Genomic DNA, 144,179 nt, shown 5'->3' with positions numbered 1-144,179 from the left:
AAAAACTAAACATGTATCTTAAAAATAAATAGGCCCAACCCAAATATATATTAAAAAAATGGTGAGTGTAATAAAGTGTGCGGTGAAAAAATAAAAAAATAAGTGTAAAGGAAGTGCAGTAATCAAAACGAGTGCAAAAGGTAAGGCCAAAAAAAACAGGAAATAAGCAAGAGTGACGGATTATTAGATGGAGCTGACAAAATAAAGATGCCGAGAATAAAAATAAGAGAGCATACAATTGACAAATAAATTTATCTATACTTGAATTTATTCATGTTTTGACGGAGAATCTTCGATCATTCGGTATAGATAATATTTAATTTTTTTAATTAGATATAGGAATGGATATATGTATATACATGTACATCCCATTTTTATTTTTATACTTCTCTAATATTCATTTCGTCTTGTTTAAATTAACAAAGTACTTATAGTTTATCCAGTAAAATGAAGAATTCATATGTATAACATACATAACGGTTTTTTTCTTTAGTTACACATTTTTTCTATCTCTTATATTTGTTTGACTTATTTTATATCCATGAAATTCATTAACATCTTCAAGATAATTTTCATCTTATCATAATTTTTATGTGGTTATGATTAAATGGTGTATCATTAATTATAATCAATCAAATAGTTTTATGTCAAATAATTAAATATTTCTACTTGTTTTAATTTTTTCTCACATACATATATTTGACTTTCAATTTCAGGATAATATGAAAAACTTATAATTTTTATTCTCTTTTATCCTTAAACCAATTCTCAATAAGTTTTATAAAACAATACAATTTGTTCAAATACAACTACAAATCAATCAACTATAAATATGTATATTCATTTTGATCATATAAAAAGATACATACATAATAACTTACATAAACCATAAATTATATTTTTTGTCTGTTTGAGTGAAAGTACTCTCGCTTAAACAAAAATTAAACATAAATTAGATGAGTTTTACTTTGCTTGAGTGAAAAAATTGTTAGCTTGAGAAAAATATCAAAACAAAAAACAATATTTTTTAACCATGCAACTTCTAAATGATTCAAATAATCAATCTAAAGCATGACTAATTCGAACATCAATCATTAAACTATGCAAACTTCAACTCAAACATAAAAAAACAAATGCAAACAACATACAAGCAGTAAAACTTAACATACATCCAATCAGCCTCTATACTCAAAATTTGTTGAAAATCAATTATCTAAGTTCATTAGTGTGATACTCCGATTAGTATATGAAATAACTATTAATTTGATAAAAAGATATGGAATTGATTTTTTTTTACCATGAGATTTTTCTTGAGAGAACATTAATAATAACACAACTCCATATATATATATATATATATATATATATATATATATATATATATATATATATATATATATATATATATATATATATATATATATATATATATATATTTTATATTTCTATAATTGTTCATGAAATATTACAAAAATATGTATTTGTATAATATTAAGAGTTCTACATCATAATAGAGGATTATCTATATTTTTAATATCTCATCAAGATATTAATATAATTTATCCACGAATAAATCTTCAGAAGATCCACCAATAATATCTCAAACAACTCTCACTAAGCAGGTTCCCCTTCTACTCATGCAACAAGTACATATGAAGGAAAAATATGAAAGGAGTGGGGTCTTTATAAGCCTTAAATAGCAATCTTAATAAACTCAACAAACAATATAGAGACTGAGAGCCTAGATTTGGACCTATAACCACAAAACTTGATTTTGTTTTACCAAACATATGGATCCATATTCCACTTCTGATGATCCATTATGAACATCATCAAAAGTTACTTTGAAAAGTGATTAGGTAGTTGAGTATTTTTCCTTTTATCATACCCTTAATTATATATTTGTTTTTCTTTGTGTGATTTTATTCAATGGTCTCTCAAATTGTTTCTAAGACACACATTTGATAATTTTTTAATATTTTTATTTGTTTTTAATTTTTTATATTGTAATTACTATTTTGATATATTTTATATAGTTATCTTTTGTTTTTTAACTCATTATCATACTACGATTTTGTCACTATAATTGTATAAATAAATTTTATTTACTATAATATAAACTTTTAATTTAATTGTCATAAATTTCTTTTTATCACCATCTAACCTATATTGAAGTTCAAAAGATACAATATCTATGTTAAAATTTTATTATTGTTAGTTTAATATTTATTTTTTGCATTATTTGGATCAAGTGATTTATTATAACTTTTATTAGTGTATAAAAAAAGATTCATTAAAAAATTGAAGTAAACGTACATTTAACATATATTTTAATCTAAATATTTGTTTTACTTTTATATTTTTTTTAAGAAAAAATAAATTTTATCAATTATAATTCATTAATGTTTGCAAATTTAATAGATGTTTTGGTTCTCATGAAATTTTATTTAGTATTTTGATTTGAAATGTATACAATTATAATATAATTTCTTTATAAATATTTGATATTGAGGAAACAACCATCTTTTAATATTCAATATTTGATAATATTATGTTTCCTTTTCCGTAATTTTTTATTATTTATAAAAATTAATTGATATTGAAATAGTAAGAAAGCGGTACGGGTATGAGTACGAGTAAATACCCATTATCCGGTGGCGATGAGATGAGATGAGACAAAAGTTTGATACCCATTGGGTTTAAGTATGAGGATGAAGATAAACTTTTTTGATAAAAATGAGTATGGAATAGCGAAATTCGTCCCCGCCCCATTGTCATCCTTAACTAAGACACTAAGATTTTTAATAGCTATCGAGTTTGGTGACCATGTCATGCCCACATCCAGATCATCTCATCTAAGGTTATATAAGAACATAAATAGTTTTTCTTACCTGCAATGTTTACCCTCCAAGCAAGTTTCCAAAATCGAAACAAAAATTTACTTACAACTTAGAGATCTAGAGAAGATACTATCTAAGTATAACAAAATTTTAGCATATGATAAAACAATTTAAACGAATTACTTTTATCGATTGACCCGGTGACAAAACCATACAAAAAGTAAGTGAAGAAATAATTTATAGAATAATTAAAAACTTATTTTATTTCAAATTTTGATTAAACAAAACTGTTTATGACTTCTCAATTACTATGAAATGAAAATTAGTGGTGAAATTCTAAAGAGAATGAAGACAAAAGGTTTTAGAGATCGAGAAAGTATGAGAGTGTTGTTTTTGTATATAAGAGCTGTAGAATACTTCGGATAAATACACTTATTTTTTAGTTTAGTGTATTTCAATTAAAAAGAACATGTATTTTTATACAAGTAGAAAACATAGAGAAAAAAAAATCGTTTTAAATACTGCTAAAATGGAATATTTATATTAAAAATATTTTATACACGCTTCAACACATTTTTTTACGTAAAATTGATTAAAAGGTAATTTTTACTAATTTATAAATTAGTAAAAACGATATAAATAATTAAAAAATATATATCAAACAATAATTTGTTACCTCCTTTATATATATATATATATATATATATATATATATATATATATATATATATATATATATATATATATATATATATTATTTAAAATCTTTTTAAATAAAACTATTAAAAAAAATTTAACACGTAAAGTTATCTCAAAACCATTTGAATTCAATTATAACTCCATTAAACATGTTGATTGAACATTCTTTTTTAATTTTTAATTCCTTTAAATAACTTACTTATAATTCCCTCAAATCTTCAAAATTTTCTATTTTTTGCAGATACCTACCCAAAACAGTTCTAAACTAAAAATTATGACACCCCTAAAATTTAATTTTAAGTATCCTCAATAATGAGTGTTGTTAAATTATGACCCCTAAAAATTCCTGCAATGCCATTTACAAATTGCAGAATCAAAAGCTTTCTTTTACCAAACTAAACTCATACTCCATATAGATATTTTTTTTTAAAGACTCTACTTTAATAATTTTAAAAGCAACCACCAGTTTTTGTCAAAAAAACTCGATTTGTCAATTCATATTTGCACTAAAGTTGATGCGATTGGTAAAGTTTATCTTTTAAATACGCAATTAGAGATTCAATTTTTAGTTCGTATATAGAAAGAAGAATATCCACTAAAAAACAATATCTTAAATAGATATCAATAATTGAACAAATTTATCTTTAATTTTCAAGCAAAAGATACACAAGTTGAAAAAAAAAAAAGTTCCTTCTTTCTGCTTGATCGAGATAAGATGATGACTCATTATATAATTTTGTTTGGTGTAGCTTTACTCTTTCTTTTTCAAAATTTACGAACTTTAATTCAATGTTCCAACATTTTTCTATTTAAATCCAAATGCCTCTTCTGACCCACTTAGATTCCTTTCATGAGTTGGTAGTGCGTTCAAACTTTTCTTTGTGTTCTTTTTCTTCTTCTTTTTTCCTTATTTGGAGATAATTATAATCGTAGGGGAGAATGTATAAGGATGTGAAATCTACACCATTCTTTATAAATTAAAATTTCATAGTTTTACAATTTTTAACCTTACTTTTAAGAACAAACATTTATATGAAGTTTTTTTGTTTATATATATATATATATATATATATATATATATATATATATATATATATATATATATATATAGAAAGAGAGAGAGAGAGAGAGAGAGAGAGAGAGAGAGAGAGAGAGAGAGAGAGGAAAAAAGAGAAATAGAAAGAGAGAGGGAGAGAGAATTTTAGACCAAATATTCTTACAGACTTTTTGAGAAAGACTAATAGATTGAATACTGATAAAATCATAAACAAATAAAAACTATTTCTAATTTAAAATATCAAGAGTTGTGAGCATTTTTATATCTTGTTTACTTATATCCAATATTATTAAGATAAAAAAGAAAATAATTTATTAAATTGGGATGTATTATTTACATAATAGTTACATATAATAGTAAAACATAATATAAAAAAATGTAATAACTAATTATATATAATATCTAAAATATTCAGAAACTAAATAATTGATTGTATATGACATTTTAAATATTTAGAAACTAAATAACAAATATATAATATCTATAGTATATAATTATATTGTATTCCAATATCATAAGTTGAATAATTAATATTGATGATTACTAACTTGTCAATGAAACAATTGAAAGTTGTTATAGTAAGGACTTTTGTGAATATATATTATATATTTGATAATGAGTTTTAACTTTTGGAAAAAAGTTTATTGTATTTGAACAAGTTTATGAATAAAATGTTAATAAAATTGCGAACCATTGTCTAGAAGTTTATCTCCTTCCATATATTCCATTTATAAATATACTCAACTTGTAAATCAATCCTTTTGTTTGTTTTGTAACACTAGGAAATATATGTATATTTCTTTAGAGAACTAGTCATTTAAGAATACATTGTTGATATGTTATATGTATATTTCTTTAGAGAACTAGTCATTTAAGAATACATTGTTGATATGTTATTGTTATAAGCTCAATTTTTTTTATAACATCAACGACTAATCAAACCTTTATAAAAATAAGTTTAGCAAATCATGCCAAAATATATAAGAAATCAATTCCAACCTATTGTGTGTAGCCTTTGGCTACCAACCAAGCTTTACATCTGTCAACTAAATCATCAACATCATTTCAAATTAAAAAATCTATCTACATCATATGGAATGTTTGTCTCCTATTAAAGGGACTAGAGACCAAGTGTCATTACCTTTCAAAGCCTTAATTTCTCAAGCGTGACATTTCTCCATTTAGGGTAAGAAATTGCTTGATGATGAAATTGAGACTCATAAGTGGTGAAACTTTGATTGATGAAGGTTTGTACTTGTGATTGAGTCTGTCTAGAGAATAAATTTTTTGAACGAGATAAAGGTTTCAGGTGCTAGAACACACATAATCAGACAAATAAGAGGGTTTCTTGGATACCCTATTTGATTTATGAAGAAAGAATTAAAAATAATCGATATTAAATATTAATGTTTCAGATGCATCATGGAACTCACTAGAATGATGGTACAACAAAAGTATTTGAAGACAATTTATTAAGAATGGGCAAAGAAATTACTATATCATCGATGAAAGAAAAAACCTCTAGAGGAAGTTACGTCCTTGAAAGAAAAAAATGTTTCATGAAAGAAAACATCCCTTGAAATAAAAAATTATTTGGTCATTAGGTTGTACTGTTTGTATCCCTTGTAGCCTTTACGATATTCAAAAAGAATGGATGGAATGAAATGAGGAGTGAATTTATTTATGGAAGATGACAAAGTTGTCCCCTAAGCCAAACATCTAACAAATTTCAATGATATTTTCTCTTAACTAGTGCTTTTTATTTAGGTCTCTCAACATAAAAAAATGATGGAGAATTTCTTGTTCTACTATAAAACTAGTAAGAGTAAGTTTTTTTTGCATTATTAGACCCAAAACACTTAACCCTGGTCCCAAACTTTGTTTGAATCATTTGAAAAAGTGTTTTATAAAATTAAAAACTTTAGATTTAAGAATGGACACAAAATGTTTGTCATTATAAGTAGGCTTACCATAAGATTCTTACATGTCACAATGTAATATATCAAATAATAATTGAGACACCTTGTTAAGTGAAGTGAAAAATAATTTTCTAAACTTAACAAGAAAAAACATTTAAAATTGGAAGTAAAAAAATTATGTGAAATATCAAAAGAAATGTCATTACTCAACAGTCGAAATAATTTATCTAAAATATTTCCAAATCTCAAATGCTAAACACACATTCTTACAAAAATAAATATTTAAAAAAACAATATTTGTACTAATATTAGAAGAAATGTTGACATATTTATTTTGTGAAAAAAATAAGGAGACAACACATACAACCCTTCAATATCACTGACGATCTTCTTGGAGTTCAACATCTCTAAATAAAAAAATGATTTTTAACAAAAGGTGGTTGACAAATCATTATGGACAAATACAACAACGACAAACAACAATTTAAAGTTGAATTGAGTTGCATAAAAATATTATTGCACCAATGTAGGAGAAATTTGAAGAAAAACCAATAGCTACAAAAAGAATAACCCAAGAGTTTTATCAGTGACATATATGTAAAATTTAAAATATACATTATTATTGATACCTAGATCAACCGTTCATTTATCTTTAAACAAATTATTGATAAAAATAGTATAAAAATGACTAACATCTAAAGTAGACATAACCGTATCACTAAGAGCAATCGATCATGAGATGCTAGAATTTTCATCAATGACATAAAAAAAAAAATTTAATACCATATTATGATAAAAAAAATCATCGAATCAAGATTTGTCATATAAAAAAAATGATAATTAAAATACAATAAAAAATTGAATATAAAAAATAATAAGTGATATAATATGATATCTAAAATATTTATAAACAAAATAACATATTAATATATAATATTTATAATATCTAAATACATATTGATTAATTAAAAGTTGATTCACATAGTTTTCTTAATCTATCCTTTAATTTTAAACGTATTGTCCTTAACTCATTTTTACACAACAAACAAAACTTCAACTCTTGATGATAAATAAAATTTCTATTATATTTTATCATTTTCAATGAGGACATATTTCTCCATAGTTTTTAATTTACATTTAACATTTGAACTTATAAAAACATATATATTTTTTCAAAATTATTGAAATATGTTAGAAAAATATTGATTTGCTTATTTGTACCATACTTATTATCTACACGTTTTCTAAAAATGACTAAACAATAGTATTCTTATTCTTTTATTACTTTGTACCTATGTTAGCTTCTATTTTGAAATATGATTTGTGGTGAAGCACACGCTCTCACTAGCGCGTAACGATTGAATATGCGATGTCTTTCGTTTACGACTCAACTCAAAGACTTTAGTATTATTGTATTTGATAAAATAATAAAAAGAAAAAGAAACAAACTTTAATATGAATATTCTTCTGACCATAGTTTCAAACTCTGACCTTCAAACTATATTCCCGGGGCTGCTATGGTAGTTGAAAATTATTGGGAAATAAATAAAAAAATATTTGATGGAAATATTTTTTCCTCTCTATCTATTTAGGTAGATAAAAAAAGTTAGATTAAATAAAAATATTTTCACATAAAGATATATTTCTTGAAAATATGGCAAACATAGTTTATTCCAAAAAGTTGCATAAATGAAGCACATTCACAATCATCTTCTATCACTGATTCTATAATTGATATATTCACATATTTTACATTTTCTAATGAATCTCTCTTAATAGTTGTAATATTTGAACATTGAATTTTTAACCACATTTAAAGGTGTACTATAAAATGATATAATTACCAAAAATAATATAATTATCTTAAATGTTTTTAATAAACTTAATGGTCATGTCAAACAACTTAATAGTAATAAAGTCGTTAATAATATAACTTTAAAAATAAATAGATATTATTAAAACAATAAATTTATTATCGATAAACTATCTGCTTTAATTAACTAGTTTCTAAACTAATTTAACTATGATAAAATTGCGTAATAAGTACATCGAGATAGTTTATTCTAGAAGTTTATAATTTATAAGCTAACTCTTATTTCAATCTATTTAGTTTTATTGTGTTACTAATCTTTATATTTTAATGCATATTTTTATTATTTATTATTTAATTTTTGTTAAAAAATTTAATTATTATGCTACTTTTAGTATTTATTAAATTATTTTTTACCGTGTATGTAATTCAAATTGAAAAAATTAAATTATAAATTGAGATAACTAATATTTTATTATGTACTGTTATGTGAAAAACATTGTAAACAAAAACTCAATATAAAAGTAGTTTAAATTAAAAACCAAAAGGAAATTTAAAAATAATTATATATATCTTTTATTTTTGTAATTATTACTTTAAAAATTAAATAATTTATTAATATTTAAAAAAAATACGTAGATACAGCTGTATTTGCGTTAGCGAAAATTAAGATAAGTAACGTTAAAACTGAAAGAGGATTTATTACGTTGTTAATATTTCCTTAAAAATCTTAAAAGGCTTAAGAAAATTAAGAAGATAGTAAGTGATTATTAATAACTGATTTATTTTATATTGACCCACAAACAAATTTCGTTGACCTATTTTACATCAGTAATATTTTTCTTATTAATTAAATTAGACTCACTAATACGTTATTCATTCATTCTTCGTCACTGCCCTTCGTCTTCATGGTCTCAGAACAACCTTGAATTTACCAAAAAAAAAACAAAAACAAAAACAAAAAAATGCCTTTGAATTCGATTCTGTGGTGTCAACTCAACTCGATTCTTCTCAGTGTGTTGTTTCTTTTTTGTTGTTCTCTTGACCTGAGCTCCGCAAACGATGAATTGGTTGGAGTCACTGATGATGTCTTCACTGTTTCCAGCTTCAGCTACCCTCAGACTACTCTCGGACCCTTTGATATGCGCTACATCAGAGGTTGGTAATGGCGACCCTTTTCTTTATTTGCTTCAATTCTTCTGCTTTTTGTCCCTCGTGATGCATTTCACCATATGGTCTTTTATGGGTCGGAAGGGAACTGAATTCTGAAGGGTATAGGTGAATTAGCATGGCAACAATTTCTCTTTCCTCTTTTATGTTTTTTGTTGTTGTTGATTAACTTGGTCAATTATCCACTGCTTCTTCATATTGTTATTGGTTGAAAGAATTTTTGGTAATTGTGCTGATTTTGTATCTTCATGTTTTCTCGTGTTTCAGTTGACATACCACCATGGTTTTCTGCAGTGTCCTTAGCATTGAACTCGGATGTAGACCTTGTAAGTAATGTCTCTATTATACTTTCTAGATCGGGGCACTTCAGAGTAGCATCTATGTTAATGTCTTTTGAGTGGGAAAATTTGGTTCCTTCAGATTAAATAGCTCTCGTGTTTTTCTATGTTCATATTACTTTTGTGTTATAATGCCTCGTCGTAGTGCATGAGTTAATAATATTAACAATACAATGCCTGATAAAACTCCTGTATTGGTTATCATATCTCTTCTTAATTTTATCTCCCTATTTATTCATTCATTCAAATTATCTATTTAAATTGCTCCGTTTTTTGTTTTGCTAAAGAAATTTCTTGGGGAACCTGATTACAGAGTTTTGACTTATTTTGGCTCCTCATTGGTTCATAATTACTTTGTTTTTAGGATGTTTCAAGAGTTGAAAGGATTCCAAAAAGCTCACTGCCCATCATATGCTTTAGAGATGGCAGCCCTCCTCTGCCAGATGCTTTAAACATATCTCTGAAGGATTCAGCTGTCACAGGTAGAAGCCCCCCCAAATTATATTAAACTTCAGTTAATTGAATTGGTTTTTGAACTTAATATCTAAGCACATTATATCTTGAACTTTGTTTTATGATTATTGTAGACTTAGAAACTTTTATTAATCAAGATAGAACTTTGGTGCTATACTACATTCCCACCATTTATCAAACGAGCATTATATTTCTATTCTATAGAAGATTCTTTTGATTCATTAGTATATGTTTAGATTTCTATCCGTAATTTTACATACCCTGCAATGATGGTTTCTCTTGGTTATAGTGTAATGGATGAATGCCAAACTCATGGACGTATAATGTTTGTTCATTTCTTAGTGTTTCACTTTGTTTTGAAGCACCATGACAGGAATTGATCACATATTCCTTCTTCCTATTGTTCTCTGATTCTTTCTTAATGAAGAAAAGGACTACATTTTTTAAATTGTCATGCGTATTACCATTCCATAATGACTTTTCGTCTACCCTTTTTTCATCAGGAATAAATGGTCTTGACAACGAGCAGTGTTTTCCTATGGAGAAAAACATCACTATGAAATTGACAAACGAACAGGTATTATAATAAGTCTTCTTTTTGTTCTTTGCAATATCTTTATTACTGCTTTAAGCACAATGCTCCTTTACTTTGAGATCTATGATGACTTATCTGCCTTAGTATTAAAATTCCTAAATTAATAATAAGGAGGATTAGATCACAAGCTATTTTTCTTATTGTCATAATATCATAGCCAATAAACATATGAATTATTTCTCAGATATCTCCAGGTGCATGGTATATTGGTCTTTTCAACGGAATTGGAGCTGCAAGAACACAATCGAGGATGGTATGGTTTATTGCCCCAACGTTACTTTTATCACAAAGAAAACTGAATATTTGTACTATTTTTTAGCATGTGTTGCAACCATTTGTTATCCTTTCAGTGCTGTCATTTGCATATTTTTATGCTAGAAGGGCTGCTAGTACGTTGATGCAGTTACTAGCTTTAAGAATCACTGTTCATAAAATTCTGTTCTTTTTAGTCCTGATTTTTATTGTGCATTGTGGAATTTGTTGTTATTATTTCTCTTAATTCTAAATTGTAATGTTAAAATTTTTGTTTCTATTGAAATTCTTATACAGCGATTATGTGCTAACTACTGCTCTTAAATTATGATAATTCCACCAAAAAATAATATACGGTACCCCATTTATTTCTTGTAGAGCTAGTGAAAGAAATTAAACTTCAATGTACCAGTGGGTTCTAAAGCCAAGGGAGTAGATTTCTATAGATAGTTATGGTCTTGTACAACCTGTGTATCTAGTAAATATTCTATCCAGAATGTCAGATTGTACACAACCTTGTACTGATTTTTGCCTTTATCTTTGTATCTCGTCTCAAAGCAAAAGTTCCTTATTTTCATTGGGCTTAATTTTTTCTCTGAGCCAAGTTCCTTATGTAATAATAGACATGGAAGAATAACAATTACTTCTCTACCTCTACAGATTATCCGTGGCTCAGCATACTCATTCAGTGCCAATATAAGCGTGGAAGCATGCTCAAATTCAATGATGAAAGGGGAGCTATGTAACAGTACAGTCTATCCACTTTCATGCACAGTATCTGATGCCTATAATTCCGTGAAGGCTACAGTGACGAAGCCACTGATGGAAAATGTGATGACCTGTAAAAGTAACCTAGATACGTTTTGTGCACACGAAGGTGTACCAGAACTTTACTCTCTGGATGTAACTAACATGGTAGAAGAATTGATCATTAAGGTAGAAAATGTCAAATTCAATACTACAACTTCAAATAACACTTCTAGTGCAAATGATGTCGGATTAATGGGTTTTGTTCGCCATGGTGCAATTCCTTCAGAAACTTTGCATGATTATTCCGGTGATTTGAATAAGGCCCCTTTGATTATCCGTTATCCACTGATTGGACGTTTGTACATTAGTATAGTACCAGTTGATGTTTCAAAAAAGTCTGTAGGGACTTTGGATGGCAATTTAAAAGTTTGTTACTCCATGGAATCACAAGTACTTCAGTGTGCACTTGGAAAAGCGGGACCAAATTGCACAATGGACAGCTACACACTTCAGGTAGTATGGATTGCTAGATGTATCTCTATCTCTATATTCATTTGAGATGGTGCTCTTTTTTTAATGCAAGGGTTCACTCTAAATTTTATAGTAGAACAGACTTGTGCTTTGGGCTATATCCTAGATAGAATGGGGATATGATCACATGCAATGTAGACTTATCTTGATGGTTAAGAAAAACATTAGCTATAACAAATATAAAGAATAGAATAAAATAAATTATATACAAACATAAGCCTTCCAGTAGCAAACAAAAGATTGAGCTACCATCTGAGCTGTACAGCTCAAAATCCAATCAGATGTTTATAATTTGCAGAAATAGAAACGTGCTTATAGTCAGCACATGCCTGGTGCTTATCTCTTAGAGGACTTGTTGATTTCTTTCCTAGGGTAGATAAATTTGTTTTCAGTACAGAACTATTTTATCTGCAATGCCGTAATATATGGATTGAAGACTTGTCAACACATTAAGTTTTCTAGTACAAGAAAGAATTAAAATATTGTTTTCACTAAATATTATATCCAATAGGAATGTTGAAGAATTTCCAGGATTTTAAGTCAAACGACACCCTGGTAGAATTAGTTCTATATCTTGTTGCTTAAAGATATTTCCCCTCTGAAATAAGTTATTGACAAGATAAGAATTGTTGTCTGCAGACAGTTCTAAGGAGAGGAGGTCCAATTCCCTTTGAATCATACTTTTTACCTGTGGTTGATGGTGAAGGAGCATCTTCTGCCAATTTTCCTCTTGAGCCATTTTTGAATAAGTCATCAAATGAAGGAAGAACTGATGACATTTGGACTTATTTTACTTTGGACATTCCCCATGGTGCAGCTGGACGGAACATTCACATACGATTATCGGCAGATGTCAAGATCAATTATGAAGTGTATGCTAGATTTGGTGGATTGCCTTCTCTTGATAACTGGGACTATTATTATGCTAACAGGACAAGGAAGAGTGACCAGTCCATGTTTTTCATGCTATATGATTCAAGTGACGACAAAATTGATTTTTACATCATTTATGCTAGAGAAGGAACTTGGGGTTTAGGTCTAAGGCATCTTTATACCAGCAGTGATTCTACGAAAGCGCAAACAGTCATGTCTGTTTCACTTGAAGGATGCCCAAAACAGTGTTCCTTTCATGGAGACTGTAAATATTCTTTTGATGCCAGTGGATTGACATCGTTCAGGTTTACATTAAGCCCTTTGCATGTTTTAAATTTATCAATTATGTTTACATTTTAGTTGTTATATTTGGTCTTGAATGGGCCGTTTCTTGTAAAATTGTCAGATACTAAGTTACGGACTTCCAGATTATTTTATTTGTATTTGTTGCTCAACTTTCCAAAGAAAATTACCATTTTTATTGTTTACCTTTCCTCAGCTTCTGCTCCTGTGATCGAAACCATGGTGGCTTTGACTGTAGCGTTGAAATTGTATCACACAAAGGTGAGTGTTAATTCTTTTGCTGGCAATATACTGAGTAAAGTGGATAGACATAGTGACTTCGAATTGAGTTTAATGCAGCAATTTCAGTCTAGATGTAAAAAGATAGAAATGAAGAATACTCTACTCCTGTTTTTCTCTATGGTTTGTTGAATATATGGATATGGATTTGCTGTTAGGACGTCTTGGTTCTTTGTTCTTTAATCTGGTTGTTGAAAATTTGTTGTAGGGCATATACTGCAATCCATTTTTCTCATTGGATCAAACGCTGCAGCCATACTTCCTGCCTATTGGTCCCTTAGGGAAAAGGCAAGTTTTGTTTCTGTCATCTATTTTTCCTCTAAATTATTTTGTTGTATCATGATTCATCTACCTGTTTATGGAAATTGATGGAACTATTTATAATTATGTATTGATTTAATGTAGAGTATAAATAATTCTAGATATTTAACTCAATGAGAAGGAGACAAATGATTTAGATTCCCAAGAAGTACTTGATACATACATTTCTAACATAATAAATTTACTTGTTAAATAGATTGTGTTAACAATGAAACACGTAATTTCGTATTTGCAGGCATTTGCAGAATGGGTTTTATTCACATCCAGTGGAATCGCTAGTGGGCTATATCACGCATGTGATGTTGGCACCTGGTGTGCATTGAACTTTAATGTTTTACAGGTTACTGCTCTGCCTTTTCTAGTGTATCTTACTTTATGTATCTTAAAATAAAATAAAATAAAACAAAAAGAAGTTTGGAAACTGAAGATGTTACTGAGAGTCCGAGATGGGATAGAGAGAGATTCTAAATAAGATTCTCATTCTTAAAATGTTGGGAACTCCCAGGCCTTGGGTGTGAATCCATAGTAGCATGTTGTTGGGATCTGTAATACAATTCAACAGTGAGTATACTTGTTTATCTAGGCATTTGTAGTTGACTTGATATTTCAACATTTCAGTTCATGGATTTCTGGCTCTCTTTCATGGCTGTGGTTAGCACTTTTGTATACCTAGCAACCATTGATGAAGTATATAAGAGGGCAATCCACACAACTGTTGCTATCCTCACTGCCCTCTTGGCTGCAACTAAGGCAACTAGGTAAATTGAACTAGTGGGCAACAGCTTTGTATATATGCTGCCAAAGAGGTTTAACATGTATCTACACTGAATTGTGCAGGTCTTCCAATATTGTTCTTGTCATTGTGATTGGAGCTCTTGGTCTTCTTATTGCATGGTTGATAGAAATCTCAAAAAGATATAGGTCCCTCTCCTTTTCATCTGGATTATCACTAAGTTTCCTTCAAAGGTAAGGTCTCCGTGCTTAGTAAATTTTGTTGAGCATGGCATTTTCCAGACAGCGTAGATGGTCAATTTGTGCACTTTTTTTGTAGTATTTTATGTGCATGTATTGATTTCCAATTTAGAGTTCCCCTATGTTATAGCAACTTTTATGGCTGATATAATCATGATCTGCCTGTACTATACTAATTAGCATGTATTCATGAAACCCTTTTGTAAATTGCCAATCTGCACATCACCACTGTTTTCTTGTTCATTCAATTGATAGTCTGATTATGGAGGCAGTCCCTGGTTTTGTCTTGGATTAGGGATTTTTGCCATACACATTGAAGCTGGAAAGCTCAAAAAGCAGTCAATTCAACCTTTAACTTTCCCTTTTTGTTTTGTTCATTTTTGTAACATGATGGTGGGAATTCAAGAGGAACCATACTAGGTTCCTTCAACAAATACCTTAAATCTTTCGCTTTAAACTTGGACATGCTGGAGGATGAACACATCCTCTTAAATAAATCCAAACTGCAGTTTTATAGTTTACTTTAAACTTAGAGATGTTCTGAGAGATGACTTTCCACTGCAGCATGCAAACTATGAAGCAATGGTTCTGTAATTTGGTGAAGACACTCCTGAGACGGTTTCGCTGGGGCTTTATGGTGGTTGGTTTCATTGCATTGGCCATGGCAGGATTAAGCTGGACGCTTGAAACCAGTGCAACCTACTGGTTTTGGCACAGGTATTATTACTATACTACTATCCTCTCCATTGTCTCTTCTCTGTCCTCTCTAGTCTCATGTTTTTCTCTTTGAAAATGGCTACAGCTTTTGGCATGTTACAATATACACATCTTCTTTCTTCTTCCTTTGCTCAAAAGCAAACATTGATGATAATGAAATTTCACCACCTTCAAGTGGAAATTATGCACTGACTCGTCAGGATTCATTTTCAAGAGGTATTTAGAAGAAAACATTTGGGATTGTTGGTGGATGCAAAAAGGAAATTGGTGGGTTTTTTGGAGTTTAATTTTGCATTAATGTGACAGAAGAATGTTAGGGTAGGTGAATGATATGTCTGCTGAGTAGAACTAGAAATCAACCAACCTAAGAGTGGATTCTGAGGCCTATAAGATGTTAACAGGGATCAACAAAGCAGTCTCTTGTAAATTCCTTCTTCACAAGGTTTGCTTTTTACATTCATTTTAGGGTATGTATTCAGCCATAAGATAGGAGAAATCATAGGATAAATGGGTTGTGGATTTGGTTATGTAATTATAATAAATTAGAATATTAATATTGATAGCCTGTGAATTGCATTGTATATGGATAGTTTATGGTGGTAAAACAGTTCAACTTTGCTTGGTTGGTATTGTTTTTTAATTTAGCTGTCTATTGTTTCAAAAACTAATTTAGGTTAATAATCTTACATTTAGTATAAATAAGAAAATTGAGTAACATTTAAGAAAGAAAATTGAAAGTGATATTGTGATCCTTTAAATAACTCTGCTCATAACTCATTGATGTTAAATCTTCTCTAAAATAATCAAAAAATTCACAATTTTTAAAACATGTGTTAGTAATTTCTTTTATTTTTGTTTTAAGTGTCATTTTCAATTTTCAATATAACTTTTGTGATTGTAAATCTTACATGGGTTTGAAACCTAATAATATAATTTTTTTTTTCTGTTTTAAAAACGATATATTTATGTATATTTATTTTCACTTTTTTTTAAATCATCCAATTTTTAATAATAACAAAATTTTGTGATAGTATTCTTAATTTTACACTTATTATTTTTACTGTATATTCATAATTTAATATTTATAATCTATAAAAGGACTAGCTATTGTATTAGATGGTGAGGGATTAAGTAAAAAAATATATAAAACCAGGCTAAACTATTTATAATTTGTAAAAGAACTACAAACATATTTCACTAATGAAAAATAAACTTTTCGTCACTCACACTCAATCAAGGATAGATACTAAAGTCATAAAATATGTTTCACATTATAATACTTTTTCTAATACAAAAAGTAAAAATGTATTGCTCAAAGTTTTATGAAATTATGTTTCAATGCTATCTACTTAGCAAACTATAGCACAGGTTTTAACGAGCCTGGTCAATAGAACAAATAATGATGTAATTTTATTATATATATATATATATATATATATATATATATATATATATATATATATATATGATTAAATATGTTTTTAGTCTTATAAACTTTTAATAAAAATTGAAATTAATCTCTCTTGGAAACCTTGAACCAATTTAGTCTCTTATATTTAGATATGTGTGAATTTAGTAAGTTTAGTTGACATTTCAAACGTGTTTCTCAACTAAAAATAAAACAACTAAAATGTGTGAAAAAATGTAAACAAACTAAAATATTATAATGAAATATGTTTGAAACGTCAACTCACATAATTGAGAGACTAAATTGGTTCAAGATTTATAGGATGGACTAATTCCAATTTTCACTATAAATTTTATGATCAAAAACATATTTAATCCAATAAAATATATATATATATATATATATATATATATATATATATTAAAATGAATAGTATAATTTTTATAAATTTGAAAATATAATAATTTTTTATTGTTATTCTTATATAATCATCAATTATTTATTTTAATATATATATTAAAATGAATAATAGATTATTATATATATATATATATATATATATATATATATATATATATATATATAATATATAACCATACTATTTCTTTCGGTTTATACAAAGAATAAAAAAGTTTAAATTTAAAATTAAATATTTATATTTTAAAACCTTTTATCAGCTCAATAGCTCAATGTCTTTCATTATATAACAACTTTCACCCATAATCATTTTCTCCAAGATTTGTTAGTCCTAAATTTTTGTGAAAATTGAAATCATACTAACATTGCAGTAACACAAATTCATATGCAGTAACACAAATTCTGTAATCATTAAAAAAATTTCTAATCACTGTTAATGCATAATAATCACACAAACCAGCTATGTCATCACTTTATATATATATATATATATATATATATATATATATATATATATATATATATATATATATATATATTTATATTTATATTTATCTCCAAACACAATATAAATCACCAAAACTTTCACAATTTTACTAAATCAAACTTCACCAAATTATCTACAAGTTTAAAATTAAAAATCAACGATTAAAGAATTATTTAATGACCACAATTAGATGAAGATACGTCTAGATAATAAAAAAACTATATGCAACAAGACAGAGCGGTATGCATTAGAAAAATTAGAATTGCTTTATAAAAAAGAGAAAAAGTTAAACTTACCCTAATATAAAATTGATTTGATTAACTTGTATGGTTAGAAAATGAAAAAATTAATTTACTAAAGGAGAAATGAACGATATTGAGAAGAATAAAATATCTTCTTGTAAAACACCTATGTTTAAAAAAAAAACCTTTCAAACCTTTTAACTTTTTATGATATATATAATATATATTATTAATAAAGAAAATAGAGTATTAATATATATATATATATATATATATATATATATATATATATATATATATATATATATTATTCTATTCTTTAGAGTTTATATTCAGTTCTCAGAAAACTTAGGTTTTCAATTTTAATTTGTTTATATATTTTAAAATATTAATTTTGTGTTTATAATTTAATTCTTTTTAATTTTTGTGTCTCTTACATAAAACATCCTATATTATAGATTTACTATATATTCACTAATAAAAGAATCTACTACACATGTTACAATAAGCTGAAAATTCATTTAATATATATTTATACTTTTAAAATTAACATAAATAAAATTAGTCAATGTTAATATTTTAAAAAATTATTCGAAATCAATCATACCATACATATATTGATCTTCTATTTCTGAATAATAGAACAAGACGCATGTAGTTTTCTATCCCACCGGTAATCACGTGTTGAAGAAGGCTTTTTGAACATTCAACACTAATCTCTTTTCATAATTTTTGAAATTTATAAATTTGAGGTCAAAACAGTGCTTTCTTTACAAAGTTGTATTCCATTATTACAAGTTGTTTTATCTCCAAGAATGACTTTTGTGGAGATTAGTATTTTCAAAATATTTTCTAACATTCGACCTTTAATACATATATTGATTTAGTCTTGGTATTATTATATTATATTTGTAGATAATTATGTTGACATTTTCATAATGTTATAAGTCAATGTATGTGAATATATTTGACTAGATAATTATATGTCAACACAATTACTAAGAGTATGAAAAAGTATCAAAGCTAATGAGAGGATTATTGAAAATACTTAAAGGAATTAGGAGACAATTTTGAATATATTAACAACTTATTTAATTCAAATTTTTATCGGTATACCAATTTTATTATCCTATTATAAGTTTCAATCCAATTATCTTACTATCATTTTTGTTACAACATATTTCCCATCATTTATGTAGAATGATTATAATAAATTTAGAAGGAATGCATAGTGTTTAAACTCATGTATACTAAATTATCTTCCCAATCATTTTATTCTATTAAAAGAAGAATGTCACTATAATTAGTAGTAGAAATATTAGAAAAAATAAAAATGTTTTCATTAATATATTAAATTGTTGATTTTCAATATAGAACAATATAAAGAAAAAAAACAAATTATAATAAAGATGAAAGGTTGATTTGAGAGCGATCTTTTGGGTGTATGTGAAATTGGGTATATATGTGTTATCGAAAGGTTTGTAATTTTATCTAGAAAAAATATACTAGAAAGTTTGCGATATTTTTCCAGAAAAATTATATAAGAAGGTTTTTAATTTTAGTTGAGAAAATGATTGGAGAAGGTTTGTAACTTTTGTCAGAAAAATTGTATGAAATAGTTTGCAATTTTTTGCTATAAAATTGTATCATAGTATGTAGTTTTTTGTTTAAAAATTGCATTTTGAATAATAATACTTTTTTTATTTGTGGGTTATTTGTGGATTTTTGTCTTAAAGTGTCAAACCACTCTAAATTTATGTTGTCTGTTTATTTATGTTCTGTTAGAAGAGATTATCTTTTTTATTGCATTTTTCAATCGTGGTATCACAAGAGAGCTTCTGATCCATGGAGGAAGAGAAACAATTTGGTATACAAACCAAAATCAAGGTTGTATGTGTTGCGTATTTGTTGAGAGGTTAGTGCTGATGATTTTTTTTTTATTTGAGTAATTTGTTCGTGCATATGTGATGTGCTCTAGCTTCGCGACAACGATGTAGAAGTTGTAGACATCAAGTGATCGAGACGTGACAATGAGCAAGGACAAGGGTCCATTTGAAGGATTTGGAGGACCTATGACAAGGGCTAGAGCAAGGAAAGCAAAGGAAGCTCTTCAACAAGTGTTGTCCATATTATTTGAATACAAGTCCAAGTTTCAAGGAGAAAATACGAAGATTGTGAATTGCAAAGGAGAAGAACTAACGCACCAATTTATTGTAGTTTTATTTTTAAGTTATTAGCTTGTTTAACTAATGATCTAATCTTTTTTGAAATTGGCTAACGAAATTATGTTTTGGGTTAATCAATTAATGGACTCTGGTTTGGTTTTATTTCAAGTTGTAATTAGGACCCAATTGACAACTTAGTCATAAGCCTTTTGGTGACTTTTGGGTTGTCTCAATTTTTAGTTACAATCAGTCATTAAGCAGTGTGATCATTATTAATTCAAGTGGGATGTAATTGCGTAATTGTAATTAATAACTCTTTTGTAACTCTGATAGCTAAAACTTCTATGTAAGATGAATCATTTTATCAATGAAGATAAGTCAAATTTTATTCATAAATATTAGAGTTCATCTCTTTTATCAGTGAAAGTGATTCTTTTAAGTTCTTAAGTGATTCAAGAATTCATGGTTGTATCAAAGGATTTTTCCATCCTTCTTTGTGTGTTGTCTCCTTTGGGAAAAGAGTGATTCTTTACTTCCACCTTATGATGCACGAATACGATATGTGTATCGGACACGACACATATTCAATACGTCGATACATTTATTTTGAAAATAATATGATATGATATGTAATAGATATGTGATGTATGAATATTGAAAAATATACAATAATTCTTAAAAACATAATAGATATATAATTATTATTGTGTTAATCCAAATTAAAACATTGGTAGCTAATGTTAGTGATCGGTTTATAAATCAATCTATAATATAAACTATTTTAGTTAACAATTTAGAGGCCAATTATATTTTTTTAAAGTATTTTACTTGCGAATAATGTTTAGTTCATAAATTGATACCTAAATTGGTCACTCTAGGGACTACTTATTTTTTATCACTAAAATTGATCATTATTCAAAGATTTTCTTGTAGTCTAATACAACTTCATAAATTAGATAATTTATTGATAAATATCGATCAAATATTCTAAAGTATCGAACACGGATACATATCGAATACGAATACGTAGCCCAAATTAAAGTATCGGTCCATCGTAGCTTTCACTTTTCATATTTCACCTCTTGTTCATTTTTCTTCGCCCAAATTTTAAAAGAAAAAAAAAACCCAATTCTATTCATATATTTGTTTCAGAGTGGAAAAACAATATCATGTTGAAGCTTTACTGGGATCTATTTATTGATGAGACTTTTGGTGAATAGAAATATGTTATCTCAATCGGGATTTAGTAAAGTTCCATATCAAATGATGTGAGTAGAGGAGTAGAAAAAAATTATTATAAATCAAAAAGTTGATTGGACTTGGATAATATGGAAATGGGAGAATTTGTAATTATTTAGAAAAATTATACTAAAAAGGTTTGTAATTTTTGTATGGAAAGTTTTTAATTTTTATAAAAAATTAATTAGAGAAGTTTGCAGTTTTTGTTAAAAAAATTTATAAGATTTATATATAAAAATTTATAATTTTTATCTGAAAAATTATGTATTGAATAATAATACTACGCCTGAACCTTTTCAATACATATTTTTATTTTATTATTGCGGATTCGCAATACAAACATAATACAAACAGAAGTAACAGAATCTCTTATCTCAATGACATTTTTATATTACTAGAAGTAATTAATAATTGAAAGTATGTATTAAAAGCCGTGTCCAATCATATTAAAAATCACAATGACATTAATAATGATATTTTGAAAATAAAAAATCATTTAAACACTTGGCAAGAGTATGCTGCCATATAAATAATATATTATCAGTGGATTGATATTTAATTTAGATGTGAGATAACTGTCACACTTGCAGTTGCACTGGTCCAGCCAACCACCACTTGTTGCACTACCAAACATGGTTTAATATAATAACGTGGCCCATTTCCTTCTCACCAACATAAATTGGATTAAGATCAATTTATTACTAACTCACCTACCTCATCAATCATTACTGCACCAATTGGGTCCAACAAAAACTAGAACAGATACTCAACTGAAAATGGAATATTATACACAAGTAGAATACACCAATTATGTTTTCAATCAATAGAATACAAATTTTCCTCCTTTAGGATCCCAAGAAGAAGAAAAAAAAATGCACAATTATGGAAAGTAATGCACTCATCTTTAATGGAGTATGCTCCCCCATTGGTATACACAAGCCAAAACTCATGTACAATTTCAACATGCCACCCTAGTCAAAGACCAAACATCCTAAGTGCCAAAGTTTCCTATCATAGTATACAACAATGGTTTTTCTTTTCTCCCAAGGCCATTGTTTGTCCTCACCAAGAGTGTTAGAAACATATTCTCTATCACACTCACACTCTTTTCTATTGATTGAAATTGTTTGAAAGATTCATTAATTTCAACCAATAACAAAGACTGTGTTCAAAGGAGAGCATCTGAGAGTGTGTTTCTAGCACTGTTTTGCATTTTCTGATGCAAAGGTTGCTGCTTTAACCTTGTCACTCTCTGAGTGAGCTGCTCCTTTGGGAAGTTGTGGAAAATGAGCGAAAGTTTGAAGCTGATAACTGCTCTCTGAAATCCTTGCGGATGGACCAGAGGATCTCGGCACATCTTTTCATGGTAGGTCTGTTTTGTCTACGTGGAGCCAAGCACTGTAAAGCTAGCTCCAGAATCTTATGCAGAGCCAAAGTGTTTGCAGCAGTCTGATCCAGTCTTGGGTCCAACACTGAGTTAGCATCTTCCTCCATGAACCTCTTCATAGCCTGCATTTGTACCAAACAAGTTCCATTGAATGTGTCAGAGTAAAGAATTAACAATGCAAGCATTGAAGCTATAAAAGCCTTTTATAGTGTCTATTGGAAGTCTCACGTCGACTAGATATAAGACGAATTTATAATATATAAGTGGATGCAAACCTCACTTTACAAGTCAGTTTTGTTAGGTTGAGTTAGACTTAAAATTCACTCTTTAATATGGTATTAGAATCATGGGTTAAAACTTATCCTAATGAAATTTGTTGATTTCTGCTTGATTCACAGCTTAACAAAATTTGCACTGACAATGCATGTCTGTTAACTCAATAGAAGAGCTTGTAGAAATGTCACATTTGTGAGCATTATTGTAAGCTCTTTCAAATGGCCCCTCAATCCTCTTTAAAAATCAGAGTTGGGCAACATGGATTGGGAAGGAGCAACTATGAAACACTACCAAATAGCAAACAAGAACAAAATGAAGGTGAGAATAGTGCAGAGTACTCACCCACTTTGCTGTTATTCGCTCCTTGAGTTCAAATTTTGGTTCAATGGGGCGTCTACCTGTAACAAGTTCAACAAGCAAAACTCCAAATGAATAGACATCACTCTTTTCAGTTAGTTGATAAGTTTTCAGGTATTCAGGATCCAAGTAACCAGCTGTTCCTTTGACTTGGGTGGAAACATGTGTCATGCCAGAATCACTGTCTGCGGCTTGTCTAGCAAAACCAAAGTCTGCTACTTTAGCTCGAAAATTTTCAGTCAGAAGAATGTTTGAAGATTTTATGTCTCTATGAATGATTGGATGATCTACAAACCAAACACAACACACAACAACATCAGATTTTCTTTCATCATTCTATATGTCAATAGAGCCTCAATTTGGTTACCCCTTAAGAGAATACTAAAGTAACATAACTATAATTGTACCTATATACATATGAAGATATGTGATAGCATGAGCAACATCAATTGCTACATCCAAACGTTGAGCAAGGTCCAGAACGCTCCCATGAATGCCTGTAACAGTTCATTGATCAAGCTTTTGTAGCAAGGCCAAGTCACAAACAGAAAATAGCTAAAAGAGTTGAGAAACTCACAATCTAAATGTTCTCTGAGAGTTCCATTGGGAACATACTCAACAACAATGATCCTTTCATCTCCTTGCTCCAAATATCCATAGAACTTGACCAAGTTCAAATGTTCCACCCGGGATAGTGTTTGAATCTCGCTCTGGAACTCCACCCCCAAATGTTTCTCATACAGACTCTGCAAAGCAAAAAGCAATTAACAAATTAACATTCTTATTCCATGCAAATTGCTAGAAATAAATTGAAAAAAAAAAAAAAACCTTCTTAGCACGCTTTACTGAAACAACAGTCCCATCCAAGAGTTTTGCCTTGTACACAGCACCAAAACCACCTTGGCCAATCTTGAAAGAAGGGGAGAAATTTCTTGTGACTTGGAAGATTTCCTCCATGGTGAACTTCACAATGCCAGGTTCTTTCCTTTGTACTATGTTGTATGAACTGATGTTCATACCTCCATTTGAGTTACGCCCTCTCTGACTACCAGCTCTGGAACCAGCTCTTGAGCCATTCGATGCAGCTATGAAACAAACACAATAATTCATTTAATTTCTCCATTCCATTGATAAGCATCAAAGATAAATGTACCTGTATATAGTAGCACTTCAAAATCAATAATGCTAAACACTAAAGAAAAAATATGCAAACCAGTGATCTGAATGCAATGTATTGATAAGGAATGAAGAAATTCCTTAACTCAAACGTTTAGCCACAGAACTTCAAAACCTGTAGTGTTTCTGATACATGTATAGATGCTAATCGTATTCTACATCTTTTTTGGTTACACGTACTATTTTTTTTTTTATAAACCATGCAAATCATGATCTAAATGTAATACATTGATGAAGACTTCAAAAGTGCATTCTTAGTTCAAAAACTACCCTGCACACGGACAAACAAAAAACAAATGCAGATTTAGTTAATTATTTATTCAAAAAACAGAAATCCATGATTATGGGAACCGGGACTTGACCAGATTCTCGACCCATAATCAAAATTCAAAATCCAAATCATGATTAATATCTCACGATTCAGACCAAAATCTCAAATTCTCTTCCCACATCTACCCTTCTTCTCAGCAGCTTAAAAATACAAACTTCTTGACACACGAGTTCAAACTACGAAAACCAGAACAAAATAGAAGAACGTGCGTGCGTGCGCGTACACACACACGTCCTCGTAAAGCTAAAGACCAAACTTCCAAGAAGTTTTTAGATTAGAATTGATAATCTTAAAAACCTTTGCTGATATTTAAGGTGAAAATAAATCGAAGCAAAACTCTATCTTTAGAAACTTTAAGATATTGTATCAAAGCTTTTCTCCTTAAAAAAAGGAAAACGGAAGAACTAGTACTGGAAGAAGACTTAAACTCCTCGGAATCCCCGAGGCTCCTGGAGTTGTCGGATTCCGGGGGCGAGAAGCACGCGGCGAACATTCCGGTGAAGGACCTTGCGGCGGCGACGACGGGGTTCTGGCGCTCGGAGACTGTGGAGGTGCTGAGCTCAGACGAGGCGTAGCCAGGAGAAGGGGGCACCCTTCCCGGCGTTCTGCTGTGGTCGGAGCCCGATCGCCGGCGAGGGGGATATGGAGAAGCCATTTGTGCTTTGGAGAGAGAAAAAAAATGGCGGGTCGTAAGAGAGAGAGTCAACTGAAGTGAAGTAAGAAAAACGAAGACTTTACAAATTTGTTTGGTGATTATAAACGGTGGGTGACGCTATTATGCGCCGTGGAAACCAAGCTACCTAAGCTAAGTTTTCAATTTCGGTGGTTCTTTTGTCTAAAAACGTAGTTTTACTACCGCTGTTTCTACGTGTGATTCATTGACAACTTACAACAACCGACAAAGCCACTCTTCAATTATAATATATTTAACATAAATTATCGTATATTTCACATAATTAAATAATTAAGTTACTATAATTTAAAATGGTAAACTAGATTAATTTATAACATATAAGTGATATTTTAAATTATAACTTATCTGAGTGAGATTTGTTCTTTGTTATGTCTATTATTGAACTGTTATTGAATCGCAATCAGACCATCAATTAATATCTAGTTTCACGCTTAATCTGAATATGTATTGGTGTAAAAAGGTGTATCAAAAATCTCACATCGATTCAAGATAAAACCAAATACTCTATTAGGTTGACACTAATGGTGAGAGACGAATGCGAGAGAAGCGAATGAGATTAGATATCTCAACCGTCTTAGTCATAAACGATGGACACTACACGATGTACGTATCAATTCATGCAATATTATGGCCAACATGTTGATTATCCCATCAGAGAGTACATTTGCGAGAATAAAACTCAAAGGAATGAACGGGATGTCGGCACAAGGGATGGAGCATGTGATTTAATTCGATACAAAACAAAAAATTTTACCCGAGCTTGATATATTGCAAATCCTCTTAAAAAAGATGGGTGCCTTTAGAAACATGAACATAGGTGGTGCATAACTATCGTCAACTTATGCCATAAAGTGTTAGGTTAAGCTCAAAATAAATTATAATATTTATATAATTAATTGCAAATCTCATCTTACATATTTATTTTATAAAATTGAGTTAAATTTAATAAAAACCTTTTAATAGTTTGATTCAATATAATATCTTTAACAAAGTATAATATACAAAATAATATATATAATTATTTTATTTTTTATATAATAAATAAATTATACATAAAATTATAAAATAACACAATAAAATGTAATAAATTTTTTGGTGGTAATTTGTAAGAATATTTGGGCATTATATAATGTATCCATTATGGTAGGGTTTTTCTTATAAGGATAACTACATTTTCAAGGTACCCCAGAGTGAATGTTCCATGACAGGTAATTTGAATCTGGAAGTGTTTCTTAAAGCGATTTTGAAAAGTCCTCAATTGTTGTAACATGAAGAAGATAAGAATGTTTTAGGTGCTTCAGCCAGTGGCTGAAGATGCAGAAAAGAACAGTTTTTTTCTGCATTGACTTAGAAAGGTGCTAACTTTTTAATGAATCACAGGGTTTTGATGAGCCACTTTCAAAGCATTATCATAGCCAACTTTTGAAGACACTTTTTGGGACCAAGGACAATATTGATGAAAATAACATTGAAAGAATAAGTTATACATTTTTTTATGTAATGGTTGGAGAAAAAAATCTCCTTTAAAATTATTGACGTCATCTTTATTTTATAAATTATTATTAATTTTATATTTGACATAGTTAATAAGTAGGTAGTAATATTATTATACTTCTTGAAAACTTTCTATCCAACTCTTACGTTCTCATTGCAAACATAATTATATAACTTAACTAACATATATAATCAAACTTCTAATCTTAAATTCAAACCCAATCACGTTCAATCAATAAAAATGACAAAACTTTATCATTTCACATCACACACAAAAAATAGCGTTACTATACATCGTAAATTGAAATTAATTTTTTATTGCTTTATTGGGTTATTAGCGTAAAGTATTCACCTGATAATTAGTTTTTTAACAGAGATAAATATATTTTTGTTTCTCAAGTATTTTAGTAAATTTTAAAATTGTTTATTTTTGAAATTTTATATTAATTTAGTTTTTTATCTTTAAAAATGAATGAATTTATTTTCTTTTATCAAATTTTGTTAAGTTTATTTAACATTTTAAACGTTTTTTATGATAATATTTGAGTTAATATTGAAACGAAAATGTGAAAATGTGTTAAACAATATAAATAATTTAAATACTATCATAAAATATGTTTGAAATGTCAAATAAATTTAACAAAAATTGGTTAAAAAGACTAAATTTACATATTTTTAAAGATAAAAGGCTAAATTAATTAAAATTTAAAAAAAAATTAATTTTAAATTTTACTAAAATTTAAAGGATAAAAATATATTTAATTTGTTTTAATATTATTGCTTTAGTATCTAATTAAACGGTGCCGGGAAAAAAGGTTTTAAGTCTCGGTCAACGCGGAATTTGGGTTTTATAGATATATTATTGAATGGGCGTTGATTATTTATACGTTATTAATTATTAATATTAGTTACAACGTTGTACGTAAGTGGTACTGAACTACACGCAATTTAAAATAAAAATAAAATATTGTGTCAGTTATTGAATTGAAAAGTGTAATTGGGCCTGATAATTTCCAAGCAATTGCCTTCTATTAAAATTCACCATTTATCTATTTACAATATCTTTAATAAATAATCAATTCACCAAAAAAAGAAAAAAGTGACGATATTTTGACGTAAGTTAATTTAGAAATGTTCTTGTTGAAGTTATTGTTAAAATGTTATTTAATTGCGTCTAAGGAAAAAAAATATCCCATTAAGTTGAAAGATGATTGATTTAATGATTGATCGTGATTAATGTCCATAGTTAATAATTAAGAGTATAAATCATTTTTATAAGTGAAATTCCATTCTTTTTTAAAAGTTTGGGTTTATAAACAGAAAAATGAATTTGTTGAGCTTATTTTATAAAAGATTATTATTTCTTGGTAGATTATGTGATCTTTTGTTTCCGTTATTTTCATAATTTTTTATCTTTCTGTTTATTCTTTTCAAGATTAAAAGCTCATTGTAGAAGTTCAGATGTAGAACATAAGATGTATCTTAAATTTCATAAAGTAAAATTATTTTTTTCTATTTTTTCTTAAGTCATTTTGGGAATATGTTTGTATGTGATTCTTTTGTATTTAAAATGAATTTTCATGTGTTTGTAACCGTTATAATGTGTTTGGATCATTCATATGAGTTAGAGTTTGCACAACTTAATTGAGTTAGAAGTTCAATTTTGAGTAAAGTAAACTAGCTATTTTATTATTTTTATATGAAACTGACCAAATTTAATTTTGTAAATGAATCATGTGGTGAATAGTGATGATCATTGTTTATTCAGAGTAAAAAAAAATTAAACTTAGCTCTCAAATTTTAAGACTAAAAACTGCAAACTATTAGGAAAGACTTAATCGACTCTAACACGACACAATATTGTTTTTCTTTAATTAAAAAATGTAAAATTATTTTTAAATTTTTCTAAATAAATAAATATTTGAATTATAGTGTTAGATTATTATATCTTTAACTGACTCTAAGTTAATTTTTTTAAAACACGTCCAAAAAAATGTAAAATTATTTTTAAATTTGTTTATCAAATAAATATTTCTGTTATAGTGTTGACTTGGTGATGCTAACTAAAACAAACATTAAAACTAAAGTTAGTGACGGTCTAACAAAAACTAACCTTATTTATTTTTCATATTTATATTTATTTAATTTAATTTAGTATTAGTTAAGCTTACGTTAATTCCAAAACAATTAAAACAAATGAGGATAACATGGATTTAATGGACTCTAATCTTAATTATTTTAAATATTTATTTTAGTTTTTTTATAGTTACGTTTAGTTGATGCTAATTTAAATAAATAAAATATTAAAAATAAGTAAAGTTATCTTTTACTAAATTGATTTTAACCTAGTTTATTTTCATAAAGTATATTTATTTAAGTTAATAAACAAACACTAACCATATATAATTGAAATAAATATTAAAAATACTAAAATTAGTATTAACTGTATCGACATTAATTTTATATATTTTTATTAATTTTTTTAGATATCAAACTCCAACGGTTGAAAAAACTAAAATAAATAAGGTAATTATCAAAATAAACTAAAATATATTTGATGTTAATTTATATATTTTGAATTTGTGTGTGTTCTTTACATTAAATATGTGTTGTAAAATATTTTAAATCTAAAAAGCTCAGGTTTGAAGATCCCAAATCCCATTATTCATAATTTCTTTCCCTCACACTTTATATAAATCTAATCACACTCATCTTCTTCATTCATACTCGTCCTCTTCATTTGCATGTTTAAATCTTCTCTCACTTAGATATTTCATCCACACTCATCTCCTTCATCAACATTCATCTCATTCATTCACACTCATTTTTTTATCTACACACATCTTTTTTGTTTACATTCTTTTCTCTCATCCCATTCACCAACATTCATCTGGTTCACTCACACTTATCTCCTTAATCCATTATAACCATTTATGTATTTATTTTATTTATATTATTTGACCATAGAGGTGTTGTACAATTTCTTTTTTAAGTTATTGTTATCGGCGTTACTTCAACCAATGCTAAATTAAATAATTTTTAATTAATTAAAAAATTAGTGATAAACTAGCATAGACTAAGTCAACGCTAATTATAGTTTACATTTAAAAGTCAATGCTAATGAATTAGCATCACATAATGAATTAGTGTCGCATACACGTGCGATGCAAAATCGATGCTGATAATTATTTAGCATCTGTTTTTTACCGACGCTAAATATTCATTTTCTTGTAGTGGTTGAATATTGTATGATATTTCCAATTGAATGATTTTATGTGATTAATAAAAAAAATGAGGATAAAAATATTAGTGTGGTTAAATTGGATAATGGTGTTATATTTTGGAACTAAAATGTATCTACTTTGGCTTGTAAAAAAGATAAAAACACCAATTAGAGTCAATAGATCAAATTGATATATCTATCAAGTCTTCTAAATTATGCATATTTGCTAGATGAGATAGTCAATAACCGAGTGAAAATGAAAAACTTAAAACCTAAATAGCTCAAGTTGTTTTACTCGTTGGACAAGTTTCTGAGAAAGGTTCCCAAGGGTTTTGGCTGTTGGGAGAGGCAAAAGTTCACTAAGTAAGCCTTTAAATAGGACTCTCAATGTATTGGTTTCTTGGGCAAGCCAATATCTCGTTGGAAAAAATTAATTTTGTGCTAAAAAAGGATCCGTCATTGGATGAGTGAAGTATTGTTGGATAAGAATTTTTGTTGGTTAGAAAGTTGGGCAAACCTCTTCTAATGGTTTGATCACTAAGCTAGACAATTTCCTCATCACGAGTTGCTCTTATAATAACTTTTAGAGGTTGTTCGTTGGGAAAGTAAGTTGCTTGACGAACAAGACTTTTGAGTGAGTAAAACAATGTTTCAAAACTATACAACTTTGTTTTATATGTTATTAACAATTATTTTCTTGTTGTTGACTTGTCATAGTGTACATACAGGGACAAATCTAGGATTTCGAAAGTTTAAAACAAACTTTAAGAATGAAACATTTTTTAAAACTATTTTTTCTTAGAAATATAAAATAATTAATACCAAAAAATAAATTTTGATGCCTTCTTTTCTTTGAGACCTAAATAAATTAATATTAAAAAAATAAGACATTTTTTTCGAAGGCATAAAACAAATAATATTAAAAACAATTTCTGAAACAAGAGTTTTATCCGCTTGAATGTTGAGTAAGTTCTATATACACGTTCCAATTTCAAAATCAATTCCAATGTGATTACAATGTTTTCGTGGTTACAAACTTCAACTCAACCTTAAACGATAATCTTAAGGAAAAATCTATTTCCAAAGGATGTGATTAGACTTATATTAAGTTGTCAATTTAGAATATCCTCATCTATTATTTGTGCTATTTAATGTTTGAGTCAGATTAATTTAATTTAATTACAAGTGGTTAATTTTATGACCTAACTTAGTTCTTTATGGGCCATGAATTAAACGGACAGGCCCACAAGTTCTTTCCTTTTTAATGGAAAATAATTGTTCTTCACATCACAATAAACATGCAATGAATTGATATTTTTTTTCTCTCTAAATGTAAATGAACATAATGCTTATAGAAAATTTTAAGTGGATTAAAAATAGGACTAGTGTAGATCTCAAATGTAAAGAATAAAATAGAAATGATAAAAATTTTATAGAAGATTTTTCTTTTCAAGCAGAATGAAGAAAGTTCAAAAGATATAAACTTTATGCAGATAGAGTGGGTTGACTGAATGATTATTTCATTCCATAACGCATTCAAACCTGACGAACACAAAGTTTCTACTCATTACAAAATGTTGAACTCAGAAATCGTTGAAAATTGCATAAGTGATTGGACTAATATTTTTGTAAATTAAATGTCATCGATGAATGAAATTTTGAGTACATGACTTTAAAACCCAATCAACGATCCAATCCAAAAGTTCTCATTAGTCCGCCACTGTATAGAGTCAACACGTAAGTTAAAATTGTGTTCTTCAATTGAAGTTTTATTTCAATAGCCTATGCTAATCTTTAATATAATTTTTTGTCACACATATTATCGAAATAAAATTTCAATTTTAATTAGACAATAAAACTAAAACCACCAAACCAATTTCATGTAAATTTTGTCCAATCGGATAACTATGTTAAACAAGAAACCAAGATTTAATGACTTTTTTCCAAATTTCAATTTCCATACAAAAGATATAAAAAAAATAAGTATAAAATATTAAATTTCAATTTCCATACTAAAGTTACTTAACAAAGAAAAAGTCACCTAATATTAAATATTAGAAATGTAAAAGTAGATCAGGTCCATCAATTCAAAAAGAAAATAATGTAGGTTAGAATTTTCAACCCTTAACCCACTTTAACACAACCTGCTTAGCACGTCAAACTGGTAAGCCAAAGGAACTCAGCCTATCCTGGCTCGCTCATCCATTTTTTATTTTTTTTTTATGTTTAAAAATTTAAAATAATTAAAAAAATCTCTATATTATATAAACAAATCTTATAAAAAAAAAAAGTGAGAGAGTACCCCGCCAATTTGTTCTTAGGCGGGGTGTCTAATCCAATTTTTAGTGATGGGTCAGCCTAATCCGAGTTGTCTTTGACAAGTCAAAATAGATCTGACTGACTTGTTTTACCACCCCAATTAGATCATAAAGTTATGTATCCTTCAGAAATTCATACCACTTTTTTCCTTCATCGGCCAAAGTAGCATTTTCAACGTAGCATACATTTCTAAGGCTTTAGGGTGTGTCTTATCATTGGATACAAACGAATGAACTTGATTACCAATTTCAATCCAGCTGCAACCAGGGACTCTTGCATCACTCTTGTTCCCCATCATTCCACGAACTCTTTCTACATCACACCAATGTCTATGGGAAGCATAAATGTTAGACATGACTGCATAGTTTACACTCTTCTCTGGTTCTATGATGAAGAGCTTTTCTGCAGCCCACTTAGCCAGTCCTATATTTGCATGGACATTGCAGGATCCAATAAATGCTCCCAATGTATTTGATTCAGCTTCCATTGGCAGTGACCTTAAGAATTCAAAAGCCTCATTTATAAGACCATATCTCCCAAGAAGATCAACAAGGCAGGTATAATGCCCTGATTCAGGAACAATCTGATACACACTTGTCATCAAGTTAAAGTAGTGAAGTCCCTCAGCCACAAGCCCAGAATGAGAACAAGCAGAGAGAACACCAAGAAAAGAAATTTGATCCGGAATTACTCCACAAGATAGCATCTTCTCAAATGTTTCAGTTGCTTCTTTGGCAAGACCATGGAATGCATATGCACTTATCAATGAACTCCACGTAACAAGATCAGGTTCTGCAGCTAATCTGAAGCATTTACATGCATTGGTTATGCTACCACACTTGGAGTACGCACTGATCAGAGAATTAGCAACAGATACAAATTCTTGAAATGAGGATTTCACTGCAAAAGCATGGAGTAGCATTGTTTCAGTAATGGCACAAGCATAGCCACATGAACTAATAGTGCTGGAAATAGTTAGTTCATCAGGGGAAAACCCTTCGTGAAGCATCTCTTTCAGGAGCTTCATGACCTCATTCCCTTCTCCACAATTCCCACACCCAACGATAATGGCGTTCCAAGCCACAACATTTCTAATCGCCATCCTATCAAACAGTTTGTGTGCGTCAGTTATATTTTCATTTTTCGCATACATGTTAATCAATGCAGTAGCTACTAACACATCTGAATCGAATGATTGTTTCAGAATGTGGCCATGAAGCTTCCTTCCAAAATCATAATAGTCCAAAGTATCACATACAGTAAGGACACTGCTAAAAGTGAACTCATCTCCATTTGCACCGTCTGATCGCATCAAGTTGAACATTCCCAGAGCCTCTTCCGGTGAACGATTAAAGGCATAGCAAGAAATCATCACATTCCACATAACCAAATCTCTTTGAGGAACAGCATGAAAAACCATCCTTGCGCTCCTAACCAAGCCACATTTAGCATATAAATCAACAAGAACACTTCCGACAAAACAATCCAAATCAAGTCTCAGTTTCACTGCAAAACAATGCAACTGGAAACCCACATCAATATCACGAAACTTTACACAAACACCAATGAGACCATTCAAAGTTGTACTGTCCGGAACCACCATTTCCAAGAACATCCTTTTGAAATAAGAAAAACAGAGATGTGCATTTTCAATTGCACTGCCACATCCAAGAATGCCCCGAATTAGAATGTTCCACGAAACCACATTTCTCGCAGGCAATTCCTCAAACAGTTTCTGTGCATCTTTAGTTTCCTTACACTTTAGATAAACACTCAAAATCTGATTTTGCAGGGACAGAACATGGCAAAATCCAAGCTTTATCAAATGGGCATGCAACTGTTTTCCTTCAGGAAAAAGGGCCCATTTGGCTGAGACTTTGAGGGCATTGGCACAAAATAAATGAACAGTGCGAGGGTCCCTTAAGTAGGTTTCATCAGGAAATGGCATAAAAACTCTTAGTTTGCTGCATGAATGGGTGCACTGAGTGGCAAATGAATAAGCGGTTGAAGGGAAACGAAGCTGCTTTTTGAAATGGAATTTGCAGAGCATGGGATTAGAGGCAAAACACAGTTGCACTTGGAATTGTCATGTCAAAGATTTGGCTCAAGGTTTAACAGTTGATGCCATGATTTTGTATCATTTTCTCCAAATTTGGAGTTTGGCTCAAACATCACAAAATTACACAAAAAAAAAACAAAGAAGAAATTAAATGTTGAGTTCTTTTTCTTCCATGGATAGTTCACTACTATTGTGAATTTCCCTACTCTTTCTAATTTGTTGGCAATCATAACATATCATACAAGAAAATTGTTCTGAACAAAAGTGTAATGGATAATGGCAGAAGTAGATGATCCATCATTGCAGTAGTAAATGTTAGGGAGTGATTGATTTAATAAGATTTGCATTTTTTACATTTTTAAAGTTGAAACTTTTATTAAAAAGGTAGTGTACTCTTGTTAAGAAAACAAAAACCAAATTGGTTAAGAATGAAAAAGGAAAAAGACAAAAAGGAAGTAGTGATGGTTAAAAATAAACCTCATGATGATGTTTTAATTGATTGATAAGCATGCCCAGTAACAGCAGATTTTCTTCTTTCAGGAGCTTGTTATCATTAAAACCAATTTTCCTTAATAAAAATATTGGAATAAAAAATGAAGAGTAAAATTCAAAAGTCCTTTCCTAATAAAAACCTTTCAATGACTTTGTGATGTGGGGATGCCAAAAACAAAAATGTATAGTCACAAAGTCAAAACCTGAATTGATTGATTTCTTTACCAAAAGAAACCTACAATCTATGAATGGGTCTCACAGAGTAGTTGGTGAAGTTGGACTTTGGTGGCTAAAACTTACACCTTGTTGAAATTGCAAAGGAAATTAATTTTAGAAAAAATAAATATTATAATTATCTTTTGTACTCTTTATTTTTATAAATAGTTTAATCTACATATAAATTGCTATAGTGTTAAAAAAAATTATTAGAACTTTTAAAAATTGAAAGAGCTCAGATTAAAAACCCATAAATTAAATTGAACTAATAATGGATAAAAAATTAACTTAAATAGAAAAATGTTTAATTTTGTAAACTGAAAACTTGCAAAAATAGATAGTGCAATGCAATCTTTTGGTACCAAGAATATTTCATATGTGAAAAGGTCCCGAAGCTACAAGGTCACTTTGTGGGGTTCATTAAAGCTAAAACTGTAAACATGCTACCACTGCCACATTCTATTCTGAATCATAAAATTAAGTGATAAAATTAAAAAGAAAGATGAAAGAGGTGGTGAGTTGACAAAATTTACTACATTTTAATTTCTAAGTGGCATAAAAAAATTTATTTTATTTTGTCTTGTTATTCCTTTACTCGATACTTAAATCCTAAATTAGTTATTTTATACCTTCATTTAATATTAATTAATTGTTATAGCTTTTAGATAGTTTAGACAATAATTATACTTTTTTATCTATTAAAAGTTTAATTTTAATATATTTATTTGATATAAGTTTTAGTTGTATATTTATTTAGTTTATTTCAATTTTAAACTAATTCAATATAAAACACAAAAAATAAAATTATTATTTTATTTTTTGTGTTGAGTCATACGTCTATTTATATGATTTTAAGTTGTACAAGTCATTTGTTTTGCTATGTGGGGTTTCTCTTGGTCATCAATAGATACATGTTAAAGATGTTTTAATTTTAAAATCCGTACAAGAATCGATGATTTAAAATAATAAATGTTATAATTAATATAAGATAAAAATTTCTGTCACCATACTTTTAGCCTTTTTTTATTAGGGATGGCAATGGGGCGGGGCGAGGACGGGTTTCGCTATCTCATACTCATTTCCACATAAAAAATTCATCCCCATCCCTATATCCAAACCCAACGGGCATCAAACTTTTTTCTCATCCCCATCCCCACCGGGTAACGGGTATAATCTCGTACCCATACCCGTACCCGTGTTCTAACTACTTCAATATTAATTTTTATAAAAGAAAAAAAATTACGGTAAATAAAACATAATATTATGAAATATTCAATATTAAGAGGATTTTCTTCGTTGTCAAATACCTTAAAATAAATTATAATTGTTTACATTTTATATTAGAATACCAAATAAAATTTCATGTGAACCAAAACATTTATTAAATTTGCAAACTACAACATCGATGAACTTAGTTGATAAAATTAAAAAATATTTCAAAAAAATATAAAAGGAAAACAAATATTCAAATTAAAATATATTTTAAATGTTTGTTTACTTCAATTTTTTAAATTCTAATGAATCTCTTTTTTATACACTAATAAAAGTTATAATATATCACTTGATCAAAATAACACAAAGAACAAATAATAAACATAATAATAAAATTTTGACATAGATTTTGTATCTTTTGAACTTAAATATATGTTGAATAGTGACAAAAAATATTCATAGCAATTACATTAAATTTTTATATTGTAGTAAATAAAAGTTATTTATACAATTAAAGTGAAAAAAATTACAGTATGATTAATAGTGAGTTATAAAATAACAAATAATTAGATAGAATATATCGAAATATTATTCTACATGATGAAAATAAACAATAAATAAAAATATTAAAAAACTAACAAATGTGTGTTTTAGAAATAATTTGAGAGACTATCGAAAGAAATCACACAAAGAAAATCAAATGTACATTTAAGGTATGATAAAATGAAAAATACCTTAGAGAACTAATTATTAAATTATGTTTGAAGTGATTAAAATTAAGTAGAAATATCATTAGTGACCAAAAAAATTGTCATTAAATTACAAATAAATTAGTAATTAAATTGGTCACTAAATCAAGTACTGATTCAATCATTGAATCGGTCACTAATTTAGTCATTGATTCAGACAATAAATCAACTACTACCACCAATGACGAAAAATAGTGACTGATATGGGTTACTGACTAAATCAGTCACCATTTCATGTTTTTCTTGTAGTGAATTATCGTATACTATTCCTAAATATCATTATATATATATATATATATATATATATATATATATATATATATATATATATATATATATATATATATATATATATAATTTTAACCACTTCAAACAGAATTTAAAGTGAAAAAATTACATTATGATTAATAATGAGTTATAAAATAAAAAATAATTAGATAGAATATATCGAAATATTATTCTACATGATGAAAATAAAAACAATAAATAAAAATATTAAAAAACTAACAAATGTGTGTTTTAGAAATAATTTGAAAGAATATCAAAAAAATCACACAAAGGAAATCAAATGTATAACTAAGGTATGATAAGACGAAAAATATCTTAGAGAACTAAGAAAACTTTTCAAATATCAACATATATACTTAATGGTTGAAAAATAACGAAAATTATTTTAATGAAACAAAAGAGTTCTTCAAATTAAACAAAAATTAATAATAATAATAAGTAAAGATTTTTTTTATATTACCTTAAATTGAGAGTATAAACATTGTCATGTGAAAGGAAAATTTATAATAAATAAAAATATTAAAAAATAATAAAATATTCAAATGTGATGCATAATTTTTTTTTATTAACATACATCATTTTAACATAATTACATAAAGGATATGATAAGATAAAAAATATATTGGAGATGAGAATGAGTTTCATGACAAATGAAATAATTAAAAGAAAAAAAAATAGAAAAAAAAAAAAATATATATATATATATATATATATATATATATAGATAGATAGATATAGAGGTTACTTGATTAATTGTGAATATTTTAATAATTTAAATGAGAATAGAGATATGACGGGGACGGTATTATGGCGGTATATGTACATCCCGGACAATACCCACGAGAACGGGTTTATTTGTCATCTCTAGTCTTTATAGGTTTTTTATGGATTCCTAATTATGATCTAATCATCATTCAATCATTTTTAATCTTAATTATTAATTTGTTTACGTTAATTAGATACTTTAAATAGTTTTTATGTGATTCGGTACATTATTATTAAATAATCTGACCAGACATTTTATATAAAAAAATAAGATGAAATTCTATAAATAATGTAATTAATCTCGTTTGACAGAATTGTACGACCCAACTTATAAATTTCAGTTAAATTAGATAATCTAACTAATCTCATTCGACACAATTGTAAACTTATAAATTTCAACTAAATTTACAAAATCTGAAAAAGTGAAAAAACATTACTCGATAATATTTTTGAAAACCTTATTCAAAATAATCTCCACTAAACCTATTAGTTACTGTTGAATTAACCGACATGACCATACACTAAACATTATAAAATTTGTTTTGAAAATTTTATTTATGCTAGCTAACTTGCAAAGCCACGTGTCAATCACCATATCGATCACACAAACAAAACTAAACCACAAGTTAAACGTAGAATGAATCAGCCAAACCTATTTTTTGTGAACTAAATTATGATCACAGAATATTATCATCCTACTACTTAGCTATGTTTAGATTTGTTATTTTGCTAATTAATTTTAATAATGTCTCAAAAATAGTTTCTTTTCCCAAAGTTGCACACCACAGTGATTTACACTTTTCGTGTAAGAACTTTTTGGTTTGGTTGGCTCTCACGTGCTCCTCATTTTCTTCACTCTTCCCATATTTTAATAATGGTCCCCTTTATCTTTGCGTCCTAATTTTTTTTTCTTACTTATAAATAAATGCGACAAGATATTTTCACTTCATAAAAGAAATATAATATTTTTCCTCAAAAGTCTTTCCTTTTTCTAATTATTTTTCCATTTCCTTAGTTGAAAACAGATAACTTGATGAGTGGACTTCAGAGCATTTGTCAGCCACCACCCTTTCACTCTCCACTTTGTCTTCTACCAAATTACTCTCAATCTTTCACTTTCACTTCCCCTTTATATATATATATATATATATATATATATATATATATATATATATATATATATATATATATATATATATATATAATATATATATATATTTATTTATTTATTTTGTACCGCCCGTTTTATTTTTTGTTTTTTTTAAAAGGTTGTTCCAAGCGGTTGGGCCTAAGGGTTGGCCTAAGAAGGGGCAAAAGGAGACCCTAAGTCTGCCCTCACACTTTCATTTCTCTTGTCCTTCAGATTTTCACAGCCGTCAAACCCTTTCTCTCTCGCAACAGGAACCTCTGCTAGAGTTTGATACCAGCCCTTGGACAAGACAACTCTAAGCTCCGCTCTACTCCATGTAAGTAAATCTCGAGCCCGTACTTCTCCCTCTCTAGGCACCCTTTCTCTTGTTGATCACAGTAGGGACTTTGTAGTGGTCTCGTTCCTAATCTGCTCCCCTTCGTTTTCAGCCCTTTGGCTCTTTCTTAGGACTGTGGTGTTCTCTGTGTGCGTGTTAGAACTTCCCGCGAGCCCATTTCCAGGTAAGGGAAGCTAGACCTTACCATATTTTATTCGGTAGAATCTGTCTGTTTGATGAGCATGTGATGGTTGGACGGTCTGTGCGTAATTTTAATCGGTTGAAAATGCTTGTTGGACTGTGTGGATGCTTGTGGGTGGTTGTCGCTCGAAGGAACAGTGGCGGGCACTGGTTTTCTCGCCCAGGCGAGCTTGCCTCGCCCAGGCGAGTTTAGCAGAGGCTCGCTCAGGACCTGTTGCTCTATCTCTGGCTTAGACGAGAGGTTTTTATTTTTGAGCGAGAAGTGGTCTCGCCTAGGCGAGAAGGGACTCGCCTGAGCGAGACCTCGCAGAGTCCGCTCTTCCCTTTTCGCGATCTCGCCTAGGCGAGAGGGGTTCCGCCTGAGCGAGGCAACGAGTAGGGTTGGATGTCATTGTTGAATGGGGTACTAATGTGTGATTGCTTGTTTGATCTAAATGCTTTGCCTTGTGGGTTGAGGGATGATGCCATGATTTAAATGTGAGTTCGAGATGGAACTGATATGTTGCTTTATTGGGTATGAATTGGAAGGAATGAGTTGCATGATTTGTTGCTTATGCATGATATTAATGTTATGGAAATTCTTGATTTGATGGGTGGGACATGTATAAAGTATGAGTAGGGCATAATTCCATGACTCTTGTAGCAAGAGATCTTGGTGGCGCCTCATCTGTGGGACGTAATTTCATGGGCCCTTTCAAGGGGAGTTTCATGGTGGTGCCTCGACGAAAGGACGTAATTCCACGGGGGGTCGTGGTGGTGCCTCAAGGCCAGGACATAATTTCACGTAGGCCACGTGGTGGTGCCTCTTGTAAGGGTATAATTCCGCGAAGGCCTCGCGGTGACGCCTCACTGCTAGGACATAATTCCACTACCACGTGGTGGTGCCTCATAAGCTTATCCGGATAGTCAAGTCTTGGTGTTTTATATGGATTGATACCTCACATGTGAATGTTTGTTATGTATGTTTGAATATTTAAATTGTATATTGAGTGTGTGATATGATGATTCTTCGTTAGCTTACCCTTTCGCTTGCTTGTGTGTCATGTGTGGTTTCCTCCCTTGCGATGATCATCAACCTTGTTGATGTGAGCAAATGTGAGACCTTCTGGTAGTGGTATTAATGGAGATGTTGCGGTTTGATGAATCTTGGACGTCTATCGGGCTCATTTGGGAGACCCGTAACTTTTGGGAGTTTAGTAGTACTAGTCCTCTCGTACTTGACGAGACCTTGTACCTTGTGTAGGCCGTTTGGGGCCCTTTTCCCTTTCTTGTTATGTTGGGATAATGTGTATTTCATTTTCCGATTTTTCCGCACTCTCTGAATGATGTTACATGCGACGTTTTATTTAAATAGATTTATCCATTTATTTGGGACGTTACATATATATCTTTCACTTTCACTTCCCCTTTATATATATATGGTTTAAAATGTTTTTGTCTCTCAAGTTTCAGTAAATTTTAAAATTAGTTCTTCTTCGAAATTTTATACCAATTTAGTCTTTCATCTTTAGAAATGTATGGATTTAGTTTGTTTTACCAAATTTTGTTAAGTTTATTTGACATTTTAAACGCATTTTATGATAATATTTGAGTTAACATTGAAGCAAAAATGTGTCAAACGGTGTAAATAATTCAAATACTATCATGAAATATGTTTGAAACGTCAAATAAAATTAACAAAATTTAATTAAAAGGACTAAATTGACACATTTTTTAAGATAAAGATTAAATTGGTCAAAATTTTTAAAAAATAAGTAATTTTAAATTTCATTAAAATTTGAAAAAAAAATATATTTAACCCATAAATATATATACACGTCTGATTAATGTTATAATAAATAAATAAATAAATATAATGCATACTTCAACTTTTTAAATTCTTTTGAGAATAGAGGCGAAACATCATTGTTTAAATAAAATACTCAAGTATATGAAACATTTCATCAGGAAGTATCTAAATTACTGAAATTTTACTCAATAATATGTTTGAGACAACTTATAATTAATCAAAATCCTTTAAATTAACCTTACTATAAGTTAACTTCTAGAAGCTTTTTCATAAGTTGAATTGAACTTATAAACAATTTTTTTCTTAAAATTTGTTATAAAATAATCTTCACAAATATATCGTTTCCACTGATAGAAAAATATCACTATTTATATATAAAAAAGTACCCCTTTGAGCATATGTAGGAAGCAATATACTTTTGAAGCTCTTAAATCTATGTCATTAAACTATTGGTCATTTTTGGGTAAAATTCTCTTTCGATACTATATACGCCATAAAGAGTTTATATAATTTCAAATTATTCTACGTCAGTTAAAATGTTTGGCTTTAAAAAATAACAAAGCAAATTTAATTACTATATAGTAAACTAAAACAGACATCACATCATATCAAGATAGTAATTATTACTAAACCATCCCAATAAGGTAAAGTGTTACACAAAAGTATTGGTTACCAAAAAAAACAGCTAAATTGTTGATAAAAAAATATTAGTTATCAATTGGAGCCAAAAGCAATCGTTTTAATGTTCCTATGAATCAAGATGACATAATGTTTCTTTTTTAGACATTGTTGTTTTCGTTCCTCCCATATATGAGATGAATTTGAATATTATTTTCCTCTATTGTAACACTCCTTTTAATTAAGAGGGCCGTGTCAGGTAGGCAGCCCAATACACCCCAATCCCTCACTCCTCAGGCCACACAAAGATCACCAGGTAGGTTGTTGTCAGTCGGGGTCAAACTCCAGACCTGACCTTTAACACCCTCTCAACAAGAGAGATGTCTTGTTGAGAGGGTGTTAAAGGTCAGGTCTGGAGTTCGACCCCGACTAGCAACAACCTATCTGGTGGTCCTTGTATGGCTTGAAGGATGAGGGATTGGAGTGTATTAGACTGCAGACCTGACACGACCCTCTTGATTAAGAGGGGTGTTACATCTATAAAATGGGAAATGTTTGTCTCTATTTCCAGCAACATATATATATATATATATATATATATATATATATATATATTTTGTCATTTAATAATTATTATTTAACGATTTTTATTTATATTTTTATAACATTTTATAATCATAATTTTCTATTTTTACATATTTTATTGATTCGTTAGTAGGTGAAGCAGGGTTGATGACAGAGCATAGAGTGAAAGAGCGAAAAAGCAGAAAGGATAATTTGGACATTAAAAAAGAAAAAGAAAAACAGAGACCAGAGACCAGAGCTCGAGAATTTAGAGAACCAAAAAACCAAAGTGTCAACGAGAACACGAACACAAACAGAAACATAAACATAGTGTATCTCCGAACACTCTTCTTCTTCTTCTTCTACATGCAATTCCACTTCCTTAACATAACAAATCAAAGACAATGTTCCTCTTTTTCCTTCTCTTCATTCTCGTTCTCCACACTTCCTCCTCCGCCGCCACCATCATTCTCCAAGGCAACGCCACTCTGCAAAGCCCCAACAACACTTTCCAACTTGGCTTCTTCAATTTCTTCCCAGGCCCGGGCCCAGGCCCGCCGAAATTCTACCTCGCCATCCGCCGCACCTCTTTGCCCAGCCCAAACACCATCTGGGTCGCCAACCGCCTCAACCCCTCCCCCTCCCAAGCCGCTTCATCCCTTCAACTCACCCCAACCGGTCAGTTACTCCTAACCCACTTCAACACCACTCTCTGGACCGCCGCCGCCGCCGCCGCCACCACCACCACCAACCTCACCCTCAAGCTTCTCGATTCCGGAAACCTCGTCCTCCTCACTTCCGACGGCGTCGTTTCATGGCAGAGCTTCGATTCCCCCTCGGACACGTGGCTCCCCGGCATGAACCTCACGCGCTTCAACTCGCTCACCTCTTGGCGCACGGAAACGGACCCTTCCCCGGGGCTTTACACCCTGCGGTTGAAACCATCCTTCTACGGCGAGTTCGAGCTCGTCTTCAACGACACCGTTTCGTACTGGTCCACCGGGAACTGGAGCAATGGGAGATTCCTCAACATCCCCGAGATGACGGTCCCCTACCTCTACGCCTTCCATTTCGCCGCACCGTTCTCCCCCGCCGCGGCCTTCGGTTTCTCCGAACGCGCCATCGAGACGAGCTTCCGACCGCCGACGATGTTCCGCCTGGAGCCCTTCGGGCAGGTCAAGCAGTACTCGTGGAACAGCCAGTCGGGGTCCTGGCAGAAGTTTTGGTTCAAGCCGGAGAATGTGTGCCAGGTTCGGGGACTCTGCGGCGGGTTCGGGGTTTGCACTGGGGAGACATCAAAACTGTGTGAGTGTGTGAGCGGGTTTGAGCCATTGGATGGTCATGGGTGGGGTTCTGGCGATTACTCTCAAGGTTGTCACCGTGTGGGCGCGGGGTGTGATGGGGGTGATGGGTTTGAAGATATCGGTGCTGTGAGGTTTGGATTCGGGAATGTGAGTCTGGATAAGGGGAAAGCTAGAAGCTTTTGCGAGCGCGAGTGTCTGCGCGATTGTGGGTGCGTTGGGTTGAGTTTCGACGAACAGAGTATGTTATGCAGAAAATTTTATGGGTCACTTTCGGATTTTCAGAATGTAACCGACGATGGTGAGAGTGAGGTTTTGCATGTTAGGGTTCCGAGAGGGGGATCTGGGAGGAAGGGGTTTGATTGGAAGGTTTTGAGTGGGGTTGTGATTGGGTCGGTTGCGGTTCTGGGGGTGGTGGTGGTGACATTGTTGGTGATGGTGAAAAAGAGGGTTGGGGGGAAGAAATTGGAAGAGGAGGATGAAGATGGGTTTGTGGGTGTGTTGAATTTGCGCGTGTTTTCTTACAAGGAACTTCAGTTAGCGACACGGGGCTTTTCAGAGAAGATCGGGCACGGAGGGTTCGGAACCGTGTTTCAGGGGGAGTTGAGCGATGGTTCAGTTGTGGCGGTGAAGAGATTGGAGAGGCCAGGGAGTGGGGAGAAGGAGTTCAGAGCTGAGGTCTCCACAATCGGGAACATTCAACACGTGAATCTTGTGAGACTCAGAGGGTTCTGCTCTGAGAATTCTCACCGGCTTCTGGTTTATGAGTATATGCAGAACGGTGCTCTCAGTGTTTATCTGAGGAAGGAAGGGCCTAGTCTGAGTTGGGATGTCAGGTTCAGAGTGGCCGTTGGCACTGCTAAGGGAATTGCTTATTTACACGAGGAATGTAGATGTTGCATCATACATTGTGATATCAAGCCAGAGAACATTCTTCTGGATGGTGATTTCACTGCGAAGGTTTCTGATTTTGGGTTAGCGAAGCTGATTGGGAGGGACTTCAGTAGGGTGTTGGCGACTATGAGGGGAACGTGGGGGTATGTTGCACCGGAGTGGATTTCCGGTGTGGCAATTACAACCAAGGCAGATGTTTACAGCTACGGAATGACAATGCTGGAGCTGATCGGCGGTCGGAGGAACGTGGAGGCGCTGCCGTCTGCGGGGGGTGGAGAGAGTGGTGGTGAAAGTGGGGGGAAGTGGTTCTTCCCGCCGTGGGCCGCGCAGCAGATAATAGAGGGAAATTTTGGTGAAGTGGTTGATAAGAGACTTGGTAATGTGTATAACGTTGAGGAGGCTAGAAGGGTTGGTTTGGTTGCAGTTTGGTGCATTCAAGATGATGAAGCAATGAGGCCTACGATGGGTATGGTGGTGAAGATGTTGGAGGGGTTGGTGGAGGTGAGTGTTCCTCCACCACCAAAGTTGCTTCAAGCGCTGGTTACTGGGGATTCGTTTCATGGGGTGAAGGGTAATTCAGGCAATGGTGTTTCTACTGGTGGAAGCTTATCAGATGGTAACTTACAAGTTTCAACTGCTGATTCTGAATCATACACAGGGAATGTTTTTTCTCCATTAGATGTGAATACCAATGTCAGTGTTCGATAACAAAGTTCTGGCATTTTCCAAGATGTGGAAAAAATGGAGCATCTGATATATGGTGGTGCATGAGTTGTAGTTTAACTTGAATGTTTTCAGTGCTCTCTGCAAAATTCTCTTGCTTCCAGTGCTCACAGATTTTAAGTCTTTAATGATAGGAGGAAGTTCAGCATGAACAGATTCTGAATGAGGAAGAGGAACTGGTAGTGCTGGTAGCTTTGAAACATTAATTACATGTGAAGATGATGAAGAATCTGACTGTGAAATTTAAGACTAATTCAGTACCTTGTCTCCAAGAAATTCTGAAATGTCAAAATCGAAAGAATTTGGTGCATTAGTGACAGAAGAAGAGAAGGACTGTGTTAGTGAAATCATATTTTAAACTTCAACAATGTGAGATTTTCCATGTTTAAGTTGAGGTATCTTCGGAAACTATTCTTTGATGTATTTACTTTTAATTTTAATGCAGAACATGATGATGTTGAGAATCCTAAAATTCTGACAAAATTTGAACACTTCTTTCACAGCGCAGCATTTTTGTTTATCTATTATGTTGAAATATAGTAAACGATTTTTGCCTTTACAGAAGATAGAAAAGAGACAAATTTTAATTTTGTATCTAACTTAAAAGAACGTATTTAATCCTACCGTTAGAAAGAGCTTATTATAAATGTTTAAAAATGGGTGAAAACTCGTTGTTGGATAGCTGTTTGTTAGAAGATAATACAAATTCATTTTGACCAGAGCATTTAAAAGTTCATTGTATTAGTGGACGGAGGTTTATTTGATACTAATTAATATTTTATTAAGATATTTGTTATTAGTTAATATTTTATTAAGATATTTTGTATACGAAAAATATTTTGATCAATCATTTATTATATCTATAACCTTTAAATAAGAGATTGAGATTAACCTCAATGTACTTTTTATTTTCGCTAAATGAGAAAATTTCTTAAAATTTTTATTTTGGTAAAGGATATTCAATTTTTCACTGAACTTAAAATAAAGTTTATATTCTAATTTTATTATACTATATCTCTGTTTCAAGCGTAATCATTAGGTGAATGTAAAGATTAAAAACCTCAAAATATGTTATGATCATAATATTTTGGGTAAATATGTTTTTAGATTTTTAATTTTGAGCAAAAATTAAAATTAATTCCTCTTTAAAATTTTAGTTTAATTTAGTTTTTTAATTTTAGAAAGATATCAATTTAGTTTTTTTTAATTAAATCATGTTAAATTTAGTAGACATTTCAAACGTATTTTATAACAGTGTTTATATTGTTTATACTTTTTATACAATGTCAGTTGAAAAATATGTTTTAAATGTTAAATAAAATTTAAAAAATTTAATTAAAATAATCAAATTCACACCCTTTTAAAAATATAGAACTAAATTAGTCCATAATTTTGAAAAAAAAATAATTTTTACTAAAAAATTATGGGATAAAAACACATTTAATTCTATAATTTTATTAGTCTCGTGGCTTTGAAGTCAAAGTGACTATTTGTATGCTTCAAACTTTTGACCTACAAATTGAACATACTACCAGTTGGTGACAGCTAACATTGATATAAAAGTCTTTCTTAAGTTGTTTACCAGACACTAATTTTTTTTTTTTTTTTCCTTTGATGTTACAGACTATAATTTGACCAGCCAATTGATTTGTTAATACGTTTTATAATTAATAACCTGGTTAATTCATAACTGATATTTTTTCTTATTAGTAAGGGTAAACTATTAAAAAAATAGTTTTTGACAAAAGAAATTGACGAACTTTCTATAAATAAAATTAAAATATATTTATTTTTTTATTTTTTAATTAAAATAAAGTAATAAAGCAGTATGTTTTACTTAAATAAGTAGTTTATCGAACTTTGTCAGAAAAAAACTTCATTAAAATATCATTTTCCTAAACTATTTATCGATTCAAATCTTTTTACAAATTTGGGTATTTTTAATTGATTTTATTAATTTATATATTTATTAAATATATAAAAATTTATATTATTGTTTTAATTGATTTATTATTGTTTAATTTTTCTATTAACCGAATAATCTAACATCATTTTACTAACTTCTATATATTTATTTATATCTATATGTATTAAGAGACGTGAGATTTCGTAATTAGTATAAAATAATATTATGGTGAATGTAAAATAACAAATAAATTTTATTACTTTAATTAAAAAATGTTGAATATCAATAAAGTTCTATTAATGGTGGTGTTGGGATTAGGGATGACAACGGGTCAGAGCGGGTATCCTACCGCCAAAAGAAAATCCGTCTGTTACCTATCTATTTACCCGTCGAGTATCCGTTGCGAATATTTTTAAAACCTGCGGGTACCATGGATACTCGATACCTGCAAATATTTAAAAAAATATGTATTTTATAAATTTTTTAATATAAAATTATAAAAATAAAATATAAATTAAATTATAATTATAATTATAATTAAATTTGACATAATAAAATATACTGTTAATTTTAATTTTAATTAAATTTAAATTAATAAAATATAAATTGAATTTTAATTTTAATTTTTTGCGGGTAACGGGTATCCGCAGGTACGGATAGTATGATACCCGTACCCGACCTGTTTATAAGCGGATATTAAAATACCCACTATCCTCTACCCGCGGATATCCGTGGATATTTTTGCCAATAGTCTCCTAATTGTTTTAGGTGTTGATGTGCAAGGACAAATCTTATAGGAGATTGGGGTGCCCAGTATTCCAAACTTAATAAATTCTATACATGTATAATGAAAATTTATCATAATTAAATTAGGTAGTTTTTTATTTTTTTTGTAAAATACATAATTTAATGTTAATAAATAGTAAAATATAACATTAAATATAATAAATAATAAAAAAATTTTCTTATATTTATTTATGAAGCTTAATTGTTTATTTGTTCAATTTTTTTTATAAATTTGAGCATTTTTACTGAGCTTATTATTATTATTTATTACATATTCAAAATTTTAAACAACTTTTTAATCAATTAATTTTTGTTTGATTTATTTGTTAATTAAGTAACCTAAAATCATTTTGCTAACTTGTATGTATTTGTTCATATGTATTAAGAAATATGAGATGATGCAATTAATATAAAATGATATTGCAATAAAAATAAAAGAAGTAATTTTTTAACTTGAAAACATGTTGGATAATAAGAAGGTTTTATTGATTGTGGTGATGAAAATAGTCTCTTGATTTTTTTATATGAATGGGTCGTTTTGACTCACTTCATATAATAATGGATCAGTTTACTAATTAATTATATCATAGGGATAGTTTATTAACAATTTGACTTCTTTTTTAACTTTTATATAATATCTAGAGTTTTATATAATTTTTAAAAATAAAACTTTAATAATTTGATTAAAAATATTCTAAATAAAATTTAATTAAAATGTTGATATTTTAAAATTTAATATGTTAAATTTTATTATTACATTTTATTATAAAATTTAAAATAATTTAATTTCATTAAAAATATTTTAAATAAAATTTTATTAAAATTTTTATATTTTAAAACTTAATATTTTAAATTTTACTATTACATTTTATTATAACATTTACTATAATAAAATGGGACTAAAAATATTTTAAATAAAATTGTATTAAAATTTTGATATTTGAAAACTTAATATTTTAAATTTTATTATTACATTTTATTATAAATTTACAACAATAAAATCTTATTTTAAATATTTTTAATCAAATTATTCAAAATTCATTTTTAAAAAAATATATAAAACTTTAAAAATTATATAAACCTTTAAAAATAAATAGAGAGAAGTTAAATCTTTAATAAAGTGTCCTACCACTAATATTAAACTGACCTATTTTTATAATAAATGGATCAAAACTACTCGCTCATTTTTTAAATAAACCTCTCTTAGCTGATAAATGATGTAGGTGATGATGTGTAAGACAGATTTTTGTAGACTGGGATATCTAATCTCTAAACTTTTAAAATTCAAATTTATAATAATTAAGTTAGGTCGATTTTAAAAATTTTATAATGCATATTTGTTCTGACCTGGAATGTATTAGGTCAAAACGATAATTTTTTCTATCTCTCTCTCTCTTTCATGATCCCGTTTTCTCCCCCTTTCTTCGTGCCTTTATCCCCTTGCTTTGTACTGGATCCCGCTTTTCTAGCACCTCCACTATGTGACTATTCCTTATTCCTCTCCTAAAATCCAGCCCACAATTTCCTTAAATCTAGGAATTACCAGAAATTAGTTTCTTAGTGCGTTCTTAGTGCGTTGGTTTCGTTCTTTCTATGGGCCTATGAATCGCAAACATCGATTTGGGCTTGCGTGAGCCGCATTGTGTACTTTCTGCAAATATTTCTGTTTCTACCATGGTCCCGATCGCATCCGACCTCTCCGATCTCTATTATATCCGACCTCTCCGATCTCTCCTTCTTTCCCGAGCTCTTCAGTCTTCCTATACCTCGGTACCGATACAGAGCCCTCCAACCTTATTTTGTGCTAGCGCAACATAAGGTTGCTTGCTTAGAAAGTCTATGGCTACTTTCTGACAAGGAAGTGACGTTTTCACTGCTCACCCTGCCCATATTTATTACACTCACCTACCAAGACACGTGTTCTTTCATCAAACGCTCCAACTGCCTTTTTCTCCATCTCATCCAACGGTTAAAGTTTAAACTCTAAATAACCGTTTCAAAACCCTATTACTTTCCCCTTTCTTCTTCCATTTTAACCTATTTGAATTTGTTCCTAGACTGATTTCTTTGCTGTTCACTTGGCTTCACTCTGGCAGAATCATAATCATCATCCTAATCCTTCCAGGTATGTTCTGATTCGACTTTTCGTCTACTATTTCTGGTGAATATCATGTTTATAATTTCTTCGTTACACCTTCTTATTTTAGTATCTGAGGACAAAATAAAGGCTGGGGTTTTGATGGTTTATTTCAGATTGCCTGCTTGTTCCTGTTTTGAGTGCTAAGGTTTCTTTAGAGTATTCTATCTGGCCGAAAATGACATCCTATGATACCCAATACCCCTGGGCTCCCTTAGATCTTAAGCTAGAGTGCACTGGTTTCTGCACTGAGAAGCGAGTTCTAGCCTTTAGGGAAAAACAATCCTTGTGTAAGAGTAATGAAGATGACGCGATTGTAGGTGTATGTGAATTAGACGAGCCTGTTTGTAGAGATGGTAATCTTCCTCCTCGAGAAACCTTTACTTTTATATATGCGACCCTATTCGATAGGCTCGGATTCCGACTACCTTTCAATGATTTTGAAAAGGGGCTTTTAACGACTTTAAATGTGGCTCCTGCTCAATTACACCCAAATAGTTGGGCGTTTATACGGGCTTTCTACATCCTATGCGGGGGCCTCGGTATCCGACCCACTCCTGCTATGTTTTTATATTTTTTCGAGTTAAAAAGTGGTTCGTCCCGATCTGTGTGGACGTCTTTAAGTGGAGTAGGGGGTCGAGGTTTGTTTACTCTATACCAATCTTCTTATAAAGGGTTTAGGGGTGCCTTTGTGAAAATTTTAGCACTGGCACATAATCCTGCTTTATTAGAAGGGTTTCCCTTATACTGGACCAAAACTCCTCTCCTAAAGAGAGCTCGTCCCATTGAGGAGCTAAATCCGTCAGATCAGAAAGGTTGTGCAGCGCTGGAAGGCCTAGAGGTCATTTTCAACATCCGTAAGATCTTAGACCTCGAATATCGAGAAGTAGACTTAAAACTATTCATTGGTATATACTTTAACCTTGTGTTTTATACTATCTCAACTTTCCTTACTACCATCGATATTGACTCTAACTGTCGTTTCTTGATGATGTTTTAGAAAGACAAATGGCTTTGTCACAGAAAGATTTGCTCCGCCGGATCAAGCTGAAAGGAAAATCTATAGGGCAGACGTCCTGATCTCAAGCTCAGTCTCCAAAAATCACTGTCGACAGTGATCCTGAAACGACCCAGAGTGATTCCCAATTGAAGAAGAGAAAACTAGGGCAAGGAGAAAATGAAGGTGAGATTTCCGAGTCCATCAACCGTATGCCTACCATACCGATTATGCCGACCGTTTCGACCCTTGATGCGACTGGAACTAGCACATTTGTCACCTCAGGATCAAGAAAAAGCTTTTGGGATGAAGATTTTGAGCATCTCGCTCATGGACGAGCTTATAACTTCTCTGCAGCCGACGGGGCGGCGCTTGCTGGTAAAACCATTTCCTCGACCCGAGAGGATGTGTTACGACATCTGCATCAGACCGAGGCAACAACACTTTTTTTGGTTGATCGTATGGAAACGCTGGAGATCAATGAGTCTGTGTTAGTGGATAGTCTTGAGAAGGCTAAGAAGGAGGCTATGCAACTCCGATCTGACGTTGCTGATCTTGTCAAGATCCGTAAGACCTTAGAGGAAAAAGAAACTGAATTGGTTTCTTTGAGAGCAAAGTTGGATGAGTTAATGCCCTTAAAGGCAAAACTTGAAGAATTGACACCTAAAGTTGATGTCTACGAGACCCAGGTACAAGAGTTAACAACCAAATGTCAGAATTTGGAGAATAAGAAAGAAGAGCTTGCGGACCAACTTTGTGCCACCCTGAACCAAGGGTTCCAGTTAGCTCTAGACCAAGTGAAGATACTCTGCCCGGACGCTGACATCTCATTGGCAAGTATTACGAAGGAGGTGGTAGAAGGTCAGCTGATAGAAATAGGAGATGAGTGAAAGTAGAGATATGTAATAGGCCTCTTTTGTTTAGAAGACTCAATTTACTTTAACGCCACTCCAACGTATTCTATTTATGATTATTTTGACAAATATTAGACTAATATTGATGTGTAGTTTTAATGATTGACAATGAGCGAAATATAGATAAATGTGTAACCTATTCGGAAGAGATTTTAAAAGACTTTGGATAAAACACAGATAAGCACGTAACCTTCTTAAAATAAATAACTGATGAAACGTAAACACAGGAGTTCGTAAAAAAAATACCTAATTGTTGCCTGTGAGATTCATGTTCGTCATATATATACGTTGCCATCATTGGGAGATGGTGAAACGATTTCGAGCTAGGGGTGTTATCGGGTATGTGAAAGAAAGTCGGATCGAGGCAAGACGTTCAACATACTGAGATTCTTTATAGGGAGTTCGGACCGATCCGCACAGAGCTCTCAGCGTACTGAGGATCTTCCCAAGCACGTAGCGAGGTCGGACCGTTTCACAAAGAGCCCTCAGCGTACTGAGGATCTTCCCAAGCACGTAGCGAGGTCGGACCGTTTCACAAAGATCCCTTAGCGTACTGAGGTTCTTCCCAAGCACGTAGCGAGGTCGGACCGTTCTACACAGAGCCCTCAGCATACTGAGGATCTTCCCAAGCACGTAGCGAGGTCGGACCGTTCTCAAAGAGCCCTCAGCGTACTGAGGATCTTCCCAAGCACGTAGCGAGGTCGGACCGTTTCACAAAGAGCCCTCAGCGTACTGAGGATCTTCCCAAGCACGTAGCGAGGTCAGACCGTTCTACATAGATCCCTCAGCGTACTGAGGATCTTCCCAAGCACGTAGCGAGGTCGGACCGATTCACACAGTCTTCAATTTTGATGAATTTATAGAAAAAATAAAAAAGAAGATAGTTTTAAAGAACCCACCTCATTAAAAAAACCCTCCCTTTGTGGAAGGGAAAAAGAGTGTGGGACCCAACCCTTCGAAAGGGGAAGAGTATGGGATTTTATTTAATAAGAATGAGCGTTTTGTACAGCGAAAAGGAAGTAACAATTAAAAAAAAAGTATTTAACTGAAATAGAAACGTAGGTTAGTAGCGTTCCAAGTTCTGGGAATCGTTGTGCCATCTAGCGTCTCCAGCTTGTAAGCTCCTCCAAGAAGAACCTTCTGTACACGGAATGGCCCGACCCATTTGGGGGATAACTTGTCTTCTAATTCGTTTGCATGGGCCTTTCTGAGTACTAAGTCGTTTTCCTTGAAATCGCGAGGTCGTACCTTAGTTTTATATCGTCTTTCCACCCGTCTCTTGGTGGCTTCGCTTGTTATACGACTTAACTCCCGCACCTCTTCCAGGACATCAAGGTTTCCACGAATGCCTTGATCGTCGATCTCCGAGGCGACTCTTACTCTTGTTGAATCGCTGAGTTCTACCGGAAGAAGAGCGTCAGTCCCATACACCAGGTTAAAGGGGGTTTCGTGTGTTGTCGACTGAGGGGTTGTGTGATAAGCCCACAAGATTCGGGGTATTTCTTCCGGCCATGATGTTCTCGCCGAGCTTATCCTTCGCTTGAGTGCTCTTAAGATAACTTTATTGGCTGCCTCAGCTTGGCCATTCGTCTGTGGATGTTCTACTGATACGAACCTCTGTTTGACTCCTACGTCTTTGCATAATTTCCGAACCTGTGAACTTGTGAATTGAGTTCCATTATCTGATATGAGGTAATGTGGTCTGCCAAATCTGCATATTATGTTTTTCCATATAAACCCGGTGACTTTCGAAGCCGAGATAGAAGCGACTGGTTCTGCTTCGATCCACTTAGTCATGTACTCGATAGCGACCACTAGAAATTTCATTTGTCGGGCCGCTAGTGGAAATGGTCCCAAGATGTCAATGTCCCAGGTGTGGAAGGGCCAGGGAGCGTTGATAGAATGTAAGACCTCGGGTGGAGCATGTGTAGGTTAGAGTGTCTTTGGCACTGATCGCATCTTTGTACGAACTCCGCGCAATCTTTCTTCATCGTGGGCCAAAAATAGCCCGCTCGGAGCGTTCGTAACATGAGGGCTCGTCCTCCAATATGACTTCTACATATCCCTTCATGTAGTTCGGTCAAAATCCTTTTGGCCTCCTCTTCCTTTATACAAGTTAGGATGGGTCGAGAAAATCCCAGGCGAAAAAGGTGTCCATCTAATAAAGTATACCTGGTAGAGCTCCTCTTTATACGGTTAGCCTCCGTTGGGTCTGAAGGTAGCACTCCGTCTGCTAGGTAGGCTTTGATGAGAGTCATCCAGGTTTCTGAGTTACTATTCCCATGAGAAGTCATGACTACAACCTTTTCCGAGTTGCTTACGCGTGGAGCTTTTAGCGTTTCCTTGATGACTGATTTCTGTTGCCCTGGTTTGGTACAGCTGGCCAACTTGGATAGTAAATCCGCTCGGTTATTATCTTCTCGAGGGACATGAACTAACTCAAAAGTGGTAAAGGTTGCAGCCAGAGATTTTACATATTCCAGGTATCGTGCCAATTGGGGATCTCTTGCAGCAAAGTCGCCATTGACTTGTCCAGTTACTAGTAGGGAATCACTCCGAGCAGTGAGGTGTTGGACTCCCATTTCCTTAGCTAGTAATATTCCCGCGGCTAAAGCCTCATATTCAGCCTGATTATTGCTGGTTTTAAAAGAAAATTTTAGGGATTGTTCTACGAGAACCCCGCCAGGTCCTTCTAGGACTACTCCTGCTCCACTTCCTCGTTGATTAGAAGAGCCATCTATTGATAGGATCCATTTTGTGATCGTCCCATCCTCTCTGCTGGTGTTACCGTTCGCCCTTAACTCGAGGTAGGGTAAGTTCCGCTACGAAATCTACCAATACTTGTGCCTTAATGGGTCCTCGTGGTTCGAATGTGATATCGTATTCTCCGAGCTCTAAGGCCCATATTACCAGTCGACCTGTCATATCTAATTTTTTGAGGACCTGTTTGATCGGGAGGTCAGTCTTCGATATGATCTGAAAACGCTAAAAATAAGGTCGGAGTTTTCGAGCGGTGGTTACGATCGCCAAAGCTGCCTTCTCCAAGGTCGGATATCGTTTCTCCGCGCCTCGTAGTAAACGGCTGACGAAATATATGGGTCGTTGAGCCCCTTCTTTTTCCTGTACCAGGACCGAGCTTATTGCGTACTCGGTTACTGTTATATACATCTGTAGTGGGATTCCGAGCTCGGGCCGACTAAGAACTGGAGGTCGACATAGATACTCTTTTAGTTCCGTGAAGGCCTGTTCACAATCGGGTGTCCACGGGAACTTATTGTTCTTCTGTAAACACTGAAAGTAGGGGTGTCCTTTGTCACCACTTCTCGCCAAGAACCGAGCCAATGCTGCCATTCTTCCCGTCAACTGTTGTACTTCACATACGGAGCTCGGGCTTTTCATGTTAATGATTGTCATGCATTTGTCAGGGTTGGCCTCGATTCCTCTTTCGGTCAACATAAAACCTAGAAATTTGCCTGCCTTGACGCCAAAAACGCACTTCTCAGGACTTAAACGCAATTGGTATTTGTTGATGGTATCAAATAACTCTTGGAGGTCATCTGCATGACTTCCTTCCCTAGTTGAGGTGACCACCATGTCATCCACATAGGCTTCTACGTTACGTCCCAGCATGGGCTGCAGAATCCTGTCCATCATTCTTTGATATGTTGCGCCTGCGTTTTTGAGTCCGAAAGGCATTACCAGATAGCAAAAATTTGCTTTTATTCCCATAAAAGCCGTTTTGTCCTCGTCTTCTGGGTGCATTCGGATTTGATTGTAACCTGAATAAGCATCCATGAAGCTTAATAATCCACAGCCCGACACTCTATCGACCAATGTGTCTATGTTGGGCAGGGGGTAGGAGTCTTTGGGACACGCGGTATTCAAATTCGTGAAATCGACGCACATCCGCCATTTACCGTTCGCCTTCTTCACCATTACTATGTTAGCCAACCATTCGGGGTATTGGATTTCCTTGATGTGCCCTGCTTCTTGTAATTTCAAGATCTCCCCTGCGGCGGCCTCCGCCTTTTCTTCATTTAGCCTTCTCCGCCTTTGCACTTTGGCCTTTGCCCCAGGATTTACATTTAAACGATGACAAATAACGTCTGGGTTGATTCCTGGCATGTCTCTGGCGGTCCATGCAAATGACGTGAGGTTTGATCGTAGAACCTGGCAAAGCTCAGTTTCTACTTTTGGATCTAAATCCGAGCCAATTTTCACCTTTCGCCCCGAGGAGATTTCGATCTCCTTTAAGTCTCCGACGGGTTTTGGGCCACGTCGTTCCTCTGCAGCCCTCGGGTCTAATTCAACTTGCTCTGTTTCGTTATTGATCGGAGTTGGCGTTGTTTGAGCCAAAGCGTAAGTCCTTCGAGTGCGCAAACTATTTTCGTAGCATTTGCGGGCGATTTCCTGGTCGACTTTCATAGTAACGATTTTTCCTTCTGTCGGGAACTTCATTTTCATATGGCTAGTAGAAATCACCGCTCCCAATTTGTTCAGAGAAGGTCTCCCTAACAGCAAGTTGTAAGAAGAGGGTGCGTTTACTACTAGATATCGAATCACGATGGTCTTCGCTGCATTCTCGTCTGAAAAGGTCGTTCTCAAATCCACATGGCCTCGGACTTCAACCTGTTCGCCAGAAAAACCCACGAGAACGCCGTCGAATGGTTGTAATTGATCTCGGGGTACCTGTAGGCCTACGAACGTGTCCCAAAACATCACATCTGTCGAGCTTCCTTGATCGATAAGGACTCGATGGACATTTCGCCCCATCATGACTACTGACAAAACAACGGGTCATCCTCGTGAGGGTAGACATCCTTCATATCTTCCCAGGAAAAGGTAAGTGTCGGAGTCGTGGTAGACACTCCTACAGCAGCTGTCGTCATGATACTCCTGGCATATCGCTTTCTTGAAGACATGGTCGGACCGCCGCCTGCGAAACCTTCGGCAATAATATTAAAATCGCCAAGGACGGGGATTTCATGTGGCCCTTCTATCCGTTTTTGATGGTTTGGTCGTTCACACTTGGTTTCTTGGCTTTCCGAGTTAATGTACTTCTGGATTATTCCTCTGCGCGCAAGATTAGCTAACTGCCCTGTAAGCGGGTAGCAACCCTCTGTATCATAGCCATGGGTTTTGTGAAATTCACACCAAGCGGATGTGTCTTTTCCTAGCAACCTTCCCGTCTCCAGAGGGAATCGGAGATGTCGTGCCACTTCCTCGTCTTTGATCAACTGAACTTTAGGTTTGTTTAAAATGGGACAAAGTGGTTTAATCATTTTTCTCTGAGGAGTTCTATGTGTAGGATAAGGAGAAAATTTATGGGTCGATCTTTTATGGGGTGAGAAGGCTTCCATTACTTGTCGCTTGGTATCTTTGTTTTTATAGTCCAGGTTGGGTCGTTTCTCATCTGCTCTCTTCCGTTGCATGGCTTCTTCAGTTTCAATGTGCACCGCGGCTCGGCTTCTCACCTCGGCTAACGACATTGCGGGGAGTCTGATTAAAGACTCACTGAAAGGGTTCGCTCTCAACCCTTTGACGAAAGCTCCTACTAGCATCTCCTCGCTAGGGTTAACGAGTCCCATACTCACGTCACAGAAGCGATTTAGGTATTGCTTCAGTGACTCTTCAGGACGTTGCTTTACGTCAAACATGTCGGCGATCTGTAGTTGCTTAGGACGATTTACCGCAAATCGTTCCATAAACACTTGGGAGAACGCAACAAAGGATTCGACGGAGGCAGTGGAAAGCTTACTGAACCACTTGAGGGCCGTACCCGTGAGTGTTCCCACGAACATTTTGCAGCGAATAGCGTCATTTCCCCCAGAGATCAACATCTGAGCTCGGAAAGCTTTCAAGTGTGCTTCGGGGTCGCCCTCACCGAAGAACGGTGGAATTTTTGGGATGATAAAGTGCGGAGGAATCGATTCGTCTATGATTCCTCTTACGAAAGGATGCTCTTCCTCTTGAGTTACGTTTCTATTTGAAATTCCACGATCTAGGAAGTGACCATGATCTCGCATCCACGCTCTGAACTCTTCGTTACTTTTACGCAACTGCTCCTGTTGACGCAATGACTCTTCTAGGCGTTGACGAGACTCTGATGTCTCCTTCCTCAGCCGCTCGCTTTTTGCTTCCACTTCTGCTCGGCGTGTTGTTTCGCGTTCCTGCCATCGTGCTTGTTCATCACTCACTTGTTTCTGCATTATTTCATTCTCGCGTCGCAAAGTCTCTATATGCTGCATGACCTGCTCCATTGTAAGGGGGCCGTCTCCTCCATTGTTTCCCGTTGACGACGCGATTGCCATTTCAAGTTTAAGTGGACAGGGATTCTAGTTTTACCTGCCCCACGGTGGGCGCCAATGTTCTGACCTGAAATGTATTAGGTCAAAACGATAATTTTTTCTATCTCTCTCTCTCTCATGATCCCGCTTTCTCCCCCTTTCTTCGTGCCTTTATCCCCTTGCTTTGTACTGGATCCCGCTTTTCTAGCACCTCCACTATGTGACTATTCCTTATTCCTCTCCTAAAATCCAGCCCACAATTTCCTTAAATCTAGGAATTACCAGAAATTAGTTTCTTAATGCGTTCTTAGTGCGTTGGTTTCGTTCTTTCTATGGGCTTATGAATCGCAAACATCGATTTGGGCTTGCGTGAGCCGCATTGTGTACTTTCTGCAAATATTTCTGTTTCTACCATGGTCCCGATCGCATCCGACCTCTCCGATCTCTATTATATCCGACCTCTCCGATCTCTCCTTCTTTCCCGAGCTCTTCAGTCTTCCTATACCTCGGTACCAATACAATATTAATATTAATAAATAGTATAACATAAAATTAAATATAATAAAAAATTTATTAAAATAATTATTTTTTTTTGTTTTTTTTTGTCTTCTGAGTTACTTACTTGACCGGTATTTGAAAAAAATATTAATTTTATATGCTTTTATGTCATGAATTCTGTATTGTAATGTTTTTATGAATATAAAAAAAATTAATTATTGTATGTTTTCATAATCCGTTTTTATTATGGTTCGATTAGTATATATTTTTCTTATAGTAATTAATTATCAATATTTAATTAGATTATGATAATTTATATTTTAATTTTTAAAAATTTTTAAGAATAAAATAATATATTAATCTTTTAAAAGTGATAAAAGAAAATTATATGTAAAGATAAAAATAATAAAAATTTAATTTTTCACATACTTTAAAACATGACAATAATAATTCAATTATTTAATTTTTGTTATATTAATAATGATGATTAAATATATAAATATTAAGTGTATCATATTTCCCTCCCAAAAGATTGAATAAGAAAGTCATACAAAAATATGACTACCATAACCAAGATCACGGATAACAACCATGTCATACTCAATAAACAAATATAAAAGTCTTGAATATATAATAAACCAAACAAAAGAATTAACACTCATTCAAAAATAACTGAATTTATAAAATAAATTATGACTTAATTAATTTCACCAAAATATTTGACTAATACTTTCTCTTCTAATTATAATTTTTATTCATAAAACTGAAATAATACTTATTAATTTTATTTTATTAACAGTTTCTCTAACTAATTTTTAATTAAGGAGACTGACCGTGTGTTTGATTTGGCGTTATTCGGATATGTAATTGATATCAACTATGAAATTCACGTCAAATTAACTAAATATTTCACGTCAATTATTTGCTTCTCCGTTGAAGAATTCATTCCATCATTCCTGAAACATTACCAAATACACGTTGAGTGTAGTATTACTTAGGCAAATGACTTTGTTAAAAATTTTATAAATTCATTTTATTTTCTGTATCTTGAAAGCTATAATCACGGGGTTTATGGGTCATCTTTAAATAATTCCGAGGAAAATGAGATTTTGACTATTAATCCATAAAAACATGAAAAAAAGATAACAATTAATGTCAAAAAATGACACACGATAAAAATAAATAAATGTTAGAAATCCAAGTGTGAGTTTAAGTTCCACATTGATTAAAATTGAGAAAGTAGAGCACTATATAACAATAAAAACCCATAAACCCATTGCCGGACTCATGTCTCATTAGTGTTGTATCTCCCCAGTAAAACCCTCTCTTATAGACCTAACAATAAAAATTAAGGATTTTGTCGATGAATACCTTAGGAACACTTGATAAACAAATTAGTATCAAAACATTTCAAAGTAAAATGAGAAAGTATATTGCAATTAAAAAATTACTTAAATCCTTTTATATTCTCATAAATTAATTTATCAAGTTTTCAAAAAAAATATAAACACTTTAGAAGCTTTCTTATATTTTTTGTTTCGGATGGATTTAAAAATAACAATTCATGCAAAAAAAAATACCACACGAGAAAATAAGAATTAATCTTGTATTTGGAAGAGGAATTTCAACAATTCTAAGTAATTAAAATACATAATATTTGAATTACTTACAATTGAGTTCTCTTCATTTTTTAAATAATTGTTTGTTTGGATGGAGTATCAAAATAATTTAGATTTTAATTTTCTTGTTTGGATATAGCAATTTAATTTCAATTTTAAGGCAAACTAAACTTTATCCTTGAACCAAAAATTGAGTTAACCCAACCTTTAATCCGGAACGACTAGTCTCGACTTTTGATCCAAGTCGACTCTAGAAAATTCAACCTAGGTTGTCTGGGTCCAACCTTTAGCCCGAGTTGACTACTTGCAACCTTTAACTAGTATGTTTTGTTTCGAATGGATTTAAAGTATTTTATAAAATAATGCACATACCTCAACCATTGGGGGTTTATTAAGAGGTATTTTATAAAATAAGCATAATAATGCACATACCTCAATCATTGGGTTTATTAAGAGGTATTTTATAAAATAAGCATAATAATGCACATACCTCAACCTTATTATTGTCACAATTTATAGTACACCTCATCATAGGAATGAGACATAAAATTTAATTATTTGGTGTACTTTAGTCAACAACAACTTCGTTGTTACCCATTGAACTCCATTCCATGGGATCACCATTCATGTGGAGATGGGTGTCCATTGTTGCAACTAATTTATGGGCCATAGTTTCATTCCCCTCGACGACTCAAATACTTGTTGTTGATGCATCAACCATTTGATAAGCAGATCTGCAACATTTCTTTCTAACCTGACAAAGTCAAGAGAGATAATATTATGAGTAATTAAGTTTCTAATATATTTGTCTCTCATTCTCATATGTCAATTTCATTGACATTTTTACTAAAAACTTTAAATATAACAATTTAATTGTCAGGATACATTGAAAAAAGAAATAATTTATGCTTGCATATCATGACAGAACCAATTTTTTAACATATTTTCATGATAGGACACCTTCATCCAAGGTTAAAACATAACCATAACCAATAGTTGATATTGTGCCGCCAAAATCAATATCCAATTCACATTAATATCATTCAATTAATCTCAAAAAATTGGACATATAGTCATAACTAGAAAAAACAAAAAATAATATTACACTAGATGGCAAAATAATGAGGTATATATTCATTCACTTTATAATATATAACCAAGATTTTTTTATTAACAGGTATGTTACCATTGCAAGACACCCCCACGCTTTGAAATATTTTAAATGTAGTTCTTTTTTTCTTTCATAACTCATAACAAGTTTTATCACAATCTTTTGTGTTCAAAATATGAGAAGCAGGATATAAAATTTCACTAATATAATGTTAGGCAAGCTAGAACTTGTAGAATAACATTTACCGTATCAAACAAAAGCATTTTTTTTTTGCTTTCGCTGCATCATTACCATATGAATATGTTACTTAACGAATAATACCATGAATTTCACATAAAAACACTCATTTATAATGACATGTATCATCACTTCTCTATTCAATTAATTTTGTACCTCAAAATTTCATAATTTGAATGGTCTCTAACCAAAATTCTCAACTTCTCAACAATTGTAATAATCAAAGAAAAAGTTATAAATATTTTATTACAAGATAAAGATTATATTTATTATCAGTCACTTTTTTATATATAAATATCAAGCTAAATTTCTTTTTCTCTTTGCAAATGCAAAGTTTAGTTCAAGTGTTTTTCATAACACAATAGTAGTTTTAGTATGATAAATTATTTTATAATTATTTTCATACAAACACTTAAAATATATACATGATATAGAACATCTTTATCAATGGTAAGAATAGACAATATTAAAGCATAAATCAATATAACAACAAAAACATTAGCTATAAACATCACAAAAAATTATTCAATGAGCAGGAATTTCATTTATCCATAATTTCATTTATTGTTACCAATAAAAATAGAAATAATTATACACATCAATTTTTAGACTTAGTTGAAACTCGTTTGATTATAACCATAACAAACACATTGGTTCATAAAAAGTGTTTTCAGTCTTCAGCTCCATATTATTTTTAACTATAGAAACGAAAGCAGATGAGTAATCAAAAATAGAAATAACAATATAGTAATTTTTCTCTCTAAGAATATTAGAAAATGATTACTCAAATAATACTACTAATAATAAAAATATAAAATGATATAATAATAATTATTAAAGCAATAATAACACTGAGACATATATATAAATCAAAGAATATTAATCAGAGATCAACAATTATAATAACAATAATAAATAAAAATAAACAAGGAAAGGAGTAGAAATAACTTGGGTTGAGACACGCATAGCAGATAATTGTAACCATATACATATAAAATGACAACAATGTGTTAGGAACAAGGCAATAAAGGAAAGAATAAAGGAGAGAAAAATAGACACAGAGAATTTAACGTGGTTCGGCGTATAATGTGTATGCCTACGTCCACGACTACACTAGGAAGTATTTGTATTTATGGTGTATCTTAAAGCTTTACATAGAGTCTCTTATATAGTAAAAATAGAGAACCACATCTCACTATTCTAAGCGATGTGGGACTAAATCAAGCACCATAATACTAACAATTCTCCCACTTGGGGTTTGATTTACATTACCACCTAGTGTAGTGCCTTCATCATCAATTTTCTCGAAGGCCAGTTGAGGCAGTGCAAAGCCTCAACTTAGTTGTTGTGACAGTCTTGGTCAACATATCAGCTGGATTCTCTGCACCTAGAATCTTCAACAAAATCAAATCTCCATCATTTATCTAGTTTATGATAAAATGATACTTCAATTCAATGTGTTTGCATCTGGAGTGAAGAATTGGATTTTTAGCAAGACAAATGGCACTTTGACTGTCACTGAACAATGAAGGTTCATCTTGCCCTTTTCCTAATTCTTTTAGAAGATTTTTCAACCATATCATCTCTTTTGCTGTTTCTGAGATAGCTATATATTCAGCTTCAGTGGTTGAAAGGGAGACTCTTCCTTGAAGTCTGGACTTCCAACTGATAGTTGTGCCACCCAACATAAAAATATAACCTGTTGTGCTCTTTCTACCATCCAAATCACCTCCCAAATCTGCATCAGAAAACCCCTGTAAAGTGAGATTACTTCTGTTAAAGGACAAATGCATCTTTGAAGTGCCCTTCAAATATCTCAATATTCACTTCACGCCTTCTCAATGCTCCTTTCCGGGATTGGATAGAAACCTGCTCACAACTCCCACTGCATGTGCTATATCAGGTCTGGTGCAAACCATAGCATACATCAAGCTCCCTACTGCAGATGCATATGGCACTTTAGACATGTGATTTTCTTCTTCCTCTGTCTGAGAAGATTACCTTTTTGAGAACTTTAAGTGAGTTCCCAAAGGTGTATTCCTGGTTTTAGCATTTCCAACATTGAACCTGCTAAGCAATTTTTCTATATATTTTTCCTGAGATAAATTTAGAATACCTTTAGATCTATCCCTGAAAATTCGCATACCAAGAATTTGCTTGGCTGGACCAAGATCCTTCATTTCAAAATTTTCTGACAATTGTTTCTTCAACTTGTCAATTTCTGCCATATTAGCACCAACAATCAACATGTCATCAACATACAAGGCAAGAATGATATAACTATCAACATATTTCTTCACGTAACAACAATGATCTTCTTCACATCTGTGAAATCCTGAGTTTCTCATAAACTCATTAAACTTCTTATACCATTGTCGCGGTGCTTGTTTCAACCCATACAAACTTTTATGAAGCTTGCATACAAGATTCTCTTTGCCTTGTACTTCAATACCTTTTGGTTGTGCCATAAAGATTTCTTCCTCAAGATCTCCATGTAGGAATGCAGTTTTCACATCTAACTGCTCCATATGAAGATTTTCTGCAGCTACTATACTCAAGATAACTCTGATGGTAGTCATCTTGACAACAGGAGAGAAAATTTCTATGAAGTCAATTTCTTGTCTCTGTTGGAACCCTTTCACTACGAGTCTGGCCTTATATCATTTGCTGCCATCTGGTTCTTCTTTTAACCGATAGACTCACCTATTTTGCAAAACCTTCTTTCCTTCTGGAAGCTTGGTTAAAGACCATGTCTTATTCTTCTGAAGAGACTTTATCTCATCTTTCATTGCTAGCTCCCACTTAATAGATTCACCTCCCTGCATAGCCTCAGCAAAATGTTCTGGCTCACCAGCATCAATCAACAACAAGTAATGCAATGAAGGGGAGTACCTTTGTGGTGCTACAATTGTTCTGCTAGACCTTCTAGTCGGTAATTCAGGAGTTACTGACTCTACTATCTGTTCAGGTTCTAACCCAAACTCTGACTCGGGCTCTGACTCAGACTCTACTTCTGTATTCTGCATTCTGTTGGCTACATCACTTTCTGAAACTTCTTCTAATGATACTTGCTCTGGCTTTTTATTTGCATTTGCAAATTCTACAGTCCTGACCTTATAGAACATGTTTTCATTAAAAGTAACATTTCTACTTCTGATAATTTTCTTGTTTTGGTCATCCCAAAACCTGTAGCCATACATGTCAGATCCATAGCCAATGAAATAGCATCGCTTTGCCTTAGGGTCCAATTTATCTCTACTATTAGAGTTCAACAAAATATATGAAGCACAACCAAAAACTTTCAGATGTGAAAGGTTTACCTCATTTCCAGACAATACTTCTTCAGGTAATTGATAGCCTAAAGGAACTGATGGTCCTCTGTTTATGAGATAGGCTGTTGTGCTTATTGCATCTTTCCAAAATACCTTGGGTAATCCTGACTGGATTCTCATACATCTTGCTCTTTCATTCAAGGTTCTGTTCATTCTTTCTGCCACACCGTTTTGTTCTGGTGTTCCTGGAACCGTCTTGATCATTCTGATCCCATTCTCTGAACAAAACTCCTTGAATTGATTATTGTCATATTCTCCACCATTATCAGACTTCAAACATTTAATCTTTAAACATGTTTGAGTCTCAACTTCCTGTTTCCACCTTTTAAACACAGAAAACACATCAGATTTATTTTTAAGAAAATAAACCCATACCTTTCTTGTAGAGTCATCAATGAAGGTTATGTAATATTGTGAACCTCCAAGAGATTTCACTGGAGCTGGGCCCCAAACATCTGTATGCACTAGTGCTAGTCTTTCAACTTTAGACGACTTACTTGTTTTGGAGAAGCTAACCTTTTTCTGCTTTCCAAAGATACAATGTTCGCAAGGTCCAACGTCAACATGCTTCAAGTTAGGTATTTTACCTTTTGAGACCATGAGCTTCATTCCTTTCTCACTCATATGCCCAAGCCTCTGATGCCACAAAGAGGAACTATTGTCAACTTCTGCATTTGATATCATATCCTCATCTGCAATCATGTAAAGAGATCCTCGCTTCTTCCCACGAGCAACAACAAGATTACCTTTCATTACTTTCTAGTGTCCATCTCCAAAGGTGGTGTAATGACCTTCATCATCCAATTGTCCTATAGATATTAAGTTTCTCTTTAAGGCAGTAATATGTCTGACATTATTCAAAGTCCACACACTTCCATTAGAGGTTCTGATATTGATATCACCTCTTCCTATAATATCAAGAGATTTCCCATCTGCAAGGTAGACCTTCCCAAACTTTCCTGGAACATAGTTAGATAATAGTTCTAAGGAAGGTGTAGTATGAAATGACGCACCTGAGTCCATAATCCATGAGTCAATAGAACTATCTAGACTACATAATAGTGCATCTTCAATTTCATTAGTTGCTGCATTTGCTGATTGATCATCATCTTGCCTCTTGTTGTTGTTCTTCCTTGGAGCCCTACATTGATTTGTAAAGTGACCCCTTTTTTGACAATTCCAACAAGTGATATCATTCCGGAATTTTGGTTTTGATTTCTCTCTAGACTTTGATTTGCCTCGGCCTTGATTACGACCTTTTTGGCTACTTCTTCCTCTAGTTTCAGTACTCAATGCTGAACCGAAATTAGAACTGGAAGATTCCCCTAAACTTTTCCTGCGAACATCTTCGCTTAAGATCAAGTCACGGATGTTATCAAGCTTCAACTTACTATTACTTGCAGAATTACTAACTGCAGTAACAGTTGCACTCCAACTTTCCGGAAGAGATGATAATAAAATTAATGCTTTCACCTCATCATCAAATGTTATCTGCACTGATGTCAACTGCACAATAATTGTATTGAATTCACTAATATGATTAGTAATCGAGTTACCTTCACCCATTTTTAGGTTGACTAGCCTGCGAATCAAATACACTGTATTGGCTGCAGATGGCTTCTCATACATATTTGACAATGCCTTCATCAAATCTACGGTTGTGTTATCGTTCATGATGTTGAACGCAACATTCTTGGCTAATGTCAACCGGATCACACCGAGTGTCTGCCGATCTAACAAATCCCATTCCGCCTGCTCCATGTCAGTTGGCTTCTGCCCTGTTAAGGGTAGATACAACTTCTTCTGATATAGGTAGTCCTCTATCTGCATCTTCCAGAACCCTAAGTCACTGCTATCAAACTTCTCAATCCTCACCTTCCCTTCTTCCAATGCCATTGCTCTTGCTGCTTTAACGAAAGCTCCTGCTGCTTTTGACTAAAGCTCCTACTGCCTTTGACCAAAGCTCCTGCTGCGGCTTTTGACCAAAGCTCCTGCTGCGGCTTTTGACCAAAGCTCCCACTATTTCTCTAAACTGAGATCTCCAAGAAGAAAAAATATAAACCAAATCTTTTCTGATGTGGAAGATCAGACAATGCTGCAACCACAGAGCATACTAAGAAAAATGGCTCTTGATACCAATTGTTAGGAACAATGCAATAAAGGAAAGAATAAAGGAGAGAAAAATAGACACAGAGAATTTAACGTGGTTTGGCGTACAATGTGTATGCCTACGTCCACGACTACACTAGGAAGTATTTGTATTTCTGGTGTATCTTAAAGCTTTACATAGAGTCTCTTATATAGTAAAAATAGAGAACCACATCTCACTATTATAAGCGATGTGGGACTAAATCAAGCACCATAATACTAACACAATGGAATGCCAATCCTCGGGCTTTATTTGTAAAGTCTATATTCCTAGGTAATCGAAACCCAAGGATCTATGAATTAGTCCATGTTTGACTAGCCAAGAAGACAAACGACCTTGCATTTTTTGCTTCTCCTAAATTTTTTTTATGAGTTTGGTATTAGTATTTTTTATTAGAGAGAAAACGCCCCTACTGCACAAGGCTAAACAAATTCATAGTACACAATCATGTGTTTCTTATCATATGTGTTTCTCTCCCAAGATACAACAACTCGTCAGATCGATCAAGTGCAGCGAAGGATCTCCAAACCTTATGAACACCACTGTCTTAAAGATAATATAGAGAAGAAAAGAAGAGAACATTTGTAAGAAAAAACTCTAGTGTTTGTTGTCTTTGTTGTTGTTGTCTTTCCCATGCACCTATGTGGTATTTATAGGTAGAAAAGGAGACAAATGAGTAAATAGTAATAATAATATAGCCGTTAGTCATTAAAAACATTAACCCATAAATTAAAGGTCTATAAAAACATAAGTAACAGTAGAATTTTTATTTTTATTATTTATTTTTTAAATTATATTAAAATATTTCTAACATGGACCATATTATCTTTATTTAAATAATATAGAGACTAAATTACTGATAAAGTATTTAATTTTATTAGACTGACATGTGGTCATCTTTCAAATATCAATTTAACATATAGAGTCACATTGACTCTATTTAACAAATATTGAAACTCAATTGAGTTAAAAATAAATGTACAAACCAAATCAATTTCGATATGTAAATATAGAGATAAAATTACTAATTAAGTCTAAAATGTAATAATAAAAAATTTCACTTTTTCATAATTTAAAATTAGTTTATCAAAAATAAACAATTATATGAGAAAATTGCTACAAATACCTTCAGAAACACCTATTCCATCTTTTAAAATGTATTTGGAATTGTATAATCTAAAAGGTGTTTCCACATTGCACAATTTAAAATGTATTATAAATTTCACATTCAAAATGTAATTTTTTTAAATGCATTCCCAATTATGTAATCCAAAAAATATTTCTTAATTTGGAAATGTATTATAGAATGAAGGTTCTAAAATGTTTTTTTTTTAATGTATTCTGGAACGTGTTTTCAAATCCAAAAATATCTTAGAGATTTCACAATTTGGAAAATGAGGTATAGGGGTAACTTTTACGATTTTATTATAAGTTTAATGAGAGATAATTTAGGGTTTATGGATTTAATGGGAGTGCAGGAAGAAACAGTGTACTAAACTCACTCGTTCTATGAGTTTGTTTTCTCTTCTAACCCATCAAACAAAAGTCCAAACTTGCTTTACCATACCCAACACCCAGAATTTACTATTTTCACCTACTCAACTTAAACATAATTATCCCACTCCATCTAAATCTAGAATTAACCAACCTTACATCATATACACATGTTAAATACACAATTAAAACTTAAAATTCTTTAATTACATTGTGTTGATCATTATAAAATTTTGTAGAATACAACTCAATCATAACATCATATTAATTGGAATAAAATTCTCCAATGATTAGTATTTTTTTTTCTATACATCATCCTAATTATATAAATTTTAATTAGAAATTAGAATACAACATAAATAAAATGACATTAATTATTGAAATAGAATTTGATCAAATTTGCATAAATTATTGTGAACATGTGATTGATCAAATGAACTATTTTTTTTTTATGGTTGGCAATGGAACTTCTTGGTGTCCCCACTAAGTTAGGACAGGAGGAACGAGACATCATAAGCAGTTCCATCAAACATATTATACACATTACACGTGTCTTTTTTATGGGAAATTATTATTCTTTAAGTATAATTAATATTTTTTATATTAAAAACTGAAATACTTAACCACTAATTAATTATATTATAAATTTATATAACATATTTTATAAAGATAAAAATATTTTTAAAATTTTTTAATATTTTTATACAAAATAATCACCTTGAAATTTCTAGAGACTCTATTAAGAAAAAAAATATTTCTCCAACATTTAAAAAATCTTTCTGTGAAAGTTTGAAATATGAAAACTTAAAAAATATCGTATATAATTTTTGTAAAAAAAGAAAATCTCTTTAAAATTTATAACAACATTAAAATATAATTATTATATTTATTTAATTTTTATTTTAATTGTTTTTTTAAATATTTTAGATGTTTAATATTTTTTTTTGGTTTTTCTCTAAATTTTAAAACAAATAGGTTTAATTATATTTTAATTTTTAATAACGTTAAATATAATTATTTTATAACTTTTTAATTTTTTATTGATATGAATTAAATAAAATATTAAACACAATAATATTTATAGATATTTTTGTTCTCTAAATAAAGTAAAATTATATTAATGATTATTAAGTCAAAATTCATTTAATATCACTTTTAATAATGAATTTTTGTAAAATTCGATACTTATTTATTATTTTTAACCAGTGTCTTAAGAGCACTGGTTATCAAGACCCTAAAATATATTTTAACAAATTTTCAATGGAGAATGCTAACCACTAGGGATGGCAACAGGGCGGGACGAAGATGAGTTTCGCTTTCCCATACCCATTCCAGTAGAAAAAATTTATCAACATCCCCATACCCAAACCCAACGGGTATCAAATTTTTGTCTCATCCTCATTCCATCAGGTAACGGATATAATCTCGTACTCATACTTGTACCCGTTTTCTTACTACTTCAATATTAATTTTTATCAAATAATAAAAAATTACGGTAAAGTAATTATAATATTATTAAATATTCAATATTGATATGATGGTTGTTTCTTCGATATCAAATACTTTGAAATAAATTATAATTGTCTATATTTTAGATTAAAATAGCAAATAAAATTTCATGAGAAACAAAACATTTATTAAATTTACAAACATTAATGAAACCTAGTTGATAAAATTTAAAAATATTTTTTAAAACATATAAAAGGAAAACAAATATTCATATTAAAATATATTTTAAATGTTTATTTACTTAAATTGTTTAAATTTTAATGAATCTCTTTTTTATACACAAATAAAAATAAAAGTTATAATACAACACTTGATCAAAATGACGCAAAGAACAAATAATAAACATAATAATAAAATTTTGACATAAATCTTGTATTTTTTGAACTCCAATATATGTTGGATGGTGATAAAAAAATATTCATGGCAATTACATAAAATTTTTATGTAGTAAATAAAAATTATTTATACAATTATAGGGAAAAAAATTACAATATGATTGATAATAAGTTAGAAAATATAAAATAATTAGATAAAATATATCGAAATAGTATTTTACATGATGAAAATAAACAACAAATAAAAATATTAAAAAATTAATAAATGTGTGTCTTATAAACAATTAGAGAAACTATTGAAATAAATCGCACAAAGAAAAATAATTGTATAATTAAAGATATGATAAGATGAAAAATAGCTTAGAAATCTAAGAAAACTTTTCAAATATCAATATATATATATATATATATATATATATATATATATATATATATATATATACTCAATGATCGATAAATAACAAAAAATATTTTAGCGAAGCAAAAAAGTTATTCAAATGAAACAAAAATTAATAATAATAAATAAAGAATTTTTTTATATTACCTAATAAATGACAAGTTTATGCTATTAAACACTTACATTGAAAATATTAAACATTCTCATGTGAAAGGAAAATATACAATAAATAAAAATACTAAAAAAAATAGAAATACTCAAATGTGAGACATAATTTTTTTTTTAATTGACATACATCATTTTAACATAATTACATAAAGGTTATGCTAAGATGAAAAATATATTAAAGATATGAATGAGTTTCATGACAAACCAAATAATTAGAAGAAATAAAAAATAGAAAGTATATATATATATATATATATATATATATATATATATATATATATATAGGGTTACTTAATTAATTATGAATATTTTAATAATTTAAACGAAAACAGAGATATAGCATGGACCGAAATTATGGCGGGGATATGTACATCTCGTATCCAATTGAAAAAGTCGGGGATTCTCCATGTCCATACCCATACCCATACCATACCCAGTCAATGAGAGGATTCTTCGTCAAAACGGGAACGAATTTGCGCAATACCCACGAAGGTGAGTTTATTTGTCATCTCTACTAACCACACAACTAGAAATTCTCATATTATATGAGATTTTTTCTTGCAGATTTGTTAAAAAAAATTGCAAAAAAAGTCTTTTTTTTTTTGCCATTTAAAAAAAAATTGGCAGGTAATTCCTTCGTAGGTAATAATTTCCTACAAAATTATAGAATCTGCAAGTATTTTCTGCAAAATTTGTTGCGAAAAAAAAATTATTCAAAATATTTTGCAAGAAAATTAGTAGCAAGTTTTTGCAAATTTTTTTTCTCAACAAAATTTATAAGTATTTCCTACGAAAAGATTTTCAAAATAAAATTGATAAAAAATATAAATTTTTTAGTAATGAGTATCCTAAAAACCTTGTTTAAGGTGTAATGAATGAACATAGAATTTTGTAAAAATTTATAAACACCTATAATATTAAATGAATCATAACTATGATAACTTTATTGATTATTGTAATTTTTATTTTATTTAAAGAAAAAAATATCCATACAGACAATATAATATTAATTATCTTTTATTAAAAAAATAAACAATTATTAATAAGGTCAGAATTCATTTATTATTTCAGTTATCTACGAACCGATTAGCATGACCCTATATTTTATTGAAAATTTAAACGTTATACACGCAATCTCAAAAGTAATAAAAAAATGAAGTTGACTAAGTAAGTTTCAATTTTCTGGTTTCAATTATTCTAAAGTTTAACACACGTTTCTTCTTTTTTGAAAATTTAAAGTTTATAGAAAAAATATCAAGTTTACTAGTTTTTATTATTTGAAAACTGTAATTAATAAACTTTAAAATTTTAACATCTAACAAAATTTGAAAATTCTTTATTGAATAAAACAGTTAAACTAAAATTTAAATCATTTAAATTATATATTTTATAGAAAAAATAAAATTCAAAATTTTGCACAAATATGTTATTGAAATTGTGAATAGTTGATATTTAATATTTAAAAGGGATTTATTTGAATGAGGAATAATTGATATCAAATAACTAAAACCAAACGTATGAATATTAAGTATTTAAAATTATTGAAATTATTTTATTCAAATTCAAACATTTAAAAAAAATCACAATTCATTTTCAGTTAACTTAGTAATTTTCAATTTACTATCTTCATTATTGAAAAAAAAATACACCAAAACTTCTCTTTTGAACGTTTTAGAAATCTTATAAATGCCTCATTGGAACTTTAATATATTTTATACGTCAAATTTAAATTTTAATTAATGAAAAATTAATGTTAATAATATGGATGAACGAATAGGCGTGGCTTGATTATTTCATTATATTTTTTTAAGTAAATATTATTTTTATTTCCATAAAAGAATGATAATATTTGTTTATAAATATTAATTAAATATTATTTAAAAAAAATTATCAAAAAATATACATATTTTCTTATTCGAATGTCAAATATTAAATAAATTATATATGTGTATCAATATTAAATAATAATATACAAATCCATTTTCATTCTCATTTTCGATTTAAAAAATTAAATATTGTCGATAATTGTATCCATACCTAATTGATCAGAGATAATTTATTATCATAGATCATATTATACCCAAAGACATTTTCATTTGTCATCATGTGAGAAAATATTTGAAATAATGAGTAATTGACATTATCAATTAATCTCAAATTTATTAACTTTATTTTGTTTAAAAAATATTATTAACAATGAAGCTTATGTTAGAGTGTTGGTATTTCTCTACGTAGAAAAATATAATTTTAAAAAACATAAAAGTAATTTTATAAAAATAAGAGTTAAAGATTTGTATAATTATTTTTAGGAGTAAAGGACTTACGCCATTATTATTTGCTAAAGGGTTAAACCTAAGTTTTATATATATATATATATATATATATATATATATATATATATATATATATATATATATATATATATATATATATATATATATATATATATATATATATATAATAAATAGATTCTCTTGTTCATAATTATTTATTCTTAATTTACCCTTTACAATATAATTATTTATTTATTTTTGAAGATTTAAAAATTATTTTTACATGTTTTCTATAGGTTAAAATAATATTGGTCCCAATTTTCGTCAAATTTTGTCAAATCAATCATAATTTTGTTTTTGTGCTCAAATAAGTCTCAATTTTCTTCAATTTTATTCAATTCGGAATCATTAATGGCTATAAACAGTTATGGCCATATGTCACTGTGATTTTTTATTTAAAAAATAATAATATTTTTTTAATTTATTTTTAAAATTTTATTTTTTTAAACTTTTTTGAATGTACACGTGTCAATTCAGCAACGTTGCAATGTGTCACATGTCAGAGTCAATGTTTTATATTTAATTTGATCCTATATTTGTCATTTTTGTTCAATTTTGTTTAAAATTGACAAATTTTGTCCCTATAGAAAATGAGACCAAATTTAGTTTTTATATAAAAGTTATAATGATGTGAATTTTAATATATTATATAAAAGTATTTAATAAAAAAATGTGAATTTTAATATAAAAAATAAATTTGATTTCAATTTGGAAAGGGAGAAAATTGACTCATGTTAACAAATATTGGAACTAAATTGAATAAAAATAACAAATATAGGGATCAAATTGAATATAAAACAAATTCATTTTTTTTTTTGTTTTATCCTAAATTATTATTTTAAAAATTAATTATTTTATAAATAATTTACCTATATAACCATTGCCCTAAAAACCTCTTATGACTTTAACAATTCATCGAAAACTTCTTTTGTGTACATATTTTATTCTCCTCATTTTACATTGAACAACTATTTAAAAAATTAATTATATATTTTTTATTGATCTTGACTTAATTTATATGAAGATTAAAAAATGCAAACACACAAGCGTAACAACACCTGTGTTTTGCTAGTGTATATAAAGAGGAATCATCTTTCGTGTCTAAATTTCATAATTTCAATTTTACCCTTTACAATATCATTATTTTTAAAATTTTAAAAAGTTAACAATTATTTTTACTTGTTTTCTATAAATCTGTCTATCTTCTCTATCGTTTTTTCCTATATTGATGAAAAGTTATCTTCTCATATTTTCTCCATTCATTTTATTACATTTTAATAAATATAAATTTATGTTGTATATTAAATTAATAACATTACAATATCACAATATACTAATATAATATCATGCATATTTAAAAGATGCGTATACACATGCGTGATGCTGCAAATTATTTATTCGATTCTCATAATGGTTGATCACAAATAGGATATTTGTTCACATGTGGTGGCACTGTGATTTTATGGCGGTATGTGAAACAAATAATAACAACAACATCGTCAAATCATGCGAAAATTTTAGCATTACATAAGGCGAGTCATGAAGGCGTTTGGTTAAGGTCTATAATTCAACATGTACGACAAACTTGTGGTTTATCGGAAAAAATGAAATCAACCACATATGAAGACAAATAGTGCATGCATTGCTCAATTGAAAGAAACACATATTAAAAGAGACAGAACAAAACATATTCTTTCAAAATTCTTTTTCACTCATGATCTTCAAATAAATGATGACGGAGAGATCCAAAAGATTCGATTTGCCAACGAGAATTTCTGAGTAATTGATTCACAAGATTGGACTTCGTCATCTTAATTATGTAAGTTTACATGATGGGAGAAATAAAAGATGTAAAGAACAATATTATATAGAATAATGTACTTTTTTACCTTCACTACGTTTTTATCCCAAAGTTTTTTTTTCTAATAGGAAGACACATTTTCTTATCAGTAGACACCCAAAAGGAAATTATTAATATTATGAATTAATGGTCATCCATTGATCTGATACAATTACTCATATGATTTATATGATTAATATTTATAAGAGACAACAAAAAATTGCTCCGTGTTCTCTCATCTTCTATTCTTCATTGATTTCTCTTTGTTCTTAGCTTTATTTATAACAAAAAAAAAAAATCTTAATATCTTATATAAATGTATTAATTATCTATTAATATCAAATTTTCTTCGATAATATTGTGATATTATAAATGAGTGAGAGTTTTAGTTTAAAATTTATATTAACCACTGGGAGTTACAACAACTTCACAAAAATACGAAAAAAATCATTAAATATCTTATAAAATTTAAATTTTATAACAGTGGTTAATGTTAAATAGAGTTGAATTTAATTCTCTTTATTGTATTTAGTGAAAAAATTTATTGTTGACATTAATATTATTTAAAATTTATAATTAATGTTAATTATTTATAATTTGATATTAGAAATTAATGTTATTTATTATATAAATTTATTACAACTCAATAATTAATACTAATTTATTAGCTGAGATATCATATATTTGTTTCAGAAATATTGTGATTGAAATCTGAAATACTATATGTTATAATAGTAACTATACTTTTAGTAATAATAATATACTATTTTTTTTCAGAAATAATTAGTCTTTGAAAAATGGTATTTGATATTTATTATTTGATATTATTTAATTCTTAATTTTTTTAAGGATACATAATCGTGAGTATAATAAGTATTTATATTTTTTAATATAATGAGAAAAAAAAATCATTCTTAATACAAAAATTTAATTTCGTTAATTTTATTTGAACTCCGTTGATTATTAAAATAATTGAATAAATGTTTGAACTTTAATAATTATGTTTGTTAATTAAAGAAAAATAAATTAGTATTAATATGTAATTTTCATTAAAGAATTCACTAAAATTTTTAAATTTACAAAGGTGAAAGACTCCATTCACATACAATGCTATTTTTTTTTTAATAAAAACACATTATATTTAAACAAAACTAATGAAATTAAACTTTTTGTGTTAAAATTGTAATTCTTTTATTGCACTAAAAGAAAAATATATTAGTAATTATTAATCTAAACCAATACTTTACTTTTTTAAATATATAAATACTATAATAATAACATAAAATATTAAAGTGTTAAATATACTTTTGGTTTCTAAATTATTATAAAAAAAGTGTGTTCAACCTCTAAATTCAATTATAAAGGATTCTATCCATGCATCTTATAAAAGTTAGATAAAACATTATCAACACAAATTATAAGACTAATATCAAAAAATAAAACTAATATTTTAAGAATAAATATAAATACTATTTAAAATGAATTTCGATTTTATACCAAATGTGTAAAAATTATTAACTATAAACACACACAATTCTCAATAGGTAATTTTAAATATTGGGTGACAGCATACAATTTTTAATTTATGCAACTTGGGTTTAGATGTATTGGTGTGTATGATAAGGTTGTGGTGAATCATAATCACCTTATTCAAAAAATCCAACAACCCTCTTAAGGAAAGCATTGGATTTGATTTTAAGTAGTCATAGATTTCAATTTATATATACGAATAAAAATAAATAGATTTTAAGATTAGAAAGAACTATAGGAGATCAAATCCCCAACATTTAGAATTATTATATAAAATAAGGTGAAATATGATTTTATCCTTTTCGTGAAAATTAAAATTAATTCTTCTTAACAAATTTTGAACCAATTTAGTTTTTCAATTCTTTAAATGCGTAAATTTAGTTATTTTAATCAAATTTGTAAAGTTTAGTTGATGTTTGAAATGTGTTTTTCAACTAAAATTAAAACAGACATGTGTCAAACGAGATAAACAAAGTAAAATAATATGATGAGATGTATTTGAAACGTCAAATTAACTTGATAAAATTTGGTTTAAATGACTAAATTTATGTATTTACAATATTGAGAGACTAAATTGGTTAAATTTTCTAAGAGGGATTAATTTCAATTTTCACTAAAAACTAAAAACTTAAAGACAAAAATATATTTAATCTTATAAAATAAAATAAAAATTAGGATTAGATTGAATATGTGAAATGAATTTGGTATGTTATTGGGAAGGAAGATGATAAATCTTGAAATCTAAGAGAACCATTGACAATGGAACCATGTGTTGATGAGAACAACCTATCTCATACCTCTTCATATTAAAGCTCCTTTTTCTTAATTAAATATTTTTCCTCACCTAGTTAAAGAAATAATTCAAGTCCACCAATAATAATAATATTAATAATATTAGTTTTAATAATTATAATAATCCAAACTCAACCATGATGTAGTTAAATACTAACCAAGGTTAGTGGTTCCCCCAAAGGCTCCTATATAACAAGAGGATGATGCTGTGGATGCAAGCAACTTCACCCTCATCAGAAAACCCTATTAAATCCCTATTTTTTTTTCAGATTTATGAAAATGGAACTTGTAAATTCTCCCAAAAGAAATTGAAATAGAAAAGGGGGAAAATGGAAAATGAATGAATAGCCACATAGTTTAGGCAAAGGTCAAGGAAGTCACAACACAAAGACTCATCATAGGGTCCATCGAAACCCTGTCTCTAATAACTGGTACGTCTCTCTCTTTTTTCTTTTTTACTTCCAATGAAAATTCAGATATTGAAGAAGAGGGTCTGCGTCTGTTGAAAACTTGAATTTTAGCCCCGAACCCCATTTCTCTCACACACCCACTTTCTCTCTCTGCAATTAACATCACTGTAGAGAGAGAAAGAAAGCGCGGGACAATGAAAACATTTCCTCCTCACACACAAAGGTGGTAGACCAAACAAGCCCTAGATTGTATCAGATCCTCACCCTTTTCCATTTTCCCGCCAAAATCTACTTTTGACCCCGACCCGGATTCTCAATCGGTGCCAATTTCACAACCCTTGAAACTGTTTTCATCGATTTATCGAAAAAAAAAGAAGAAAATCTAAAAAAAAATCCTGTTTTAAAAATTTGAAAAAAAATGGGTCATTGGGAGTGGGATTATATGTTTCTAGGGTTTGAATTCGATGTCCATGGCAGGGCGGTTGCAGTTCGACGGCGGTGTTCGCGGAGAAGATAGTGGTGGCATTGTGGGAGGCTCGAACGACGATTCTTTGTGCTGTTTCGAGAGGTTGTTTGCGGAGTTCTTTAGTGAGATCTGTGCGTTTAATTGCGTTTTGCATTATCCTCCAATGCTGTCTGATGGGCAGGACGTGGATTTGTATAGGTTGTTTTTGGTGGTGAGAGGGAAGGGTGGATACGATGCCGTTTGCAATGGGAAGTTGTGGGATTCGGTTGGGGAGGAGTCTGGGATGGGAGTGAGTGTCGGGTCCTCTGTTGAGTTGGTTTACAGTAGGTACTTGAGTGCTTTGGATTCATGGATGAAGAAAGTTGCTGAGAGTAAGGTGTCTCCGGAGTTTGGTGTGGTGGATAACAGGGATAAGTTTGGGAGGCGGTTAATGGAGTTGCAGGCTGAGGTGGAAGGGTTGTTTTCCGGTTGTGGCGATGAGAGGGTGGTTTTGGCCGGGGAGGATGTCGAGGGTGGTATGGATGAAGATGATCACAACTTAGATGGGAGGGAGTTATCCAGTGATAATGGGGTGAAAGGTAGTGGTGATGAAGGAGGTGAACATAAACAATGTTCTGATTCGGAGATGACGGACCATGACATGGATGAAGGGGTTCTTGGAAACTCGGATAAGGGAAATGATTTGATGGGAGGGAAGGAAGGGTTTGATGGAGGCAAAATGCCTGAAGAGCAGGCTGTGGATGTATCGGATGGGGCTAACAACAGTGGGACTGGAGTGGTGAGTGGAGGCGAGAAGTGTGACGACAGTGATGATAAGGGCTTGGTGTTGGATGCATCTGGTGGTAATAGTGATGGTGATAGTTCTGGTCACAAGAGGAAGAGAGAGGGGTCTGTGTTGGATTCATCTAGTGATGATAGTGATAATAGTCCTAGTCGTAAGAGAATGCGAGAGTCTGCAATGGATATGCTGAACTGGGTTACTGGTGTTGCAAAGAATCCTGGTGATCCTGAAGTTGGTTCAATACCTGAAAAGTCAAAGTGGAAGTCTTATACTAGTCAGGAGGTGTGGAAGCAGGTGCTGTTGTTTCGGGAAGGTGCTTTTTACAGAAGAGGTTCTGAGCATAGCAATGAACAACGTAGTTGGCAGGTAATTTGAAATTATAAAATTAGCTAACTTTAAATTGCTTTGTAAATGAACTTGTTTCTACTACATGCTTAAACATTAATAATCTCAAAATGAGTATGTCTGATAAAAGTTTTTCTATATTTGTACATATTTTTCATTATGTTTATCTTTCTTACATTCTTTTTGTGTGAAACTTATTTGTTGACTAATCAAGCACACCTGGCTTTTCCTTTCCTCAAGTGTATTTGTTCATGAATGTGTAATAATCTTTGTTTGCACTGGTTACTTTGAACTTCGTTATTCTTTTGATCCCTACTTTTATTGTCAGCTTCCTTACCCTTTTTATTTGGGGGAAATAAATATTTTGTTTGCCATGCAGATCACCGATGAAGTATGAACCATAATGTTGGACTGCATAACATTGTTTTTGTGCTGAAACTGTATATTCATATCATTAGTCTTGTTTGTTTTGAGCTTGTGCATGCATCTGTGGATGTCAAACTAAAGTTAACTCTTCACTGATGATTTTACAATTCTAGATAAACAGAATATGCCAACACTCTATCAAACAGTTTTTTGGGTAGATTTGTCAAATTAACATAAAATTACATAAACTCTTGAGTTAGTAGGGAGACAACGAGTTTGAAATCAAATGTAAGTTTCCTCCCATTTACTCCAAATGACAAAGTTTTATCGTGACTCGAATGATTTGAAGAATTAAACTGCTTTGTAAAAGTTCTCTTTAATAGCTTGTATTTTTATTAATTTATATATAATTTGGTTATTTATATAATTTAATATTTTTTATTACTATGTGCTAATAAAATTTTCTTTTTGTAATTCTATATTTTGCTTTATTATGAAGTTGAAAATTAAGTATTATTGTTCTATTAGTATTTTGTTCAGCTTAGTTGTCAGTAATAGATTTTTTAATATTATTTTTTCTATTACCTAAACTCTTAGGAGTTTCCGAGTCATTTTTAGAAGTTGAATTTACGTAAACTATAGACTTTACTTATCTATCTGTAAATTATGGTGTGAATAAATTCTATTTTCATATCTTCCATATTTTAAATACTGGGATTATTGTGTCATTTTTGCATGGAAATCAAATCTATTGACATAGACTCTTTCTTCTATAATCTATAATATATATGAAAAGGGGCTCAATAAACAAGGAAGAAAAACTTTGTATATGTGTACTATTAATCTTGAAAGTAAGTGTGTTTTTGGATTAATAAAGTTGTTGGGGGCTACTTTGATTACTTAGACATGGGTAACTTGTGTATTTGTGCCTCCATATTGGAGGATATACACCAAATTGCATATTAAAAATAAAACTATAAAAGCAGAGATCAGTTGAAGTTAGTTTATATAATAAGTGTCAAGTATATAATTACCATCTATAGACAAGTTCTTGGTTTAGTTGAATGCTTTTGGATAATAAATGTCTTGTTCTTTTTAATAGCTTGTTCTGTAGATTCTCGAATCTTTGTCCTAATGCTGCCATTTTATATATTCGAGTAAACAAATTTCATATTCTTTTGATATCATACTCAAGCCTAATGTCATTTTATAGAATCAGAAGATGCACCCTTGCTTGTATGAAGATCAAGTTGTGACAAACTACAATCTCAGAGACAGGTTGAAATGTGACAAGAAGCTACAATCATTGCGAAGCTCTTCTGATTCATCTTTGGGAACTGAGAACAGAACACCAAGTTCTCACACTGAAGGTCAATCTGAGTTGCTTGATTCCTCAGACGCAAATTCAGGTCTTGACAAATGTTCAACAGTACGCATTCCTCTGGGGACAAATCATCAAGCCGAACTACCAGAATGGACTGGTGTGACTTCTGAAAGTGATTCTAAGTGGTTAGGGACTCGAATATGGCCACAGCAAATAGTAAATACAGGACTTATTGAAAGGGACCCCATAGGAAAGGGGAGACAAGGTTCATGTGGCTGCTCAGAAGAAGGTTCTATTGAGTGTGTAAGATTCCACATTTCAGAGAAAAGGGCCAAAGTTCAGCTGGAATTGGGTGATGCATTTTATGACTGGGACTTTGATCGGGTTGGTGAAGATGTTAGACTAATGTGGACAAAAGAAGAAGAGAAAAAATTTGAGGATGTGGTTCGGTCAAACCCTCCATCACTTGAGAAATATTACTGGGACTATATTTTTAGGGCATTTCCTGATAAAAGCAGGGCAGATTTAGTTAGCTACTACTTCAATGTCTTTATGTTGCAGCGCAGAGGATACCAGAATAGGCACACTCCCGATGACATTGATAGTGATGACAATGACGACGAAGCTGGACCATTGAGGAATGTTTTTGGACATCAGATGCAGAGTTCGCGAGGCTCCATCTTGTTAACCCCCAAAAAGTCACATAAAAAGGGAAAATAGCTGGTGAATGTTAGGAGCATTGTCAAGGATGCAAAATTTTACAAATTTGTGCATGTTTACCTGCACTCAACAGCTAAGGATCTTTCTCTCCTTGTTTGGAAGGTAAATCATTGGTTGAGAAGTAGAACTTTGGAGCTTAAATATTGGTTGTGGAGGGTTCAATTTAAAAGAGATGGTGTATTTGGTGGTGGAAGTGGGAAAATTTTGGACAAGCTTAGAAGTTGATTACAAATCACATGCTTCCGATTTTGAGCTGCATCTTCTTTTGTCTGTCCAGAGATGATACATGGCTACTGCACATTTTTTTTTTCTTAAAAAGAGTTGGTTTTGACTACAAGGGTTACTTGAAACAGAAGTCTTAGGGAATATAGGTCCACATTTTACTGTAGAGGGTCATGAACAAATACGCCAAAGTGCAATTCAACTTGTAGCTTCCATTTGATGCAACTTTATATTTTGTTTTGATGCTTCTTCCTTTTCTCAAAGTGGTATAGAATTTGTTTTGGCAAGATAGTCTCATTTTGGTGCCTTTCAATGTTCTTTTTATGCTAAGTAACTTCTCTTCTGTTCTATTCATACTATACCAAATTACATCATCTCCACATTTCAGAGATTGTACTTTGTTCTGCTTTCTTTTTAAATAGTTGTATGGATTTATTTACTTTGTCGTATTCTGTTGTTTTTTTGGTATATCTGTCGTCGTTTTCGATTGTTACCCATGATTTTTTTTATTCTTAATTTTATTTTGTTGGCCTTGAAGATGTACTAAGGGATGACAATTGTTGAAGTAGATAATCCTATCCGATTCGCAAGAGAAATCCTACTTGTTACTTGTTTCATTCCTTGAACATCCATTTAAAAGATATCTTTGAATTTTTTAAGAATATGTTATATAATGTTGGAAGTTCCCTATTGACCTGAGGTAGAGTTGAGGTGGAGTTGAGTTAGACTTAAATTCACTTTTTAACATGGTATTAGAACCATAATTAAAAAATATATTCTGACGGGATTTCTTAGACATATCGTTCCACTTGTTATCAAACTGTTAACGAATCATCTATTTTTAATATTATGCATAAAATGTATATACTTCGACATAAAAAAGTATGTTAGAAGTCTTATATTGACAAAAAATAAAGTGCAAACTTAATCTTATCAATATTATAAGATTAAATTAAACTTAAATTTATTCTTTAATATATATATATATATATATATATATATATATATATATATATATAAAATAGTTATAAATATTTGAATGAAAATATTATAAATTTTTAAAATAAGATCGAAATTAAATTAAATTAAATTTTAATTTTAATTAAATTTAACTTAATAACATCTAAATTAAATTTCAATATTTTACTAGTAATAAATATTACATTGTACGACTAATATATAATATTTATATCTGACTTTTTATAAACAGTACTATCCATTATCTATTATCTGCATATATCTAATTGAGGTATCTAATTATTGAAATATCTATCTTTTACTCATAGATTTTTATTTGAGAATATCTGTAGAGATGAATATTTTTGTCATTTCAATAATTATGGATGTTGAACTCCTACTTGGATTACCGACCGCATAGTATTCGTAATCATGCAAATTTATTTTACCATTTTTAAATGTTGTTCTTTTTATTTCAATTTTTGTATCCAACTCTATTAAGGATAAAATTTATGTTTAATATTTTTCAAATAGTTCTGTCCTTAAGTGCAATTATAGCTAATGCATATTTGCGCTTGAGTGATCGCAAAAAATATCTTGTTTGCCATTATATTTTTTCTTAGATTTGTGATTGGTTTTGAAACTGAACTCGTAAAAAATAAAGAGTGCAAAACTATTGTTTAAAATAATTAAATAATAAATTAATTCAATAAAATATAATGAAAAATTAAAATATTACAATAAAATACTCTAATATTAATATTATTACTATTAATTAACTATTTATTACTGGAATAAAATTGGAAAATAAATGCTTCATTAACCTTCAAAGTTTAAAGTTAAATTCGGAACATTAAATAAATGAAATCAAATAACTTGAATGATTAAGGTTAATTTATTAATTGTCATTATATAATGAAGTTACTATATACATATGTGTGATGGAGGTGAATGATATTTTATAAGCCTTCAGATTCCTTTCATTTTCCTTACAGCTGGAAAATGTTTGCAGAAGACAACAGTTAAGCATACTAAAACCAAGCTTTTTAAACAATACAATGTTAATATAATGATGTATAATAATTAATAACAGATAGATTTTGGTAAACATTATTTATATATATATATATATATATATATATATATATATATATATATATATATATATATATATATATATATATATATTATCTGTTCTACCTTTCGAATGATTTTAACTAACTTTTTTTCGCTTATACAACAGAAATAAACTATTGACCAAAAAAAATTTTATTATGTTTTTCATTTTAATTGTTTTTTTTTTTGTAATTTTTTTATGATTATTGAAGATCTCAAGTTCACTAGATATATGCCTAAAAATAATTTATTGATGATTGTACACTTCACTTTACAAATCAGTTATATCTAAACATTAATATAAGAATTTATCATCTAGTTTGTTAGAAACCACTCATCCAAATATCGTTTCAATCCTCAAGTTAGGAATATGTGTTAAAAATCTATATGTACTAATTTATTCTCTATTTTTATCGAGTCTATTTAATTTAATTTTTTTAAGTCGTTTAAATAATTAATGGATAGTAATATGTGTTTGTCATATGCTAGTTTGTGGTTTTTTGTTTTTTATTTTTTATTTTTATTTTTATATTTTTAGGTCAATGTGTAAAGTCATAATCATACTTGCATGTGAAGTCAATTACACGTGTCACGGTAAATATTTCATATTCAAATTGGTCCCTATAATTATTATTTTTGTTCAATTTAGTTCCAATTTTTTTAAAATAGAAAATTTTTGTTATTCTCCAAATTGAGACTAATTTTAATTTTTTATATAAATGTTATACTGATATTTTTATTAAATAATTTTTTTTTATGATTATAGTTGGTCTAATATTAGAATGAAAATTTTGAAAATAAAGACTAACATAATTGATTTAAAATCTTAAAGGGATTAAAAATCACATAAAGTAATGGTGTTATACCCCTTTTTAATCTCTTAAAATTGTAAAAATGATATGTGATTTTTAATCTTTGAAAATTTTAAACCAATAATGTTACAATCTACTTTTAAAATTTTCATTTTAATTTTAAACTAACTGTGACTCTAGATAATAATAATAACAAGTACAGTCTTATTAACCCAGTTTTCTTTTATAAGATTTTGAGATAATATATGACATGAAAAATTTGACACGTTTCTTTTCCTTAAAAATATTTAATATTTATATTCATGTCATTAATATATTTTATTCTTTAAATTGCTAACACAAAGCATCATTTGATTTTAATATTTAACTTTAAACCATTAAAATATCCTTGTACTACTAAAGAAAACCATCTAACTATTTTTAAAGTGTACAATATAAAAATATCACCCATTTTTAATACATCTATTATATTCTTCACATATAATAGTTACACCTACTTTTTTAATCCTATATATTAATTATGCATTAAAATATTAAAATGGTCTCGAAGAGCCAGAAAACACCATGAATTGGTTGAATGCTCAATTGAATGTGTTGAAAGCAGCACACATGAAGGACAAGGCACCTTGTACATATTGTACTAAGCTGATAATTATTATGGCTTTGAGAAGATTACAAGTGCAAAATCTTCAAAAGAAGCATCAAACATTTTGAAGAAGACATATAAGGGGGATGAGCGAGTGAAACAAATGAGACTTGAAACACCTAGGGGCGAGTTATAAAGCATGAGGATGAAGGAGATAGAAGGAATAGCCGAATACATAATTCAGGTTGAAATTGTGATAAACCAACTTAGTAGAAATGGAGAGATGTTGCTCGTTAACAGAGTGTTAAAGAAAATCTTGAGGTTCTTGATAGATGACTTTGTGAACATGGTGTGCGCAATTGAGGAATCCAATGACCTATCAAATCTCACGATTGAAGAGTTTGTCGTCTCCTTTAAGGTGTATGATAAGCGGAAGAAGAAGAAGGCATATCCACTTAATCATCTACTCTAAATGAAGGGAGGTGGTTAGAACACTCAAAGTAAAGGACGATACCGATGACATGTAAGAAGCGGTCCTGGTGGTAGAAGCCAAGGACAAGAAGAGGTGAAAGAACAATCCAACCAACAAAATTAGCACGGAAGAGGACAAGAACCAAAGAGAGGAGATCGGTCAAGCAACTCAAACATTGAATGTTTTAAGCGTGGCAAGTATGACCATTATGCAAAGGAGTACTACTCGGATAAGTGTTTTAGTTGTGGTAAGGTTGGACATTTTGCAAAAGATTTTCAATTTGAGAATGGAATAGAAAAGAGAACCAACATCACATAAGAAGTTGAAGAAAAAGCGATGTTATTGATTATGGCATGTAGCTCGAAGGTTAAGCACAAGCAAGTGGAGAGCTCAACAAGACAACACAGTAGAATGGAGAACTCAGAAAGACAGTTGAGTAGCAAGGACAACTCAAAAAGACATACGAGTAACAAGGAGAGGTCGATAAGATATGCAAATAGTCTAGACAGCGTGGTGAAACATATGAAAAGCTTGAGTAGCTCGGTGGAGCAAGTGAACATCTTAGAAAGCTCGGTGGGGAGCCTAGGTATCTTAATGGAGCATGTAGATAGCTCAGATAAGTCGGTGGAGCAAGTGGAAAGCTCGGATAGCTCAGTGAGGCATCTGGAAAGCTTAATGGTGCATCCGTACAACTCGGATAGCATGGATGTGTGCAGAGATGAGCTTCGTATTCAAAGGCTAGAACTTGAAAAAAGTGTTTTGCAAGAACATAAAATTGAAAAAGAGGTTAGAGGCAATGCATAGTTACAGGCAAGCTTAGAGAGAAGAAAGCACGTTTTGCACAAGCAATGGTTGGAATTTGAACAAGAAGTTTTAAGATCGCAAGAAGAGTTACAGGCCGAGAAGGATTTGAGAGCTGCATTGTAGGTGTAAGATGAAAAGTGACGACTTTAAATGGCTGAGGAAATTGATGTGATTGAGCGCAATAATACACGGGTGTGGGCCAACTCTGAAAAGGAGTTGAACCTATTAACAAGAACTTGTATAATGACAAGCCGACCATAGAGACAATAAAGAATCCAGTTAGGGACAAGCCGACCAAAGTTAACAAGAAGTCAACCAAAGCAAAGAACAAGTTGGCCACCAAGATAGTGAAGAACCTAGTTAATCACGTGAGAGGAGTCATTATACATGGACATCAGAATGAAGAATTGAAGAATCGAGATGAAGAATAAAAGAAACATTTAAATTTACGGGTGAGTTTTGTTGGGTTTTTGTAATAAACTTAAATGTATTAGCTGTGGGTAATTAGTCGTTATAAGTAATTAGCTATTGATGGTAGTTAATGTATTAGCTGTTGGAGCCTAGATAGTGAATGCGTTAGTCATTTATAGTCATTTTGAGTACAACGATAAGGAAATGTGAGTATATAAATTGTAAGAGGTGAATCAAGTTTTTTCATAAGAGTAAAGAGAGTTATTATCTACATAGGAGTAGTTATTCTTAAGTAAAATTTCCATAAAGTTTTGGAAGCCATTTAATTTTAGTGATGCTTATCTTTTAATTAATCTTTTATTTAGTTGTAGGTAATGAAGTCCGATCAAGGAAGCATAGTTGAGGTATCCGACATTACGAAGACTAAAATTTCTTGCTTCAACAAACTGGGGTGTCTTTTGATATGGATGAGGTGTGTTAAGATAAAATTGCTTTGGTGTATACTTTGACGGTAGCTAAACTCCTTTCTTGTGCATGTTTGTGTGATTGAGTATACTTTAAGTCTAACTTCTTTCTTATGTATTTAATTAAGATTAAATTGGTGCACATCTTTCAAACATTGTCTTAAGTTTGATATTGGTAGTAGATAGAAAAAATTGAATAAAAAGAAAAAACCCACCCAAGCACTCTAAGTTATTCTTCTAATTAATCATATAAAATAAATTCTCGGTTCAAATATACAAAGGCTTAAATATACATTTGGTCCCTATTTTTGTTGATTTTATTCAATTTGGTCCCTATTTTCGTTTTATGTTTAATTAGGCCCTCATTTTCGTCAAATTGTGGCCAATTTGGTCCTTTTTACTAACGGTGTTTAAATAGTTAACGTTTTTGAATAGTACATGCCACGTGTCAGCTCCTTATTTTTTTGATTTTTTAATTTTTTTTTAATTTTTTTTAATTTTTTTTAATTTTTTTTAATTTTTTTTATTTTTTTTTAATTTCAAAAAAAGTGTCTACGTGTTAAGTCACAATTGTGCCACGTGTCAGTTTCTGGTAGTATTATTTTTTTTGTTCAATTTAGTCCCTATATTCGTTATTTTTGTTCAATTCAGTCCTTATATTCGTTATTTTTGTTTAATTTAGTCCCAAATTTTGTTAAAATAAAACCATTTAATTTTTAAAATTGATATTATTATTACTTATTTTTTAAATTTAATTATAAATTATAATATTTAATTATTAATTGAATATAATTTTTAGATTCAATTGTTAAATAGAATATAATTATTTAAATATAATTAAAATATAATTATTAAAATTTTAAAAATATATATTAACATTTGTAAAATTTACATTTAAATTTAAAATATTTAATATTTTTATTGCATTTTAGATATTAAAATCTAAAATATTTTATATGTAAATGTTAATTTTACAAATATTAGTTTATTTTTCTAAAATATTTTGAATATTTAAAATATTTTTATATATCAATTTTAAAAATATTTTAGAATATAAATATTAGAAAAAACATTAATAATTATATTCTTATAATATTTTAAATAATTATATTCTATTTAGAAATTAAATATAAGAATTTATTCAATTTATAATTAAATTTAATAATTTATAATTGAATTTAAAAAATAATAAATTTAAAGGTCAATTTTAGAAAAGATATTAATATAATTTGTATAAAAGATATTAAATTTAGTGTCAATTTGAAAAGGACAAAATTGATTTATTTTAATAAAAATTGGGACTAAATTGAACAAAAATAAAGAATATAGGAACTAAATTGAACAAAAAAATAATACTACCACAAACTGACACGTGACACTAGCATTGACACGTGACACAATTGTGACTTGACACGTGGATCATTTTTTTGAAACTAAAATAATTAAAAAAAATTAAAAAAAAATCAGAAAAACCAGGAGTGACACGTGGCATGTACTTTTAAAAAACGTTAACTATTTAAACACCGTTAGTGAAAATGACCAAATTGACCACAATTTGACGAAAATGAGGACCTAATTGAACATAAAACGAAAATAGGGACCAAATTGAATAAAATCAACAAAAGTAGGGACCAAATTTATATTTAAGCCATATACAAATTAAAACAAATTTAAAACAACTTATTGCAAATATAATGAATTTCTTCGAGTAGCATTGCAATTCCCTATTGATATTGCAAGTCCATCAAATCCTTTCAATTTCTTCATTAATCCCAGTGAGATTTCAGGGTTCTGAATCCTTGATTAAGCTAACCAAATGGAAAAATCCTAGTGAGATAAGACAACTATAAATTAAGAACAAACCTATAGAAAAAAAAAATCTAATTGAATGCTTTAGTACACAGTTTCACTAAACACTTTACTATAGTCTAATTGATTATTATTAAAAGTTTTGAAAAAGAACTAATTTCAATTTTGACTATAAGTTAAGGAACCAAAAATATATTTAACTCTTACCTTTCTAATAAATAAGATTGATTTATTAATAAATGAGAATGATTATTAAACTATTAGTCTTCATTTTACTATTAATGCATATCTAGTCCCATCTAGTAGATGAGCAATGATATACAAAACATCACATAATCATAATATAAAGTAGAGCACACAACATCAAGTATAAAGAATTTGTCATTGCAGTTATCCTAAATTATAATGGAAAGGAATACTAAGACACAAAACAATGCCACTAAACATAATTTAAACATACAACAATTGTCCAAAAAGATTGCTCACATAGCAAGGAATTACTAAATAAACAATTCATCAAAAGATGCTCAAAAGAGCATTAACTAATACGCCTAAACTAGACAACAACATCATCACTGTATGAAAGATCTCTTGGAATTTCCATATCTGCTCACACCAAATATTTGGTGATCATTGCAGAAAGGAAAGCCAAACAGGAAACAAACACAAAGAGAAAGGGTAAGCTAGAGAAAAATAATTTTTATCATATAAATAAATAAGCATATTATTATATTCAAACAACATTGTGATAGTAAACAATTCAAATACCCTCTAACTCGACTATCTAGATGGATACATGTAATGAGATCAGATTCACTAATGTTTGCACCTGTGGTGGCCTCTACTGCTCTGCAGAGCCAATGCCAATGAGTTTCACCCTACCACGCACAAGGTTAGTCCATGATCATCTAAGACCATTATCCTGCCAAAGATTAGTACCTCCTGCTACTCTAACCACTTGAACCAGTTTACTCTATGTGAGTCTGACTGATTCATTAGAGTGTCAGGATGCAGCCTTGCTTGAATCTTTATTTCAATACATACACGTCAAACATATACCGTATACATATTCTCACACATACATGCTTATTTCATACCAAACATATCAATTTCAGTTCAAAATATCTCATAATACAACATTATACACAATACTCTTGAGAAGTAAAACAACATATAATAAAAGAAATCAAATAATGAAACACATCCATGTACCAGTCTCGCTCAAGCTAAAAGCCTTCGCTTAAGCAATAGAAGTTTTCTCGCTTAAGCTAGGCATTCTCGTCTGGGCGAGAGCTCGAACAATAAGCATTGTGAGGTTCTGCGAATTCTCGCTTAAGCTAGACCTTATCGCCTGAGCGAGATTGTTCTTTGCTCAAAACTGAAGCTTCTTGCCTGAGTGACAACTTGAGCAGAACCTGAGTGAGTTTTCTACTATTTTCGCTTAGGCGAGGGTTGCTCGCTTAGGCGAAAACAACAAATTTCTTCCCTGCTCACGCATGCAAAAAAAAAAAATTAATATCAAATCACAGTAAGTTCATTCTCATACAAGCACAAACGTTAACCAAGCATTTTAAATATGAAACAGAACCAAAAACAGGCAAGATGCTTCAAAAACGTAGAAAAAAATCCTAGCTTCCCTTACCTTGACTAAGAGTTAGACTTGAGAGGAGAAAGCCCTTAGTGGAAGGAACACCAAGACTTACGACTTAAAGAGTTGGAAAAAATCACACAAGTAGACGAACTGAGACCCTAAGGAAAAACCCAAGACAAATCCAATACTATAGAGTTGGAAGAAGAGAGAAAAACAGAAATTAGGATTCGACTTACTTGAAGTAAAGTACGTTCCGTTAGCTTAGAGGAATACTTAGTTCAAGTCATAGCTCAGATTCTGTTCAAGGAGAGTAAGAGTGAGAATTGTTATGAGTGAAATAGAGAAAACTAAATGTGAAATTGAGGAGGAAAAACTGAAGGTGGGAAAATAAGTGGTTGGCTTGGACCCTTCAGTAAGGCTAAATCCAAAACTTAAAAATAGAAAATGGGTTTTACATTAATTACAATATTAAACTCTTCTTTATAAATTAGAATATGTCAAAATTTCATATAATCTATCACTTATCATCCATCTTTTAAATATATCACACAAAAATTAACTTATAAAATCATTCATAATAATTGTGAGAATAAATCCTCCAATAACTATGTAAATATATACAATTTTGCATATTATAAGATTAATTTGCATTAGTCCAACAAATTATTATAAATATTTTTCTTTTGTCAATAATATAGTATTTTTAATTTAACTTTTTTAGATATGTTGTATATGTTTCTGTTACCCCACCTAAAAGAATAATAATACATCTTCATGTAATATATAGATATACATATTCATTCACATCACTTAAACTATTAACATCATATTCATTTACGATTTGATTCGATGATTGTCATTATGGTTAAAAATGTAGTAGATTATGTATAATTACTTTAATCCGTTTTATAATTTTATAAACATCTACTATGATCGTGTATTTGTGTGCATCAACATGCATTATTGTGCATTAATAAAACAACTTTCTTTTTTGTATATTCACCTGTCTTACATTCTTCTTTTAGTTCAAACAAATTATAAAATTACAGAGAAAGAAATTTAAATTAATATCACCAATATAAAAAATAAATATACAACATATTTAAAGCATATTATCATCTTTTGGATACTAGATAAAAACTGTGTAATGATGATAACACATAAATAAACCTGCAATAGTTGAATTTGACTTCACAATAGGTAACATAGAGGGAACCAAATTCCCCATATCTTTCTCCTCTCCATGACTCATCACCATTACTTTATTCTGATTTTCCAATGTCGGAAAGCAAATAACAAATAATATTAATAAATAATTCTTCTCACCTCAAATAATCACACCCACTTGTTTTTTTTTTCTTCTCTATATTTGTAATTAAAATTTTGTATCTATCCATTCCAACACTGAAGTGAAATGCATCTGAAATTCACTTTTACACGTTTTGTCCTTGCATGTCCAAAGAAAAAGCTTCACCACCGTCCAACAAAGTTGAAACAATGAATCATCAAGATAATGGACTCATGTTTTTGTCTATACATGACAACACTCACACACTGTAATTAGGATAACCTACGAAACTAACACCTGTAGTAAGGAACCATGTGCCATAATTTTATCATTTTACAAATACCACCTAATAAATAAATAAATCTACATATAAGGATGAGCACGCAGCGCGGTCTTGCTCTGATATCAAAGGATGAGCATGCAGCGCTAGTCACTTGACCAAAAGATATAGCTGCTGTTAGTAAGGGTTCACACTTTGATACTTAATCTCTCGGTCCCACCACGATTCTGCGACTCTGATTCCCCCGCTCTTCGGGAAATCAAGGGGACTTACCACACGCTGCCCCATTTCCGTCCTCGGCAGGAATTGAGCACGCGGTCTTGCTCTGATACCAAAGGATGAGCACGCAGCGCTAGCCACTTGACCAAAAGCTATAGCTGTTAGTAAGGGTTCACACTTTGATACTATAGACCGAGAGATTAAGTATCAAAGTGTGAACCCTTACTAACAGCTATAGCTTTTGGTCAAGTGGCTAGCGCTATGTGCTCATCCTTTGGTATCAGAGCAAGACCGCGTGCTTGATTCCTGCCGAGGACGGAAATGGGGCGGCATATGGTAAGTCCCCTTGATTTTCCGAAGAGCGGGGGAATCAGAGTCGCGGAATTAAGTATCAAAGGTCAAGTGGCTAGCGCTGCGTGCTCATCCTTATTATTAGAAAGAAATTATAAATGTAAAAAGAGTCTGATATTCTATGAACTTTTTTATTTTTTTATATTGTTTAAGAAACAAATGCTCTTTCAGATATTTATTAATAGTATCATAAATTATGGTTGGTTTGTTGTATTGATTGTTCAAACCAGTGCAGTATAGGTAAATGGATTTTAATATGAAGATTTTGAAGTGTTGCTTACAAATGCTTGTTTACATCAAAAAAATATTAGCTTTTAGTATAGTAAAAAAAAATATGTGACAGTTTTATTTTTTAACATCGTGACTTTAAATTTAATGTTTTTGTTTGTTCCGGTGCAAAATAATGTGAGATATGGATGATGCTCCCACACGTTTTATCTTTAAAAGGATAAGAACAATGAAAACTAAGCTCTAAATCATGTATCACAAAAGCAATTGAATGGATTATCTGCTTTAAAATACGTGAACAATTTCTTTAACATATCACATAGTAAAGTGGAATAATAATAATTATTATTATATACATTGAAATGGATTTTAGTGTTAAATTTGACATGTGAATCTAGGTAAGGGTTTATGACGTGGGAACAAAATGAAGCGTACGTGACCAAATCTTGAATTATTTAATTTACTAAAATATTAAAGCTGGAATATTTTAACTTAGACGGTGAAAAGTTGCAACATGGGAAATGGGAATTAGGTTGGAAGGAATCTTGTAAGGCATGTAAAAGGGTAGGCTATTACTTCAATGTCTATTTTCTATTCACAAGTTTATTTTATTTTCTATTTTTGTTTAACTTTTTTTATTTTGTTCTTGATTATTCAACAAAAGCCAAAGCTGTGGATTCTTTTTTAGCAAATTTAGTTTTTGTAACACACTGCTTATGTAAACAAGGTATTTGATAAAAGTATTTTTATTTTTGTGATTATTGTTACTATGTAAGTCCCAGTTTTGGTGATTGCTGTCTGAACCAATTTTCTTCTTCCATTTGCACAAGCAAAGGTCTCCCACAAACCTCTTCTTTCTCTTCTTCCCAAACACCTCTCTCATTCTCTCTCTTAATCCCTGAAAAGCAAGTAACTAAGGAAAAGAAAAAATCAAACACCATGTCTTCTCCAAGCAAGCGGCGAGAGATGGACTTGATGAAACTGTTAATACACATCATTTTTTGTTTTTTTCGTTTATGCTTTTGTTTTGATTCAAGTTACAGTCTTTTTCCAATTGGGTGTCTGAGTTTGACTTCGGATTCTTCTCTTGATTTTGGGTTTTTTCTCTTCAATTGTTAGGATGATGAGTGACTACAAGGTGGAGATGATTAATGATGGAATGCAAGAGTTTTATGTGCATTTCCATGGACCCAATGAGAGTAAATTCTCCTTTCTTTTATCTTTGTTACTAGTTTTGGATGAAAAAGGGTTGGTGGCTATTCTGGATAAGTGGTGATTAACCCTATATTGACTTCGGTGGTTCTAGATTTAGATTTTGTCGGCAACATCAAGATTCTCATATAGAACTCGTCTCCTTGTAATTCTTGTTTTCTTTCATGAGTTGATTGCTCCGTGTACATTCTGCAGAGTTATTGCACAAAGCAATTTATATTTATTTTCTTACTGGTTTCTCCTCTTCATATTGTGGCTTTCTAAGTCTTAATAGGACAACAATCTTTTACCAGAAAAAGATTGAGATGGTTTTTTGTTACTAGGAATATTTATGTACATGATAGTTGCTGTTTTCTTTTTTTCTTACTTTTGTTTATTGTTCTGTCCCTGGTTCTAGACATTGAACTGAGATCTATTGTTTGGTTTTGAAAGTTGTTGTTACTCAATTATGGACTTTTGATTTTTCATAATCCTTCGATTCATACTTGTGATGGTTCCTTGCAGGTCCTTATCATGGAGGTGTGTGGAAAGTAAGAGTTGAGCTGCCAGATGCTTATCCCTATAAATCTCCTTCCATAGGCTTTATCAATAGAATCTATCACCCAAATGTTGATGAGATGTAAGAACCTTGAACTATTGCTATGAAACTATATACGTTAAGTAATTGACCTTTTTGTTGATTTTAAGAAATTTTAAGAATAGTTAAGTGATCACAATGGATAATGATAACTTCAGGTCTGGATCAGTTTGTCTTGATGTTATCAATCAAACCTGGAGTCCCATGTTTGGTAATGTTCTTTCTCTAAACCCTCTGAGAAAATATTTGGTTTCATATTCAGAAATTTTCTGGTTTATTGTGTTCTGTCTAAAGTATATGCATTCCTTCAGATCTTGTCAATGTGTTTGAGGTGTTTTTACCACAACTTCTTCTGTATCCCAATCCATCAGACCCCTTAAATGGAGAAGCTGCAGCATTACTGATGCGCGATCGAGCCAGTTATGAACAAAAGGTTAAAGGTACTGATTGATAAGTTATATCTGAAGCTTTGTCTTGTTCTTCCTTATTTAAGTTTATGTAAACTCTAAATAATGAGTGATGCTTGATCAATTTCTTGACCTCAAAATAGTGAGTTATGGACCATGAACTACTGTGCAATACACATTGACCTGCACACTCTCACAAACAGTTATAACAATTTACTGATAATTCAGATTCTCCTATTGTTATCCAATTGCTATCAGAAAATCTTTTGCTTCTGTTTCTTCCATTGAGTGCATCATAAACTCTACTATCTATAGCTATCATCTGCCAGCAGAGTTGATTTTACCTCAATCTCTACCACTGCTTTGACACTTTCTCCTAAACCTAAACAGAAAAGTAAGGAAATAAACCTTCCATTGCATCTGTCCATGGAGATAATTTGATTATTGACTTTTAATTGAGATACCACTGCATCATTTTGTTGTGCCAATGTTACCTATATCAATTTGTGGGTCTAGTTCACAGCTCAAGGTTCACTCAAGTTCTTACCTTTCTTCATTATGTATATATATCATTCATATGAAAATTCAGAATTACTTGTCTTTTGTTGACTTTTATGAACGCTAACTTGTAGAAAGTACCCCTCTTGAGTGAATTTGGGTTCTCTGCTGGATTTTTTTTTTCTGTCCCTCCTTCTGTTCTGTCTTCAAACTACATTGATGGACACCAATGTTTTAAAGTATATTAGAAAAATTAATTTACCAACATGTTTTCCATACTCATACTCAACAGAGAACAGCATCCAGCATCCAAAAACTCAGTAGTGAATCTGAACTTCTTTTGAGTCTGATTTGTTTCTCTGGGCTTAGATTGCTGCAAAAAAAAATTCTATATGATTTTCAAGGAGCATTGATTTCTAAATGTAACATTAAGTTGTGTGTGTTTTACTTGAAATTTCAGAATACTGTGAGAAGTATGCTAAACCTGAGGACATAGGAGCTGCAACAGAAGAGCAATCTAGTGATGAGGAGCTAACTGAAGATGAAGATGATGATTCTAGTGATGAACAGGTTGCTGGTAAGGCAGACCCCTAGTCTTGCATGTTCTTCTCATTTTATCTTACTTGTACATGATGTTCTAGTCATGTTAATTCACCTCATTAAATGTAATGTACTTGGTTGTGGATAGTGGAAAATTCTCCTTCTTAGTTGGTTACTCTTTCACAGTTTCACTGTAAATAATGTACCATTCATTTCCTCGTGCAATCTTATTTATTCTTACTCTTCTCTAATTGAATGGATTAAGTGCTTGTTTGGCTGCACATCAAAATCAATTTCCTCCTCTACTGCCATGGATACCTCTTAATGTGAGAATCTTGGTTAAGACCTATGAAGAAGAACCGATACTTCAATTTGGATTATATATTTGTTTGGATTATATATTTGTGTCCAATTTGGGTTATATATCTGTGTCCAATATATATCCGTATCCGATACTTTTAAATATACTTTGTCTATATAAATAATTAGGATGAAGCTATTCTTCACTATTTCGTATAATTAAGGCAATGGCAATAATGGAAAAGTCCTTTTCTGATAGGAGAAAGAATGGAAAGTGAATAAGATACTGCTTAAATCGCATAATGTTAATTAAGATTACAATCTCAAATGAGATCAATTCCTTCAACTTTGGAATGAGTTGTCAATTTTTTCATGATGGTGGGCACTTTTTGTTTTTTAGTAACAATATGCTTTTAGTTCAATTTTATTTCCAACACATAGTGGTATTACTAGTTAGCATTTTGTATGCATTTCAAGCATTTAAAAGAAAACAGAATTCAAATTACCTGAATAAGAAGAAATAAAAATAACTTTAATTTTAAATTGGAAAATTTCTTATTTAAAACTATCTGTTGGATAAATTTTACTTCCTAAAATCTTATTTAATATAACTATGACTATGTTTCTTTTTAAAACAATTTCCCTCTTTCTATCTTTTCAAGCACACACTTTTTCTTCTTTTCCTGGTTAACAATTTTCATGACCACTAACCTATATTAAAATAGATAATGTTATGTACTTATATATAAAAATAAAGGATTAAATATGATTAAAAAATTGTATTATGTTCCTAAATTAAATTATAAAATATTTTGTCCTCACATATTATGAAAGTTATGTTAATGTTTTACATAACTTTTATGAAGTATAAAATTAAATACTTTAAAATTTAGTTTAGAGATAAAATACAATATTTCATAATAGTTTAAGAAAAAAAACATTTAATTCTAAAATAAAATTTTACATATCCATTTAAATAGATAGATATGATAGGATGATGGCAGGAGAAATCACAACTAAATCCATAATCATTGGATCGAAAATGTTGAATGTATTATAATTCTAAAATTTGAGGATACCTTGATGTAAAAATAAAAATGAAACATTACAAGGATGGTTGATTTTCAAGAGTGAAAGAAAGAAAGAATAAATAAATAAATTATATTGAACTTTCTAGTTTTAGTCTCAGTCGAACAAGCTTTCATTACAACTACCAAACCTTATTTAAAACATCAATTTTCTTTAGTGGGTTAGCATTATATATTTATCCTTTTAAAAGGGACCAAGATTTTCATTTTTTATGTTTTTCATTTCGAAAATGAAATAGAAGTTTAGGGTTTTTTTCTATTGTCACTCCAATCATATTATTTCTGAGATGTTTATGTTTTCTGAATATATGTAGTGACATAGGAACACTCATGTTCCTTCTGGATTTCTAGTTGTGTGGTTTCCATGAAGTGACAAAGGTTACAAAATTTGATCATGTCGCTGGGCTTATTCAGTTGATAACGAGGGATCAACATGTGGTGCTAGATCATGGTTGAAACATGAACCTATATTGAATAATAGCAGTGTTACTATAGAGATTAATAAATCCAGTAATTATGAAATGGATACAATAATTAACCTAATTTTGTATAGAGTTTGAGAATAATTACTCAAATAATATTACATAAACATTAACGATTACTTAAAGACGTGATTTGAGTTCAACTTATATAAAAACTTAACATTTATGAAATTTTTTTATATAGTGTTTATTAGAAAGGAAATAAATATAGTACTTACATGATATATAATATATTTCCTTTAAATGAGAGAGCACAAATATAATATTATATAGAAGCTAAGAGTGAATCAAAATCACTATTGTCAGTCACAAAAGATATAATAAAGAAAAAAAATAATATTGTAAATATATTCTAACCGTACTTAACTTTTTCATCTTCATCTTGACTTTTATTTATGTCGTTGTTGTAGTGGTGGTGGTAATATTGTTGTGTTATTATTTTTATCACAACGGTTTAAATTGGTTATCAGAACGAATTATTACATGGATATCAAAAATAAATCTTTTGATGAAAAATTCATTAAAAATAAATCACATAAATATAATACAATCTAATTCACATAAAATATCAATACCATTCTCGATCTAAAACAATAAATTTATAAAATTTTTTATATGATATTCAACTTTCTATAGTATCCATAGTTAATTTTGAGTTACACTTAAATTTTTAATATATTTACATAAGAGAAATAAAAAATGCAGTAACTGATGTTGGTGTGTCCTTGCAGAGAAAGTAGATTTGACAGAATCTAAATCCTTTAAATTCGGCAATGAAAGCGATTCTTCCATGACAAAGAAAAGCTATTAGTTCATCATAATGGAGTCATGATGTTACATACAACATATTTTATTCATGCTCATAATGATGTGATGTGATGTTATTATTTTTTAAACCAAAAACTAATGCTGCTTAGTGACTTAGTGAGTGCTTTTCTGCCAAATATTATTCAGGAAAACGACAAATGAAAATCAGGTTATGCTTTGTGACCCAGACCACAACAAAATTACAATAACATCATTCACAAAAACTTTTCTTTTTCACTAAACTATGATTTCATAGGGAGAACAAGTAACTCTTAAATTTTAGATTTTAGATTTTTTAAGACCCTGATTTCATGGTAAAGTTTTTCAGAAGAAATACAATCAGATTTAACATTAATGAAATATAAATAAATACATATAGGATATCGTAATATCACTTTTAATCTAAAATTTTAATAAAACTTATTAAAAGACTGCATAATCAAAAGGAGAGAATCATTAAATAACATTAGTTTCACATTTATACTTGTTCTAATAAATTTCAACCAAAATATATATATATTTATTCAAAATAATGTGTTAGGAAATGTATTCTTAATATTTGTGATCACATAATCTCTTCATTCAAAGTAGAAAAGTGTATTTCATCAGAATAAGAACAATGCAAATGCACTTTACATTGTACCAAGATTGCAATTTGCAAAGGCTGCACTGTGTTTCATTTTTATGGCAAAATGATTGTTGTGGATATTCCTTTTTCAGTTTTTGTCAGATGTATTTTGGAAAAAGTGCATGAAATGAAGAAAAGTAATATTACTAGCTAGATATGGTTTTTTCTCCAACACAGATAGATAATAGCATCTTCAATTTTTTTATATGATTTCCTCCTCTCGTAAAAGCAAATGAAATGACTATTCACCGACTCTACTTTTAGATTTTGAGGATGATTTTTTTAGTTTATGAAAGACAAGGGAAAAGGAAAAGAAACGAAGACTTTATGTCTTTTTGTTTGATTTTGAACACAAAGATCATAAGTACATGTTTAGACCAGTTTTCTTTTCTTTTTTTTCTTTTCAAATTCAGAAGGATTATAAAAGTGACATTTTTATTCTATATATGGGTATATTCTAGCCTTTTATTATTGTGTTCCAAACAAACCGTTAATTTTTTAAAAAATAAACGTATCTTAACTTATGTAAGTTCTTCATTCATAAGACCCGTTTGTAATTCAATAATGCATTCAATATCTTTTTCCTAAAAACTTAGTTAATTGAAATTTTTTTACGAAACAAACATAAAAATTGGAACCAATAAATATTTTTTGCTCTCTTAATTTGATATGGAAATATAAATACTCAACTACTTTATATTTAAATATGATAAGGGTAATTTTGAAATAATACCTAAATGAAAAAAAACACTGTTGATATTATTATCAAATTATCAAACTAATTTTAAATATAATTAAAAAGACAACACTATGTATTTATAGTATCATATGTAAGATGTTGCAAGTTTTCACCCACTATATACTAAGAAAAGTCAAAATATAATACATATCAAAATGAAAGTAACATGGAGTATCATTGCATTACCTGATTGTGATATACTTATAAAATAACCATAGCAGAGCTCTGGGCATTTGACATATTCTGAGTGATGTTTTAGCTTTATGAAATATCATTTTAATCTTGATGAGTTACACTTTCATTCTTCTTTTCTTATTTGTGTTCTTTTGAGACAAATTAAAGGATCGTGGCATCTTTCAAGTAAACATGGTTGCGGAGGAATTGGCACAAAGGGAAACAGGACCTACCACAGATGCATTTTATGGACTTACTATACAAAAGTTTCAGCTATCATCTAAGGAAAGCTTCAACAGCTACAAGATGCAGATATCCAAAAGAAGAAAAAAAAATTGGAGAACTTACATTTTAACCGTAAAATACACTTTTTTAAGGCCTAATCTATATTAACAGTAAGGGGGTAGGTAAAAATCTATGAAAGGGCAACTAAAATATTCCCAGAAACTAGTAGTAGAAATATGTCCATTATTTACCATCCTTGTATCACTGAAAAACCTTACGTGTGGCTTGGTCTTCTCTTCCCAGAATCTGTTCTTAGCCTCTTTACAGGGTTTGCCCAGCTAACTGAGCCACCAGAGCCATTCGGTTGTTGAGATGGCTGCCCAGCCCATCCTTGTGCATGGGAAGCTTGTTGGGTTAATCTAGCATCTTTCAATGACCCTGGACTTCTCATGCTAGATGGTGAAACAGGACCAGTCTTGGGTTTTGCCAGAGATTTCTCCCTGTCGTTTCTTCTCTTTTTGCATACAACCAGTTCACCTGGATGAGCCAGCAGTGAAGAATCCTCCTGCTGAGGTTGCTCCCTGGTGCTGCCGCCGCCGCCACTTCCGGTTCTTGATTCCCTCGGTGGCAAATGGACTTTGATCCTGCTGTTTTCCCCACTGGAAGCTGATCCACGTTGCAGTGACTTCTGTGAAGGGTGTGACTCGGTTTCCATCTCATTTATCAGCCTGTGCCTCTTGCTTTGGCTAACAGGCGCTTGCCTTGGGGATGCTACTGTACTGGTTGCAGCTTGACCAGAGAAAGAAAGTGCACTTCTTGCATCTCGAAAGTCCGTATCAGGAAAGGCAATTTTCAAGATATCAAAAAAGAGATCGTGAACCTTCCTTGCTTCAGTTCTTACCTGCGAAAAATAAATACTAGTTAACATTCACCAAATGTTTTGTATAAATTCTACTGGGAATCAGCAGCCATCATATAATCTTAATCACATTATCTACAGCAGTAATCTTCGGCATATTGAGAGTCAGAACCAGGATTCTTCATTTCGATAGATTTTTTCCTTTGCTTGATATAGAAACATAAACGATTCGATTGGTTTAAGCTAAACGCATGGAAATCCATCACAAACATGTCAGTGTGGTGAAACTCTTTAGACAACTATCATCGAACAGTACAGACACAAAAGCCTTATCTTAAAGCCAAGATAGGACAAGATGTAAAAGGAAGATAAGAGTGACCGATTAATCTTTGGACTTCTTTAATGTTTTAGACTTTTGTTTTCAACTTTGGCTCAACTAGAAGAATAGGGTAGCTACAATACAACAAATCTTTAGGAAGTTTTCCAACCAGTTTTTGAGAAGTTAGTGGTCGAGTGTTTCACCAAGTTCATGGAAACGAAAGGGAAAAAACCAGTTAAGATGCAATTACTAAATCTTAGAATTTTGGCTTAGGGCCTAACTAAAACCTACAACACTAATTTGTAAAGTGAAAATTGTCAAGAATTTTTTAGCACTATTTATGCCATACCTTCAGTTGATGTCACAGACTAAACACATACCCTCAACATTATAATTAAGGCAGTCCAAAAAATCGACAACTAAGGCGGGGGCATATCTTACTACAATTAAGTTGGCTTTCCAACACTAACAGAATAAAATGCATAATTAAAAATAAGGCTTCAAAAAATGTTGTATCTCCACTAAGTTTATGTTTTGGCTTGTATCAAAGTAACTCAAGATCGTATATTTACATTTCCTCAAACATAAACCAAACCATGATTTTAAATAACGCACTGTGGCAGTACGGAGCGGCCCTGGCCCACAACAGGCTCTGCTGCAGCAGAACAGTTTAGTGTCGAAGTTGAAGCAGACCAAATGGCGGCGATCCAAGAGCGCTACAACAGCATTATGTGTGGAATCCAAAAGGAATGACTTAGAACATTAAGGCTTTTCTAGAGGATTATTTGTGGGATTTTAATTTCCCAACTTGAATTCTATAGATGTACCAATGACTAATTAGAAGATGATGACTGACTATTCCAATCTAGGAAACTTGTATTTGCCATTTGCTGGTTGACTTATTATACCTATGACTTTTTATTGTTAACTATGAATGTTATCAATTTTGAATTAACTTCTATCATTTTTAAAATATTTTATGCATATATACAAATCATTGAATCAAATATACCAAGTAGTTTCAGGGAACCGATTAATTTCCATCTCGAGAGGCCAAGTTAATGCAACAGCTTCCATCAAAAAGCCAATAAAGTACAGATACAGGTAAGGAACCTAACCTCATGTGAAAAACCATAAAAATGCATTGCACTCTTCAACATGAACTGCACATCAAATACAAGCTCTGTTGCTCCATTATACTCAAATTTATCAATTCGTTGATCAATTTTTCGTAGATCTAATAGGCTGTTTCCAGAATTTTCAATCCTCTTCCACAAATCCGTTAACAAAGGTACAATCTCATGGCCTTCCTTGTCTATTCTCCTTTGGAGCTTGCTAATTACATTTTTGCACTGCCAGAACAGAAATAAAATTAGTTTTAAATACTTTTTAGTACATGAATATTGAGAATAAACTTTTATAGCATGCAAATAAGTCTAGTCAAAAAGTGGAAATGAAGGGGGAAGGGGAAGTTTCCTCAATACTAGGTTAGGGCATGCCATAAGACTCAACAAGGACTTATACTAGTACTTAAAAATGATCAACCGATGTACGTGTAACGACTGAAGACAACCCTCTTAATTCAACAGTGTGGACAAACCCTTGTCGGCAACCATACATTATGTTTATTATTATATTACTGCTGTAAATTAAGAAAAACTAATAAGTTTCTGGTTGTTCTCACTGTATCGAAGCCTTATGATCCACTCCACAAGCAAACATGACCTTTGTTGAAAAAGACACAAGATTAATCAATTCAAGATGCATACCCTTCTCTGGATAATTTCAGTCATCTTAGTGCCATGACCTGAAGATCCACAAATAGGTTTGCCTTCCAAGCTTTCTCTGGAGTGCTCACCACCATCTTGTGGAGGTAAAGACATGCAATTCAATCGACTAGACTTCGGTGATCCATGTAATTTAGATGTATTGGCTACTCTCCGTGAAGGCAAAGTTCGTTTATTTTTTAATGATGGTGTGTTTTGTTCATGCCTGCTGGCATTTGAGTCACCAAGTGCTTTGGATTCTGGGTCAGTCCTAAGCTGCGCTTGATATTTGTGGTCTGCTTGAACTGCCAAGTGAGATGCCATTTCACCACCAGATTTTTCTTCAGGTCTTTCAGTGGGATGACGGGGTCGAACACGAAGACTGCGTTTGCGTTTAATCTTTGGTTTTTGCAGTACTTGTTCATCCTCACCTTCCTCACGATCATGAATCCAACTTCCAGACTGTTGATGGTCCATATGAGAATCACCAGATACTGCAATTTCCCCTTCCTCTAACTCATCTGTCTGTTTTAAAAATCATTATAAAATATTCAATAATAATGAGATAGCATAAAAGAATCGGTAAAAACAAAAAAATATCAGCATCCCAAGTATAGCCATTAGCCACATACCATCCTTTTTGAAACGGAACCTGGTCGGGCATCTAATGCAGAGAGGGAACCAAATTTCTGAGAGGAGACTGATGGTGACACTACCTGCGTCAATCTTTGACTGTCTGACGATGACCCCGAGGAACCAGCTTCTTCAACCATCTGATTATTTCTGTTGCTATCTAAGGATTGAGGAAATTCAAATCTAGCATCACCAAGCAAACCATCTTCCAAATGATCTTTATCAATAGTCTGAGCACCATCAGCCACACTATACCCGTCATCATCAAATTCTCCTATTTCCCCTTCTTCATGTGCATATCCATTTCTTTCTTCAGAGCTTACTTCAGAGTATTCCAAAATTTCATCATCCAACTCTTTATAATTAGGATGTTTTTTTCCCTTGGGTCGTCCCCTTTTCCTTTCAGAACCAATTTCACTTGATTCCATGGCAATATTACCACCCAATAAAGTGTTTTTTGATGGTCTTTTTGATAGAGCAGCAATAGCAGCATTTACTTCCCTTGAATTGGCTCGAAGCCACTTAGGCACATTATCATATCGTGTCATCTCTTCAATCCAATCGAATTCATCATCCATCTGATCAAACAGCTCAATTTCCTCTTTACTTCTGGCAATCATGCGATTAACCTCCTGTAGTGAGGGAACATCATGAACAGTTTCTTGATACCTTTCTTCATCATGTAATAATGTCTCCAGTGTCAATCGCCTCTCTTCATGTGTCGTTCTTTGATCAAACCGTCCAGCATTAATAACCTCATCAGCCATATCTATCTTATATTGTTGAATATTGTTCCTAATGAGGCTCTCAATGGACCCAATATAGCGATCCTTACCTGCAAGTTCATCCTCCATATCAACAGTGCCTCCACTTCTCACCTCATCCTCCTTCTGATGACTAGAGATTTTGTCAACAACAGCTTCCATGTATATAACTTTGACTTCTCTTGTCTGTCCAATACGATGAGCTCTGGCCACAGCCTGCTCCTCGTTTTTAGGGTTTGGATCAGGATCATAGATGACAACCGTGTCAGCAGACTGAAGGTTAAGCCCTCGTCCAGCAGCTCGAATACTAAGCAGAAAGATGAAACAATCGGAATCAGGGCTATTGAAGTCCACTATAGCTGATTCCCGGTCTTCCAAACTTGTCGTGCCATCAATTCTTCTGTAAACAAGTCTTCGCCACTGTAGATATTCTTCCAAGATGTCTAGAAGTTTGGTCATGGTACTGAAAAGTAGAACTCGATGCCCAGTTCTCTGAAGTTTTATGAGAATCCTATCCAGGATCCACAATTTTCCACAAGATCTTACAATGAAATCCTTGGATAGGTCACTGAAGAATGGATAATTAAGCAATGGATGATTGCAAGTCTTACGCAGCTCCATGCATCTGTTGTTTAAAGTTTTATATTGCTTCACCTGATAAGCTGGATTCCTATGAAGCTTGCGTTTCTCATCCTCAGGATCAAGACGAAGGGTACCCGTCGATTTGACCCAATCATAAATGGCACTTTGGACAGCTGACATTTTACATTTTAAAACTATGGAAACCTGCAAGGAAGGATTCAGTATTAGAATTAAGAAGCCAGATTATGAGCAAGTGCATAAGTTTGGGGGCTATAATCACACCTTTGGCGGAAGTGAACCTTCAACATCTTCAACACGACGCCTGAGCATGAAAGGCTCAAGAATCTGATGAAGTCGATGGATAATAATAACTTTCTTCTCTGTCTCAAGCCAATCATCCTCTACATTTTGTGAGGGACCTTCCTTTTGAAATGGTTTAGAGAACCAATCATGAAAGGCTTTCCTATTATCGAAAACTTCAGGAAGAAGTAAATTTAAGAGAGACCAGAGTTCTTTCAAATCATTCTGCAGAGACATAAAACACACCATTTATAATTTGATCAACTGTGTCATGGATCTAAATGATTTGTTCATTGGCATCAACTTGACACTATATAGTCATGTAGAACATACACTTCAATGCTCTAAACTTTTACCTCATTACCTTAGTGGCTAAAGAGGCACAACTAACATAATCAGAAACAAATTGACAGGAAAACTTATTCACACTTTTGATTGTAATTAAAATTAAAATACAGACATATCATAATAGTATCTCACATGATAACTAAATTGGGATCGAAAAGAACTACATGAACAAAATACAACAGTTAATTGGCCTAGTACCATGCTTAGCCTCATTTATCAGGTATGCACAACTCAAGACAAAACTCAGACTACTAGCTTTTTTAAAACTAAATCTAGCCGTGTCATCAAGTGCACTATTCCTAATTGGCAACAAACACAACTGGAGCGTATTTTAATTTTTGGCTTAAATATATGTTTGGTCCTTATTTCTAACACTAAATTTCAATTTCATGTCTCAACACAGTGAGATTGGTACGAAGCTACAGCAAAAGATGCAAACGCCCACTGAATTGAAAATAACGGCCATGAAATGGGATAAAAAATAAAATATCGCTGGTCCATATATGGGACATTCTTTAATTTGCTAAACATAAACCCTTCCGAATGTAATAAATCCCGCAAGACAACAAAAACGAGATGGAAAACAGTTGTACACACTGGAACTGAATTTCTTTTTTTCTTGTAGAATGATTAAATTGAAAGTTGCTGCCACGTTATGGGATCAAAATATTCTTAACATTGGTTTTTAAAATGGTTCGATATAATTTTTTTCCCCAATGCCTTACCTGTCCTCAATCACCTAGAAGGGGAACTCCTGAACATAATCTCTCATATATGGAATGATGTAAAAACATATCTTGAGGATATCTAAATAAGAATCTAACTAGTATAGGTCCCAATGCAGGTCAACTCATAAGTACTAGTTCAGCAAGTAAAACAGTAATTACTAAAGTGAGTGTATTTAGAAAAGGTAATGGAACTTTTTTTTATAAAAGGAAGCACAAGCTGAACGAAAAAAAAAACTTTGGACGTGATGATCGAACTGGTAGAGTTTTGTCTAACTGGAAAACAATAAAAATTAGAAATGAATGAATACATATAATACAGACATTACCTTTTACTATAAGGCATATGGTGTTAAAGCAAATCTGACCTGTAATGGTGTTCCTGTCAAAAGCAGACGTCTTTGACAACGATATCTATCAAGATCACGAGCTAAAACAGAATCTCTATCCTTCATTCTCTGTGCTTCGTCAATTATGATATACTTCCAGTCGATTTTTGATAGTTTTGACCGGTCATACATGATGAACTCGTAAGTAGTCACAAGGACATTAAATTTCATAGCACAAACCTCCTAAAAGAAAATTCATCAATGACTAACAACACTTTAAACATGTTAAGTAATTAGTTAAGGCACACTAACTTGGGAAAATAATTTTGACCGGTGATCCTTGCTCCCAACATAAAATATGCAAGAAACAGACGGCAACCAATTATAAAACTCACTCTGCATAATGAACATAAATTTCCATGTTAAAAATACGATCACACAAAAAGAAATATCCACCGAATGAATTCATTGAAAGTTCACCTTCCAGTTAACCAGAACAGCATTTGGTACTATTATAAGATGGGGGCCATAGTTTCCTTTAAACTCCATCAAGTAAGCAATCAAAGCCATAACCTGGTGAGAAAAAAATACAAGTTATCGAAAGGGGGATAATTAATATTACCCATACAAATACAAATAAACATCTAATCTATCCCATGTAATGACATAACAAACTTAACAATGAACTGTGAAGTCAATTAACAGCAAAAACAATAATAATAATGATAAAACGTTCTTCCCAATCTAAGCAAGAGAAACAAAAAAAAAATAAAAATAGTACTAACCTGTACAGTTTTGCCAAGACCCATCTCATCCGCCAAAATTCCATTTAACTTGTTGTTATACAAAGAAAGCATCCATTGCAAACCAACCTTGAAAAGAATAATGCATCAAAGTCTTGGAAACTTGCTCAGGAAGACATTATAGAGAAATTAATTTTAAGAGTAACTGCTTCATATAATGTAGCAACCTACAAGCTGATAGTCTCTCAATGTTCCAGCTCGTAACATTGATGGTTGTCTTATGACTGTTTCACTTACAGCATGAGCAAGGTTGTAATATCTGAAAAGTCGTCAAAATGTTTATCATTCAAACATCACATGCATAATTGTACAAACCAATAGAAAAGTTTTAAAATAATAATTACAAAAAAATAAATTCAAGACCATAAGCTAATATAAAAAGATCACAAACACATTTCAAGCAAACAAGGCTCACAAAAGTACACCTGCCCTCACGAATGTACACAAAAAGTTAAGACAGGAAACTAAAAATAGACTAACAAAAACACACTTGTTAACAGAAGAACTCTCTCTAGGAGCATTCATCTCCAGAAAGCGATTTCTAATCATGACTTCCTCTCCAGCACAAGCTGCAGCTGCTCTGACTTCTTCTTCAGAGAGACCCTTTTGTCAAAAACAAAATATGGATCAGAGCCATGTAAAAACTCCAAAAGAGTGTGTTCAGACACCCTTCAAACACAATTTTATAGAAAAACCATGTAAACAAACTGGGAGACTTTTCATAAAACATAGGAAGTAGAGGAGGAAGTGACTTAAGAAGCATGCCTGCACTCTCGCAGCAGCTGCAGCAGATTTTGCTGCTTCTTCCACTTCCTGTTGATTTTTAGCAGCCGTTATCTTACTTCCTAACTTGTGTAGATACTCTTCAGTCTGGCTTAAGAAAGTTGAAAGAACAGCGTATCTCTCTGCAGCATCACCAGGGATGCTAGTTTGCTGCTCCAGCAACATCTCCCTATATCTGTCAACATCATTGTTTTTTAAGGCTTCCAGCCTTTTGTTTCTGTCATCATCTTTCCGTTTTGAGAACTCCCGCAACATCTTCTCATGATATTTTGCAACCCCCCTGTTGCGGGCAGTGCGGGCATCACGGATGGTCCAGTGAGCCTCAAGCAGCTTCTTGCGCCACTGAAATATTGATTTTAGTTGCTTCTCCCTTACTGCTCTCTGAGATGCCTGCACTTGTCTGGCAAGCTCCATGCGCTGACGTTCACACAGCCTAACAAACTTTCGATATGGCCTATCTGGCATTGCCATTATCTCTTGTTGCTGTTGGTCAATCTCATCCCTTAAACGTGCCTGAAGATCTACAAGGCGAAGCTTTTTCTCCTCGATTTGAAGCCTCAAAACAAGATCTGGCCTAATTCTTTTCCTCTCTAAGTTTACTGCCAATAAACCTTCAATCTTCTTTAAATTTTCTGTCCTTTTCTTATTAAGTACTTCCATTCCCTCCTCAAAAAGAAGATCCTTGACATCATATGCCAGTGACAAATTATTGTTATTTAGCATCATTGATGAACCAAAAGAATCATGTTTTCTAGTAAAGAAAGGAAAATCGAATAAAGGTCCATGATATTTTCTAGTTGATGCCGCATCCTTTGGCTGAGAAACAGTGCTAGTTTGTGCAGGTTTCTTAATTTGCATTGTCTCAGATACAGGAGCCTGTGACACAATAGCCTTCCCCCTATCCAATGCTAACTCGTTTCTAACAGGAGTAGTGTTGTTTCCACGTTCACTGTCCTGGTTTGACTTAACAGAGGATCCAACTGATTTCTGCTCTTCCTTTCCAGCAGATAATGTTGGGACAGATTCCTTTGACACAGGTGGTGCAACAGCTTGAACATGAACTGGGGGTAGAGTGGATTTCTCATCTCTGGCAAATGATTCCTGCTTTAAAGAACTTTGACCATTAATAGCAGGGACTGACTGCGACTCCTTGGCATTGGATTCAATGTGGCTTGCTTGTTCTGCCACAATATTTCCAGTAGATTTATCTTGGTTCTGTCCTCCTGCAGCATGACTAAGCTGTTGCGCCTGTGTCTCAAGAGATGGAGGAACAATAGCCCTTAGAAGTTCTTGAGGCAACGTACCTTCCCCTTTCTACAAACCAACAGAAAAAGGAAATTCATTATGCAAAGGACATCCTTTCAAGGACCACACATAGAACACATAGACATAAGGCAGAAAGATGCACACAGACAATGCGAAATAAGAGACAAGAAAAAGATTTGACCTTCAGCCGCCTAAATGCTAGTATCTGAGCTTTTAGCACATGCAGCTGCTGTTTTGTAAAACCAGTTCGTTGCTGAGGCATCTGAGCTGGTGGTCCTTGAGATTTGGCAAAATTTCCTGAACCCCCTTCATTTGATGGACCTCCAGCCTGAGAAGCACCTTGGTTTAACTGCCTGATGTACTGCATTTGAGGAGGTTCTGGACCAGATGATGAAGTTTTTCCATTCAATGGATGGTCTGCACCTAAGTTCGTGTTGGCAGAAGACTGCTGAGAATGCATAGCGGGCATTCGAGATCCAGCTGCTACTGGCTGCCTTAGAGGGGTTTGAGACTCTCTACCGTGAACACTGAATGGTTGTGTTGCCATGTCACTGGAGTTACCAGCCATACCAGCATTTGTTGTTGAGCCAAGATGGCTGGGTGGAACTGTCTGCCTGGCTTTTGAAGAACCTGACTGCCCAGACATGTCACTCGATGAATTGGCATGTGCTGAACTCTCGCTTGCAACTGCTGGAGAAGTAACCTGCTGCTTTGAAACTGGAACAGGTGATGACTGAGTACCAATGTTGCTCTCATTGACCTTAGATTGTGAGACCATCCTTGACTGCATCAGTGGAATGAGCTGTGCCATTAGGTGCGCATTTGCAGGATGTGATAAATCAATATTACGCTCCCGTGCCCATGCCTGCATAGCCTGCAATTGTGCAGATACTGCAATCTGAGTGTTTACAACATTTTGGATGCCCTGCTGTGCTTCTGGTGTTTGCATGGGTCTTATCATATTCCCTGGAATTAAATTTCCAACAGTCGGTGGTCCCTGGGTTGAAGGCTTTCCTTCACTCTTCTGATCAGGTGCTATTTGCTGTCCTTGATCCATTTGCTTGTCCCCACGAGAAACAAGCTCAGATGAATTCCTGGAGGATGATCCTTGAGCTTGATTCGCGGCCTGCATAGACAGAATTTCCTGCATTTTCAAATTTCCCATTCTCATCTCCTGTTCCTTCTGAGATGCAGAGCCCAACATTCCCATTTTAGTTTGCTGCTGTGACTGAATTCCCAGAGTAGACTTTTGTTGTGCAGCCTGTAGTGCATATTGAAGGTATGCTTGATGGACAGGATTTAGCATTTGCTGCTCAATACCTTGACCCCTTAGCTGGGTTTCTTGGTTGGAACCAAGATGCAATTTCCGAGACTGCTGAGGCAGTTGCATGGCATTAGGAGATGAGAAATTGTTACTCCCAAATACCCCTTGAAGCCCTGCTTGATAAGCTAAAAATGCTTCATTCCCTTCGGGTTTTCTGAGCAGTTGCTGTTGAAATGACTGCGCATGTACACAGTTATGTAAAAGTCATGATTATTAACACCAATCACGAGGTGAAGAGATCGCATTAAAAACAACAAATATAAAATCATAATGCAAAGTTTATTGATGCCAAAACAGAGAAGAATACAAAGAATTTCTTAAGCACAACAAGCCCATCGGTTACAGGATTCACAATCATATACACAGATTATGGTTTTAAAGAACAAAGGTTGGAAAGAAAAAATCATGGAATTTTAAGTAGGCTATTTACAACGCATAAGAAAAAACCAAACATGAAATAGAAACAAGACCATGATTATGACTTCTTCTGACAAATCCCTAACCACCATTAGCACAAAACATGCAGAAAATCAGGCATATAACAATTATCACAATATTTTGAGAAATAAATCGTTATAATGACAAATTTCCCATTAGATACGAAACTAAGAGCCACAAGAAACAGACAATTTTAAATGTAAGACATCACTAAGGTTTCACTACTCATAACCGTAAGTGATAGGCAGCAGAAACAATTAAGGCTAATATTAATAGTGCAGAAGCTGACAACAAAACACTTTTAACAATTGCAACTTGAGCCTGTCTTGTTGTAATATACATCAACGGTCTTTAAGCAAAAACTACAACAATGTAGCACCTTAAAGGGGGTGTTGGGTTTAAACCAAAATACGTACCTCAAGTTTTACTACCCAGATGTTTTCATAACCCTCGTTCTAAAAGGCAAATCTAGGAATCCACAGAATATAGTTAAGTTCGCCAATAAGTAAACGTCACACGAAAACATAAAATAAATGCAAAAGGAATAGTTAAAAAATCCAAACAGCACGCCAAGGTTCAGACATTACTGCGATAGAAAGGAAACTTGACTGAAAAAAGTGACAAAGTCAGCAACACTCATTCGCAATCAAGTTCACTGCTCTTTCCAGCACATTCTCCAAAATTAAAACATGCCTAGTTTGACTCCTCTTGTACACCTCAAAAAATAAATGCTCTTGAAATAAACAACCACAAACCCGACAAACCAGGTCAGACAAGTACGAGGTTGTTAATAACAACAAACACACACACAAAATCTCACTACAACACAATTTCCAACATGCACGGCACTCCCCATTCCCAAAACCCCACATCAGCCATGTCAAGTCAACAAAGTTCAAATCAAAAACCCACAAACTAACATCACCTTTTCACACACACACAACACTAAGCACCAACATCACTCGTCACAGTAACATGTTCTCCGCAATATTCAACGAAATTCGCTAAAACCCAAAATCCACACCTGCCTAGAACCCATCTGCTGTTGCTGCTGCTGCTGCTGCATAGAGTCCAACCCCAACTGCGAGGCCGAAGACGAAGAAGTCGGCGACGCCGCGGCCGACGACGTCACCGCCCGCCCCACTCCGGGGTTCCGGCCGGGCCCCCCACCGGACTGCATGCAAACTCTCTCACAATTTCAATGACACACGTGCCAGCGAAAAAACCCCCCCAAATCAGATCACTCTCACTACAAAATCCCAGAATAAAATAAACCCAATTCAATTTTGGGAAAAAAAGAAAGAGAAAAAAAAGGAGACCCCACAAAAGGAAAAAAGAAAACCCCAAATCCCTCCAAAATTCAAGCAACACAGAGAATAAGAGAATCTTTCGGTTTTCCCTCCGCGTAAAAACGCCTCAGCGTGCATCCACCATTGCTTTCTCTCTCTAAGTGGCCTCGATTTTTCTCTCTCTATAAAATCGCGAACGTGGACCGGAAAAACCCGGAGAGAAGAGGAGTGAAACGAAGAAGTCGATGATGATGATGATGATACTGCTGCTGCTGTTGTTGTCCGGATCGGTGTGTGGGATTCCACTGTGTGGGTCGCACGCGATTGTGCGATTTCGGGTCAAACCCTAACCATTTTTTCTTTTTTTTATAAAAAGTTGTGTTGGGTGTGTTTTTTTTTTTTTTTTGGGTTAGGTTTTGTAGTTTACAGAGTGAGAGAAGGGTGTGTTGAGTGTGCGCCAAAAACAAGGTTTGTAGGGTCGTGTTCCCTGCGGTGACTCTTTTACGGAAGGTATCCCTTCATATTGGCCCTTGCTTTTTCTCAAAACTACAACACAACCCTTTTGCTTTCTTTGGATTTAAGTTTAAAAACTAATAATCTACTTATTTACTCTTTAAATTCTAAAGTGGTAGTTCGTTTGGAAAATTTAATGAGGTAATCAAAAAAGACAAATTGTAAATAAATGTCTTAAGATAATTTTCAAATAGCGTGATTAAGATAATTATGGTTAATATTTAGGTTAGGACAACCTAAATAGTTTTAAAATGAATTTAATATATTTGACAAATGTCTAAGACTCATGATATATATATATATATATATATATATATATATAAAGATGTATTATTTGCGAGTAAACATATAAAAGTAAACCAACCGATTCACACGGGTGACTCATCACGAGTCGGATTAAAAATCAGTGAATCCAACCCGGCTCACTTTATGGTGAGCCAGAAATTTTGCAATCTAGCTTAACCCATCACGGGTTGATGTGTTAAGTGGGTTGACTCACCAACCCACATTAAAAGAATCATCTATTTATTTATTTTTAAGTATTCAAATATTTAAATAATTTTTTAAGCAACGCATGAGATGACAATACCATGCTTACTACCAATATATAATGAATTGTTTTCAAAAAAGTGTTCATATGGTCCAACAAAACATCTAATATTACACATTTTTTGTTATGTTATTCAACAAAATATAAATAAAAAAAAACTACACATTTTTGTCATGCTAATTTAGAAAATATTGTTGATAAGACGGTTACTTGAATAATTTACTATAAAGATTATAGTTAAATACTAAAGTATCAACCTATCATCAACTCGACTCGAACTCGTTTAACATGTGGGTTAAGTGAGCCGGGGCTCGAACCTGTGGCGAGTTGGGTTGATTCATAGGTTGAAACCTATTTTGACATCTCTATTTTTGAGATAAAATTTTCCGCTCATTTATTATTATCTTTATTTATTATATTTAGAAAATTATTTACTTAAACATTTGAATGTCTTTGTAAGTAACTATCTCACAACAACTAAAATGAAGAAGAAAAATAAGGGATTGTGTTATTTAGGCAGTGGAATCAAATCAACTACTTTTTCCTTGATGTGATTCCTATTTAGTTTCATAAAATAATGATATGGTTTAAAATGGTTGTTATTAACCATTGCATCGAAGTAGTAAAATCTGTTTCAAAACAAGTTAAAATTTTAACATGAATTTAAATTATTTTATTGTTATAAATTTTAGGGTTAAATATGATTTTAATTTATAAGTTTGAATATGAAATTAAAATATATTTCTACTCAAAACTTTAATGATTTTTGTCCCAACTTTAAAAATAAATAATTTTTTTTAATCGAAAAAGTATTAGCAGAGAAAGTGCTACGAGACAAATGATTCTTTCGAAAAAAAAAAGTCACACTTAAGCCTTTTTTATTTTTCTTGAAAATATTTTAAAAGATAAAAAAAATTTTCTCCAAGAAAAAGATAAGATGTTTTTGTATTAAGCTCTCTAATGTTTTGGTGCTAACTACTTTTACAACAAATATTTATTATATTTATTTTTTCAAAAACTAAATATTATTTTCCTTATCCAAGCAATCACTTTAACTATTATTATGACAATAGTCTTTTTTTAACTTTAAAAACTTTTAAGAAATAATAAAAAAATGCTATGATCCAAAATATTTAAAATAAACAAGTATCAAATAGGAGTTTATGTTCCAAAGTCAAAACACTACAAAAGACAAATTTTCAAAGCTTAAATATTGAACAAAGATATAAATAGGTAATTTTCTATTATATGTGTTTCATATTTATAAGTGTTTATATATAATTATCTGTAAAAAGATAATTGTTACAAGATGTTACGATAGTGTATCATAATGAGGATATAAAATGTTACCAATATATATTAAAAGACATTAAATACATTTTATCAATTTATCAATTTATTTCCTTGTTAAGATATTTTTTACTTTATAAGTGAATTGACGCGTAATATATATAAAACACTAAAGAAATACTCGTAAAATAGTAATTATTTTCTCCTAATTCTATCTCATTTTTATATTATCATCTGTGGAGCTACATGTTCTTTTATATTGTATTGTGAGATAATATAATAAATATAAATTTTAATGTATTTATTTTTATTTTATATTCTTCATAATATAAAATTACTTAACCACGTATACATATTTCAAATTAAATTTAACAAATATACATCTCAACATGTATCATATGTATTCTCACATTAGAAAATAAATATGAGAAAGTGCTCTTAAACCAATTTTATCCAACATACATGAATCTTTAAACACGTCCAATGATTCAAAATAATTTGTCACACTCAACGTCTTTCAAATGACTCGTATTAAGTATATTACACCAAAGACGTTAACTTGATCCATTAGAATCACCTATCCATGAAAATCAACCACAAATTTGTATGTTAAGGTGATTGCTTGCATCTATTATAATAAGATTTTTCTTTAGTTTCTCACCACCTTATGTCTTATCTGATAAAGATATAAAAATAAGGTCAATTTACATTTTAAGAGTGAGGGGTAATTTTTACCTTACAAATTGTTTTTATAAAAATGAATTATGCTTAAATTCACTTCCTAATATGATATCATAGTATATCTTAGTAAGGTTTGTTGGATCTATTGTGTCACTCACTATAAAACCTTTAATATCTATGTAATTTACATCATCAATAAAATCCAAATATCTCCGCTCCATAGTCAATTCCAAGTTTAATATTGTGTAATATCATCACAAGTATTCCCATCACACACCATTTTAACGGGCAACATACACATAACGGATCACAATACATCACTAGGTATCCAAATGTAACATACATCTGTTACGGGTCACAAGCCCACTAAACGAAAAATCCATAAACCAAATTGGATGAAAGATTTTTATTGTTAGAAAATGTTTGGGTTGTTTTTATAGCCCAACTTTGGGGGCCAATTGTACTGCAATCCTTCCCAGTATTTATATCATTGTGTACAGTGTACAGTGATATTAGGGCAATGAATGAAAAAAGTGTTTTATGTTTCTGTCTTTCCTTATGTGTAACTATATCTTAATGTAACAGTAGTTGTGATCTAACAATATATATATATATATATATATATATATATATATATATATATATAGTATACTATGCAATCGTATATCGCATTGTCATACAACACAAGAATACACCATAAATGCAGTTCATATACCATTTCTCACAATTATATGAACATAAATTCCTCATTTTTTTATCACTTTATATATTTTCACTTAAACAAAAATCATACGAGATAAATATTTTGTCTTACTCTCAATCTACTAAAAGAAAAAATTATTCTTATTTGAAATTTAAAGCAAACAACCAATAATTGTTCAAATAAAAATATTGTTAAGAAAAACAACTTTTTTTGCCCACATTTTTACATTATTGATAATACTTCACTAAGTGAAAATGTCTTGAAATTAAGTTCATAAACTTTATAAACCGAAACAATTTCTACATTTTTACATCAGTGATAATTCTTCACTAAATAAAAATGTCTTAAATTAAGTTCACAAACTTTATAAATCGAAGTAATCTCTACTTCAATTTTAAATACCAACATATCACAAACAAATAATTTTGTTCATAAACACCAATATGGCTCTATCCTTAAAAACAAAGGATTTTACTGAAAAATCTCAATCTAAAAGCTTTTGTAATTTCGCAATTAATCATAAAACCTTTAGTTTCATTTAATGACTAGTATATCTCCAAAGGAAAATGATATTTTAACCCACTTTTTTTGACCCACTTTTAACCCACCACTCTCATCACTCTTAGATAATTTATTTTAATTTTTGTAGTGATGTGATATGATGATTTAAGGTGATGAAAATGGTAGATTGAAAATGGATAAAAAAAATAAATTAAAATATCATTATCCATCTCGAAATTTAAAAACAACATAATCACATTTCAAACTAAAACAACTTGATCGAATAAATATCAATTTCAACTAAAGATCATTAAAACATTATTTTCATTATAAAAAAACACACTGAGTATTCACAAGATTCATGTAGTCTCTATTTGCACCTTAATTCCAAAACAAATTAACTAACATGAATTAAATACATTAACTCCTCTTTTCTCTTCTCAAGGAAAAAATTTCAAAACTAAGATAAGTTAGAGACATCAAAACTTGCTCATAGAGAACTTCATTTACAAAAGACAACATATCATTACAAACATGAACTAACAAATATTAATATAATTGGCTTCGATCTAACATACAAGATTTATAATCACCTCATAAAACTATGCAAAGATAGAGAACTTTAAAATCTAAAGAAAGAAAATTTTATTCTAAAACAAAAACACGATCGGATGACATCATAACCTCTATTGTCTTAAAATTATATTATTTAAAAAGAATAAAGAAAATCTTTGAAAAAATGTTTAAGAAGTTTAAAATTCTTTTATGCATTGATTATTATTAACATGTTTATGACTAATTTTTTCAGTAAAAAATACTATTTATTATTATAAACATATGATTAATCTTTTCAGTTAAACTTATTCCCAGCTAAAAGTTTTGAAGATTAATTTGTTAATTATATTCATGAAAAACAGTTATGTATGAGTTTCTCTCTTTTCTGTCAATAGCATGTTTTTTCAGTTTTATCCTAAATTATTATTTTATAAATAATTTAGTGTTATTTTAAAAACTTCCAGTTATTTGAAAAACCTACTTTGTTTACTTATTATTCTAAAAATTAATTTTATTATTATTTTAAAAATTAATTACTTTATAAATAATTTATTTTTAATCGTTATTTTAAAAACTTTTTTACTTTTAACAATTATTTTATTTAAAAACTATTTCAAAAATTAATTACATATTTCGAAAGTAAATATTATTGATCTTCTTAAATTTCTATAAAAATTAAAAAATTATAAGGGAATACCTCGTCCATTTTGGTGTCTATTGTGACGTCCCATTTTAATAGATTAATCTACCAAATAAAGCGTCATAAAATTTTGATAACGAGAGCCAATCGAATAAACATGAAACGTAAGAAGGGTAACTATTACAGTCATCCAGAGTCACTTAAAAGAAACTTAGGCATACCACATAGTCCTAAGCAAAAGGAAATTTAAAAAGGGGTGCAACAGTTTTGCAAAAAGGTTGCCACTAAGGCAACTAATACAAAAGGCCTCATGGCCCTGAAACTATTCCTAAGACATCCAGACAGGGAAGTCTAGGCCGCACCGCTGCGTCTCCCGGATCCATCACGAACCTCCCTCTCATCTGCTCCCACCAGTAAGGTGATCATCGCAAGAGAGAAAACATAACAGAAAATAAACACAACATGCAAGGGTAAGCTAGTGCAATATAAGACTTATCATGGTATAAAGGAATAAGTGCGTAAACATTCCCAGACATACAACACAGAGGCACATAATCATGTTATGGCAAGCAAGCAAAACACTATGACTCGATTATCCGAATACATATATTAAGATCGGATTCACTGGACGCTTACACTTGTGGTGGCCTCTACTGCTCTGCAGAGCCATTGCCAATGGGTTTCACCCTACCACACACAAGGTTAGCCTTTAAACGTCTAAGGCCATTATCCTGCCAAAGACTAGGGCCTCCCGCTACTCTCACCACTTGGGTCAGTTTGCTCTACTTGAGACTCACTGACCCTTTAGAGTTTCGGGATGCGATCCTTACTTGAATCCTTATCTTAATATATACACTACACGCCACCACGAGGTCTCCCCACGAGACTCATGGAATTACGCCTATCGCACCAAATTTATGCTTCATACCATATCCACCACCTTTATCTTGAACATCCAATTCTCATGCAAGTTCTCAACCAACCAAACAAGTCATGTTTTCCATTTCATACTCAACATAACAAGACTTCATTTAATCTCATACAATCAAGCACAACACACAACCATAATTCTTACACCAAAATTTCTAAGAAAATTTATTATCACAAAACCAAAATCACTACAGTAATGCGTGACACATTTCTCAAGCTACAGATATCAAATCGACGATCCAACCGGTCAAAACATAAAATAGCATGTTATGAACCACATGTCAAAATTTGAGCTCAATCAAACGGTTAATGAGTCGGGAAAGTCAATTTTTCTAAAACTGCGCATATCAGAAAAATACACAGTCGCCCAGCGAGCCAAGGAACTAGCCCAGCGAGCCAAGGAACTAGCCCAGCGAGCCAAGGAACTCACCCAGCGACTGTGCGACGCATCAGAATACGAAAAAAGACGTCAAACATCACAGTTTCATGAATATTTGAACCCCTAACTCAGAAATATACCAAAACTAACGTTTTCCAATCATTTAAGCATAAAACAGAAACGAACCACATATTTCAAAAACGCGAAAAAAAAAAAAAACTAGCTTCCCTTACCTCGCTTAGATGCTAAAACGAAATAGACCCGCAACTAAGAAGTATTTCAGCTCCAAGGGCTAGAGCAGTGAGCTGAAACATGGAAATCAGCACAGAACGGGGTAAATAAACGGAACCCTAACTGACCAACATGCTCAAACAACGGGAAAAGGGGAAGAAAGTAGACCAAAGGCTCAAGAGTTCGACTTACCAGGAAGTATAGGGTCGATCTTTGCTACCTCAAGATGGAAGAGGACTGTGCCCTAGCAGAGCCTTGCTGAAGGATAGAGGGTTTGAGGAAGAGGGCAGCTCTGGAAAACAGAAGAGTGAAGAATGAGTGAGTTGGAAGGGTATAGGGTCCTACTGAAGGGCTGCCCTTGGGCCTACGAAGGGACCAGGCCCACACCTCTGGAACAGCAAAGGAAAAGAAAAAGGGCTTACATCCATAATTCTATTTTCAATTTTACCATTTAATAGTAACTATTTTTAAATTAAAATAAATGTTTTAACTATTTTCAATTTTTTTTAAATTAATCATTTTAAACCTAAAATAAGTATCTTTCATAAAAAAAATTATCTAAAAAAATAATTATAATAAAAATTACAAAAATTATCTATTTTATGTTAAAAAATTTTAAAAGTGAACACATGCATGTGTTGTTACTAGTAGCCATAAATGTTTTACTTATACTTTACTCCAGATAGAATATTTATAAATAAATCCTTGATTCATTCATATATGGTACAAATTTGACCATCTTAAATAAGTTATGCACTTCAAATGAACTTACTTTTTAAAAAATAGAAAAAAGTGGAAGAAGATAATTACTTATAATAACATGGTTTAAGGTTTGACAATATATATATATATATATATATATATATATATATATATATATATATATATATATATATATATATATATATGATAAATTTGGTAGGTATTTAGTATAGAATAATATGATAATAAAATAAAAAAGTATTTAGTTTTATTGATTTCAGTAAGATTTTCAGTTTTAGAAAAAAAAAGTTCTACTAGTTATCCTCCAAAATCTTTGTAGAAAGTAACTTCATCAGAAGTAAATTTATAGCTTCATTTTAGCTTATGTAGTACGACTACTTACCACACATTAAAGTTTATTGAATTCAACATTTTAAAAATCTTCAAAAGTTATGAATTAACAATTTTACTTTCTATATAAAAATAAAATATAATATTACTTAGTACTTAATGAAGTCTCAACTATTTGTTGGTATATTCGTAAATTTACACAGATGTTGGGTCAATTATTGGTTGCATCATTGCATGTGCAATGGAAAAAGAAAAAGGCTAAGGACGACAATTTTCAAAAGGAAATTCAATATTTTCTGCGATTCCGTTTGTTCATTACTCTGTCTCAGTTCCAAATTTGTTCTCAATTGTCTTCTTTTCTTTTGTTTTTGTTTTTGTTTTTTCTCCTGTGTTTTCTTTTGTTCTTGTTACTATTGCGTAAAATGTGTTTAAAATTTGTGAGTTTTGATGGATTTAATAGGACAATTAAACAATTTCATTTAAAACCTTCAAATATAAAATCTTATTAAAAATTTGTCATCTTATATAAACTAAAATAATTATGATTTAGTGTATGAATTGTAGTTTGAATATATTTTAATACCTAAAATATCTTAATAGATTTTTTTCAATATTTAAATATTTATTTAACTTATTGTAGTATTCCTATTCTAGGAATAATTATCTCATCATTACATTTAAATGTATTTAATTTCACAGTGATAATGTTAAGATTATAAACACAATCACAAAGAAGGTAGCAGAACACAAAACAGGCACCATTTCCATTACTTGAACCCAAATACTCATATCCATTTAAAGTTCGAATTCACAAATCAACATTTAACAATTAAGTTCTATCATATACTAATAACACTTCAAATTTCATTTTAATTCATCAATTCAAATCACAATTACTAAATAATCAGTTCATACCATATGAAACAATAATACATATATCAACACTAACTTCCATTACCTAGTTATTCTATTTGAGGAATTGATTCACTAAATATGTTGTCTTTAATACCAAGAACACTAAGGTATGTTTAAATATGAAAGAGATGATGGGGTCAATCATATATCATTTGAGGTATTATCCGCTTTTGAGTATGTGATCCGTCATAGTTTTGTCTCTAAAAGGTACTTTATAATAAAAGGAAAAATAAATATTTAATTTGTCTTTGGCCTCTACTCTTAAACGATATGAGACTATTGGACATGGTAGGAATAATATATAATTTAAAATATAAACTAGACAAAATATTTTTGAAAATGAAAATGAATTGTTTACACACATTACCCACAAATCCTCCCTTTCTCTCCATTTCATACATAATGTTTTCACTCTTAACTTCTTCTTTTTTCAAAAATCACTTAAATCATTCAAAACAAATTGTTATAATTCATGAGTCGATATTTTATAACCAAGAGGGAGAAAAACTTCTTTAATATTAACAAGTTAGATGACTGATGCACAATTTAAAAACCTAATCAATCACCAATAAATAGATTTTAATATGAAGGAAATAGTAAATATAATGAAGGAAAGATAAAACATGCAAGAGTTTATACTGGTTCGATCCCTTGGAATCTACATCCAGTTTTTCCTACCAAACCATATTTAGAGAGTCTCTCTCACTATATCTCAAAGGCTTACAAGATTTATCAAAACATTTAGAAAATCTTAACTCTAAGACAAGAAAAAATACAAGCAAGGCTATACTGTACATTTGCTTCAAACACAATACCATACAGAGTAACTTGCAACCTATAATAGTATACAAAATTATAACTTAGAAATCAGATTGAATACACTTTTGTTCAATTATGAATTTCCTTCATCTTACCAAGCCAAGATCCATGTTGTAGAAACCAATCTTGATGAATCTTAAAGAAATTCAAATGAATCTTCCAAAATGCTCCAAGAAAGCCTTCTCAATCTTTTTTTAGAGGATCAGAATTCAATTGCCTGAAACCTAAAAAGCATAATGCTAGATAGATTTCAGGTTTAAATGACTCTATTGATAAAATTAATCAACTACATTAATTTCCTAATTGATTATGTTTCTAATCAACTAAACTAGTGACCTAATTGGTTATGTCTTTAATCAATTAAATTAATTACCTAGTTGATTAGTATATCAGTTTTTCAACAAATCTTTCAAAACATTCGTGCTAACTTTTAGTCATAATAGATTATGCACATGATTAAGATTCTAATGATAATTCTAATTTCTAAATACATATTTTCTAGCACTTGGACATCATCAAAAACAATAACTTGATATTCTTTGACATAATAATAACACAAATACCCAAAATTATTGTAAATGCACTCAAATATTTTCTCATAGATAACAAATTTGCAAACAAAATTCAGTTTAGTGTTTCTTTTTCCATTTACTCTATCTTTCACATTAAAAAATATATATTCAAATTAATAATAAAAATCTTATATGCATTATTTTTGTTAAGTCGATTCATTATTTTACATTTTATTTTATAAAGAGAGAAAAAAAGTGATATAACTTGATTCACACAATATGATGATAATTCATTGATTTCCATATTTATGATAAACTGAGTGTACATAGTAAAAATTCATTATTTTCATTTCTATCTCTTGAAATTTTTTTATAATACATGCTATTTTATAACTATAATTGTTTTATGTGTATGAGTCACTAATCTTTTGTTCTGAGAATATAAATTGGACATCAACTTTGAGAAGAAAATAAATGTTGCATGGGGTCCACTAAATGATAACAATTAGCAATCAATTTAACATACTTTCTTATTATCCTAACACTAATTGCAAATATTGAAACTAAACGCAAGTAATCATTACAATCACCTCAAAAAATTATTTTTCTAAATGACCTATTTTGTTCCTTTGTTAATCATGTTCAAATTTAAGACTTATATATGAGGAAAATTCAATTCCATATACCTATCCACTCTATCAAAAAATGAATTAAAAGGTATCTGAACATATTTAATTTTTTTTAATAAATTACATATATTACTAATACAAAATTCTTTATAATTTTACAGTTAAAATTGTGTTATTATTAGATAGCTTAATTATTTTATAACTATATATCTTAATTTTAGGATTGACATTTATAACATATTAATTATGATATTATAGAAATTATATTATTATTATTATTATGGATTAAACATGTTTTTTATTTTAAAATTTGAACCCAAAATTAAAATTTGTGGTGATCTTTTATACTAACTGGTCCACAAATAAATATAATTTTTTTAATTCAATTGTGTAAATTTTTTTTACGTGTTGTGTCAAACAACGCTTCATATTGATATTTTGTTTATATAATTTAATACATTTAACTTCAAGTTACATCCTAAAATACCATGTAACAAATAAAAAAATTGATGTCATTGAGTTAAAAAAATTATATATATATATATATATATATATATATATATATATATATATATATATATATATATATATATATATATATATATATATATGTATTTATTTCTTTTAAGTTTGAACACCGAAATATATTGAAATTTGAATCATAAATAAATTTTAGTTTTGTGTATAAGTTTATGATTACAAATATATTTAATTTGTTTTTTATTATTTAAATGATAATTCTGTGAAGACATAATACAGGGTAGAATAGAATAGGCAGAGTAAATTCTACAATACATTTTAAAATTTGAAAATTCTTTACAAAATTTTGAAATGTTAAGGGTAGGTGCAGTGTATTTTATGGCCCTGTAGAGAAGTTAAGTGAAATAACATACACCATGTCATGATGAGAGACAAAAAAATATATTTATAGGAAGTGAACTGTTTCATAAGATTAATATATGCTATCGATAATAAAAAAATGGGTCCACAAGAATTTATTTTAATTTTATGACGAGTCTAGCCAAAGAAAAAGTCAAAAACTTTTATTAAATATTATATAGAGTAAAATGTGGGACCCAACATTCTATATATTATAATTTTTATTTATTTATTATTTTCTTTCATGAATACTCATTCTAGAATGAAAGAGAGTAAATAAAATAGTTTCATTTCTTCCTGCATTTCCATAAATTTCTCTCTATACAGTCTTATATTTTTTTTTTCATTTTCGAATTATCAATTCACAAGTTAAAAGTAAATCCTTTTTACTATATACTTCAGTTTCTTTTCTTAATTTAGACTGTATAATTTAAAAATTAAAAATTTTCGAATTATATAATTTGAAAATCAAATAACATTCAAAAGTTAAACATTTTTGGATGGTTAACATTGAATTTTTTTCTTAATCCTCCATAAATTTTGGAAGTTACTTTTTCCTTTCGAATTGTGTAATATGAAAGTTAATAATTTTGAAATTATATAATATGAACTTTTTTATATTACATTTTGAAAATAGTTTTATTTTAAATTACATAGAAGAACAAAAACAATTTTTTTTATGGATGCCAGAGAGAATATTTTATTTTTAAACAAATTGGGCTATTGATCATATTGAAGCTGGCTGCTACTTTTTGCGCTCTTATTTTTTCTTCCTGCACCCCATAAATTATAATATTTCCATTTTAATCTATTAAAAAAATATTAAAAATCCTAGAACTTTAATTTCACATTCCTTTCGTCGCGAAATGTCCTACGAACAATTGTAATTTGCGTAACAAAATGACTTCTACTTCCGCTTCTTTATGGAACAACTATACGAAAAATATTTCGGTTTGGAATTCTTTTATATTCCAAAAAATATTTTGGAAATATAAAAGAAATCCATAAAAGTATTTCGAAAGACATTTTTGAATCTTAAAATACTTTTTGAAACACTTAGAATATATTTTTATATCTTCCAAATTAAATATTTCAGAATGCATTTTCAAATTTAGAAATACTTTTCAGAATATTCAATACCAAAAATACTTTTAAAAAAGGAGGTATACTAATTTTTATTATAATTTTCATGGGAATAATTTAGTAACTCCACATTTTATGAGGGTGCATGAAGATTGGGGTGCAGGAAGAAACACCCGTTGAAACTTGAGAATGATAATTATTTGGGTCTTTTTTTACTTTACTTCCAAAATTTTTTCTTCAACTCCCAAATTCCTTTAAATCCAAAACAAACTCTTGGACCATTTAATTAAAATGATGAATATCACATTTTCAAAATTATTTTCAGATGTCAAATGTTCATTTATATACTATAAATTCATCTTATTTCTAGTCGATGTAAAATTTTCATACCATTTTAAATCAAATAGTACTTAGCATAAACCTCCTTAATATATATATATATATATATATATATATATATATATATATATATATATATATATATATATTTTTCATTAGAAACTAGTCTTGACTTTTGAATGAGATGGGAACTATTTGTATCAATTCTAAAGTAATTTAGAAATTGAGACGAGATTAATAAAATTTGAAATACTTTTAATATAATTTTTTGAGTAGAAGTTTAAATTAGATCATTTAAAGAGTGGATGAAAAAGAATATTAAACATAAAATCAATTACTACAATAAGACTTTCAAACCGAAAATATTATTTGTAGAAATACTGGCAAACTACCAATAAACAAAATTCAGATATCTTAATGATGTTGTTACACACACACACACACATATATATATATATATATATATATATATATATATATATATATATATATATATATAATGAAAATTAGAGGGTTGAACTGAGAAGAATAAAAAAAACACCATAAGAACAATAATGGAAAACAGAAAAACTCAGAAATATAAAGACAAATTAATGGTAGGTTAGTTGCAGGAAATCATATGGTGAAGTTCTGATATTCTCTGAGCAGTAGCAGAAGCAGAAAAAGAAGCAATGATTTGTGGTGAGATTCCACTAGTTTCACTCTCTACACTGAAATTTTCTCTCAGTGAAAGATTCCACTAGGTTAACAACATAATTAAAAATGGTATATAGTGATGATGATATATATGCACCCTTTTATAGCCATGCATGTGTTCATTTTAATTATCATCACATATATCAGTGATTGAATTACCATCATACATACCTACACTACATAGACATATAGATATAGTGTATTTTTGTATCTAATTATGGAAAATGTTTCATTCATGTGTCTAAAATTATATGAAGAAGTTTTCTTTTTGTAGTTAAAAGAAGAGAATTTGAAGTTACTTTCTATCTGATAAATATATGCAATATATAGAAAGCATTGGAATCACATAAAACTATTTATATGTTTTGCTTAATTAATTCAAGAAAGAGGATCTGCATTCAGTAGTTTGATCTGATATTTTAAACTATTTTTTCAACACTTTTATTTTTATATATTTCTCTATCTATTTTGACACCATATTTCTTTTAACTCATTTACCCTTTGTAGTGTAGAAGTTAAAATATTCGTTATAAATAAATGTTTAGTTTTTTTTTAGCAAACCAAGATGACAGACTGTCCAATCATATGATTCAAATTAAAGTCAATGACTAATCAATAAAATACTGAGATTTATTTAATAAGTTGATTTTTTTAACAAACATCTTCCTTAAACTCTGACTAAAATATGAATATCTCTCCCTAAACATTTAAGATATAACAAAATCATCTATTAGTTTACAATATTGAACAGATAAAATATATTTAAGCATAAATTCAATATATATATATATATATACTGTCTTTTTATGACTAAGCAAACAGATAATTAATGAATAAAAATATAGATTACTTGAATAATGATTCTCTGTTGTTTATAGTAGGTTGCCTAAGTGTTGGAGGTAGTATCTTTATTATATATATTTTTTCTGAGAAAAAAAGCCTTGAATTATTTATTATTAATATCTATACTATTAATAACGGAATTTTAGTGTACATTTTCTTTTACAGTTTTACCCTTTTAGGAATTATTCTTTTTAAATTTAAATAATTTATGTTATTAATTGTAAAGGTATTCACGTTTAGATTTACACATTTTCTTTTTCAGTTTTATTGTATTACCATTTTAATAACCACTTTTTTAAAATTAAAATAATTATTTATGATATAAAACTATTAAACAATATAAGTATTACCTTTAATAAAATTATAAAATTTATTTAATTTTATAATTGAATTTTTATAAAAAATAATTTACAATTTATTATTATTTTTATTTCCTAAATTAAAAATTATTTTATAATTTACTAAAGCTTTGACCATAGTAAAAAGAAGTGGTATACGCATAACGCATGTAGTAGTATTTATTATTAATATATTTATTTTTTAGTGTTGTTTCTTTAGAATGTAATATTTTATACATTCTCAACAAATATAATTATTCTTTAAAGGTGAATATATTATGTAAAGATCTTTTCAAACTTTTATTGTGTACTCCAAACTCTAACGTCATGCTTACCAAAAACCTTCCTTTTCCTGTTGTATCTTTGCAAAGAGTTTCCACTTTCTTATGTGTTGGGAAAACAATATATATGGTTGAAGTATAAAATGTAGTGTATTTCCGTATTAAAGATTATCCTTTTTTGTGCGTATTAAAGCTAGTCATATGGTGTAGAAAACACAGTTCAATACATTTTATTATCACTATTATTTTTCAAAATTTTTATTTTATATATGTCATTTTGAACTATTTCAATTTCTACACATTTTTTTTAAATTCGTCAAAGTTTGGATGAAATGATGTGAATTATGAAAAAAAAAATTAAGAAGAATAAAAGAAATTCATGGCGACAATGTTTTGAAAAAGGTATGATATATATAAAAAAAAAATTACTTGTTCGTTAGTGAAAATTTAAATATTAGTTTAAAACGTAAATTGATTAAAACTCACAAATGGATATATGTTTCATATGTGTCAAATATTTTTGACTAATTCTCTATCATTATTATTTTGTTAAAAATTTCAATTATGACATGTAAAAAACTTAAATGGTAAATTTTAGAAATAGAAATAGTTTAGTTCTAAAATATGACATTAATTAAGTATTATGTTTTTGTTTATTGTCAAAACAAATTTAATTAACCAATCAAATTAATTAAAAATGTAAAATAGAAATTTGAATTAATTTTGAATACGATATATGTCACGGGGTTTTAGGGTTGAGAATATATTAATTAACCTACTTCACACAATGCATACATGAGATGTCTTGTGAATCCACCAGTTGACATAATTAAATGCATAAAAATAAAAGAAAAAGAAAGAAAAGAATATAGGTATGTGATCGTTGACCAAATGAACCCATGTGATATCTACTTCAATATTAATTATATTAATTAATTGGAGTGATATATATAGATTGAGATCGCATGAACACAATTATGCTTATAATATATCATTCATTAATATGGCTTGTCACAATCTAATTCAATCATATCTTTGTTGCATGCAAAATTAAATAATTCTGTGTTATATATAAATCAATGATCAATAACCTTTGGAATTAATTCATTTTATGTTTAAGTTTTAAGACTTTTTTTTATTCTTGTTTTATTTACTTTTTGTTGATTCACTCAAATCAACATCAAGATGTAAAATCACTTAATTATACTTAAAAAAATTATTTCTCTACATTTAAAATAATACATTTTTTTAGTTTCTAACTACTAAATTTGAAAATAAATTAAAATGTCTTTTAATAATCACTTTTAGTCCCTAAAAATAAATTTATTTAAGGAGCCTAACATTATGATTTTATTTTTCTTTATATATATTAGTGTGGTAAAATGATGAAAAAAGTTATGGGCAAGAAATGATTAGGAGAAAAATAACAACTTCCAACTACATTATTCATCAAGTTTTCACCTACTAACCTACCCAACTTTAAAACTCTCTTTTATACTCTTCCAATATATAACTATAAATTATTCAATTTTTGACTTTTCAACATAATTTTGTTACATCTATTTATTCACTTTCACACATACTAATATATAAGGAGTTTTTAAAATTACAAAAGGATAGACAATGAAATTCATCATGCATAATCAAACAACCTTAAGTATTTCAATTGGGTTATTTTTCCTTTAAGTAATTATATATATTAATAATAAACTTAATTATTGTCAACATATATACTTCCTAATTCATAACAATAAATCTTGAAAATGACTAACAACATTCTAACAACCAATAAAACATTGCATTTCGCACCCAATTGATGTGAATGAAGTCACAATCATTCTATATGCCTTTCAAAACAACCTTTAAAGGAAGATATTAATGGTGAATTTTGATCGAGAGTGACAATAAATTATCATTTGAGAAATAGTGTCACTAAGACTTTTTTTATATTACAACAATTTTAATTTGTTTTACATTGTAAAATTGTAAAATAAACCATATTTGAAATTAATCTGCTTTGTCACATTTTCATTTTCAGGAAATGGATGAAAATCATAAGAGAAACCCTACATTCTATGATAAAATGCATACTTTCAATATTTATAAAGAAAATAACATATAAATGTATTTAAAACCTATACTTTTATGTATGTTTTTCTCTTTATATTATCAATCATATACCATGTGAAAATTAGTTACTACACTTTATAGTTTCACTCATTTTTTTTTAATCTTTTATAAGCTATATTTTTTCGTATCTCATAACTGCACATTGATTGCTTAGATGTTTCAACTTTATTTTTTATCTATGCATTTAAAATGAAACTTCTCTTAATCAAACATTTTTTATTATCAAGAAGTATCACCTCAGACAAATACAAGCATCTATTAATCTTTTCTGAAAGAGTTAAGAAATCAAACCCTTTCATTACAAAATATAATTATGTCTAAGTCCCAAGTCTCATATACCATATAACTATATATATATATATATATATATGGGTTAAGTACGTTTAGTTCCTCAATTTTGGTCAAAAATTGAAATTCGTTTTTGGTCAAAATTTTGATAAATTTTGGTTCCTAAACTTTAAAATTGAATAAATATAGCCCTTTTAATCTAATTACGTTGACTTTTTTTAACATGTCGAAAGTGTTTAATGTTAATATTGAAATTGTTTACGCCGTTTGACACATTACCGACTCAATATTTATTGAGAAATGCGTTTGAAACCTAAAAAAAAATTAACAAAATTAGGTTAAAAATATTATATTCATCCACTTTTTGTTGTATATATGAAAGTAATAGATCATCTAAAAATGAAGTTTGTGGTGGCTTAATAGTAAATTTTCATACTATCGCTAATGCCTTTTAAGGTGAAGTTTTTTTTTTTTTAAAAAGAGAGTATATTTATGATTTCATGATTTTTCTTTTTGAAAAATGAAAGAATTGTGTAATTTGATAAGCATCTTCACCGTCACTTCCTCAAATGTATTAATTTCTCAGCAGAGTTGTCTCTGTCATTTCCCTGATTACTCCATTGACTTTCTTTGGTTCCTGAGGTCAGATATCTCTTCAAAATTCAACCCTTTTAAGTTTTACTCAATCCATCAATTTCTGTACCCTTCTTTCCGCGTTTGACAATTTCCCATTTTTAACTTAAACTTCACCACAATATCCTATCAGATAAAAACCCATGTCCTTGCAAAATATGGATCAAAATCTCCACTTCTGAAGCAAAAACCATGACTTATGAACAAACCCTAGTTGCACTAATTATATATGTATCTTCTGTCATTTCTTTTTAACTACAATATTTTACATTAAACCTGTTTTTTCTATACAAATAACTTCAGTTCTGATTAAAAATGGTACTACAAAAACACCTATACAATTTAGGTATATTATTTCATTATAATCTAGAGATTCAACTATGAGTAACTCACTCACGTGCTTAGTTACTTACATAGAGTGAAGTTTGAGACTAATTCTGCAGTTCGTACCATTAGCACACATTTTGCAGTCACCATTTTTCAATTATTCTAAAGTTTGTATAAAGTTATAATAGTTGATCTGACATAGTACAATCAATAATAGCAATATTTTGCATGCTCCAATAAGATTTCTCCAATTAAAAAACAATAAATGGTAATAATAATTATAAACAAACTTTGCTTACAAATATTACTCTAAATAGATTATAGCAGTAGATGCAGAATCTAACTTGAGCTACCCTTGTTTTCTTTCTCCTCCTGCTCTCACCTACATTTGTCAAGGAGTATGAATATGATCCATTTATGAGTGTGAAAAAAATAAAGCTAAAAGCAAAAGAAAAAAAAACATTTGACAGAGAAGAAGACGTTGGAGCTCTCAAAATTCATGCGGTTTTGTGTTGTTCGATATTCTGCCAAGGTTGTTTGACTTTTGTTTAAAAGAAGCTCAGCCATGTATATAATAATAATTATTGTCGTTCAAATTCGATCATAAATGAGAGGTAGGTCAACTCTGCTACTGTGATGAATCCTAGAATTGTCTATGATGTTGTTATGGTTGTTTTGCATGCTTTTGTAAGCTTTTCATGTGTTTTTTTTTTACTGAATTATGTTGCAGGTTATTGGATGATGAGGGATATATAAGAATACAGTTCACCCAACATAAATGTTATAAATCGTTGGTAGGTTGTTCACCAAAACCATAACCAAACCCCACTTGGCAACACTGGTTTTTGTTTTTTTTCTCTCTTGCAACACAACAAGTAGTGCATAATTCTGATACTAGTATATAGTTGAGGAGCTAGGTAGCAGCTTGGTTTGTAAAAAACAACCTCATTTACTGAAAAAGGTGTGGGAGTTGTGAACAGAAAAAACAGTTTTTTCCTTGTGTGTTTGATGATTTTTCTCTGGCTCCTCCTTCTTCTATCCATGTTCCTCAACCACTCTCATTTATTTCTCTTCCTTTATTGCCAACACCCTGTAAGAGAGAGATAGAAGAAGAAGAAGGTCTATTGTGTGTGGTTTCTTCTTGTAGAGTGAGAGAGAGACAGGTGGTTGTCTTCACCTTTAAAAGCTTCACCAACCCCTGAGAGAGCATTTATAATGGTGCATCTCACATGTTTAGTGAGAGAGAGAAGAAGGTGGTGCAATGTCAAAAAACCAGTCTGGCCATAATAACTCTGCACTAAACCACTTCACCTATAAATCTCTCTCCACCATTACACTCTCTACCCTCATTGCACCACACTCACTTCTCTTTCTTCTTACATAAACACAACCTCTTCCCTCTTCTTTCACTCCTCCATTTTCCTCTCTTGCACACTCTCAAATCTCTGCATAAAAAATGCTCCTATTTGGACACACCCTTCACTGAAAGGTACTGTTTTTACTCGTTTTCCAGCCACCCCATCTTCTACAAAAGGCCAAGTTTGTTGCTTTTTTTGCCGTGGCTTTTCAGCATTTTGATTATTCTAGCTTGGGTTGGTGGGTTTCTGCAATATGGAAACTTTCACGGCTCTATTGTTGTTAACGGCGGTCACGGCTTACTTGATATGGTTCACGTTCATCTCTCGGTCGCTGAAGGGTCCACGTGTCTGGGCCTTATTGGGCAGCCTCCCGGGCCTCATAGACAATTGTGACCGCATGCATGACTGGATCTGCGACAACCTACGCGCGTGTGGCGGCACTTACCAGACTTGCATCTGCGCAATCCCTTTCCTCGCCAAGAAGCAAGGTCTCGTGACTGTGACATGCGACCCGAGGAACTTGGAGCACATACTGAAGACCCGTTTCGACAATTACCCCAAAGGCCCCACGTGGCATGCTGTCTTTCATGATCTTCTGGGTGATGGGATCTTTAACTCCGACGGCGACACGTGGCTGTTCCAGCGCAAGACCGCAGCACTGGAATTCACCACCAGGACATTGCGTCAAGCCATGGCTCGATGGGTGAGCGGAGCTATCAGCCGCCTCTGCTTCATCCTGAAGAAAGCTCACGATCAAGCTGAACCCATTGATCTGCAGGACCTAATGCTTCGTCTTACTTTCGACAACATTTGTGGGTTAGCTTTTGGACGAGACCCACAAACATGTGTGTCGGGTCTGCCTGATAACCGTTTTGCAACCGCTTTTGACCGAGCCACCGAAGCCTCACTTCAGAGGTTCATTTTGCCTGAGGTGTTGTGGAAAGTGAAGAAATGGCTGCGGCTTGGAATGGAGGTGAGCTTGAGCCGAAGCCTTGTCCACGTGGACGACCATTTGTCGAATGTTATTGAGAAACGCAAGGTGGAATTGCTGAGTCAGCAGAAAGATGGGACTCTTCACGATGACTTGTTGACTAGGTTTATGAGGAAGAAAGAATCGTACACAGACAAGTTTCTACAACAGGTGTCGTTGAATTTTATCCTCGCTGGACGTGACACGTCATCGGTGGCTCTGTGCTGGTTTTTCTGGTTGGTGATGCAGAATCCCAAAGTGGAGGAGAAAATTCTACGCGAAATTTGTACAGTCTTGATGGAGACACGTGGCGATGACATGGCAGAGTGGTTGGGTGAGCCGTTGGCCTTTGAGGAGGTTGACCGTTTGGTTTATCTGAAGGCAGCGTTGTCGGAGACACTGAGGTTGTACCCTTCTGTGCCGGAGGATTCAAAACATGTGGTGGCCGATGACGTTCTGCCGGACGGCACGTTTGTGCCGGCGGGGTCGTCGGTGACGTATTCGATTTATTCGGCGGGGAGGATGAAGTCGACGTGGGGTGAGGATTGCATGGAGTTTAGACCTGAGAGGTGGTTGTCGTTGGATGGGACAAGGTTCATCATGCATGATTCTTTCAAGTTTGTTGCTTTCAATGCTGGTCCAAGGATATGTTTGGGGAAGGATTTGGCTTACCTTCAGATGAAGTCCATTGCTGCGGCGGTGCTGCTCCGGCACCGCCTTGTGCTGGTGCCAGGCCACCTGGTGGAGCAAAAGATGTCACTCACTTTGTTCATGAAAAATGGACTGAAGGTGAATGTGCATGAGAGGGACTTGAGAGGGGTTATTATAGGTATACAAAAAGAAAAGGAGGGAGATGGTGGTTTTAGAAGTAATGAAAGTTAGTTCGTTGTTTCAGTAGATGGAGCAGAGTGTGTTGGAGGGTTCAGAATGTGGAATCAAGTTCAGAGGAGGAAAATTCAGACATTGGAGCTTTAGCTTTATAGAGGAAGAGAACAGAATTTCCTTTTCAGAAAAAGGGTATATTCAAAGTATTTATCATTCATATGGTAATTGTGGATGGATTCTTTTTCCAGGGTCGTGGGGTGGATTATTGCTTTCTCAGTCCATCTTCCTTGTAGAATCCTTGCAAATATTCATCCTATTCTTTATTTCTTGTTGGTTTTGATGTTTCTATTTGATTTTACTGGTAGTGAGATCTAAACTCACATTTCACAATGTTCAATGTCGATGTTCATAAAAGAATGTCCTAAGTTTTATGAAAGTATAAATGATCGGGTTTTTACTGCCCTGGCTGTTATAATGATGCTTGTGTGATAAGCTAAAAACTTTTAGATTCTGTTTCGTAGGTTCTCAGATCATTGCTTGACAATGGAAGTTGAAATGTACGAATTGAATCAAGAGTAAAAAAGTAGATATATTGATAATTAATGTGTTTTGTTAAGGACATTGAATCAGAAAGAATACTACAACCAATCTTCTCAGCCCAGTATGATGATGAAGCAGAGTTGATCATAAAACAGGTCTTTGAAGTATAAGTAGTATGAAGTGGAAATTATTCTCTATCTCCTATACAGAAACATTTAGATCATGGTACATGGCATTTGCAAAAGGTGCCAAGTTAATCCAAGATTTCAAGAGAAAACATAGAATTCCCTCTATTTGATCGAAAATTGCGATGGTGGCTCTCTTTGGTTTCTGCAGGCTTCTTTTATGCTCCCAAGTGCTTGAGAAATTCATCTTTAATTTTCCTCCCTCTTTTCTTTTTCTTGTAAACTCAATGGCTTATATAGCCTACTCCTTCATTGACATCACTACATTCTTCAGTCAAGAATTTTCTCTCCAGTTGAAAAGATATTCCAGACTAATGTGCCAATTATGTACAATACGACAGCAACCTTAAATACATCATCCCAAGAACCTGTACAACAGTCAAAGGATGGCATGAGTGAATAATCATAAAAAAATGTGGCTTAGACTTTAGAGTGCAAGTGTAGTATTCTTACCTCTTTGGAGTATGTATCCAGTTGCAGCTGTACCAAAGACACCAGCTAGCACTCCTGCAGTATTTGATAGTCCCAGCAATACTCCCTGAAATTTAAAATAGTCAACATTCTTATGGAAACATCTTAAATAAAACATCTACACGAGTAGAAAGCAGTATAACAGAAAGCATATCAAATTAATAGATAAATATATTGGCAATGTAGTTGTATAGGGTACTGACGATCAATAACTTAACAGTACTCATGAATGACTTCTTAGTTGTGAAAAAAAAAAAAATTAGAGCTGCCACAGATCGTCGAAGTGATTTGACAGTTTCTTCCTGGTACTTACAGTAGAACAGTTTTAGCATCAGTTCTGCTAATTATAATCCAAAAATTCTGAGTTTCAGTTCACAATATGTCGCACCAAGAACAATTCAACCAGTTTATTGGCTTGCTGATCTCTTTTGTTATATAAAAAATGTATGAAAAGTCCAAACACTCTTAAGCTATGCTTGACAGTTTGTTGATCTTAGTACACGGAAACTAAAATAGCAGTAACTCACAGCATAGCGTGGACCAATGTCTTGATGATTGGAATATAGGCCAGACTGTGAGAATGCATCAGATCCCTGTAAAAGAAATAACAAATTATTTTATATTAATCATCTTTGCCTACATTCAAAACTTACAGACATGTTCTATAGGCAAATTTGGTTTATAAATCAGTAATGAAGCTTAAACAGAGCATCAAAATTAATTGAAGAAGGGAAGAATCTAAAATTGGGGAAGATATATATGAATCTAGCTCAAACCTGACTGCAAGCCATGCAAAGTACTGCCATGGCGGGTGTTCTCACATGGCTTAGCTGTGTAAGAAAAAATGCAGGACCTAGAAACCCGATTGATTGCATAATCTGTCAAAAGAGACATTTTTAAAAAGCGAAATCATTTTAAAGGTTAAAGAAAGGAAAATGAATTAGTCCAGGTCTCGATTTCTTTACTTAATGTTTTAATCAGAGTATTATTTAATTATCCGAGACACGTACTCGAAAATTCTCATAATAAATTTGTCTATACTGGTTACGGTAATGAATGCTCGTCTACTGTTATTTGATTTAAAAGTTTCATTAAGAGTGTTGGAAGTCCCACATTGCCTAGTAATAAGGTTGGTTTAGTGAATATAAGTGAATGTAAACCTCACCCTACAAACCGGTTTTGTAGGGTTGAATTAGGTTTAAATTCCTCTCTTAACATGGTATTTCAACCATGGATGAGAGATTATTCTAGCGGATTTATTGTTTATTGGACAAATCATTCCACCCGTTATCGGATCACCCATAACTTTAAGTCTAACAGATTTGATTAGGATAAACTCTAATCCATGGCTTCAAATACCATCTTAAAAAGTGGACTTTAAGTCTAACTCAACTCTACAAAATCAGTTTTAAGTAAACCGTACTTGGCCAAATGCTAACCGAACTGGCCGGTCTACTTTGAAGATGTGCACTCAATAGTCTGGCCTGCAAGTCGGCCCACAATTTTTTTTTCAAAATTTCCTGTGATAACGCTGTGCCTACGTTTTATAGAATTGATTTTCAATGTCAAATTTGATGTTTTTAAATATATATGTTTATATTCCAAAATATATCATTTTAATTTTCCTAACATTAATTTACACCAAATTCTGGATGGCGTTGCTTGGGACCTCCAAATAATCACAAGTGAATTTCATTAGCCTGACTGTACACGTAACTTGTTTGCCACATGGAGCAAATTAATGTTTGTAGAGGGATAACTTTGCAGCATCACCCGCTAGGACGAGAACTAGCACTGCGGACATACACAGTTATATATATATATATGAAAAAGTTCATGTATAAGGGCCGCCGGCTGGCCCGCTCCGTGCGGGTCATAGATAATGCAGGCCGGCCTACTCGACCGTCCCACTTTATCAACCCTAGACCTTACCTCTAGTTCCAACGAAAAGCAATTATTAATCAATATTAGCTTTATTATCAATTCATGGCTTGTTTACCTTTCGAACGGATGTTATGGAAAGGCCTTTGCTCACAAGTGTATCAGCAATCCAGCCTCCTATATTTGCAAAAATAGCCATGGTTAACCATGGCAGGACACAAAATAGCCCAGATTCAGTGAGATTGAACTTCAGAACCTGAGAAAACGAACTGTTAGTAAATTCATTCAATGGACATAATGTTTCATGCAATCTTTTCTTCATCAGTTATTTTCCATTGTATCCCCTAACATTCAAGCTACAGATCAAGACAACAATCACATTTCAGATGTATTTGATAATATCAGAAGTTAGAGAGAAACAAAATTTAGTTCACTTGTTTTATAGTAATTACCAAAAAATAAAAGTAGTTGTCTGCACAAGACTTGAGTTTAACTTAGTTGCAGGTAAATATTAAGACGTACTTTAACATCAAGAAGTTCCATTATCCTTAGACACAATCAAGAAGTCAATCATTAAAGTACAACTTGATAAAACTATGGGGCAATGCAATATGCAAATCCTAAAAGTTTCATGCAAAAAAGACCAGCGTTATGTGGACAGTTTTTGATGGGATCCCCACATCCATATCTGAAAAAATTATATGATGCAATAGATCTACAGATAAAAAAAACTCCAATTTATAAATATGATCCCACTCTTTCTCACAAAGATTTGTGATATTATACAGTATTTGTCAAGGACATACATTCTAAAAAGCCGGAAGGCAATTATGAATTCTGGAAAAAAAAACTTATAATAAACAGTAAGCAAAGCACCTGATTGTAGTATGTAGGCATCCAGGTCAAAAGAATAAATGTCCCCCAGTTGTGGCAGAAGTGAGAGATTATTAAAGCCCAAACAGGTGCCTTTGATAAAATTAATTTCCAAGGAATAACTGATACAGGTTCTTTTGATACATTGCCTCCAAGTATGAGCTTCTTCTCTTCTACCCCGAGATCTGGGTCTTCTTTAGGTGAGCTGTAAGCCTGAAAAGGGGCCCGACAAAAGGTAAAAGATATGAGAATAGTTTCTCAGAAGGAATTACAAAGTTCCCCCTTCGAATTTATAAATGTGATGGTCAAAGCTAAGGTGTTGCTACAAGATAAAATTCCCAAGATATTCCGTTAGAAAACTAAATTACTCCTGTATCAAGTCAATGGAATATTGATTTATTGTTTCTTGCAGAATCATAATAACAAAGTCATGTTATGCCACACTTCATGAGAGTCCCCTAAAAAATGAGCACAAAACATGCCGCAGGTTGGAAAGGTAGAAAGGCCTCCTCTCAACAATTTTACAATCAGGAAAAGATATATAAACCAGATTTCACTGAATTTATTAAAAAGATGGCTTACTTTACTCAACCATAAAACAAACCAGATACTTCCTAGGGATCCAAATGAGTAAAACACCGATGGCCACCCAAATTTCTGGATTAGCACAGGTGAGAATGCCAAGCCTGTGACAGAACCAAGGTACATGCCACTATATACTAGCGCAAGTGATCTGCTTCTCTCTGATACCGGAATCCATTTGGAAAGTATATTATTCATTGCGGGCATTGCAACACCCTGAAAATAAAATCAGCATAAATTGTTGGCAAATTGGAGAAGGTAAAATCATCTCTAATCTAGGCATGGACTTGACTACTCTAACGAGAAAATATATTTCATTTTACTGTATCATTGATCAAAGCAAATATAATGAAGGAGAAAGATACTATATCACAAATATGCATCTTTCTATGATGTCAGATTATTTTTCAGGCTTTTCTTCTTGCTTAATGGTTAGAATGATATAAGCTTTTTTTAATACTCTTGATTACTTGAAATTCCTGGTAAAAACTGGAAGTTTATTTTGTGTACCAAGTGACAATATGATAAAACACTAAATAGACGATGAAATAATAGTATGGCTATAGAATAGACCAACCTCGCCAATTCCCATAAAGGCACGCATTATAAGAAGAAATGGCAACCCAAGTTTTGCAGCAATAGGTGTTAAAACTGTTGCAATTGACCACCAGACAACTCCAAAACCTAGTACTAGCTTCCCACCAATTTTGTCTGCCCATATTCCACCAACAATCTAAAACAAAAAAAGGCATTCAGTCAATATGAAAGGAATGTAACTATAATCTTTTGTGCACACTGGATGTAATGAAAACACAGTGTGAAGATCATGCTAGATTGCTAACATACACTATTAAGAACAGTACATGTTATGGCATGTTCAACCAGCAGTGGTGCTTAAATGCGCACATGAAGATTAGTATATGAAGCAATTTCTTGTTATGCAAACATATTTTGCACATATCAGCCACACCTGAGTAAGTAGATAGCCCCAGAAAAAAGATGACTGGATTAGGCCAACTGTTGCACTGTTCCAGTTGAATTCTTGAGACATCGGTAGTATTGCTATGCTCATATTTACCTATAAAATATAATGAAAACATAATGGATATAATAATCACGTAACATCAGTAACATTTTGTTACAAAAAATATGGAAATCAAATTTAAAGTAAATAATTGACATCATTGAGGAAAAAGCTTAATAGTAATTTCTACAAAACAGTTTATCAAATTAAAAAAACAAATAAGTTCTGCAAAACAATGATGAAGTTTCTACAAGATATCATATGATCTTTTCTATTTTTAGTTTGTTGAAAGTAACAAGAAACAAACTAAGGTGTACTACTAGGATCAATGATAAGTGTTAGACACTGTTGATTTGTCTGAAATGTTCATAAAACCTAGAGCACTAGCCCTTATTTATATTAGTCATGATCCCAACTGACAGTGGAAACGAATCATGAAAACATATGAAAATATGGTAACCAATCCAAAGACATAAAGAGAAAATAGGAAAACTAATCCTAGAGGATAAATTAAGACATTTTGATTTATTCTAGCAAAACCCTTCGATGACAATCAATTGAATATGACAGAACGAATATACCAATTGGAATGAGACACGGAAAACATGAATGTATAAACTAGATCATAATTTATAGTATAAATACCACAAAAATTACTTACACGATCCATGTTACACAGCAAAAAGGCTGAAAAACACAGCAGTACAATAACCCAGCGCTTAGGAAACTGCTGCCACCAAGGTGATACTTGCTGCAGATTTCCTTCCAGAAGAATGGCTTCCCCAGTCCCTTCAGTTGATTGCAGTGGATCTATCTTTGTTTCTGAAATGTTGTATTCCTCAGACTTATAACTAACACGGAATTTATTTGCTTTTGCAACCTCAGGTTGTGCATGCTTCCTTCTGCTCAAACCAAGACCATACACTTCCCTTTGTTCAACATTGTTACTTCTATAAGGAGCAGACGAAACGAAGGAACAACCATTTCTTCCGCTAGCCTGTAGTTTAAAGTTTAAGCACGGACTGGATTGCCCAGACACGAGAGAACAAAGCTCCCCTTTGTAGTGAGATTTTCGCATTGGTTTCCTAATTCTCTCTTCCGACGGCAAATGCATCTTATGCTGCCATCTTGAAAAGGGATCCTGTGCAACCGATACACCAGAAATCGAAACACCCCCTCTTTGAACGGATATATCCGTCCCCGATCTATATACATTTCCTGCAAATATCAAACAATGGCTAAAACTTCCTCATATTTTACAACAGTCATCATCAACATAATCCAAGCTTAGCGGCTCTCAAGAAAACCAAACATACATGGAACTAAACTAAAATACACAAGTTTGATTTTCATGCGTAAAAAATCTACAGTATCATTAAAATTACTTATAAGGTGACTATTACAAAATCAACAGAGTTATCTACATTGTTATCTTATCTGTGATTACATATAGTATTAAAATCGCTGTCAATATCACTGCATTTCAAATTAAATTCATTATATACATACAGATATGGACATACACACACAACACATGTATATAAACGAGATTTATTAGTGTTCACAAGCTATGTTCAAGCAAAATAATACAAAAAAAAAAATGAATAAATAGCGAAAATTAGAATAATAGTTAACTGAATGAAATTCCAGATTCCACTAAAATGCACTCATTCAGACTGACT

General features: G+C 31.3%; 11 protein-coding genes and 1 long non-coding RNA gene across 17 annotated transcripts in view; 5 read left to right on the top strand and 7 right to left on the bottom strand.

The window, feature by feature from the left end:
- Positions 1–9,196: 9,196 nt before the first annotated feature.
- On the top strand, positions 9,197–16,513 carry LOC114167213. Its single transcript, XM_028052220.1, has 14 exons — positions 9,197–9,483; positions 9,763–9,821; positions 10,198–10,315; positions 10,811–10,884; positions 11,087–11,155; positions 11,815–12,417; positions 13,075–13,613; positions 13,808–13,872; positions 14,099–14,178; positions 14,447–14,551; positions 14,830–14,969; positions 15,049–15,177; positions 15,748–15,900; positions 15,986–16,513. The coding sequence occupies exons 1-14, from the start codon at positions 9,291–9,293 to the stop codon at positions 16,122–16,124; spliced, it is 2,466 nt and encodes an 821-aa protein (XP_027908021.1). The 5' UTR covers positions 9,197–9,290; the 3' UTR covers positions 16,125–16,513.
- Positions 16,514–22,621: 6,108 nt separating this feature from the next.
- LOC114165043 (calmodulin-binding receptor-like cytoplasmic kinase 2) lies at positions 22,622–26,162 on the bottom strand. The gene is made up of 6 exons (XM_028049673.1): positions 25,797–26,162; positions 24,707–24,963; positions 24,456–24,624; positions 24,286–24,375; positions 23,864–24,165; positions 22,622–23,367 (listed from the first exon to the last, which is right to left on the bottom strand). The coding sequence occupies exons 1-6, from the start codon at positions 26,038–26,040 to the stop codon at positions 23,104–23,106; spliced, it is 1,326 nt and encodes a 441-aa protein (XP_027905474.1). The 5' UTR covers positions 26,041–26,162; the 3' UTR covers positions 22,622–23,103.
- A 7,016-nt stretch (positions 26,163–33,178) lies between these two features.
- LOC114167400 (pentatricopeptide repeat-containing protein At2g46050, mitochondrial) lies at positions 33,179–35,487 on the bottom strand. Its single transcript, XM_028052488.1, has one exon. It carries the CDS (start codon positions 35,163–35,165, stop codon positions 33,240–33,242), a length of 1,926 nt encoding a protein of 641 aa, XP_027908289.1. The 5' UTR covers positions 35,166–35,487; the 3' UTR covers positions 33,179–33,239.
- Positions 35,488–43,773: 8,286 nt separating this feature from the next.
- Positions 43,774–46,916, top strand: LOC114167212 (G-type lectin S-receptor-like serine/threonine-protein kinase SD2-2). Its single transcript, XM_028052219.1, has one exon. The coding sequence runs from the start codon at positions 43,939–43,941 to the stop codon at positions 46,435–46,437; it is 2,499 nt and encodes an 832-aa protein (XP_027908020.1). The 5' UTR covers positions 43,774–43,938; the 3' UTR covers positions 46,438–46,916.
- A 6,570-nt stretch (positions 46,917–53,486) lies between these two features.
- LOC114165581 lies at positions 53,487–54,989 on the bottom strand. The gene is made up of 2 exons (XM_028050168.1): positions 54,251–54,989; positions 53,487–53,872 (listed from the first exon to the last, which is right to left on the bottom strand). The coding sequence occupies exons 1-2, from the start codon at positions 54,987–54,989 to the stop codon at positions 53,487–53,489; spliced, it is 1,125 nt and encodes a 374-aa protein (XP_027905969.1).
- Positions 54,990–55,030: 41 nt separating this feature from the next.
- On the bottom strand, positions 55,031–57,965 carry LOC114165580. The gene is made up of 2 exons (XM_028050167.1): positions 56,214–57,965; positions 55,031–56,014 (listed from the first exon to the last, which is right to left on the bottom strand). The coding sequence occupies exons 1-2, from the start codon at positions 57,963–57,965 to the stop codon at positions 55,031–55,033; spliced, it is 2,736 nt and encodes a 911-aa protein (XP_027905968.1).
- A 21,092-nt stretch (positions 57,966–79,057) lies between these two features.
- LOC114167175 (AT-rich interactive domain-containing protein 1-like) lies at positions 79,058–83,698 on the top strand. 2 transcript variants are annotated; one of them, XM_028052168.1, is made up of 3 exons: positions 79,058–79,254; positions 79,711–80,846; positions 82,405–83,698. In XM_028052168.1, exons 2-3 carry the CDS (start codon positions 79,863–79,865, stop codon positions 83,233–83,235), a joined length of 1,815 nt encoding a protein of 604 aa, XP_027907969.1. In that variant the 5' UTR covers positions 79,058–79,254; positions 79,711–79,862; the 3' UTR covers positions 83,236–83,698. The 2 variants fall into 2 exon arrangements, with proteins under 2 accessions (XP_027907969.1, XP_027907968.1); XM_028052167.1 differs by lacking the exon at positions 79,058–79,254 and having other exon boundaries at positions 79,270–80,846.
- An 11,746-nt stretch (positions 83,699–95,444) lies between these two features.
- LOC114165836 (ubiquitin-conjugating enzyme E2-23 kDa-like) lies at positions 95,445–98,330 on the top strand. Of its 5 annotated transcripts, none has more exons than XM_028050435.1 (6): positions 95,445–95,572; positions 95,965–96,044; positions 96,562–96,676; positions 96,793–96,845; positions 97,006–97,074; positions 98,000–98,330. In XM_028050435.1, exons 2-6 carry the CDS (start codon positions 95,966–95,968, stop codon positions 98,131–98,133), a joined length of 450 nt encoding a protein of 149 aa, XP_027906236.1. In that variant the 5' UTR covers positions 95,445–95,572; position 95,965; the 3' UTR covers positions 98,134–98,330. The 5 variants fall into 5 exon arrangements, with proteins under 5 accessions (XP_027906236.1, XP_027906233.1, XP_027906235.1 ...); XM_028050432.1 differs by having other exon boundaries at positions 95,451–95,572; positions 96,946–97,074; XM_028050434.1 differs by having other exon boundaries at positions 95,537–95,828.
- Positions 98,331–102,504: 4,174 nt separating this feature from the next.
- Positions 102,505–115,457, bottom strand: LOC114166285 (ATP-dependent helicase BRM-like). The gene is made up of 14 exons (XM_028051000.1): positions 114,786–115,457; positions 112,181–113,500; positions 110,716–112,047; positions 110,441–110,553; positions 110,122–110,209; positions 109,933–110,019; positions 109,628–109,720; positions 109,460–109,543; positions 109,187–109,390; positions 107,728–107,970; positions 106,099–107,649; positions 105,470–105,991; positions 104,819–105,052; positions 102,505–103,423 (listed from the first exon to the last, which is right to left on the bottom strand). The coding sequence occupies exons 1-14, from the start codon at positions 114,939–114,941 to the stop codon at positions 102,797–102,799; spliced, it is 6,654 nt and encodes a 2,217-aa protein (XP_027906801.1). The 5' UTR covers positions 114,942–115,457; the 3' UTR covers positions 102,505–102,796.
- Positions 115,458–120,630: 5,173 nt separating this feature from the next.
- LOC114167605 lies at positions 120,631–122,399 on the bottom strand. Its single transcript, XR_003600279.1, has 3 exons — positions 122,216–122,399; positions 122,026–122,097; positions 120,631–120,884 (listed from the first exon to the last, which is right to left on the bottom strand). It is a non-coding gene; the product is annotated as an uncharacterized LOC114167605 (long non-coding RNA).
- Positions 122,400–134,126: 11,727 nt separating this feature from the next.
- LOC114166755 (cytochrome P450 86A8-like) lies at positions 134,127–137,416 on the top strand. The gene is made up of 2 exons (XM_028051547.1): positions 134,127–134,402; positions 134,519–137,416. Exon 2 carries the CDS (start codon positions 135,400–135,402, stop codon positions 136,996–136,998), a length of 1,599 nt encoding a protein of 532 aa, XP_027907348.1. The 5' UTR covers positions 134,127–134,402; positions 134,519–135,399; the 3' UTR covers positions 136,999–137,416.
- Positions 137,417–137,510: 94 nt separating this feature from the next.
- LOC114166754 (ascorbate transporter, chloroplastic-like) overlaps positions 137,511–144,179 on the bottom strand; it is a 6,848-nt gene continuing 179 nt past the window's right edge. Inside the window, exons 2-11 of the mRNA XM_028051546.1 lie at positions 143,159–143,715; positions 142,444–142,551; positions 142,051–142,206; positions 141,474–141,689; positions 140,895–141,104; positions 140,137–140,274; positions 138,914–139,015; positions 138,665–138,730; positions 138,120–138,204; positions 137,511–138,034 (exon numbers count right to left, since the gene is read on the bottom strand). Coding sequence (XP_027907347.1) covers positions 137,937–138,034; positions 138,120–138,204; positions 138,665–138,730; positions 138,914–139,015; positions 140,137–140,274; positions 140,895–141,104; positions 141,474–141,689; positions 142,051–142,206; positions 142,444–142,551; positions 143,159–143,715 — 1,736 coding nt within the window. The 3' untranslated portion in view covers positions 137,511–137,936. The remainder of the gene's footprint in view (positions 138,035–138,119; positions 138,205–138,664; positions 138,731–138,913; positions 139,016–140,136; positions 140,275–140,894; positions 141,105–141,473; positions 141,690–142,050; positions 142,207–142,443; positions 142,552–143,158; positions 143,716–144,179) is intronic.

The sequence above is a fragment of the Vigna unguiculata genome, chromosome 10 (genome assembly GCF_004118075.2).
Source record: "Vigna unguiculata cultivar IT97K-499-35 chromosome 10, ASM411807v1, whole genome shotgun sequence".
In the NCBI taxonomy this organism is placed as follows: Eukaryota; Viridiplantae; Streptophyta; class Magnoliopsida; order Fabales; family Fabaceae; genus Vigna; species Vigna unguiculata.
Note: the sequence above shows the minus strand (reverse complement) of the source record. Positions and strands in the feature narration are given on the sequence as shown.

Excerpts from the sequence above, each read along its gene's own strand:
- LOC114167213 (XM_028052220.1), top strand. The coding sequence starts at position 9,291 with ATGCCTTTGAATTCGATTCTGTGGTGTCAACTCAACTCGATTCTTCTC. Across the intron at positions 9,484-9,762 it reads TGATATGCGCTACATCAGAG|TTGACATACCACCATGGTTT; the intron begins GTTGGTAATGGC and ends CTCGTGTTTCAG. Across the intron at positions 12,418-13,074 it reads TGGACAGCTACACACTTCAG|ACAGTTCTAAGGAGAGGAGG; the intron begins GTAGTATGGATT and ends TGTTGTCTGCAG.
- LOC114165043 (XM_028049673.1), bottom strand. The coding sequence starts at position 26,040 with ATGGCTTCTCCATATCCCCCTCGCCGGCGATCGGGCTCCGACCACAGC. Across the intron at positions 24,964-25,796 it reads GGAGTTTAAGTCTTCTTCCA|CTGCATCGAATGGCTCAAGA; the intron begins GTACTAGTTCTT and ends TTTGTTTCATAG. Across the intron at positions 24,376-24,455 it reads TCTCAGAGAACATTTAGATT|GCATTCATGGGAGCGTTCTG; the intron begins GTGAGTTTCTCA and ends GAACTGTTACAG.
- LOC114167400 (XM_028052488.1), bottom strand. The coding sequence starts at position 35,165 with ATGCTCTGCAAATTCCATTTCAAAAAGCAGCTTCGTTTCCCTTCAACC.
- LOC114167212 (XM_028052219.1), top strand. The coding sequence starts at position 43,939 with ATGTTCCTCTTTTTCCTTCTCTTCATTCTCGTTCTCCACACTTCCTCC.
- LOC114165581 (XM_028050168.1), bottom strand. The coding sequence starts at position 54,989 with ATGACTAAGTGGATCGAAGCAGAACCAGTCGCTTCTATCTCGGCTTCG. Across the intron at positions 53,873-54,250 it reads TTGGAACGCTACTAACCTAC|ATCCTCAGTACGCTGAGGGC; the intron begins GTTTCTATTTCA and ends GTGCTTGGGAAG.
- LOC114165580 (XM_028050167.1), bottom strand. The coding sequence starts at position 57,965 with ATGGGGCGAAATGTCCATCGAGTCCTTATCGATCAAGGAAGCTCGACA. Across the intron at positions 56,015-56,213 it reads AGAAGGCAGCTTTGGCGATC|CGGAACTTACCCTACCTCGA; the intron begins GTAACCACCGCT and ends TAGATTTCGTAG.
- LOC114167175 (XM_028052167.1), top strand. The coding sequence starts at position 79,698 with ATGTCCATGGCAGGGCGGTTGCAGTTCGACGGCGGTGTTCGCGGAGAA. Across the intron at positions 80,847-82,404 it reads ATGAACAACGTAGTTGGCAG|AATCAGAAGATGCACCCTTG; the intron begins GTAATTTGAAAT and ends GTCATTTTATAG.
- LOC114165836 (XM_028050431.1), top strand. The coding sequence starts at position 95,785 with ATGTCTTCTCCAAGCAAGCGGCGAGAGATGGACTTGATGAAACT. Across the intron at positions 96,677-96,792 it reads CACCCAAATGTTGATGAGAT|GTCTGGATCAGTTTGTCTTG; the intron begins GTAAGAACCTTG and ends TGATAACTTCAG. Across the intron at positions 97,075-97,999 it reads TTATGAACAAAAGGTTAAAG|AATACTGTGAGAAGTATGCT; the intron begins GTACTGATTGAT and ends TTGAAATTTCAG.
- LOC114166285 (XM_028051000.1), bottom strand. The coding sequence starts at position 114,941 with ATGCAGTCCGGTGGGGGGCCCGGCCGGAACCCCGGAGTGGGGCGGGCG. Across the intron at positions 112,048-112,180 it reads TAGCATTTAGGCGGCTGAAG|AAAGGGGAAGGTACGTTGCC; the intron begins GTCAAATCTTTT and ends GTTGGTTTGTAG. Across the intron at positions 109,391-109,459 it reads GGTCAAAATTATTTTCCCAA|GAGGTTTGTGCTATGAAATT; the intron begins GTTAGTGTGCCT and ends ATTTTCTTTTAG.
- LOC114166755 (XM_028051547.1), top strand. The coding sequence starts at position 135,400 with ATGGAAACTTTCACGGCTCTATTGTTGTTAACGGCGGTCACGGCTTAC.